At 37.5% G+C, this 121,896-nt stretch overlaps 1 protein-coding gene, 1 long non-coding RNA gene, 1 other non-coding gene and 1 pseudogene across 4 annotated transcripts; 2 read left to right on the forward strand and 2 right to left on the reverse strand.

Annotated features, from left to right (window-relative positions):
• Nucleotides 1-21,738: 21,738 nt before the first annotated feature.
• On the reverse strand, nucleotides 21,739-21,841 carry LOC125341252. The gene has a single exon (XR_007208934.1). It is a non-coding gene; the product is annotated as a U6 spliceosomal RNA (small nuclear RNA).
• Nucleotides 21,842-26,346: 4,505 nt separating this feature from the next.
• Nucleotides 26,347-104,862, forward strand: Znf280d (zinc finger protein 280D). Of its 2 annotated transcripts, XM_048333214.1 has the most exons (21): nucleotides 38,118-38,305; nucleotides 40,947-41,093; nucleotides 42,129-42,194; nucleotides 42,295-42,434; nucleotides 48,839-48,956; nucleotides 52,634-52,804; nucleotides 53,778-53,887; nucleotides 58,170-58,393; nucleotides 61,726-61,883; nucleotides 62,708-62,808; nucleotides 64,181-64,327; nucleotides 69,515-69,649; nucleotides 71,376-71,668; nucleotides 71,796-71,936; nucleotides 79,367-79,419; nucleotides 82,731-82,793; nucleotides 86,648-86,710; nucleotides 86,855-86,891; nucleotides 95,910-95,955; nucleotides 100,930-100,985; nucleotides 101,756-104,862. In XM_048333214.1, exons 1-21 carry the CDS (start codon nucleotides 38,272-38,274, stop codon nucleotides 102,348-102,350), a joined length of 2,898 nt encoding a protein of 965 aa, XP_048189171.1. In that variant the 5' UTR covers nucleotides 38,118-38,271; the 3' UTR covers nucleotides 102,351-104,862. The 2 variants fall into 2 exon arrangements, with proteins under 2 accessions (XP_048189172.1, XP_048189171.1); XM_048333215.1 differs by lacking the exons at nucleotides 38,118-38,305; nucleotides 79,367-79,419 and adding an exon at nucleotides 26,347-26,419 and having other exon boundaries at nucleotides 86,592-86,710; nucleotides 101,756-104,861.
• Nucleotides 40,315-40,510, reverse strand: LOC125341155 (annotated as a pseudogene).
• A 265-nt stretch (nucleotides 104,863-105,127) lies between the features above and the next one.
• LOC125341156 lies at nucleotides 105,128-113,328 on the forward strand. The gene is made up of 3 exons (XR_007208893.1): nucleotides 105,128-105,462; nucleotides 112,183-112,251; nucleotides 112,853-113,328. It is a non-coding gene; the product is annotated as an uncharacterized LOC125341156 (long non-coding RNA).
• The last annotated feature ends 8,568 nt before the right edge of the window (nucleotides 113,329-121,896 follow it).

Here is a 121,896-nt window from a genome sequence, read left to right on the forward strand (position 1 = left end):
TAGTGGCAAGAGTGCCTGCCTCGGATACACGAGGCCCTAGGTTCGATTCCCCAGCACCACATATGCAGAAAACGGCCAGAAGCGGCGCTGTGGCTCAAGTGGCAGAGTGCTAGCCTTGAGCGGGAAGAAGCCAGGGACAGTGCTCAGGCCCTGAGTCCAAGGCCCAGGACTGGCCAAAAAAAAAAAAAAAAAAAAAAAAAAATGTTAAAGCTTAAACAAGTCAGGAAGCATGTATTATTCTCCCCATTGTTCAAGGAACTAAGGGGGAAAAAAATACCATGTCTTTCCTGATCCATGGGGCCTGATTTGGCCTCCACTTCTGTACTTTTCCTCTGAATAAAGAATAGAGAAATGACAGCAGTTTTACCTCATCATTCAGTCAAATATATATGTCCTTTGCAAGGCAGGGGCGGTGGTTCACACATGTAATACTAGCCACTTGGAAAGTGAAGATTGAGAGTTTGAAGCTAGGCTATATAACATAGCAAGACCTTATCTAAAAAAAAAAAAAGTCCCCTCTACCCCAAGACATAAAGGTAAATATTTCCCATCCCAAACCTCATTATGTATCAGGAGGAATTAGTTATGTGACTCTATCATAGTCCTCCTACCCTATCCTTTACCTCAACATGCTCCCTTTTTTCGAGTGCCTTAAATCTATCTTTGCATTTTAATTTGCCTGTATCTCTTGTTCGTTCATTAGCCAATGTGATTCAATCATAAAATTTATATAGCCCAAAATACACATTCTATGAAAACTACCTGCAGTGCAGCTCAAAAGACTCAGGAATCTCAGTGAGAGATGATACTGTTTGGAAGAGTGATGTAGTAACTGTGCAGAGATGATGAGTTTAAAGACCCTGAGATGAGGAATTATCCTGAAGTGTCTATGTGGTCTAATCTAATAGGATGAGTTGTTGAAACTATATAACATCCTCCAGCTTGTAGTTAGAAAGATGCACTGGAAGGAAGGCCAGAGAAATGTGATGTTATTTGCTTTGACGATGGAAAAAGAGGTATTAGCCAAAAAATAAATGCAAGTTCTAGAAGATGAAAACACAAGGAAATTCAGTCTTCAGTGTTGTACCTTTGACCTAAATATTTCTAAGATGATACATTTTCATTTTTTAAGTCATGAAGTCTTGGTAATTTGTTATAGCTACTGATAAGAAATGAATACAGCATATATATCCCAATTTCTGTATCCAAAACACAAACATTACACAACCAGAATTGTGACTATTTGTGAATATGAGTGTTCTAATTTCTGAGCTAAGACCACATTTATGGTTAAAACAATACAACCATTTCTAGTACTTTGGAATGGTCAGAAAGGAGATCAAGCTTCACTTTTCAATGGTAGGTGTTCTAGGAAGAGATGAAGACTACCTACTCCATCTCACAATTTTACAAATACAATCCTCAGGTAATTGTACAAAGGGGTTTCAATCCAACATGTCAGTTTATGAGTATAACCCATCTTGATCGGGTCACCCCTTTGATAATTCTCCCCCACATCCCTCCCAACTCCACCCTTCAGAGTATGATTTTAAGGACAATAATGTTACATTTTTAAATAACAAAACACATACATGGAGATGGAGGGACAAAGACACTATATCAAGGTTGGAGAACAGTATGACTCAAAGAACATTATAGAATAAAGAAGACAAAAACAGTTTAATCAAAAAATTAAATGGCGGGCTGGGGATATAGCCTAGTGGCAAGAGTGCCTGCCTCGGATACACGAGGCCCTAGGTTCGATTCCCCAGCACCACATATACAGAAAACGGCCAGAAGCGGCGCTGTGGCTCAAGTGGCAGAGTGCTAGCCTTGAGCAGGAAGAAGCCAGGGACAGTGCTCAGGCCCTGAGTCCAAGGCCCACGACTGGCCAAAAAAAAAAAAAATTAAAAAAAAAAATTAAATGGCTACAGCCAAGTGAAATAGAAGTACTTTGACAGTGTTAAACAGAGCTTAAGCTTTCCTCAAATTAGAAATTTGAATTTATTGGTTGAATTAGACCAACCAAAGCTATTCTTTTGGCCAGAAACTAATATGAGAGGGAAAAGTGCCAAACAGAAAAGCAGACATGGAATGCACAAAGCAAAACTCACCACAGAGGCAAAGAACCCAGTCTACTTACAAAGCTCCAAGTGACATTTCAGAGAAAGGATATTAGAGGGTGTTCAAAGGGGATTACTGTGAAAATCCCCAGGTAGAGTCTGAAATTCCTCTGGCAACAGTCATGGAAAGAGGAATACTGTACTAATGGTACAGCCATTATTGTTAAGCGTGGTAGGCTGAAGTTCACTGACGAATCTCTGCAGGTTTGTGTGGAGCAGGAATGAATAATATATGCAAATTCCGTGCTCAAAGTTCCCTTGTTTAGAAATCTGGCTTGCTTGATTTATGTCTCCTTAATCTACTTAGGCAGAGACCTTTCCTTGTGTTTTAATATCAAATAGACTTTAGCTTAGACAGTTCTAATGGGACTTTGTCATTGGTGGGAGTTTAATAGGGCATCAGGAAAATGTAAATAAATTTCATTAAGAGGCTACAATCTCTCTACCTCAGGAAAGTGTGTGTGTGTTAAGTATGTCCCTGTGGTTTGCTAGAGCAATGTCCTAGAAATACTCTGCAGAGATTATCTGTGATTCTGTGATATCCTTTCAACTGTCTACTTCTAGTTCTATACAAGCCACGTAGTTTCCAGATCAATTTAAACTGAGGTTTTCCACATTTAAACAAATAGGTATATAAAAAGTACAACTAATAGGCGAACTATAATAATAAAATAATATAAAATAACAATAAGTAACACAATATAAAAATAATGTAGATATATATAATCACAAAATAACATAAAATATAAAATAATATAAAATACAAATATATAAAATAATGAAAATAAGCTAGGGGTAATTACTGGTTGGACATTAAGTATGATAGAAAATGAAAGGGCATATGAATTATCTTTGACCAGTTTTTGTCTGTTTGGAGTCCTGAACTTCCATCTGCTTGTTATGAGAGAATTAAAATACAGCTTATCCCAGAGAAGGGAAGCATTCTCAGTTTGGCAGGAAAGCAAACGGGAAATTTGTTTTCTAAAACCAGTAGAAAAAGCCTCCTTGAGCTCAACATAATTTTAAAAAGCAGATATGGTTAGAGTTTTATGGTAAGTTCTGTTTAGGTATATTGTTTTGATGGAATAAGCCCAAGAATTAGTTGAAATTAGACTTAAAAGGCAAGGAGATGCCAGTCTGACTCAGACTATCACTGTAATATGAATAGGGTTAGACTCAATGAAGGTGGCAGACTGCCCAGAACGGAATGACAGAAGCAGCATCTCAGGACAGGGGCATAAACACTGAGTTACTCTCACCAAGGGGGATTCATGTATTTCCAGAAGAGAAGTTACATAGAAACAGCAGAATGGCATAGTATTTATTTACTTAAGAATAGATAACGCCTTCTCAGGCCTCAACATCTGGATAGCTAGAGAGTCATAAATTCTTTCCACTCTCCAGCCCTGCCCCCACCTTCCTTCTTTAGAGGCGACTAATATTATCAAATCTTATACAACTTTCAATGTAATATGAGCAAATACGAATATAGTTTTCTTTTTCCTTTTGCTCAAATAAACTTTAAGGAGTTCAAATGAATTCTTTATTCTATGGGCTCTGAAGGTCTTTTTTCTTTCACTAAATTATACTTGGACTTTGACTCAGTAAAAAAAAAAAAAAAAGAAATGGGGGCTGGGAATATGGCCTAGTGGTAGAGTGCTTGCCTTGCATACATGAAGGCCTGGTTCGATTCCTCAGCACCACAGATATAGAAAAAGCCAGAAGTGGCACTGTGGCTCAAGTGGTAGAGTGCTAGCCTTGAGCAAAAAGAAGCCAGGGACAGTGCTCATGCCCTGAATTCAAGCCCCAGGATTGGCCAAAAAAAAAAAAAAAAGAAAGTACCCTTCTTCAGCAGCATAATATTCATTGAATAGCTACATCACAGTTTATTTCACCAACTCCACACTAATGGGATATTCAAATTGTTCCCAATCTTCAATCTTTACAAAGAATGCTTCAAAGACTTGTTTTGTACATATAATATCATTTTGGACATTGTAAGTCATCTACAGATGACTCAATACGTTGGTTGAAAGAATGTATTTATTGTTTTTCTTAGTAAAATAAAATATCCCTTTGTACTCTTTGTTTGTTTGTTTGCCAGTCTTGGGCCTAGAACTCAGGGCCTGAGCACTTATCCTTGGCTTTTTTTGCTCAAAGCTAGCACTCTACCTCTTGAGCCACAGCGCCACTTTTGGCTTTTTCTATATATGTAGTGCTAAGTAATCAAACCCAGGGCCTCATGTATGCAAGGCAAGCACTCTACCACTAGGCCATATTCCCAGACCCCAAATATTCCTTCTATGTTGCTATTTTTTTCCAAATTAATGAGCTATTTTAAATTACATTTGCATTTCTCACTGTGATTGACATTGAGCACCTTTTCATATATGTTTCAGAGACATTTACATCCTTATTAATATAAATAGTTTATATCTTTTATCCATTTATCTTCTGGGCTATACTGGTTTGTTTAGAGTTTTTTGGTGTGGGTTGTTTTTTGTTTGTTTTATTTTTGTTTATGTGTTTTGCTGTTGTTTGGTTTTGATTATTTGTGGTGCTGGAATTTTGATAGTCAGGCACTTTACAAATGAGCTACAATTTCAGTCTACTTGGTTTTTTTTTTTTCTTTTTTTTTTTTTTGGCCAGTCCTGGGCCTTGGACTCAGGGCCTGAGCACTGACCCTGGCTTCTTCCCGCTCAAGGCTAGCACTCTGCCACTTGAGCCACAGCGCCGCTTCTGGCCGTTTTCTGTATATGTGGTGCTGGGGAATCGAACCTAGGGCCTCGTGTATCCGAGGCAGGCACTCTTGCCACTAGGCTATATCCCCAGCCCCTTTTTTTTTTTTCTTTTAAGAATCCCTTAAATGGGGCTTGGAATATGGCCTAGTGGCAAGAGTGCTTGCCTCATATACATGAAGCCCTGGATTCGATTCCTTAGCACCACATATATACAAAAGGCCAGAAGAGCCACTGAGCAAAAAGAAGCCAGGGACAGTGCTCAGGCCCTGAGTCCAAGTGCCAGGACTGGCAAAAAAGAAAAAAAAAGAACCTCTTAAATGTCTTAAAACTAAAAATAATGTTTTTAAAGTTAAGGTCTTTTCAGGTGCTGGTGGTTCACACCTGTAATCCTAGCTACTCTGGAGGCTAAGATTTGAGGACTGTGGTTTGAAGCCAGCTAGGGCAGGAAAGTCCATGAGACTCTTACTTCCAATAAACTACTAAAAAGCCACAAGTGGAGCAGTGGTAGAGCACTAGCCTTGAGCAATAGAAACTCAGGGACACCACCCAAGCCCTGAGTTCAAGCCCCAGGTTTTGCTATTTTGTCCCAGCTTGTCTGGAACTCTTGGATTCAAATGGTTCTCTTGCCCCAGTCTTCCAAGAAGCTCTACCCCTCACTATGTCTCTTTATTTGGCCTAAGAGGGAAAGTGGCTAGATATAACTAGGGACTCCTAGAGTGTGGGCCTTTGAGTCTAAAAACTTCCACTGTGTGAACATGTTATGTCTACCATTTTCTGGAGCTGTGTCCTAGGAGAAGCCAGCAAGTAGACCTTTCTGACCAGCCAATTTGCAAATGGTTTATATGTTGGAGAAAGCAGAGCTATGTGTCAGGCTAGCAGCTATAGGCTGCCAATTAAGAATGGGAGTCTCTTAAACCGTTACCTACCTGCAATTGACAGTAATAGGCAGTTACAAAACTCACACCAGGCACTCTTTTTATTCTCCTACTTCATCAACAGACTATTTCTTAAATCATGGCTTATCTCATCACTTGTACTCAGAACCAGTGTAGTGCACAACTAAATGCACATGTTCTATTGTTGTTAAAGACACAGGAGGATGTGAACTCTGCTTGGTAGGCATGGGCATTTGTGGGTAGAATCAGTTCTCTTTGGGATTTGTATCCATAGGCATCTTCTACTCTTCCCTTTCTATTTGTGGCTTAGAGTTTCATTAAATATCCTACCTTGAATTTCTGTTTCTCACTTTTCCTAGAGAAGAAATGGCAATTTTACTCCATTCTTTTCAAATCCCAAAGTTAAAGTACACCATTCTCAAATACAGGTTTTGTTGTTTCCATAAACCTGCAAGTTAGAGAACATCTCAAGTAACATTATGGGTGTATGAAGAAAGAAGGCTTGACTGACAGTGGCCATAGGGAGCATTAGAGAAGAGTGAGCAGCAAGTAGCACCTCTCAAAAAAGGAGGTGTAGACTGGTTTACTCCTAATTGTGTACATTTGGGCACAGCATCTACACTATCTGGTTCTATGATCACAACCATCTAGGTCTTTTCTAACATACATTCCTTCCCACAAACTTCAGACATAAAGGAACACTAGCCAATACTAGAATTCTGATCTAAGAACTCCTTTTACCCTGTTAGGTAGTTCTTACATAGTTTTTACATTTGTGGGTGTAGAGCATTGTATTTTCACTGTGAATTCAACAAGGCCCCCAAATACACCTATGATGTATATATTATATGTGAAATTCCATCAGTAGTAGTCAATATACTTTTGTGGACTATTAAGACCCTCCTCCTCCTCCTCCTCCTTCCTCCTCCTCCTCCTCCTCCTCCTCCTCCCCCTCCTCCTCCCCCTCCCCTTCCTCCTTCTTCCCCCTCTTCCCCCTTCTCCTTCTCTTTTTCCAGTACTGAGGCTTGAACTCAGGGCTTGGGGGCTGTCCCTTAACTTTTTCACTCAAGGATGGCAGCTCTCTACCACTTGAGCCACAGCTCCACTTAAGACTTTTTGCTGGTTAGAGACAAGAGTCTCAGGGACTTTTCTACCTGAGCTGGCTTTGAACTGTGAACTATAGATCTCAGTCTCCTGAGTAGCTAGGATTACAGGTGTGAGCCACCAGTGCCTGGCTTAGACTCTTTTGAAAGTCTCAGTTTCTTTGAAATTAAGCAAGTTGTCACTAAACTCTTCATGTAAAATACTTTAAAAATGTTTCTAGAGGAAAGAACACTGAGAAAGGGAACAGAGGATATGGAAATGAACACCCAAGACAAATATTATCCACTTAACAATTTGATCTAGCTTGCCTGGTATAAAGAGAATATGTCAAGTTGTTATACATATTATTTTACTAATACTTAAAATTGCGTAACTATACCTGCAGGGAGCCCAAAGCCTCTTGATGAGAAGGAAAATATTTCTTAATTGTCTATATGTGAGTTCCTACCTTCTTTCCTTACTGTATGAAATTTTTATCCTTTCCACTCAACACTAAGACCAGTTGACTACAATCTTCTTTCCAGAGCTCTGTGGAAGCTTAGCTACAGTTCTGCTTATACCCTGTGAAGCAATACTGGCTGTACTCACTAGTTTAAGGGAAATGAAAAGGAACCCCACCTTAGGATTTTGCAACACCTTCAGCATTTATTTCATCTGAAGAGTGATGGTAGGATTACATTTAAGATTTCCCGTATTAAGTTGGCATGGATAATTGTTGCTCAAAGATAGAATTATCCAGTCATTTCATATTTAGAAATGGATTTTTAAAAATAAATTGTGAAGGAAATATGGTCATTGGACATTATTTAAACTCAGCAAGGATTTCAACACAAAGTTTTGTGCATTGGAAGCTATCTCCTGACAGAAAAGTATTTTGATTGACAGCCTCATAAAAGTATAATATAATCATCCATACATTATATATAAATTTGCTATCATTTCCAAAGCCAAAAAGAACACATTGTTACTCTGTCTTAAAAGTACTCTTAATCCTTTGGCTTATACACTGGGGTGATACTGCCAAGACAGTCATTTTAATTTCTTGTCCCATAAACAGAAGCACTTAGACACAAATACTTGCTATAAGAGTGCATTTTGGAAGACATTTTATTCATCATATGGCTTGGGAAATGATTACTCAATAAGAACTGTACATATAGTGAATATTAGGTTCTAATGTACTCAGTGGGCACTGAAGATTTTTCCAATATTCAATACTTTTTTTTTCTCCTTTCTTACTACTTGGATGTTTTATTTTTTTAATACCAAGACCAAGGAAAATAATAATAGCCCCACTGCAGAGGCAATTCAAATTTGGTATATCTATTACAATGGAATAGTATTTGGCAATAAAAAGCAATGAAGTACAGCTATAGCACCTTGAAAAGCATTGTACTTAGTGGAAGACACTTTGCTTCCATTTATAGACAAGATCAGAATTGGCAAATCCATAGTGACAAAAAGCAGACTAGCAGCTACCTGGGTCTGGGGAGAGAGTGGGGATTCCAGTGACCACTAAGATAAAAGGTTTCTTTTGTGACAATAAAAAATGTTCTTGCAGGGCACTGGTGGCTCGCACCTATAGTCCTATGTACTCAGGAGGCGGAGATGTGAGGATCACGGTTCAAAGCCAGCCCAGGCAGAAAAGTCAGTGAGACTCCTATTTCCAATAAACTACTCAGAAAAAGCCAGAAGTGGCACTGCTATCCTTATAGAAAATGGCCAGAAATGGCGCTGTGGCTCAAGTGGCAGAAAGCTATCCTTGAGCACAAAGAGGCTCAGTGACAGTACCAAGCCCTTGAATTCAAGCCCCAGGAACAGCAAAAAAAAAAAAAACAAAACAAGTTCTACATGTGGTAGCAGCTGCACAGTGTTTGAATAAACTAAATATCATTGAATTATACTTTAAGTGAGTGACTCAAGTGAGCCAAGCATGCATGAAGCCCTGATGTTAAACTCCAGTACACACACACAAAAAGTGAATTTCATCTAAAAATGCAAACACTTTCAAAATGATACCCTATGGCCGGTGTATAACCCTTCTTTTTTTTTTTTTTTTTGCCAGTCCTGGGGCTTGAACTCAGGGCCTGAGCACTGTCCCTGGCTTCTTTTTGCTCAAGGCTAGCACTCTGCCACTTGAGCCACAGCACCACTTCTGGCCATTTTCTGTATATGTGGTGCTGGGGAATCAAACCCAGGGCCTCATGTATATGAGGTAGGCACTCTTGCCACTAGGCCATATCCCCAGCCCAACCCTTCTATTTTTTGCTTCCTATTGTAGCTGTGATAACAGACATACACCACCATGCTCAGATTCTTCTGTTGAGATGGAGTCTTAGCAAGGCACAGGATATCCTAGAACTGCAATACTCCTGTTCTTAACCTCCCACATAGCTAGGATTATAGTTGTCACCTGGCTCAGGATGATTCTTCAGCAGAGAGAATTAAGAAATCATACAAACATTATGTTTGACATTTGGAAACTTACTTTTTTTTTTTTGCCAGTCCTGGGCCTTGAACTCAGGGCCTGAGCACTGTCCCTGGCTTCTCTTTTGCTCAAGGCTAGCGCTCTGCCACTTGAGCCACAGCGCCATTTCTGGCCATTTTCTATACATGTGGTGTGGAGGAATCGAACCCAGGGCTTCCTGTTTATAAGGCACGCACTCTTGCCACTAGGCCATATTCCCAGCCCCTGGAAACTTATTTCTTTATAGGAAAAAATACCAATGTTTGCTACCATATATGTAGAAAATGTCAAAAGTAGGAAAAATAAAACAAAAAACCTTTCTTTTCATTGATTTTTTCTGATAAGGCTTTTGCCTAGAATGATTTCTGTAAACTGTATAGATGATTACTTCTATAAATTTCTAACAAATTAAGGTTTTTAAGAAGGAAAGTCAAATGAAAACTATTTAAAAATTATTTTATTGTGAAACAAATAAATGAGTTTTGTTCAGTATACTGTAGGTCATTTCTATTTTTCTATACATTGAAGCAAATCAAGACAATCAAACAATAGCGTTTATGAAGGAGGAACTTTTCTTTTTCTTTTTCTTTTTTGTTGGTCATGGGGCTTAGGCACTGTACCTGAGCTTTTTGGTTCAAGGCTAATGCTCTACCACTTTAAACCACAGATCCACTTCCCATTTTCTGGTGGTTAATTGGAAATGAGTCGCATGGCCTTTCCTGCCTGTGCTGGCTTTGAGCCACCATCCTCAGATCTCAGTCTTCTTAGTCATTGGAATTGCAGGCTTGAGCCATTGGCCCCTGGCCTAACTGTTTTTTTAAAATGAAATCATGGGGGCTGGGGATATGGCCTAGTGGCAAGAGTGCCTGCCTCGTATACATGAGGCTCTGGGTTCAATTCCCCAGCACCACATATACAGAAAACGGCCAGAAGTGGCGTTGTAGCTCAAGTGGCAGAGTGCTAGCCTTGAGCAAAAAGAAGCCAGGGACAGTGCTCAGGCCCTGAGTCCAAGGCCCAGGACTGGCCAAAAAAAAAAAAACAACTAAAATGAAATCATGGCCCTTACATTTACAACTGCTAGTCTTCCATTTAACACAGATAACACTCCTTTGCTCACCAAAACACTGATATCTTACTACATTATGCACAAATATTTTGTACATGATTTAAACAAGGTGGCAATTAATTTCTACTGTGAAATCATTTGGTGGGATGGTAATACTAGGGTTTGAACTCAGGGACTTGCACTTGCTAGACAGGTGCTCTGCCATCTGAACCACGATCTTGTATCTATTATCTTAATTATAAAGTTTTATTAATTTTAGAATGAAAAATATGCATACATTTAAGTTTCTGATCTATTTTGAGTTTTCTATATGGTATATGGTATGAATCCAACTTCATTCTTTGCATGTAGAGATCCAATTATGCCAAGAAACTTTTTTTTTAAATTTTATTGTCAAACTGATGTACAGAGAGGTTACAGTTTCATGTTAGGCGTTGGATACATTTCTTGTACTGTTACCTCCTCCCTCATTCCCCCCTCCTCCCTCTCCCTCTCCCTTCCCCTCCCCCATGAGTTGTTCAGTGCATTTACACCAAACTGTTTTGCAAGTATTGCTTTTGTAGTTGTTTGTCTTTTTTACCCTGTGTCTCTCGATTTTGGTATTTCCTTTCAGTTTCCTGGTTCTAATACCAGTATACAGTTTCCAATGTACTCAGATAAGAAACATGTTTTGTTGTTGATGTTTTTTATTATTTTTTTCTTATTTATTGTCAAAGTGATGTTCAGAGAGGTTACAGTTTCATATGTTAGGCATTGGGTACATTTCTTGTACTGTTTGTTACCTCCTCCCCCTCCCCCTTTCCCTCTCCCCCCATGAGTTGTTCAGTTGGCTTACACCAAACAGTTTTGCAAGTATTGCTTTTGTAGTCGTTTGTCTTTTTATCCTTTGTCTCTCACTTTTGGTATTCCCTTTCACTTTCCTAGTTCTAATACCGGTATATACAGTTTCCAGTGTACTCAGATAAGATACAGTGATAGTGCGGGTATAACCACAGGAAGGGGATACAAGAGGATCATCAACAATAGAAGCTACGGTTTCACATGGCATATTGAAAGTAATTACAACAGTGATATAATACTCGTTTCCATAACATGGAGTTCATTTCACTTAGCATTATGTTATGCATTCATAGGGGCATAGCTATTCGGCTCTTGTGATCCTCTGCTGTGACTAGCCTAAACCTGTGCTAATTATTTCCTAGGAGGAATTCCCTAGGAGGAGGGAGACCATAGAAGAAACATGTTTTGAAAAGACAATTCTTTCCCACTGAACTGTCTTGGCACATTTGGTGAAGATCAGATGACTGTAAATGTGAGAGTTTATTTCTGGACTCTCAATTCTATTCTATTGATCTACATGTCTATTCTTCTGCCAGTGCTTATAGTCCTTTTAATCAACGTCCATTTAGTCATGTATTCAAGTACATTTCACTGTGCAAACATATGTTTTATTCCAAAGCATTTTTTCTGCCAGTTTTTCATTCTAAAATGAACAAAATGAAGCCAATGTCCTCATTTTAAGGGAGGGAGGACTGAAATCTATAAAAGACAATGTCTACTACTTCAAATGAATGGAAATTCATCTGAACACCAAAAAGAAGGAGCTGGATGGCTTTAACCAGATGAGCAGGAATACTAAAATTGTCATTGCTTCATCTGGATCCCATATGTGGTAGCCATCTCCTAAGAAAAAAAGAGAGAAGGGCTGGAGATATGGCCTAGTGGCAAGAGTGCTTGCCTCGTATACATGAGGCCCTGGGTTCAATTCCCCACCACCACATATACAGAAAACGGCCAGAAGTGGCGCTGTGGCTCAAGGGGCAGAGTGCTAACCTTGAGCAAAACAGAAGCCAGGGACAGTGCTCAGGCCCTGAGTCCAAGCCCCAGGACTGGCAAAAAAAAAAAAAAAAAAAAGTGAGAGAGAGAGGGAGAACAAGTCATAGGCACATTGTAAGGAAAATATTTGGAGACATTTAGAGTACTTGGAAATGATGAAAAACTTTAATATCCTGATGAAAATTAATTTGATTAGCTCTCCTGCTTAACAAAGTAAATTATTGTTCTTAGGATACTGTGGTGCTACATTTTGCCAAAAGCTTTCCACCACTCCTACCTCATTATTCTCATGTCCAAAATTCTATACTTGCTCTCATGTGAATAATTTATGTTGGCCAAAAGAATTGCTTTCTATTTCCCCCCAAAAAATTTATTTCAAAAGCATTAGCTTAATTTTTGTGAAAATGAAAATACCAAAGATCTAGATGTAGATTTGGACCTCATCCTGAAGTAATCTTATCAAAATAAAATCAAGCAAAAAATATGCTATGGCCAGTCAGAGAATTTTGCTGGCTAGTACTTTAGAATCTAAGTGGTACTTGCCTTGTTTGGAGATGCACCATTTCTTAAGTGTCTTAATTCAACCATACACCAAGAGACTGCTTTCCCAAGTAGATTTTTATTTCAAACCATGTGTTATTTACAGAAAATAGAATTCATGTGTTTTTCATTCATTTACACTTAACTCATTAAAAAATTTCTGTTAAACCACTTGGTATTCAAAGATTTTTCAGTTTACTAAATAAGTTTCCAAAAGCCTTCATAAAGATATGAAATGGTGTTAAATAAATATGTACAGGAGTTTCCAAACCATGCTCATAATTTTTCTTTAGAATTTTGTGTCTTTAATTAGTAAAATGAGCTTTTCTTCTAGCCAGAAAAAGATTAATGTGCGAAACTTTATCATTTGTCAAAGCAAGAAACCCTAAGTTTAGAAATAAGAAGTTTTAAATATCTATCAGCAAATGATTTCATTTACATATTTATGTATTTTTAACAAAATAAAAGCCAGATAAACATCACAAATTTCAGAAGAGGAAAGTAAATTAATAATGACAGTCACATTTTGGGAACTAGGTATAGGACTTAGCTCTTGATATATGTAGAACTTACTCGTTACAAAATGGGTATGTGCATCAAATTTTCAAAGTCAAAAAAACTGAGGCATAAAGGAGGTTAATAATCTCTCCAAAGCCATATAGCTAATAATACATATCCAAGATACAAAAGTGTCTGTGATCCTCAAATCCATATTCTTCTACTCACAAATCTTACTGGATTTGACCATACTATTTTTTAAAGGCCAGATGAGTCATGAACTCATGATTCTCCTGTCTCATCCTCTTTTTTGATTACCAGCATGAGTTTCCATGACCAGTAACAAGTGTTAGTAACTACAATGTGATAAGCCTCAGCTTTCTCACATACAGAATAGTAACAGCAATAACTACTTCATAAGGTTGGTATTATATTAATTTTAGAATGAAAAATATGCATACATTTAAGCTTCTGATCTATTTTGAGTTTTCTATATGGTATATGGTATGAGTCCAACTTCATTCTTTGCATGTAGAGATCCAATTATGCCAAGAAACATGTTTTAAAAAGACAATTCTTTCCCACTGAGATATGGCACATATGAACATACCTAGACTGAAATGAGTTTTTTTTCCTAATTCCAATTTCATTCCACTTCAAGACATTTTCACACGAGTTAATATTTTGTTATTTTACCTTATGAATATGCAATTATTCTCCAAGACTTTAATTAAAAGTTTATACATTGAAGCAAATCAAGACAATCAAACAATAGTGTTTATGAAGGAGGAACTTTTTTTCTTTTTCTTTCTTTTTTTTTTTTTTTGTTGGTCATGGGGCTTAGGCACTGTACCTGAGCTTTTTGGTTCAAGGCTAATGCTCTACCACTTTAAACCACAGATCCACTTCCCGTTTTCTGGTGGTTAACTAGAAATAAGAGTCTCATGGCCTTTCCTGTCTGGGCTGGCTTTGAACCACTATCTTCGTATCTCAGTCTCCTTAGTAGTTGGAATTACAGTATTAAGTCATCGGCACCTGGCCTAACTTTTTTCTTTTTAATGAAATCATGGCCCTTACATTTACAACTGCTAGTCTTCCATTTAACACAGATAACAATCCTTTGCTTTTCTCACCAAAAAACTGATATCTTACTACATTATGCACAAATAGTTTGTACATGATTTAAACAAGTTGGCAATTCATTAAGTTTATTTTATTTTGCATTTACATTTTCAACTCGTTCTCCTTTTATTCTTCCCAAATGAAAATTTAACTTTATTTACATCTACATCCAAACATCAACATGTGTACCACTCTACATTTTAATACTTACGTTAAATATGCATAACATACAGTTTACTAGTTAAACCAATTCAGTGGCATTACTAAATAGGACATTTACACTTCTTGGTAACTATCATCACTATTACAATTTCTAAGCAGCATTGTGGTATACCCCACATCGAGACTTTTGTGCCACTTTATTGTGCAACGCGGTCCTCTTCCTAGAACTGACTGGGATCTTTGCATTTATACAAATTTCCCGGACTGTGTTTATCTAATTTGTATCAAACACTGGACTGAGAAGAATAATCAATGAAATTAAGGAGAACATCTATAAACATTAGAATGAATTTAAAGAGAATACAAATAAGCATTTGAATGAACTCAAATAAGCACCTAAATAAAATAATGCAATACTGAATATAAGAGAGAAAGTTTAAAAAGATGCAGAAATTTTGAGGGAAAAATCAAACCAAAATCATGAAAATAGAAAGTCTAATAACCCAAATTAAAAATTTCAGTAGATAGCCTTCATAATAGGATGGAACAAGTTGAAAATAGAGTACAAGGGATTAAAGATAAAGCAGATTAATGACAAAGAAGAGGACACTAAGAGAAAAAAAATAAACGGAACATGCAGGACTTCTGGAGTCATTATTAAAGAATATATATGAATGAAGCTAAAAGTATATAATACATTCAAAAAAGTAATAGTAGAAAACATCCTCAACCTTGAGAAAGACAGGACCATCTGGGTGCAAGAGGCTTTCAGAATACCAAACAGACCATATTAGAAGAAAAAAAACCACCTCCAGATCTATTATAATTAAAACACTAAATATATGAAACAAAGAAAGAATGCTGAAATCTGTAAAGGAGAAGCAACAAGTCATATTTATAGGAAAACACCAGAATAGCAGGTATATTTCTCAACAGAAACTCTAGAAACAAGGAGGTTATAAATTGGTACATAACTGCCAACATAGATGATTATAATTGAAGGAGAAATTAAAAACATCCATAATAAATAACACTGAGATTCCATCTTATGCCAGATACTATGGCTATCAACAAGAAAGTAAACAAGAAAAAAGCTGGGGGCTGGGGATATAGCCTAGTGGCAAGAGTGCCTGCCTCGGATACACGAGGCCCTAGGTTCGATTCCCCAGCACCACATATACAGAAAATGGCCAGAAGCGGCGCTGTGGCTCAAGTGGCAGAGTGCTAGCCTTGAGCGGGAAGAAGCCAGGGACAGTGCTCAGGCCCTGAGTCCAAGGCCCAGGACTGGCAAAAAAAAAAACAAAAAAAAGAAAAAAGCTGGCAAGAATATGCAAGTGTGTGGAAAGCCCTCAAAATTTTCGTGACAATGTCAACTAGTACAGTTACTATGTAAGTAAATTGGAAGTTCTTAAAAAAAAAAAACCAACCCTAAAGGTAGATTTAACTTAGGGCCTTGGTACACTATTCTTTGGCATGTATTCAAGGGAGTGTATATCAATATACAAGAGGATGTTTCTCACCAATGTTTATCATAGCACTGTTCACAATAGCCAAACTTTGGAATCAACGTAGAAACTCAGTGCGAATAATAAATAGGCAAAGAAAATATAGTGAATATACATAAAAGTATGATCAGCAGAATGAAATATTGTGGCAGGAAAATGGAACTGGAGATCATTATTTTGAACAAGATATGCAAAGCTCAAAATGGTATGTGCATATGTACATATATACACATATAATTATATATACATACATATAATATATAATCTAGTACATATTTACATATGCATTTGTATATTATGTAATTTATTATATAACACATATGTATGTTATATGTGATTACATTATACACAAGTTATATAATACCTATTATATCTACTATATAATACGTAGGATATATTATACTTCATATATATCATATACCCTGTTATATATTATATAAGATACATGTGTGATATATAATATAATGTTTTATTATAATATGTATAATATGTATGTCAGAATGAAAGCCAGTAAATACTACAAACACTATTTGAAAAAGGGGGCGGGAACAAGTAGGAAAATGGAAGTAAGTATAAGAGAGGGGTAAACTTGTTCAAGGTACAATGTATCCATCTATGTAAGTACCACATAAAACATTGCACAATGAATTTATGAAAATAACAATTTTTAATGATGAAATCAATAAATAATTTGTTTGGGGGAATAAATTTTTTTTTCTAGTTCATGAATTTTTAGTTACATTGGCCAAGAAAAAAGTAAGAATAACCAAATTAACAATGTCTGGATTTACAGAGGTGACATCAGTATAACTTGTTCTTCAAATGTTAAAAAGGAAATATTATGAACAAGTTCATGCTAATAGAGCTAATGGCGGAAATAAAAGGAATGCATGACTTGAAAGATAAGATCCCAAAGATTGGGGCTGGGGATATGGCCTAGTGGTGAGAGAGCTTGCCTCGTATACATGAGGCCCTGGGTTCGATTCCCCAGCACCACATATACAGAAAACGGCCAGAAGTGGCACTGTGGCTCAAGTGGCAGAGTGCTAGCCTTGAGCAAAAAGAAGCCAGGGACAGTGCTCAGGCCCTGAGTCCAAGGCCCAGGACTGGCCAAAAAAAAAAAGATCCCAAAGATTGGCCAGAAAGCAGTAGGTAACCTACATAGGCGTACATTATATTGTATTTGTAATTAAATACTAACTTGCAACGCAAAATTCATGCCCAGATTGTTATTACTGGTGAAGTTTACCAAACATTTTAAGAAGAAAATAATACCAATTATAAATAAAAAGTTATTTTAAAAAATCTGAAAAAGAGTGCTGGCAGATTTCAGGCTCATGCCTGTAATCCTAAATACTTGGGGAATCGGATGATTTGAATCTCTAGCCATCTGGGACAATATTATATGTAAAAGGCAGGTTAAGTTTCAGGTTGGCTGTTCCATAAGAAATTAACATTGTGATGCTTTATGGATCTTTTAGTATAGATTTTAATGGCAAAGAGTGGTGGTAATAGTTAACATTTTCCAGACTAAATTATTACTGCCCTGTTTTATGGGATGGAACTCTACAATATCAGTTACCCAGTCGTATGAAGTTTAGAGGGGACACAAATTACTTTCTTAAGACATTCTCATCCTTATTCCTATTACTTTATTTCTCTGGCACAACTCCAAGTACCAGGTGGAATGACTTTCTAGCCAGTTGGCTCTTTGCATGTTTTAATATTCACCAGAAAATGTCAATGCTACCCCCCAGCACTGCTGATTATTAAAACATAAGGCTCTGTACTTAATTAGTGACAATGAATCGCTGCATTCTAGGTTGTTCTCAGGGGGATAATCTCAAATTCAGGGTTGTTCACTATTTCTTAAAACTTCAGTTAAAAGTAACACAAAAACTTGACTGAATGACTTGCCATTAACCCATTTTTCTAGATACACTGGACTCTATCCTGGGGTAGAGGCACTCAATCACTACCCATAGGATAAATTATTTTTCTGGTTTAAATTAACACATAGTTTGGCTTTCCTAAAAAATAATTTTCTGATTTTCATTCAAAGCTGGTTTTTCATTCCTTAGAAAATTTGCTTTGGTATTATAGACAATGCAATTTGAGTAGTATTTTGATTTAGTACTTTACTTCTGCTATAGGGCTACAACTTAAGAGGGAAACAGAACATACACATAGCTCTAGATTCTGGTTTTCATATAGATACCTTTGATGCATTTGTTATAGACTGATCATAATGGTCACAGTCAGGACAAAACAAATTCATTTTTGTTCCTTACAGCTTACAGGAATTTTTGTTGTGTGCAAACTTTTGTGGGACTATTACTTTTATAAAGGGCAATAAATAGGTGAAAATATCATATTTCTATAAAATTTTCTAAAAAGTCCCATTTCCTGTACTTACCTTGGGGCACAATGGAAACATTTGGTGGAACAACACTGACCTATGAATCACACTGTCAGTAGTAGTAGTATGTCCTGAAGTAGCCCCATACTGCCACCTGGATATAAATGGTCTGTAAATATTCAAAGGAAGAAAAAAGCTAAGTGACTTGGTGAGCACATAACACTTTCTTTGCTTCAGTCTATCCCCTAGTGTCTACTGCTTTACTCCTCTCTCACACTAACCTATCTCCAGGGTATGTAAGTCACTGTATCTAGCTTAAAATCCCAGGTGGTGCAGATGTCTCCATGAGGTCAAGATCTGGTAACCTCTGATCCCCCTGCCCCCCAAATCCCAACCTTTCCCCAATACCCTACCACCACTCACACAAAATCTACAATAGTTGAAGTGAAAGAAAATAATTACCCCAAAATGTGCTTGTTAAGAAAGGAGAAGAAATGCCAGGTGCCAGTGGCTCATGCCTGAGATTTGAGGATCATGGTACAAATCCAGCCCAGGTAGAAAAGTCTGTGAGACCCTTATTTTCAATAAACTACTCAGAAAAGATGGAAGTGGTGCTGTGGCTCAAGTGGTGGAGCACTAGCCTTGAGCAAAAATAGGCTGAGAGACAGCACCCAGGCCCTGAGTTCAAGCCCAGAACTGGGGGGAAAAAAAACAAAAAAGAAAGAAAGGAAGGAAGGAAGGAAGGAAGGAAGGAAGGAAGGAAGGAAGGAAGGAAGGAAGGGGAAAAAAGAAAGACAAAGCAGTCACTTTTCCATAGAAATTCTGAAATGTTCTGGTTACATTTTTGATTTTTTTTTCTAATTTTTATTATCAAACTGGTGTACAGAGAGGTTACAGTTTCATACGTTAGGCATTGGATACATTTCTTGTACTGTTTGTTACCTTGTCCCTCATACCCCCCTCCCTCCTCCCACTTTCCCTTTCCTCCCCTGAGGTGTTCAGTTCACTTACACCAAACAGTTTTGCAAGTATTGCTTTTGTAGTTGTTTGTCTTTTTTTACCCTTTAATTTAATTTTTATTAACATAAATTATACAATTGGGTTTCACTGTGATATAGTCATACATGTATATAGTAAACTTTGGCCAAATTCTTTTGGTCTATTAATACTTATCTCCCGTTTCCCTTTAAAACATTCTTAGTGGATTTCATTATGTTATTTTCATATACACATACGTAATAGTTTGGTCATATTCACTCATCATCACCCTCTTCATTCCTCCTAGTTGTAAGACACTGGGTGTTTCTAGATGGCATGATGATGTGTATTACCCAAATTCAGAAAGTTTGAAAACCATAGATAAGAGCCCCCCCCCCCCTTTTTTTTTTCTGGTCCTGGGGACTGGACTCAGGGCCTGAGCACTGCCCCTGGCTTCTTTTTGCTCAAGGCTAGCACTCTGCTACTTGCGCCACAGCGCCACTTCTGGCCGTTTGCTGGGGAATCGAACCCAGGGCTTCATGTATACGAGGGAAGCACTCTTGCCACTAGGCCATATCCCCAGCTTAAGAGCCATCCTTTTGAGTCCTTACTCCCACTTCCTACATGTGAAGCAAGAAATGTTTCTAACTCCCCCTTCTCTCTACCATATCTTATTTCTATTATACAAAAATAAATCCTTGGGGCTGGGGATATAGCTTAGTGGCAAGAGTGCCTGCCTCAGATACACGAGGCCCTAGGTTCGATTCCCCAGCACCACATATACAGAAAACAGCCAGAAGCGGCGCTGTGGCTCAAGTGGCGAAGTGCTAGCCTTGAGTGGGAAGAAGCCAGGGACAGTGCTCAGGCCCTGAGTCCAAGGCCCAGGACTGGCCAAAAAATAAAAAAATAAAAAAATAAAAAATAAAATAAATCCTTGCCAAACCTTCCACCTAGGAGGCTCTCTTCATGAGACACTCTGAAATTCTTTTCATAATGTATCTTAAGTGCCTACAATTTAGCTGAGATAGGCTGTCTCATCGTTGTAATCCTAACTACTCAGGAGGCTGAGACCTGGAAGACAGAGGTTGAAAGACAATGTAGGCAGAAGAGTCTGTAGGACTCCATCTTCACCTAACCAGCTAAAAGCTGGACTGGAGGCATGGCTCAAGTGGTTGTTATAGCACCAGCTAGGAGCACACAAGCTGAATTAAAGCTCCAGTACTGGCAAAAAAAGAAGAAGAAAAAAAAAAAGCAAGGAAAAGAAAAAAAGCCAGGCTCATGAGGTCTCAGATGGAAATGATATTAGGAATTATACATGAATCCAGTTTTATGTTACATTCTGGCAAAGAACTTGTCTATTTCTGACCATGCTCTGAGAATGGGAGACTAAGAATAAAGATAATGGAATAAATTATCTGTAGAGATTTTGTATGGAAACTAGGATGATGAGGGAACCTCCTGAGATGGAAGATCCAACAAATTCTCCTAAAATTCCATCCATGAACACTACTGCATCGAGGACTACATAGAGATTTTGGGAGACATTTACAATCTCAACTGTGGTTTCATCATTCTCTTTTATTTATGTTTATAATCTAGTTAATTTTGTTCTAATCCAATCTTTCTGGTAGTATCTTGCTAAAAACATCCACTTTGAGTTGATTTTTCTATAAGAGAGATAGAGGTCTAATTTCATTTTTCCAAATATGTGTGTCCAGTTTTCCCAGCACTATATATTGTGGAAAGTTTTTCCTAATGTACATTTTTGGTGCTTTTGTCAAAGATCTATTGGCTATCAATGTACTATGTGGTGAGTGTGTGTGTATGTGTGTGTGTGTGTGTGTGCTAGCATGGGGTATGAACTCAAGATGTGGGTGCTATCTCTTAGCTTTTCACTGAAGGCTGGTGTTCCACCACTTCAGTCACAGCTCCATTTCTCTTCATTTCTGGCTCTTTGCTGGTTAACTGAAGTTAAGAACCTCATGGAATACCTGAGCTGGCTTTGAGCTGTGGTCCTTTGATCTCAGTCTTCTGAATATCTAGGTTACAGGCATGAGCAACTGGTGCTTAGTGAGTTCTTTACTCTGTTTCAGTGGTCTATATGTAACCAGCATTTATATAATGGCTAGTGTAACTTTTTAGCATATTTTGAGGTCTAGTAGAATGATTCTTGTAGGCTTATTCTCTTTGTTCAAGGCTGCTTTGGCTATTTCTGGTCTTTGGTGGTTTCATAATTTTTTAGATTGTTTTATTCTAATTCTGAAAAGAATAAAATTGGTATTTTTAATGGAAATTACATTGAATTTTTATACTGCTTTGGTAGTGTGAACAATAATTTTGGAAACAAATAGAATGCTTCACAAATTTGTGTTATCCTTAAGCAGGGGCCTTTCTAATTTTAATATCATTCCAACTTAATTTATGTGGTACTAAAGAGGGCACCAGCATCCCTGATTAAACATTGTTTTTTGAACATTTTTCCCTAGAGCTATGTTATGTGGATATTTATCTACCTTTTGAAGTATTATAAGCAAGTTTACTGCCTAGTATGAATCTGTAATTGTTCAGCCTGCTACATCTTTATTCTCAGTTCTGACCACCTTGCTGTCAGGTTAATGCCGTGGCTCTGTTAGTCACCTTTTCTATTATTAATAAAGGCTAGTGATTGTGGCAATGACCCTCAAGTCTGAGTATTATAATCCAATAAAGGTCTATTTTTTGTCATTTCAATGACAATCAGAATGGTAATATGCTCTATGAAATCATTAAGAGATCTATGGTTGTGATTTGGCTGATATGTAGAAAACAAATAAGAACTACAAATCACTGAAGTTAGGTTTTTTTGTTGTTGTTGTTTTGCCAGTCCTGGGCTTTGACTCAACGCCTGAGTACGGTCCCTGGCTTCTTTTTGCTCAAGGCTAGCACCCTGCCACTTGAGCCACAGCGCCACTTCCGGCTGTTTTCTTCTTTTTTTTTTTGGCCAGTCCTGGGGCTTGGACTCTGGGCCTGAGCACTGTCCCTGGCTTCTTTTTGCTCAAGGCTAGCACCCTGCCACTTGAGCCACAGCGCCACTTCTGGCCGCTTTCTGTATATGTGGTGCTGGGGAATCGAACCCAGGGCCTCATGTATATGAGGCAGGCACTCTTGCCACTAGGCCATATTCCCAGCCTCACTGAAGTTTTTTTTTTTTTTTTGCCAGTCCTGGGCCTTGGGCTCAGGGCCTGAGCACTGTCCCTGGCTTCTTCCCGCTCAAGGCTAGCACTCTGCCGCTTGAGCCACAGCACCGCTTCTGGCGGTTTTCTGTATATGTGGTGCTGGGGAATCGAACCTAGGGCCTCGTGTATCCGAGGCAGGCACTCTTGCCACTAGGCCATATTCCCCAGCCCCTCACTGAAGTTTTTGAGTCAGGCTTTTATGTTGGGTGTTCACTGTTTCAGTTTATATTCCACTGGCCAGAAAAAACGTCAAGAAACTTGAACTGGAAGTAAGAGCCATAGGAAATGCAGGGTTGCTGGATACAAAAAGGAAAATAAGGTAGAAAATACGTATCAGTGTCCCTATCACATTTAAGATATTCTCAGTAGCTGGTAACAGAAAACTGGTTTGTGAAAGAGGAAAACCTTTTTCTTTACTCTCATGTTCAATTATTAAGGACCTATGACTTGACAGATAAGCAAGAATTAAAAAAAAGACTTTAATCACACATGTACATGCAGGCCTTACAAAGAAATGTGCCCCAGGAGTATGGTTAGAACTTGGAGTTAATATATGACCCTTAAGGGGGGATGGGGAGAGAAGAAGAGAATACTTAAAGGAAAACCAGTAACTTGTTAATGGCAGAGGCAGAAAGGTACTTGAAGGAAAGCAAATGATGTGTAGGAAGGACAAACAGGCCCTTTGGAGAACTGATGGGAAATATGATAGTTTTGAGACAATGTCTATTTAGGTGTGCTGATGATTCTCCATTTTCTCTCATAAGAAGAGTCAATCTTCTCTGGTTCCTCCCTGGAGGGGATTTATACCAATTGAGTTCTTTTGGATTCTTTTGAAAGGTTCTGCTTTTAAACAGATAAGAGACTTCAGGAACTCAAATGCATTCAGTTCAAAAGAATTGTTTTGTCATAATCACTTAATCCGGGCCCCTTGAGTCTAAGCACAAGGGGAATTTATTAACTCAAAACAGGAGTCTAGAGGTTGTATGGGGTTCAGAATGGGTTTGATTTCATAGCTGATGACCATCTCCTCAAGAATTGACTTTAAAAAAATTTTTTTTGGTCAGTCCTGGGGCTTGGACTCAGGGCCAGAGCACTGTCCCTGGCTTCTTTTTTGCTCAAGGCTAGCACTCTGGCCACTTGAGCCACAGTGCCACTTCCGGCCGTTTTCTGTATATGTGGTGCTGGGGAATTGAACCCAAGGCAAGCACTCTTGCCTCTAGGCCATATCCACAGCCCCAAGAATTGGCTCCTATTTCCTAGCATTGATTCTCCTAGACTTCTTGTTAAAATAAATAAAGCCTGATAGCTTTATTTGTAGTTGACTTCCTTAGCAGCAAAGAAAAAAATAGATGGATGGAGCTCTGTTAATATTGATATTCAATTACTATGTTATACAGAGGAAGAAAAGAATTTCTATTTTTCCCTGAAATCAAACAAAAATCCTGGGTTTTATTCTAGCCTGTGAAACAAACAAACAAAAAATAAAGGTCAGGACATTTCTAGTTTTATGTCATTTGGACCATTTGTGGACCTGTTATGGATCTGTTGTGGATGTTAAGGATTCATTCTGGCCACATTACAAGAGTGAACACCAAAGACTTGTGAAATGGAAGCTGGAAAAAAATACCTATATTTGTTAGAATCAGTGGTCTTTTTATAAAACATGATCTCATTTTACTAAAGAGAGTGTGCTATGAAATGAAAAGGGCTGAAGTTACAACAAATTGGAGGAAAGGAAGCTCAATAAAAACAACAGGAAGGTATGAACAATAAATTGAATCAGAGAGAGATGTTCTAGAAGCTAATGAAGGAGTTTTAAATGTCATTTAAGTGACCTTCAACGTGATGTTTAATTTTTTATGTTTGTTATTTTGATTTTTTTTTCCTTTCTCTGTAAGGTTTATTTATAGGTTCAGAAGGAAAGGGATCTGGAAAAACAATTCCGTGGACATGGTTAAGGATAAAAGTTATGGCTACTATAGGTCATATGTGCCTTTTGACATGTTTCTGCACTAATGGCCATTAAGGAGCAGCAGAGAAAAGGTTTCTCTACCATTCCATCTAAAGACAGAATGTAAATTCTCTTATATATAGAATCTCTGACCAAACCAAATGAATCTAGAAACAAACTCTCAGCTATTTCTCTTCCCTTCATATCGTAAAATCTACAACCTCTTTTTTCTTGTCATTTCCCCCATAAATTTATTGTTTTTGTTCAAGATCCTATGCAAGCTGGAGATGGTCTTGTTCAACTGTAATGCCATCACTTGGGAAGCTTGAATCTGAGGATTTTTGGGTTTGTGGCCAACCTGGGCTACATCATGACATTCCCCCCACATATACCTCAATTCTTTTTTGCTGTAATATCTAAGCCAATGACTTAACTTTCATCAAAGTTTCTCCTACATGACCTACTCTGTATGCATTAGTAAACTTCCTTGTTTTTCTGTTAACTAGTCTTCTGTTAGAGGGGTCTCTCTCCCAAGTGACCACAAACTTCTGGGAGGTGAGAAATTACTCTCTTCCAGGACATCTGTAGCAATGTCTTTTAAGGGTGATCCAACTTGCCTTTTGGAGAAAAGTGTTTTGGAAAGATAATCAATACGGAGCAAAGCCGGGGCCTTCTGAATGAGAAAAAAAGCAAGTTTGAATCATGCTAATTGAAGTAGGGAAGGCAGAATTTGTAAGATTGGTGGTTGCAAGCTGTGTTTGTGTGTGAGACAGCCCACACTGCCAGCCATTGATCTTCAGAGGACAAAAGTCGAGGGAACCTATCCTTACACACCAGGATACAATGCTTATCATTGTTCATGCCTGTAGTACCTTAGGAAGTGTTCTTTTTTTTTTTTTTTTTTGGCCAGTCCTGGGCCTTGGACTCAGGGCCTGAGCACTGTCCCTGGCTTCTTCCCGCTCAAGGCTACCACTCTGCCACTTGAGCCACAGCACCGCTTCTGGCCGTTTTCTGTATATGTGGTGCTGTGGAATCGAACCTAGGGCCTCATGTATCCGAGGCAGGCACTCTTGCCACTAGGCTATATCCCCAGCCCTAGGAAGTGTTCTTGTCAAAGCAATGGGCGTAACTTGAATTCCGAGTGATTCCAAGGCTGCCACCCATATGGCAGAGTCAGAAATTATAGGTAACCCTGCGTTGCAAACAACTGGGGTTGACCTCTTCCCTTCTCTTCCCAACAAGGCCTTCCCCCACCCCCACCCCCTCCATTTTTCCATGCAAGACCTTTACTTGTCTTTCCAAGCCTGACAAAGGCAAGGCGGCTGAGCACTCACCGCTGCACGCCTACAAATTGGGTGCAAGTTCTTGTTTCCTCACCGAGGGGCCTTGGCCCGGCGTCGCCGCGGGTGGCCTGCGCGTGGCGAGGCGAGGCGGTGAGGCCACGAGGCGAGGCGAGGCGCGCGCCTTCGAGGGCCTGCGACACCCCGGGCACATGGCGCGGAGCCCGCCTTTCCCGTCGGCGGGAAAACCAGGAGCCCGGATGTAGTCGGGAGACTGACCCGGAGCTTTACCCATGAGGCAGTGCGCGCGCGGCCGCGCCAGCTTTTTCCCCCCTCTCTGTCTCTCCTCCCCCCCCCCCCCTTACTTCCCACGGCTGGGACTGCGGGCTCCGCAATGGGAGCCGCCGCCGCCGCCGCCGCCGCTGCTACCGCCACTCCCGCTCCTTCTCCCGCTGCTGCCGCCGCCTGGTAGTTTTCCGCGCTCCTCCTTTCCTCCTCCTCCTCCACCTCCTCCTCCTCCATCTCTTTCTCCTCCCCTTTCAGGGCTCCAGTCAGGCCGAGCCGGCTCCGCTCACGGTAAGCGCGCCCCCCTCCCCCGCGCCCGCCGTGCGCTGCAGCTGGCGGAGGCTTTCCCCGCGCGCGGCCGCCTGCGCCCATCTCACTTCGGGGGGCCACCGGGCTCGTGGTGTGTGTGTGGGGGGGGGGGTGTCTCAGGCCCGGGGCGGGCCGTCGTCGGAGGCGCCTTGGCGTGGGGGGGGGAGGGGCCCGGATGCTCCGTGGGGTCGGACCGCCATCTTGCGTCGTCGTGTCGTCGCCGTCGGCCCTAACGCGCGGGCTGGATTCAATTCCCACCCGCCCCCTCCCTCCCACCCGCCCCCCCCCCACTCCCACCCCCCAGCCCGCCCCGCGCCTGCAGCCGGTCGGGGCTGCACGGGCCGCGGAGTCCCCTCCATCTCCGGTCCCCGGCCTGGCGTTTGCTTTTGCACCCAGAGGTGCGGGGTGTTTGGCCAGGACCCTTGTCTCTGACTCCTCCTCCCCCCCCTGCACCCCAGGTCACCCTAAGTCTCCTCAGTTTGTAGGGTTGGGTGGGGGGGCGGAGGAGGGAAGGACCCAAGGGGGGTGTCGGGAACTTGTAGGCCCAACGTCCTTAATATTGCTCAGGTGACCCGGTGATTGCAAACTCGCTAGCGGCTTTCTAGTCAAAGGGACCCGCCTGCGCCCTCCCGCCTGCCTCGTACAGCCCCTTTATTGTCTCCATGAGAAAGAAGACCGAGGTGAAAGGACTTGGTGACATCCTTGTGTGCACTTAGCCAGAAAAGAGTGATTTATCGCACTCAGGAGTTTAGCCTGCCCAGAAAGATGCCAGAGATGTCTCCCAGTTTACCTAAAGTTTTTTGTTTTTGTTTTTTTAATACTTTTAGGAAAGCAAGTCTAGAGTGGGTGGGGAGTAGGGGAAAGCGAACCCGCTTCTACCAGTTTAGAACTTTGGCTAAGGGGTTCTCTTTGTTTGCAGAGATTTGTTTTTATTTAGATTAGAAAGGCTGCTGACAATTAAAAAATCTGGCTCTATTATTTTCTGATTTGGGCTGTGAATCTTCAGCATTTGATGACTTTCGGTGCCTTTAAAGTGTGATACCAAAAGCAAGAAGGAGTGTTTGAAAGTATACAAAAGCCTCTTAGCTTCTGTAAAGTGTGTTGCTTTCGAGCATGGTGCCATACTTAAGCAGATTCTTTATGGGCCTAGGGAGGCATTGGTTAGAGGCTGTGGTTCTTAACGCGGCTACATATTCCATTGTGATTGTATCTTGCATTTGTATCTGTGGTTGACAACCAAGTAATCTGTACCTATATCCTCTTTTGAAGTGGTCTGTGCTGGTGGAGCTGTTGTGTAGGTGAGGAAACAGGTCGAGAGAGATGACTTCAGTTTAGATGACCTGTACTAACTAGAGCCAATGGTAGATTCTTTGGTCTTAGGATTTCTCATTCCCTGTCCAACTGAATGAATGGGTGAGAATGCTCAAGGAGACTTACCTACCGATCCAACATTTGAGAAATAAAGCTCAGTTAGCTTTTCTTTTAAATCTTTATTTTTTAGTCCTTTTCTTGACTTGGCAGCTTTTGTAGTGATGTTATTCTCCTTTTTTTTTAAAGGCATATTAAACACTCATACCTACCACAGTTTTAACACTTGTCACCATTTTTGTTGTCTTTGCTTTGATCTCAAGTTCCGTTGAATGTATGTTGCAGATCCCACAACTCAGTATGCATCTCATAAGACTAACCTGATTTTTTTTGTATACAGTGCCATAGTCAAGTGTGTTCTCTCTCTTTTTTTTTTTTTTTTTTGCCAGTCCTGGGCCTTGGACTCAGGGCCTGAGCACTGTCCCTGGCTTCTTCCCGCTCAAGGCTAACACTCTGCCACCTGAGCCACAGCGCCCCTTCTGGCCGTTTTCCATATATGTGGTGCTGGGGAATCGAACCGAGAGCTTCATGTGTTGGAGGCAAGCACTCTTGCCACTAGGCCATATTCCCAGCCCCAAGTGTGTTCTATTAATACACTGTCTGCAGGGCTCTCCATAGTTACATTTTTCCTGTAGGCCCCAAAACATTATTTTTGTTCACTTTTTAGACCAACCATTTTTAAAACATACTTATTTGCTTTACTCTTTGTTTTATGGTTGTGGGGCTTGAACTCAGGGCATGAACAATGTCTCTGAACTTCTTTGTGCTCAAGGCTAGCACTTTACTACTTGAGCCTCAGCACCACTTCCAGTTTTTGAGTGGTTTACTGGAGATCAGAGTCTAACGGGAACTTTTCTGCCCATCAGGCTTGGAACCATGGATTTACAGACATGAGCCACCAGTGCCTGGCTACTCTCTTATTTTTTGTCCTTTCTGCTTTCGTTTTCCATTTTTTTGTTTAGTTGGTTGTGGGACTTGAACTCAGGGCCTGGGCGCTGTCCCTGAGCTTTTTTGCTCAAAGCTGGTGCTCTACTACTTTGAGCCACAGCTGTACTTCCAGCTTTCTGGTGGTTTATTGCAGATGAGTCTCATGGACTTTCCTGCCTGGGCTAACTTTGAACTGAAATCCTCAGATCTCAGCCTCCTGAGTAGCTAGGATTACAGACATGAGCCACTGGTGCCCAGCTAATGTTGTGCTTTTTTAATGATCAAGTTGACAGTCTTCAAGAATATCCCCATTCTTTATTTTTCTAGTGACTGTAAGGCTCATTGTAAAGGAGACAGCCACATGGTTCAGGCAGAAAAGAGTTTTTAGGGGAGAGCATTCTGCCAGCCTGCACAAGATGAAGGCATGCAGGAGGTCCACGGGATGCATGGAAGGGAAAAGGAAAGGGTGGAAAGGGGCAAAGGAAAGTCTGCAAGGGAGCCAGGAGCAAAACAAGGGGAGGAACTAATGATGGAGACTGATATATAGGGAGAGGGTGGGAAGGAGGTGTGGCCTCAGGTTAGATCTCAGAGCCTGGGGCACCTCCCACTGCCCCGAGAGGAAGAGTTACCAGAGTTAGGAATGCTGGGGAGGGGCCACTTTTAGGGAAGGGGCCTGGTGTGCATCATGGAAGAGCAATGGGGAAAGAGCCATTCCTCTTCTCTCCCCCCTCCCCTCCCCCCGACCTAACTGTGGCTACTCTCATTTCATTTTTTTGTGAGTGGTGGTGGGGTTTGAACTTATGGCTTAAGCTCTGTCCTTGAGCTCTTGCTCAAGGCCAGTGCTCTGCCACTTTGAGTGACAGTATCACTTCAAATTTTCTGGTAGTTAATTGGAGATAATAGTCTATGGCTTCTCTGTCCCAGGCTAGCTTTGAACCAGGATCCTTAGATCAGCCTCTTGAGTAGCTAGGCTTATAGGCATGAACCACCAGCACCCAGCTTCATGATGTTTATATTCTTTTAATTTTTTTTTGTATTTTCTGTACACTTGAAGTTAGGAAGAAAGGCTTGAGTAAAGCTTAATTTTCTTATATATACAAATTTATTTTTTTCAATCCTCTTTAAAAATTGTACAAAGGGGGCTGGGAATATGGCCTAGCAATAGAGTGCTCACCTTGCATGCATGAAGCCCTGGGTTCGATTCCTCAGCACCACTTAAACAGAAAAAGCCGGAAGTGGCACCGTGGCTCAAATGGTAGAGTGCTAGCCTTGAGCAAAAAGGAAGCCATCCACAGTGCTCAGGCCCTGGGTCCAAGCCCCAGGACTGGCAAAAAAAGAAAAAAAGAAAATCATACAAAGGGATTACACTTCGTCATGCCCATTCATGTATACAGTGAATCTTGATCAGGGCCACCCCTTCCATCTTTCTCCCTCATCTGTTTCAATCCTATCCATCCCCTCAAGTTTTCTAGTTCATATTTACATAAGTACTTTGAGTATTATGATTGTATTCATCCATCCTTTCCCTGTCCCATTTGTCAGCCTTCCCTCCCTTTAACCCCCACCCTTCTTTTCATATAAGACCATTGTTTTTCATTTGTTAAACTATTAGTTGTTCAAAGAGGATACATCCTGGAAATCTACCCATGAATATACCATACTTTAATCAGTTTGATAGTGTATGCATATGGTCCTATATGTATTTTCACTTATGTTTATATTTTTAGGTCTAGCTTGCATGTAACAAAAAAAATGCACCCTTTGTCTGAATCTAATTTATTCGCTCAAGCTAATTTTCACAAGTCCATTCACTTCCCTCACATTTTCTTGATCCATCAGTGGTTGTAGGGCATCTGAGCTGTTTCCATAACTTGGCTCTGGTCAGTATAGTGCGGCATGAACATTAGTGTGTAGGTTTCTTTTTTGTGTATCCTGACTTGGAGTCATCCTATATACTTCATGTTTTACAATACTAGAAGACATAAAGTAAGGTTTTCTTGTTAGTAACCCTGATTTTTTTTTTTTTTGCCAGTCCTGGGCCTTGGACTCAGGGCCTGAGCACCATCCCTGGCTTCTTCCCGCTCAAGGCTAGCACTCTGCCACCTGAGCCACAGCGCCGCTTCTGGCCGTTTTCCATATATGTGGCATTAGGGAATCGAACCGAGAGCTTCATGTATAGGAGGCAAGCACTCTTGCCACTAGGCCATATTCCCAGCCAGTAACCCTCATTTTGATCTGTTAGAGAAGATGAAATATTTCTCTATTGAAGCATTTCCTTTTTTTTTTTTTTTTTTTTTTTTTTGGCCAGTCCTGGGCCTTGGACTCAGGGCCTGAGCACTGTCCCTGGCTTCTTCCCGCTCAAGGCTAGCACTCTGCCACTTGAGCCACAGCGCCGCTTCTGGCCGTTTTCTGTATATGTGGTGCTGGGGAATCGAACCTAGGGCCTCGTGTATCCGAGGCAGGCACTCTTGCCACTAGGCTATATCCCCAGCCCTCCTTTTTTTTTTTAACCAGTCCTGGTCCTTGGACCCCGGACCTGAGCACTGTCCCTGGCTTCTTTTTGCTCAAGGCTAGCACTCTGCCACTTGAGCCACAGCACCACTTCTGGCTGTTTTCTATATATGTGGTGCTTGGGAATCAAACCCCGGGCTTCATGTATATGAGGCAAGCACTCTTGCCACTAGGCCATATTCCCAGCCTGAAACATTTCCTTTTGCATTTAATAAGTCTAGGATGATACTTTAGCTTTTGTACTTTGTGTGAATTTATCTGCAGTTACCTGATAACCTGATAAACGTTCTGGGAGCTGTTCTCCAGGAGTGAGTGGTTGTGAGTTAGGAAGGAGAGAAGAGTTAGTTTTGGAGGGTAATCTACCTAGAGAAATTGAAATGGCTGTTACCTCTTGGCATAAGGAAAGTGAGGAGAGAGGAAGCATAAAGTCAGAAAAATACCTGTCTTTGTGGTACTAAGGAGCCATGGCGAATAGAAAATTCAGAGGTGGTTGGTGTTGGAGGACTTTAAATGTCAGCGCTCCCACTCCAGTCTTCAGTCCTGTGCTTCTCAGCAGTGGCATTTTTAGTAGAGAAGGAAGGCAAAGGGAAGGAAAAAATAATTTTAAACTTTTGCATTTTATTCATCCAAGAAAAATTAGACACTATACCAGTAATTGTTTTTTATGTAGTTGAATAACAATTTTTTGATAGAAAAAGTTAACAATACTAGGTGACAGGAGTTAGAAGTTTATATTGACTGTGTAGTTATTTCAAAAGTAACTTTTGGAAGCTGAGAATTGCTTATGACATTCATTAATAACCAAATATGTAATCCTGAATAGCTCTTATTCTTTTCCTTTTAGAGATACAAAAAAGTACTTTTACTTCATCATTTTCTGTTATCTTTTGTTTTGTGGCTAGTCTCACTCTGTAGCCCAGACTAGCTTTGAACTAATGATCCTCTTGCCTCAGCCTCACGAGTGCTAAAGTTATAAGCATGCACCACTGTTTAGCCTCAAGTTGTTTTAAATAATGATATAAATATTAACTTGAGTTACTCCAATTCATATTACAAACTATGTTTAGAATTTTGGTTCATTTCTGCAAAACAATACTTTTAAGGGTTCTGTTGATCCTCATGATACAGGAAAAAATAGTATCTAAATTGGGAAGAATTTTTTGTTAGTTTTTACATAAGCTATTTTATATAATTTATAGAAATAAGAACAAAAACATAGTGTGAAAAGATAGAAAACTACTTGGGGTCTTAAATATAAATACAGCCAACTTCTTTATACATACTTAGAATGATGAAAAAGAAAAAAATACAGTTTATCCATTTCATACCACCATACAGTGAATTTGTATCACATTTGAATTCTTTGATTACATATTCTTATTGCAGTTGTAGCATATATAACCCCCCCTTTAAGTTTTTGTATCTACACCAAGAATATTTTCCTTTATTCTTCCTAGTTTGAGATCTGTGCACAAAAGAACAGTATGGTGAGTGGCAACTAAAAAGTTTCTTGATGGATAATAGTTTGGGGCCATTATAGCAGTAGTGAATTATGATAGATACTGTAAGACCATAAATCTCATCATCCCCACTTAAGCCCATTCTTCCAGTTAGGTTCATTTTTTGTACAATTTTTTGTAAGAATTTGTTACAAGTTCTATTTCTGACAAAAGTTTGATTTTTTATTTATTTTTATTTTTTGCCAGTCTTGGGGCTTGACTCAGGGCCTAAGCTCCGTCCCTGGCTTCTTTTTGCTCAAGGCTAGTCCTCTACCATTTGAGCCACAGCTCCATTTCCAGCATTTTCTGCATATGTCATGCTAATAATCTAACCCAGGGCTTCATGCATGCTAGGCAAGCACTCTACCACTAGGCCACTTTCCAACCCCTTTCTTTTTAATTCTTGTAATGCCTGCTGCTCTTGGTTCATTCTCATCCCCATTTTCATTCTCTCTATTTGTAGATCTGCAGCATCTAAGCTTATGATGTCTCACTCTTGGATGTTGCCCTGGTTTGAGTTCATATTTTCCAGATATTTCTATCTGAAGAGGATAACATCATCTGAATATAACCAAACACTCATCAGCTGTTGTATATGACCTTGGAACTATTTATTTTATAAGTACTGATTTGCGACTTCAGGTGCTATTTAATGATACTATCTTAAATTACTTCCCTACATCAATAAAATCCAGTACTTGAAGATACTTTTTAAATGCCTGATCAATCGTAATTTTATTAAAGAAAAGATTCTGTCTTTCATACTTCACAATTACAAGATACTTTCTATCTCAAATTTGTAGACCACCAATTAGAAAAATCAGTTCAATGAGTTTTTTAAAAATGTACTGCTAGGTGCTTAGTGGCTCATTCCTTTAATTCTAGCTACTGTGAAGGCTGAGATCTGAGGATAGTTGTTTGAAGCCAGCTAGGGCAGTAAAGTCCTGGGGACTCTTATTTCCATTTTACTGCCAAACAAACCCATAATAACAACCACAAAACCCAAATGGAGTGGCTCAAGTGGTAGAGTGCTAGTCTTGAGCAAAAAACATCAAGGTTACCACCCAGACCCTGAGTTCAAGCCCCAGGACCAGCACCTCACTCCTAATCCCCCCAAAAGTCTGTTTTTTGTTATCTTCCATGCACCGTTGTATACTCTGTATTCAACATTGTATTCTGTATCCAACATTGTATTCTGTATGAACTATAGTAAGCAAAAATTAAGTACACAAATCTAAGGGATTAAAGAATACTATCACATGTCCTTTTAATAAAACATTTACGTTTTTAATGCAAATATATTGTATAATTTGTATAATTGTATAATTGTTTACTGAGTACCTTGATTCGGTTGCTTTAAGAAAAACATTTTAAACACAATGAGATAAATTGAACAATAGTAGATTATTTGAAATGCACTGAATTAGTAGTGTATTTCAAAATGTAGAAGAAATAAAATCAAATTTCATAATTATCTGGAAATGATTTGGGGGATGATAAGTTTTTGCTATACTTTCAACACAGTGTTATACATATAACTGGTGCTCAATAAGTACTTTTCTTAGTGTTATCATTGAAAATTGGGATCAGTTGAATTTACCTATCACTTCAGTTTTAAGTTTGGATTTTTGGCCATTCAGTGTAGTTAGACCTCTTTTCTTAACAAAGACTTTGGTTTGACTTATATTCATTTAGCATAGCAGTTCTCCACTACTCTGGAGTTTGAGACAGAAGGGGTTCTTCCTTGCCTTCCCCTGTGTCTTGTATGTCTGGATTTTGTACTGTTCAACAACAATTTGGTGGGACAGATTGAATGTGGAAACTGGTAAGAGAGTCAGCTGTCTTTAGTAATACATAGTAATGAGCTTTACAACAATGTAAAAATGGTTTTGTTTTGGAAAATACAGCCGTTTCCATAAGAATACACCAATCTATAATACATTTATTATTTTCATTTTAAGGTAAAGTCCTTTCTCAGGTTTGGTTGAAAATTCTATCCTTAAATGAACTCAGTACCTTTCAGTTGTTTTTTGTTTTGACTAGAACTATTAACCAAAGCGAAGATCACTAGTCTCAATTCATTTGCCCCTTGCTCTTCTTATTTTCACTCCTATATGTTCCTTATTTTGTAGACAATTTGTTACCTTTGGCAAATTTGACCAGCAAAACTCAGAGCATGACTTGGGAAGATTTGGGTTTTTCAGTGTATCCTAATCTCTGAATAGTATTTCCTGCTTTGTCTTCTTACCAACTCACTCTACTTTTCTTACTGACGGTTTAGGTTATCCAACTTGCAATTCAGTATTACCAACTTCTGCATGAAAGGCCTTTTTATTAAAGAAATGGAACATGGAAATAGCTTCATTAGATTCCATGTAAAAAATAATGATCTCACAACTTATTAGATAGGCAATTAGGAAAATTAGCACATTGCTAGTATCAGTGTTCATTCAATAAGTTGTGCACAAGAAGTATTTATTACAGTCATAAAGTGCATTCATACTTATTGTATCACAGTCTCAAAACAAATACTTCTTGGAGTCTCAAATTGTAATTTTATTTTGAAATAGTTGCTATTTAATAAATACAAATGCCTTAGTTTTTCCTCACTTTCCCTTGGCCTTTCTCTTTCAGGATGTCATTGAATCATTATTCTATTTTCTTTTTTAGAGCCATAGTGACCTAGGATGATTGAATTGGCAAAATGTAGAAAAAATAAAATTAGTGAGATTCCTGTAATGTGTCTGAACTAGTGAATGGATTCTTCTATAGAGACAAACAGTAATTGTAGGATACAGTAAATTTTGATCTATTTAGAAATAATAAGCAGGTAGATGGGGTAACATACAACTGTAATCACAGCTACTTCTATTTGAGCTAGACAGAGGGCTAGTTTTGATGTTTGGCAGCACCAGTCACCTTCAGAAAATGCTAGATTCTGGAGTATTTGGCCTGTTATACCTGTCACTACTGTACTTTGGAAGCTTATTTTTGAAATTATTAGTCTGGAGGCTCTTTATGAATTGTTCTGAATAAGGTTTCATGTTGTAGCATGTACCATCACTTGAGTTGTAATCACTTACTACTAAATTACTGCAAATAATTCTGTAGAACTAATATTTAAGGTGAGAACATAGGTAGCTTTACAATAATGAATTTGAGGTAAATTGAAGCATCCAGATAACCAACTTTCAGTAGTGAAGTACTAGGGATTAAGACTTAATTGAGATGTCAAGATTGGAAGTTAACAGTTGGTTACTATATGCTACTATGGAGAAACGATAGCTGTGACTGGGGTTTTTGGATCTGTCTTCTAGGGAACAGTGTTCAGGTCTAAAGTGCATGGAAAACCTGTCATATGACATAAAAGACAATGATAATCCGGAGAATCTAATGATAGGGAGCAAGTGAGTAGAGAATCAGACTGAGCACACAAAAAAATACTGAATAGACTATGTCAAGAAATGAAGTTAAAACACCTGCAAGATAAGCAAGCAAAATGAACATGAGAATAAGATAATTTGATTTTGCTGTGAGGAAGATTTGGAGTTTCTTGAAGTGGATACTTTTTAGCAGAGTACTCTATAGAAAGCCCTGTATGACAAAGGAGCAATAAGTAGAGCAAATGGCTTGAAGCGTGGATTTGCAAGGTTTGTGTTAGATGGAGAGATGTTCAAAGAGAGATTGCTTATACTGTTGTGAAGACTTTCTGCTTAATGTTAAATTTCAAAATGCTTTGTTAGTTGGGCCTTGGTGACTCATGTTTGTAATCCTAGCTACCCTAATTGTACTGAGGATTAAGGTTTAAAGTCAGCCCAGCCAGGAAAGTCCATAAGACTCTTATGTCCAGTTTACAAGCAAAAAGCTGGAAGTGGATCTTGGCTAAAGCGGTAGTGCATCAGTCTTGACAAAATAATAATAATAATAATAATAAGGGACAGCACTCAGACCCTGAGTTCATCCCCAATACTGGCACAAAAAAGCAAGGGCTAGGGAAGGGGAAAAGGGGGGGGGGTGGAGAGTGCGGAGTGGGGGGAGAGAATGAAATGCTGTTAACAAAAGTTGTTAAAATTCGTAAGAGATCATTTATTGTGTTGTAACAATGGAATGTTTGAGATGTTAGATTTGAATCCATAGGAAGTAGATTTTGATGTTGTCATGAATAGCTAGCTGGGGGTGTCTTTTAGTTCTGTTTAGATGAAAATTACAAGTAGGGAGGGGTACCCAGTGTTGGTAGCCCTGAGCTTCTGAGTGTTAGATGTTAATGGGCCAGGCTTTCAAACTTCAAAATTAGACTTCTAGGACCTGAAAAGAGACTTACAGCCCTAGTCATTTAAAGCTAATACTGTTCTAGGTGCTTGTTCGGAGCAAATCTGGGCCTTGATGCCAGCAGTTCTCACCCACCATCTAGTGTTGTGGTGCCTGAACTTTGGGTGTTGGGATTTGTGGGTCTTAACTCTTGGCAGCCTCTAGAACTCTTTCAGCAGCTGGTGATCTCTGTCTTGTCTCTAGCCTCTTTCCTTCTGTAGTCTTAGCTCTCTGCAGCCTCTTGTCTTCTGAGTACTTCTGCAGTCCTTTGGAGTCTTGTACCTGGTTAGTTTCTGGAAGTCTTTATCTGCTTTTTAGTGGCTGAATGCTTTCAACCCTGGGTGCTCAGGATCACAAGTAGACAATCAAAGACTGTGAGAAACCTTTATTGGACCTAATGTTGCAATAGGGAGTGGGCTGGGGTTGGGGTTGTACCCAAGAAGCTTTCCACCTTAACCTAACTAGAGTGGGAAATAGCCTACTTATATAGCTAGGAAAGGTGTGTGGCGCGCGCGCGCATGTGTGTGTGTGTGTGTGTGTGTGTGTGTGTGTGCAGACTGCACTTCCACGGCATACCGCCTTACATATGCACAGCTTCTATTTTTGCTAATCACAAGACTTAAATATTCACCGCTCATTGGTCTCACTTATAATCCAGTTACAACCTCATATCTACCAATCTCAGACATCTTGTTGAGTCATTGGGGAGGTGTTCCCTCCCATCTCCAGTGAGAATGATATGGAGTTCACCTTGCAGATGTCAGGATAAGCTGGTAAACCAAAACTTATCCTACAGTGAAACGGGGAAAAGGGGCTACAAAAGAATTCAGAAGGGCTGAGGAGTATGGCTTAGTGGTAGAGTGCTTGCCTTGCATGCGTGAAGCCCTAGGTTCGATTCCTCAGCCCCACATAAACAGAAAATGCCAGAAGTGGCGCTGTGGCTCAAGTGGCAGAGTGCTAGCCTTGAGCAAAAAGAAGCCAGGGACAGTGCTCAGGCCCTAAGTTCAAGCCCCAGGACTGGCAAAAAAAAAAAAAAAAAAAAGAAAGAAAGAAAAGAAAAGAAAAAAAGAACAAAAGATGGGGAATAAGGATAAGACAGTCAATCTTTGGCATCATAATTGTACAGGAAACAAAGGAGACCTGCCAATCAGAAAGCCATCCATTTCTCGTTAACCCAAGGCCAAGCTCTAGAACCAAGAAGACAGCTGAAGATGGTCCAAGATGGTGGGAGGCACTAAGCTACTGTCTTCCTGTGGTATGTCTATGCCATGTGTTCGCTTGCTTAGTATTTCTCTTATAATAAACATTCTATCGCCTACATTCACATCTTGCCTGAATTCTTCTCTTGTAATATACAGCAACTAAGGTTGTTCAGCTGCTTTAAACTTTCTGTTAAAGTAAATATTTGGTGCTTTTTCTTGGAAAGTTTAGGGACTAAGTCTTTTTGCAAAATGGACTTTATCAGATGCAAGAAGAGCTACATGGGGCTGGGAATATGGCCTAGAGGGCAAGAGTGCTTGCCTCGTATACATGAAGCCCTGGGTTCGATTCCCCAGCACCACATATATATAGAAAATGGCAAGAAGTGGCATTGTGGCTCAAGTGGTAGAGTGCTAGCCTTGAGCAAAAAGAAGCCAGGGACAGTGCTCAGGCTCTGAGTCCAAGCCTCAGGACTGGCAAAAAAAAAAAAAAAAGAATAGCTACAACAATCTGAAGTTCTACAAGACACTGGAATGTTTAAAAAAGTGAGGGTTACCTGAAGCAGTTGTGACTAGGACAAATCCTCCTAAGTCCAGTGTGGTGTCAGCAGCAGCCTTGATTAACAGTAGTTCTTGCAGCTGGAGTAGAGTTTATTCAAAGTTCTGGTGGAATTTCAAATAGCCAACTGTCCTGAAGGCATTCTTAAGGGTTGCCAAAGAGACTGCTTGCTTGGCTGACTGTTCAAGGCAGCTAGGGAAAGTCTTTCAGCTATCATTCAAGGAGCCTATGATTTCCTAACAGTTTTGTTATTCGTGTTCACATACTTAAACTAAAAAATAAAGAAGGCTTAAAAAGTCAATATTCTCTACAGTATTTAGAAGTGCATAGGAAGGATTGCTCTAATCTGTGTGTCATTGGGAGCTCTTTTCTTACATTATTTCTTTGATAACCTATGTCCACTTTTTTCCTCTATCTTTCTTTAAATTTTAGTTGGGTAAGTTTATCTTTGAAATTGATTTTTTTAAAATAATCTTGTCTTCCCTAATTTATAATGGTCCTCTTTGAGTTCAACTTCTGGATAGTTTGAGTTTTGGTTATCATATTTTTTATCCAGATTTTCTTTTCTGAGTGTTGCTTTTTATAACATTCTTGTCTTAAACCAGTTTCTTTCCTTTTCTTTTTTTTTTTTTTGGCCAGTCCTAGGGCTTGGACTCAGGGCCTCTGAATACTGCCCCTGGCTTCTTTTTGCTCAAGGCTGTCACTCTCCCACTTGAGCCACAGTACCACTTCTGGCTTTTTCTGTTTATGTGGTGCTGAGGAATTGAACCCAGGGTTTCAAGTATGTAAGGCAAGCTCTCTACCACTAGGCCATATTCCCAGCCCCCAGTTTATTTTCTTATCTTCCCTTGTATTATCCTTTCCTTGGGATTTAAAAAAAATCTGTTTTACTAATTTTTAATTTTTTAGATTGGAGGTTTTACTAACATTTTTGGTGCTTATTGGTTGTCTATATTTAAGAGTAAGGCTTACATGCTTCTTAGGAATTCTGTCCTTGATCAGAATGTCTAAGATCAGTATTTACTTTATGCACTGTTTCTATCAGTTTCTTTAGGTAAGAAATGCCTAAATTGACTTAGATGGGATAGGCTTCATGTTTGTTTTTTTTATTTTAGCAACTCACTGCTGCTTTGCTTTGTATCTGATATTCCGGAATCTGGTTCAGTAATTCTAGTTTGGGGGTTGGAAACATGGCTCAATTGGTAGAATGCCAGCCCGTGATCAAAGCATCAAGTATCTAAATTGAGTCCCAGTCTCACAACAACAATGGAAGGAGGGAGAGAGGAAGGAATGAAGAAAGTCTAGCTTTCCACCTGTTGCTTCTTAATCTTTTGTTAATACACCTTTTTTTTTTTTTTGCATCTCACAGACACATTTTATTTGTGCCACATAAGAGGTGGCGCTCCTACAAGTATGTGTACAGCGATGTTCCATGTTCTTATCTAGCAAAGCTTGCTCAATGTACAGGCACACAGATGTGTCACCTCATGTGCTCAGAGGAGCTGGTTAGTGATGGCCGTGAGAAGGCGCAGAAGTGGAACCTTTCAAAGCCTTACTTCTTTTATCAGCACTCCTGCCTGGTATACATGACGCACTCCTGATCTTATACATGATGTAGCTCATCAACCCCACCCCTACTCAGATCTGGTAAATCTGGGTGTAGTAGGGTTTTATAGACATTTTTAATAAGGCTTTGAAGCATCTTGACAGGACCAAGGGCTTGGACCTGGCCCGACCCCAGCGCCATCCACAGGAAAGGTCACACGCTGCCCAGTCGCTGTGCAGGGCCATTCGGAAAGTAGTATACCTTTTATAAAAAGAAAAAAATAGTGATGGGATATAATCCTATTTCTGTAGAGATAATATTCCAAGTGGGTAACAAGCTCACCTTAACTGGATTTGATTGTTCTCAAGTTTTCTGTCCACCAAAAATAACTACTGTTATTATTTTATAGTTTCTATCTTTACTAGGTTATATCTTTCAGAGTGAGATCTCAGTTTTTCCCTGTTAATACCATGTACTAACTACAGGTATTTGGAAATTTCACTAGAATTATTAAAGTACATGATACTGTATGTTACAAAAGTTTTATTTTTTTCTTAAGAATAAGGTTTGTTTTTCTCTTTTGGAAAATTAGACAATTCAGACATGGCAGAACTTTTTATGGAATGTGAAGAAGAAGAGCTAGAGCCTTGGCAGAAGAAAATTAAAGAAGTTGAGGATGATGATGATGATGAACCAATCTTTGTTGGAGAGATAGCAAGTTCAAAACCAACAATTTCAAGTAAGCGTTTACTCTTAGTGAAGCCAAGTTTATAAAGGTGTTATTTTTTGTTGGTTTGGTTTTGTTTTTGTTGCCAGTCCTGGGGCTTGAGCTCAGGGCCTGAGCACTGTCCCTGGCTTCTTTTTGCTCAAGGCTAGCACTCTGACACTTGAGCCGCAGTGCCACTGCCGGCTTTTTCTATATATATGTGGTGCTGAGGAATCGAACCCATGGCTTCATGTATACAAGACGAGCACTTTACCACTAGGCCATATTCCCAGCCCCAAGGTGTTATTTTTAAAGGAAAATTTTCTGACTTTGTAGACCATCCCTGTCTTTTAGCAACTCCTACTTAAATTCCTGAAGCAGAGATGCATTTCCCATAGCCTATGTACTTGATGATGTAGTAGTTAGCACACTTAAGTCCTTCTGCCTTTCTTACAAGAACAACCTTTGAATCATTAGCTTCCAGTTAGAGTGATTGGACTTGACATTGTTCTCTTAGGGCAAGGACACTAGTACTTCTTCATGTATCTACTCAAAAGAGTACAAATTCCAAGGAGAAAGAAAATTTTATCTCATTTTTTTCTGTTTGTTTGCTGTAAGGCAGGAGAATTTAAAAACATGAAGTTAATTCTTAACAGGGTAGTGACTCAAGGCATAAGAATCTATTTTAAAATTTTCCAAAAGCCTACTGCTCATTTTTCTTGCCCATAACTTGGAATAGCCATTTTATTAGAGGAAGAATTAGTTTAGTCTATTGAAATTTTAATATTTCCTATGGCAGGTTGATCATGTCTAATGGAGTGCTATCTGGCTTATAATAGGAATTTGCCGTGATAGCATTCATATTGATGATACTGGAACATTACTATACTTCTGGGTTTTGTGTGTTTAGTTACAATGAGAGAGATTTTATTTACTGTATGATACACCGGGTTAATGTATAAGATATATGCCCTTACAGTCAAAGGATCTTTTTGTTTTCAAATTATGATTTCTAGACTCTTAATGTACGTTTCCTATAAGTAATAAAAGAATTGTCATTTTTTATAGATATTTTGAACAGAGTCAACCCCAGCTCATATTCAAGGGGAATAAAGAATGGCGCACTCAGTCGAGGTACAGTATTATTGTACTGTTTGAGTTTAAAAGTGAACTATTTTGACAAGATTCACTATGTAGAAATATATTCAATATATTGTGTAATTTTAAAATACAGGTATTACTGCTGCATTCAAGCCTACAAGTCAACACTACACGAACCCAACATCAAATCCAGTTGCTGCCTCGCCAGTAAATTTTCATCCTGAGTCTAGATCTTCAGATAGCTCTGTTATTGTTCAGCCTTTTTCTAAACCTGTAAGTGTTTTTGAAACTACACAGTCAGCCAAGAGCTACATTGGATATTATTTACAAGTATAAACAATACCCAGTTAAAAATCTGAACTATCAAATATTCAACCTGTAGAAGCACAGTTGGATCAGAAAACATGACAGTCTTCATGATAGCTTAACTGGTATCCAAAGTAATGACTACAGGAACTAAGTCCTTAACCTAGTAGCAAGTCAGAGATTATACTTTAATTCAGTAGCTACTGTATTGAAAACTATGCTGTCAAAACATGAATAAAAGTTGTTGCATAATGGCAAAGTAGTTTAAGATTTCAAACTGGGCCAGGTGTTTTTAATTGTAAAAACAATTGAGAGACCATGATAGCTTTTTATTTTAAAAACACAGCTTCCTGGTTTAGTTTCAAAAACCTTAATGGTATTATTATTTATTGAGCTGTTAATAAATGTAAGGATTTGTGCTAAATGCTATATAAAAATGAATCTCATTTAACTCTTTAATATCCCTGTGAAGTTGACTTTATTACTCCTATTTTATAGTTGAGGAAATTCAGGATTATAGAGGTTAAATGATTCATTCATTCAAGATCATATAGTTGGCAGATGATGGGTCTAGGCTAAATGATAAATTACATGCATATCCACACATATTTATGTTTTGTATGAATTTTTTTTTTCCTGATAGGGGCTTGAATTCAGGGCCTTGAGTTCACCTGGCCTGCTTGCTCATGCCTGGCACTCTTTAACTATGTCAGTCTCGCTGATTTTTGTGCCCAGGCTGGCTTAGAACCTCGATCCTTGAGTAGCCAGGCTTACAGGAAAGAGCCATTGGTGCCAATATGGATATGTACTTCTGTAAAAATGGAAGTATTGCTTTAGTTCAATTCTTAAAGATGATCTGCAGTCCCCTGGTTCTCTAAGATTCTCATGGTTTTGAGTCAGCACTATTAAAGACACTGTAATTGGTGAGTAAGTTGCTGATGCCCTTGTGTGGATGAAGAAAGGCACAGATCTGTACTAGTAGTTTATCTATTAGTTACCCACCATGTGCTCATAAGAGAAAAATTCCTGTTATACTCTGTGAAGTATTAAAATGTATTAAACATTTATTTACATATTAAGCACCAATTGATGTTATTAATAGTATTAACTCTACCTGTTGATATGTGTCTTTTAAAATAATCTGTACGATGAAATGGGTAGTGTATATAAAGCACTTCAAGTATGATGGCTTCCTTGAGGGAAAGCACTGTATGAGTGAAGTGAGACCCAAACTATCTGACTTTTGTTAATTGAACACAACTTTTACTTCCAAGGATGACTAACCATGTTGTGTTTATTTGTTTATTTATTGATTTTATTGCTACCACAATTATGTCACTTAAGACATAATTTATTTCAAAGTCTTAATAAGTCAAGAGTCAGATCATAACTTAGATGGGATCTCTGCTTCAGGACCTTACAAAGCTGCATCTAAGATGTCACCGATGTTGCATCTCCTATGAAGCTCTCCTGGGAAAGTATCCACTTCCAAGTTGACATGGCTATTGGTAGTATTTAGTTCCTTATGGGTTATCAAGCTAAAGGTCTCTTCAGGTGTTGGTGCCTCTGTACTTAGTCCTAGAATCACCGTTCAAAGCTAGCCTAAGCAGGAAAGTCCATGTGAATCTTAGCTCCAATTAAACACCAAAAGACAGACGTGGAATTGTGGCTCAAGTGGTAGAGTACTAGCCTTGAGTGAAAAAAACTCAGAGATCATGCCAAGACCCTGAGTTCAAGCCCCAGAACTGGCACTAAAACAAAAACCATCTGAAAGCCTCAGTACCTTGCTGGGTCTGGCTTACTCCTCCTCAGCACAGGTCTTTGTCTTGTCAAAGCTAGCAAGGAAAGTCCTTAGCAAGATATCATTACACTTTTAGGTAACATACCCATGTACACAAGGTCTTGTATATCCTGGCATCTGTGCCAAATTCTGTTGTCTAGAAGCAAGACAGAGGTTGTACCAGTGGTCAAAGAAAGAGGATCACAGGATATGAGTATCAGGAAGTGGTGATCATAGAGGCCTCTTTAGAAAGTTTGTCTGCTACATGTACTTAACTTAGTCTTGAACTTGGCTAATATTTTCCTCAAAAGGAAATACGGTATACCTGCCACTTTAAGGAAAACAACAAATACAAGTATTACCGCAAATGATAAAATCTGGGCTTTCAGTGAAGCAAAAGTAAAAACCTTAGAATTTTAGAATTTTTTTATCTTCTCTGATCCTAGCAGCTTCCCAGTATTGTTTCAAGACTTTTCTGATGGGTATTAATAAGTATGATTTTTGATACTGTAGAATGAATATTTCAAATATCTGAAATGATTCAGTGAAACCAAATTTTACAAATAACGTGTTTATACTACAAAAATATTTCAGCAAAAGCTTCATTTAAATTGTAAAATGATTGTAATTGAGTGTAACAGCTTACGGAAGTTCACAGATAAAGTTTCATAATGTAATAAACCTTTAAAAAAGTACTAGCTGGTAAGTTTTGGCATAGGATCAAAGTAATATTTCTACAATAGTTTTAAAATTCTACCAATATACTTCTTTTCTTGATTACATATTGTCATGAGGCCAAATATTCTTCATCTAAAATATATCGCATATTGAAAGCATAGCAGACTGTAGGCTATCATAGATTTTGATTAAGATAAAAGTAAAGAAATATTCAAAAATGTAATATAATGCCACTCTTCTTTTATGTGTTTGCCAATCACTTTTCATGTTATTACATTGATCTGTAATGGGCTTATTGTTATTTTTAAATAAATTAATAAATACATATTTAAAATTTTTTCTCTGTTTTAATTTCTAGTATGGTAATTATCAATAGATATAACATAAAATTTTGCGTTTAGTAATTTTTAAATGTGTAAAAGGATCTTGAAACCAAAGAGTTAGGATACCAGTACCTTAGAGAAATGGTAATAAATTTTTTAAATGTTTACTTTTTAGACAGAACTAAAAAGTATAGAGATCCATTGAGTTTCTACCTTGGATTCTCTGGAAAGCTTTTATTTATAATGTCTTAAAAAGGTATAATAGATGATCATGAAGTAACCTGAAATGCTACTCCGGATGTAAAGCTTCTTTGATGTGTTGAAGTCAAATTAACTTACTGGTTCTGTCCTATTTGTCATAAGCTGCTTGGTGTTTAGGAGGAGGAAACTATAGAGACCTAACTATTTAATTAGTTAGAGAAAACTTAGAGCCTTTTATGAGTCAGAATGTTTTATTTCTACAAGTGTAGTTTTAAATCAAAGTACCTCAATTGGTGTTTCCCAATCCTGGAATTCTTTTAGAAAAAGAGCATTCTTGCCCCTGCGTTTGGATGGAGTCTCAAAATTATGTATTTTAATAAAGCTTAGTGATCTACTGTGCAAAGTTTCAAATGACAGAGGTATATCAAGCGGTGAATTGGCAGTCCTTTTTACAAGCTTTCCCCCTAAAATTTGGAAGCCACTAGTTTTAATAAATTATAATAGATAACATTACATTTTATATCTTCTATCTGTTCATATGTTGTATGTATTTGTGGAATATCTTTGTATTAACACCTCTTACAGATGGGCTGGAATGTATTGCTGTTATTATCACTTATAACATCAGTATGACCTAACTTAAGGGCATTGTCTCTGTAATCATTCATACCTGATGCTTATTTTACATCTAGTCTTAGTTTACTTGTTCATAAAATGGGATAATCCTAAGTCATTATTAGTAGTGATGATAACAGCTGATGTAATACATTTACTGTAAAGAGCAAGTGCATTTAACATACATAATTGAGGCTACAGTTAGTTCAGTTTGAAGGATAAATAACGTGAAGTATAGAAGTGACTTGTCCAAGTTTATGCAGTTTAAAAAATGTGCAAGTCTTCTAAATTCCTGTAAAGTACTTTTACCATTGTTATTATATTTAATATATTTCTCTGCTCTTCTCAGACTTAAAAAATTCTCTATTGGAGCATTATTCTAGCAAATTATTTGTTTTACAATGGGTTGCTTGCTTTCTAGAATTATAGTACTTAATTAACCAGAACTGTTTTACAGGAAAGTGTTTTTGCTAAATTAATTAATAGTAACTTTATTGTTGTTCTGTTAACTATTTTAGAAAATGTGAGTATTTCCCATTTTTAAGGTACACATACTTAGAGAAAGTATTTACCTTGAAGTTAGATTGGGCTTGATTACAGCTGAGTCATGTGGTATAACTGATTTTTTTTTTTTTTAATGGAAGTCTTTTAGGTCTCAGTGTCTAGTGTGGTTTGGGTTACATTAACTTGGTTCCATAACTTAACAATCTCATGAGTAGTGACAAAATTCTTGAAACTTCATTTATCCTTCAGCTTATAAACATATAACAAAACCATTTAATACATATTATTAAAGTAGGAAGGAAAGTTGAGAATGTAGGAGAGTACATCAATCAGGACCCTGTTGTATGTGATAATACACATTTACCTTTTTCACTGAGCATTCTACTTGGAACCTGTCATTGGAACATTTTCCAGAACTTGATATTCATGGATGCATGATAGTCTAAAATTTTAACTATTTCTCTGTTGTTGGCCATACAGGTTATGGATATTTTGCTATGATGAATCTCCATCAAATCTATTTCCCTTATTGTGAATTCTTCACATTGGAATAACTGGATCAAAAAATTGGCCTTTTAGAGACTTTGGAAGCTATTGCTGAAGTTTTTAGATAGATCATGCCAGAATATCACCTATATACTCTGCCAGTAGTGAATGTCATCCTTTTAATTTACTCACATTAATATTAATCTTACAGGAAAACAGTACAAAGAGTTCCCATAGTTTCATCTTCTTTCCCAGGATCCTGTTCATGATCCCACTTTACAGTTACTTCTGATATTTTAAACAGCTATTTTTTCTTTGTTGATTAACACTTTTAAGAGTAATGGCTAGGAACTGGGAATATGGCCTAGAGGTAGAGCGCTTGCCTCGCATACTTGAAGCCCTGGGTTCGATTTCCCAGCACCACATATATAGAAAAAGCCAGAAGTGGTGCTGTGGCTCAAGTGGTAGAGTGCTAGCAAAAAGAAGCCAGGGACAGTGCTCAGAGCCTTTTGGTGCTCAAGACTACTGTTCTACCACTTGAGCACCACTTCTGGCTTTTTTGAATCGTTTATTGAGGTAAGAGTCTCACAGGGACTTTGCTGCCTCCACTGGCTTCAAACCGCAATTCTCAGATCTCAGCCTCCTGAGTACTTAGGATAACAGGCATGCCTGGCTACACGTTGTTCATCTTAAAACGTGGTTTGTTATGTTTTGATTTATCATAGTCTAATTCACTGAGAGATTTTACTGTGCATAATGGTTATTCATTATAAATAGTATTGGGAAATATATTTGTATCCTATCTTATTAAGTTTATCAGTATACTTAATATATGAGTATTAGAGCATATATCTCCAAATTAAACACTTTTTTTAGTTATACCAAATATGTATATTCTCACATATGAATTCACAAGACTTTATACATAATTTTCACCCCTTCAGCTCTTCCTTCTAGCTTGGGCTACCCTGTTTGCTGGTAAAACATTGAAATTCCATTGAGCCCGAGTCCTGAGACTAGCCCACTGGCTCAGATCATTCCTATAAATAGCTCCTATTCTAAACCCTATCTGCCTGGCATTCTTAATTTTTCACCCTATTGGCCAGGTTTCTATTGTATTTGTCATATGAGATGGGAGCATCTCTGACCTAGCATAGTTCAATGATTGGATGAGTAAGAGGTCCTCTTTCTTTCTCTTTCTGACCCCATAGCTTACAAATTTCTCCAAGAAAGATGGTTCCAAAATTCATAACAGTTGATCTATTCATCCTAAATATGTACAATAGTACAGATTGATTCCAAATTTGCTCCAGTATTTTGGATATGGGATTTTTAGAAGTATAGAAGCTTGTGTTTTATATTTATGTCAATGTGTTTTCTACCTTTTTCCTTGTTTATGCTGAGAGGATTTGCTGGGTTCCATTATTTCCTTCTTCATGCTAATACTGCATTTTTAGAATACTTAAGTGTGTCAGACTTACTGAGATAAAGTTGAACTAAAATTTGTTCACCACATTAGGTGACTAGTTTTAGTTTGTTAGTCAGAAATAAGCCAATACTATTAGCTTGCTTTCAATTTTGGTAAATGATATTTTGGCAAGTCAGTAATTCCCCTTGTGTTTTTTCAACTTATTAAGTCATCAAAGGTAATCTTCAGAATACTGTATACAATTTTTAATATTAAGAATACTGGTGTACAATTTTTCATTTATCAGAATTCATGAAACAAAATAACTATAACTGTTGAGTAAATGCAATGTTCTTCCTTTAAAATATTTTAACAGGGCTATTTAACAAAGTCATCCCGAGTTGTATCTAGTAATTCTTCAGAGTTACTGTTTGACTTGACCCAGGATACAGAATTACCACAGTACCAAGGGATACCAACAATTTCTGTAGCAGGTTGGTTTTAGTAATTTTTCCTTAAAATAACAAAAATAAATTTGATGAATATGCATATGGTCTTGATTTTCTGTTTTGAATCCTATTCTTGCATGTGAAAGATTTCATATATTGTCATATGGACTGGTGTTAATAGCTTTTGAATGCCTTTTTTCAGTGATTTTATATAAAATCTTTGTGCAACGATATTGAACTCATTCCTCTTTGGAACAAACAAAAGAAAACGACCTTAAAATTTTGTATGAATTAAATAAGTATTCTTTTAAATATGAGTTCCAACAGTCACTAGTATGGAAAAGTGTATAGTTATAGTTGATTTCTTAATTAGATTAGTGTCCCCTTCCAGTCAGTAATTCCAGTGTAATAAGTAAACATGATTTTAAAGCGTTAATGCAAAGTGGCTGCAATAAAGTGTCGTATGTACACAGTGGATACTCAATACATGCCCTTTGAAGAGATAATGTAATTTACCTATTGAAGATTTAAAGTTCTTTTACTCTATTCTGAAACATAGTACTTCATTAACTTAAGAGAAATTTTGTCTTACTGAAAATTTCCTATAATCAGGACAGTTAATTCTTGTACAGTAGCAATTCAAATGTATTTGAAAGGTTTGACTAAAGAGGTATGTGTGTGTGAACATAATAGGTCAATGTGGAAAATTTACCAGGCTTTTGTCAATTTTTTTTTTCATAGTAATACACTAGTGTCTAATACTTTGATTCTTCTCTGAGGGCCACTTATGTAATTATTTTACTAAGATCCTTACTCATACTTCTTTAATAAAACCAAGTACAAAAGAAAATAAGGAGAAATATGATTTACAAAGCATAGACTTCATTCAGAGAGTCTGAATTTTTTTTTTTTTTTTTTTTTGGCCAGTCCTGGGGCTTGGACTCAGGGCCTGAGCACTGTCCCTGGCTTCTCTTTGCTCAAGGCTAGCACTCTGCCACTTGAGCCACAGCGCCACTTCTGGACGTTTTCTGTATATGTGGTGCTGGGGAATTGAACCCAGGGCCTCATGTATACAAGGCAAGCACTCTTGCCACTAGGCCATATCCCCAACCCGAGTCTGAATTCTTGAGACTTAGAATTAAACACAAATAATGATTCCTACTGTTCCTCTAGGTTTTCCACCACATGGAGTGAAGCTTTAGTTTAAACAGTAAGATGAGTTGGAGGATGGACAGTTTGAGCCTCTGATCTTAAGTGTTTTTTTTTCTTTTATCAAGTCTCATATTGTTAAGAATGGACATACTTATTTTTACTGAGTAGTGAATTAACTCTCCATGCCTGGAACCATCCCTTTGGAGACATAATGTTAATTCTTGCTTTACTTAAACAAGGTTTTTAAAATATGCCAATAATCTAAATAAAATGTGAGAAAGCAAACCTTAAAACCTTTAAACCTTATTAAAGGACTCGAAAAACTGATGGTTGTGATGCACGATCATTATGAATAATAATGATGATATTTAGTAGCATGATTAATAGACTGCTCTCTTGAGATTAGGGGAGTTTGGAGAAGATTCGATCTGAATTTGATCTTGAATGAGAGCAAGATTTTTACTGGCAGAAATAGAACTGCTTGAAGTAGAGCAGCACAAGTCTAATAGAACAGAGATAAGCTAAAGGGTTAGAGTTTAAAACAAAACATGAACTTTATTTAATGTTGAGATTTTCTTAATGTTAAGTTCTTATATGAAAGTAAACTGTTTCTACCATTCAGCCTGTTATATTCAATTGCTTAATTAAAATACCATTGGATTTTCAAGTAACCTAACCATCTCACAAGAATACTAATGTGATTCAGAGAATTTTTTCCATGTACTTGTGGTGTATCTATCTGAAATCAAGTATGCTGAAGATTGGGGGAAATTATATTTTCTCTAAAGATGACCCAGTGTAATGTTCTTATTTTTCTGGTATATTTTTTCTTAGATTAATGTACTGGAATATTTTTTCCCTTTAAGGGAAGAGTAAAAAATTAGTAATGGGGGGCTGGGGATATGGCCTAGTGGCAAGAGTGATTGCCTTGTACACATGACACCCTAGGTTCAATTCCCCAGCACCACATATACAGAAAATGGCCAGAAGTGGCTCTGTGGCTCAAGTGGCAAAGTGCTAGCCTTGAGCGAGAAAAGAAGCCAGGGACAGTGCTCAGGCCCTGAGTCCAAGCCCCAGGACTGGCAAAAAAAATAAAATTAGTAATGGTAGTAACTCATTTATTTTTGAGTGCTTTCTATATTCCAAATATTTTCTCGGTGTGTTTTAAATATATTATTTTGTTTATCTTTAAAACAGCTGTGAAAAATAAAATCTTATAACTTACTGTATAGAAGGAAACTGAGGCTCAGAATAATTAAATAAGCTAACAATACCTAACTAGAGTGACAGAACCTGGATTTGAATTTACGTTGTCTGACCTAACAACCTGGAATGTTTCTAGTATTCACTATTTCTACTTTTATTGTATAGTTGCAATTATTAAAATGTAATGTAGGCCAGGTACCAGTGGCTTATGCCTGTAATCATACCTACTTAGAAGGCTGAGATCTGAGAATCGAGGTTCAAAGCCAGACCAGGCAGCAAAGTCCATTAATTAATTAATTGACTTAAAACTCGAATTAAAATGGAAGTGAAGCTGTGGTTCAAGTGATAAAGTACTAGTTTTGAGCATAAAAGCTCAGAGACAGCTCCCAGACCCTGAGTTCAAGCCCCAGGACCAACATAAGATTTAAAAAATGCAAAATGTTCTTTTATAATGCGCAAAGTGCATTGTGTGATATTTTGAAAAAAGAACTTTGCCTGGTTTGGTTGTTACCTAAATACCCCCTTCAGCTGATGCTGTAAATAAGGCTAAAAGCCTTCAGGTAATGGTTTTTAAATGGAAAAGCATTTTTTAGGAAAGAAATTTTTGTTCAAAATCAAGTTTATGCCGAAGTCTAATAAATAAAATGGAAGTTTCCCTGTTCGACATACCAAATATGGTTCCTAAAATCAGCCTGCTAAATTGTGAGAAACATATATAAAAACCCCTATATACTGTTTCCATTATGTACCTTTCTTAAGAATGAGCATAATGTTATTCAATATTAGTTGTTTCCTCTTGATACAAAGCAATAAGTAGGTAATATTCTGTGAAGCTGTATGAGTAGACCATTTTTCAATTTGTTAGGTAAGAAAAGAACTAACATTATATTAGAAATTGAATAAAAAGTATTTTAAGGGTCTCTAACTTCTTCAAACAAATACTTTCATTTTGTTGTGGGGGTTTTGTTGTCTATAAATGAAAGCACTGAGTATCTAAAGATAACTATTTTGTAGGAACTTCACTCTGATATCCTCTCTCACAATTTTTGTTGCTTGGTTTATGTTGACCTGCCTGTTTTTAAAAAGAAATAGTTGTTTATATTTTTATTTGAAATAGTTAGAACATTCTTGTATAGAACAGTTATTTTTCAGATTTCAGTGTTTGAATCCATGTAGCCCATTCTAAATGTTTGTACTGTTTCTTTATACTATATGAGTATATATCATTGAGTTTTTATTATTGTTATTTCTATGATTTAACTCAATTATTTTCTTATAATTTAGGCCAGACTATTTTACTGAGTTATAATCAGTTTCATCAAGTATGTTACAATATTACCACTATACTATTTAAATCATTCCAGGTATGAATGAAAATTTGTTTTTATCAAAACGTCCTTCTGCTTCTGAAGTGAACAGTGTAAATCCAAAAAAGCCCAAGCCCGGCGAAAATGTTTCTGTAACAGATTCCTCAGCCGTGTTCCCTGTAGTTAAATCTCCTTCATTGATGTCTCCCCAAGGTATGCCATCACAAGGTAACTATAGAATCTAGCATATAAAAAAGGAAATTGCTATAGCATTATATATCAATTTTGGAAATTGTAAATTTGAAATTTTTCTTAGAGCTTTTGTGTGTGTGTGTGTGTGTGTTGGTACTGAGGTTTGGAGTCAAGGCCTCTTGCTTGCTAAGTAGGCACTCTACCACAGAACCAAACTTGTAGCCCTTTTTTGTATTCTCTTTTTGGTAGTACTGGCAGTATAAACTCTGGCCCTCATACTTGATGGGCTGGCATGATACCACTGAGCCATGCCATTTTTTACGGGTTATTTTTAGGACAAGGTTTTGCATCTACAGCTCAGACACACACTCAAGGCCCATTCTGCTTACATTTAATCTTCCTGACATCACTAGACTCACAGGTCTGGGACACTGCATCCAGAGTCTCTTACATGTAGGTGGAGTTTGCTGAACTTCTCTGCCTGGGCATGATCCTTCCAATGTCAGCCTACCATAGAGATTGACAGGTGTGTGCCATGGCAGCCAGCTATAAGTTGGGAATAGATCTCTCAAATTTCTGTCTGGGCTGACCTAAGCAATGATATTCCCATTCTCAGCCTCCCAAGGAGCTAGGATTGCAGATATGAGACACTGGTACCTGGCTCTACTGGCTACTTTGAGATGTTTTCCATTTCTGCCCAGGATCCTGCCTAGACTGTGATCTATTTTACACTTCTCATGGAGCTAGAGTAACAGGCACATGCCACCATGCTCTCCCTCTTCATTGAGATGCAGTCTTGTGAACTTTTTTGGCTAGACTGGCCTGAAACATTGATCCTCCCAATCTCAGCATCCCACATAGCTGGACTAGTGTGATAGCACACCGCGCCATAACTGCCTGTTGCTTGGAAAGGGGGCTTGTGAACTTTGTTTCTGGGCTAGCCTCGACCCATGATCCTCCTGGGTAAGGTGATATGTTTTGAATCATAAATATTCTGGATTTATTTTAGGTGAAAATACTTCATCAAATCAATCTAAAGATGGAACACCTTTTCCACGAGCTTGTCCAAAATGCAATATTCATTTCAATCTTCTGGATCCTATGAAAAATCATATGCAGGTAACTCTTTTCAAATTGTAGTTTCTAAAAAGTTTGAAATATTGATTGATTGATAATGGGTCTGATAATTTGATTGATTTACAGTCAATAATGCATCTAATAATTTAGATAACTCTTATATTGGGTATTTCCATAAAGCTTGGGTAAAACTAATTTTAAACATATTGATTACATACATTTCTTCTGACTGATCAGATTTTAAGAGTTATGTTCATATATTTTAATCTACACTTATTCTTATTTATAGCAAAATAATGTATTAATCATTTTATTTACTAAGTTGTACTGGCCTTCAAGTTTAGAATATTCTACAGTTGTAACAATTTGTCTGAGACGATTTATCAGACACAAAACTAAGCTTTACATATATAATCTTTAGAAAGTTATTTGATAGTTTTTCCTGTTGTTAGGAAGTTAGGCATAACTGGCATTCTGAACATGTACTTTAATTTGAAAACCCAGGTTTCCACAAACACTTGATTTTCCCTTTTGAAAAATGTATGAGGGCTGGGGATATAGTGGGAAGAAGCCAGGGACAGTGCTCAGGCCCTGAGTCCAAGGCCCAGGACTGGCCAAAAAAAAAAAAAAAATATATATATATATATATATATATATATATGAGGGGCTGGGAATATGGCCTAGTGGCAAGAGCGCTTGTCTCGTATACACGAAGCCCTGGGTTCAATTCCTCAGCACCACATATATAGAAAAAGCTGGAAGTAGCACTGTGGCTCAAGTGGCAGAGTGCTAGCCTTGGACAAAAAGAAGCCAGAGACAGTGCTCAGGCCCTGAGTTCAAGCACCAGGATTGGCAAAAAAAGAAAGACAGACAGACAGACAAACATCAGCTGTTTTCTACAAAATTATATAGAAACTTAAATATAAGTCATTCTTTTTAAGGAGTGGAATTTTATGTCTGTCAACCAGACTTAGTTTATTAACTACATATTTCTATTTTTATACTTTTATGGACATTAAAGTTCAGAACTATAGGTAATTATTTCCCATTTTTAAAAAGATGTGGTTCTTAATTTGTGAGTGACATTTTTTCCTCTTACTAAAAAAATTCTCAAACATTTATATTTCTTTACAGTAAATACTTTTAAATTTCATCTAGCTATTCCATTTTCTTTAACAAAATCAAATCAAGTATCACTATTAATTATAGGAGGATCAAAGTCAGACAAAAGCATTAGACTATCTGAATGCAAACTAAAGCAAAAAAGGGTGGAAGTATCACTCAAGTAATAGAGGTCCTGAGTTCAAACTCTGCAACCACTAAAAAGAGCAATGTTTTTTTCATTGATTAGCCTCTGAATCCTTTGTTTTGCAATGTTTGTTCACCATTGTACTCATGTATACTTTAACTTTATTTCTTTGGTTTAATTTTTTTCTGTCTTTTGTTGCCTGAATTATGTTTGTCATCTTCTTGCTTTTGTAGTCTTCAAGTAGAAGCAATTGCTTCATTAAATTTTTCAAATTGGTGACCAAAATTTTGAGAACTTTTTAATATGTATATGTTTGGTTTTTTTAATTTGTTTTGTTTTTGTTGCCAGTTCTAGGGCGTGGACTCAGGGCCTGAGCACTGTCCCTGGCTCCTCTTTGCTCAAGGCTATCAAGCTACTTCTTGAGCCACAGCACCACTTCCGGCTTTTTTTCTATATATGTGGTACTGAAGAATTGAACCCTGGGGGGCTGGGAATATAGCCTAGTGGCAAGAGCACTTGTCTCGTATACATGAAGCCCTGGGTTCGATTCCCCAGCACCACATATATAGAAAATGGCCAGAAGTGGCGCTGTGGCTCAAGTGGCAGAGTGCTAGCCTTTAGCAAAAAGAAGCCAGGGGACAGTGCTCAGGCCCTGAGTCCAAGGCCCAGGACTGGCAAAAAAAAAAAAAAAGAATCGAACCCTGGGCTTCATGCATAGTAGGCGAGCACTTTACCACTAGGCCATATTCCCAGCCCCTATATATATGTATGTGTTTCATGACAACATTTTTCGTTGGAAATATATGTATTTGTAAGTTTTGCTTACATATGAGTGCTATCCTGTTGAACAGTTAGGATTATCTTCGGCTATTTTGTACAAGAATCCTTTCAGGAAAAGCACAGGTTGGCAGAGTAGTGTTACAGCCTTCTAGCTAATTTGTACAACTCTGTTGAATAGAAAGCTCACTATATTTGTGATTCATATGTCAGAATTGCTTGTGTAGATTGTCTCTTTAGCTTCTTGGTACCAAATCAGGTCTGGGTTACTTTTCTGCCAGTGTCCTTTCTTCTTTCCCAGCTTTTTTGTTTGTTTGTTTTTTGTTTTTGCCAGTCCTGGGCCTTGGACTTAGGGCCTGAGTACTGTCCCTGACTTGCCTTTGCTCAAGACTAGCACTCTGCCACTTGAGCCACAGCGCCACTTCCGGCCATTTTCTATATATGTGGTGCTGAGGAATTGAACCCATGGCTTCATGTATATGAGTCAAGCACTCTTGCCACTAGGCCATATTCCCAGCCCATCTTTACCAGCTTTTGCAAACAAAGGATAGTGTTTGGTTGTCTGCCTGCCATATCTAGCTATGTCTATGTATATCTATATAAATCTGTCTTTAATTTTGGGGATCAAATCTAGGCCTCATGTGCTAGGTAAGCATTCTAATACTGAGCTATGTTCTGCTCCTTTTACTGACATTTTTTAAGATCCATTGCCATTGAGTCTTTTATTTTGGTTGGTGATGGGACTTGAAGTCAGGACCTGGGCACTGTCTCTAAGCTCTTTTAGCTCAAAGCTAGCAGCACTCTACCACTTCGAGCCACAGAACCACTTCCTCAGGAGTGAGGCACCAGTGCCCAGATGATTAAATCTTTTTGATTTCTCTGATCTGTTTCCCAACTACATGCTTTTACACTGATCTTGACTACTTTTAGTAGTACTTTAATACATTACGGTTTCTGTGGATTTTATCTGAGTTTTAGTTTCAGTGAAAATCAAATTTCTAATATTTGGTTGTCCCTAACTTGTGGTGAACTCCAGTAGGAAAAAGAGAAAGAAAGTATTGACTTAGGATGTTTACATGTGAAATCCTGTTTTATTACTTAAAATTTAAGATTCCACTGTTAAGTGGCTCATGCTTATAATCCCAGCTAGTCAGGAGGCTGAGATCTGAGGTTTAAGGTTCAAAGTCAGCCAAAGTAGGAAAGTCTGCACTCTTATTTCCATTTAACCACCAAAAGGTAGAAAAGTGGAAGTAGAGCAGTGACTCAAGTCGAAGAGCACTAGCCTTGAGCAAAAATGCTTGGGGACAGCTCCCAGACCTGAGTTCAAGCCCTAGGTGTCACACACACACACACACGCATGCATGTATACACACACACTTACACACTTACTTTTCCCCAGCCTGGTGTGGTAGTACTAGCCATTTTGAATCCAGAGTCAGCCTATGCCACGTAGTGAGAATTTATCTCAAAAATAAATAAACAAATGTCCTTTGCTCTGAAAGTCCTAGCTGCATTTTTAGAGCACTAACAAAGTAGTAGAACACGATCTATGTTCAGGAAGAAGATGAGAATGATGTATAAGATGGTGTTTATCACACTATAGTACAAGGTAATAAAGGTATTTGTTGAGTTCTATTTTGTTTTTGCCAGTCCTGAGGCTTGAACTCTGGACCTGAGCTTCTTTTGCTCAAGGCTAGCACTCTACCACTTGAACTACCACACCATTTATGTCTTTTTCTGAGTACTTTATTGGAGATAAAGGGTCTCACAAAGAAGGGTGCTGGTGGTTCATGCCTGTAATCCTGGCTACTGAAGAGGCAAGATATGAGGATTACCTTTTGAATCCAGCCTGAGCAGAAAAGTCCTCCTGAGACCCTTACTGAGACTCTTATCTCCAATAAACTACTCAAAAAAGCCAGAAGTGGTTTGCTCAAATGGTTGAGCACTAGCCTTGAGCACAAAGAGGTTCAGGGACAGTGCCTAGGCCCTGAATTCAAGACACAGGACCAGCAGAAAAACAAAGTCTCATGGCCCTTCCTGTCCTGGCTGGCATCAAACTTTTAGCTTTAAACCCATGCCTGAGTAGCTAGGATTACAGGTGTCAGCCACCTACACTAGGCTTGGTATTTGTTTTTTGTTCCATATATATTAGCATATAAGCCTCAGCTTTTGATGACTTTTTCCAATGTATTACCAGACATAGTTTTATATGATCGAACCTTAGTTATAAATACATAATCAATTTTTGCTATCTTATTTCTTTTAAGTAAGAAAAGTATCTATTATTTGCTCCTCTAGTATTGTTGTCCAGACATGATAAACGACTTTTTGGGACCAGATAAAACAGAAAACTCAAATACAGCAAACAAAAATATGACTATTGATTCAGAGAAAGGAAAATTGATCATGTTAGTTAATGACTTTTATTATGGAAAACATGAAGGAGATATCCAGGAAGAACAGAAGACTCATACAACCTTTAAATGCTTCAGTTGCTTGAAAGTTCTCAAAAATAATATTAGGTATGTTGATACATTTTTATTTCCACTTGAAAATTGAAATACTACAGATATAAATGTTGTATCTTTACCTCACATTTTTCTCTGCCACTGTAGATGATCGATTTTAATGTTCTACTAAGAATAAAAGATTTTCTTTTCAAAAAGCTCACTTGCCCTTTCTTGTATGTTATAATTTGATTCCTGACTACTTACTTGTATTTTTTTATACAACTTAAGAAAGAACACAGTTTATTTTAACTTGACAAAATTAACTTTTTTTTTCTTTAAGTGATGATCTAAACTTTTTTTTTTTTTTTGCCAGTCCTGGGACTTGAACTCAGGGCTCGAGCACTGTCCTGACTTCTTTTTGCTCAAGGCTAGCATTCTACTACTTGAGCCACAGCACTGCTTCTGGCCTTTTCTTTTTATATGGTACTGAGGAGTCGAACCCAGGAGTTCATACATGCTAAGCAAACACTACCACTAAGCTGCATTCCAAGACTATGATCTAGACTTTTTTTTTTTTTTTTGCCAGTCCTGGGCCTTGGACTCAGGGCCTGAGCACTGTCCCAGGCTTCCTTTTGCTCAAGGCTAGCACTCTGCCACTTGAGCCACAGCGCCCCTTCTGGCCATTTTCTGTATATGTGGTGCTGGGGAATTGAACCCAGGGCCTCATGTATACGAGGCAAGCACTCTTGCCACTAGGCCATATCCCCAGCCCCTGATCTGGACATTTTTATGTTTTTCATTTTTTAGCTATCTGTACATTTTATTCTTTATACTATAAGAAGAAACACTTTTACCAGAGTCCAGATTGTCCTCCTCCATACTAATCTTATTTAGTGTTTAAATCTTTTAATTCATTCTTGTTAATTTTCAAACATATATCTGTGATAAAAAGTAATGTTTTAGATATACCAGTTCTAGAAGATATGTCTGCTTTGATTTTAAAACTTAACACTTTTCAAAACTAGAGGTTTTACCCCCAGTACAATTTTCAAGATCATATATATATATATGTATATATATGCATGTTTTTAAAACTTGAGTTGATTTATATATTTTGGAAGATAGTGTCTTACATAAGTAACAAGAACAGAGTAACAAGTCATACTGAATGATATTTTTCTTTGTATAATTTGACATTTATATTAGCAAGGTTGTTCTTTACTATTTTGCTGTAAAAGTTTTCAAGTACGCATCAAAAATTTAAGTTTTACATTATATACTTAACACCTTGATTCTGTGTGTAACATTTTACTATACTTGTTTTTATCTTTCTTATTTTGGTACCTGAACTGGGGCTGAACTTAGGGCCTCGTAACTCTTGCTTAGTTTTTTGCTCAAGGTTGGTACTCTACCACTTGAGCTGTAGCTCCACTTCTAGCTATTTGGTGGTCAATTGTAGACTTGTCGACCATGGCCAGGTTCCATAGGCTTAGTGGCAATCCTCAAATCTTAGCCTTCTGAGTAGTTAGAATTATAGGCATGAATCACCAGCTTCATATTTTATATTGCTTACTTTTATTCACACTAACTGATTAGGTTCTTGGGTTTTCTTTATTTCCAAGTAAATCAGTGTACTTCCCTTAGATAAGATACATGTGTATGGTGTATATTGTACAAAACTGTTACTTTAGAAGACTAGCTCAAGATGTTTATAACATCAGATTATTTGTAAATTTTAAACAGACTGTGTTTGATAACATCTAGGAGTTAAGTGCTTAAAAATATTATTTGGTAAGTGTAACCCTAATGGTAAGTACCTTACCTCAGGACCAAATAAATTGAACACATTATGTAATGTTTTGTCTTTAGTTGGTGAAAAACTGGGAAGGCAAATTGTTGTTTTTATAAAGCATTAAGGAATATATCAAGATCTCTACTTCTGTCAACATATTATGTTACAGGCCTTTTGTTTAATTTCTCATAAATTGAAGGACAAAACCAGATTAATGTTTTATGAATATAACTAAAAAAAAAACTGTCTTTTTTGTCTTTCCCTCATTCCAATACATTGGATTGAGAAGTATAAGCTATAGATAAGGGCTCATATAAAATTTGAGAACATTTCAGTTCAACAGTTTAGGGATTCCTTTATGTAGATATTTACTGAAATGCATCAAGTTATGAGTTGAGTGATTATTGTCTTATGATACTTTCTCTACGTGTAAATAATTTTTCTCTATATGTAAATATTTTTCTAAGATTTCCTGTTGGTGTTTGTTGAAGAAGAGTAAAAGATAATTTCAAGATGTAGTGTTGAGAGACTGGAAATGTGGCCTAGTGGCAGAGTGCTTGCCTTGCATACATGAAGCCCTGGGTTCGATTCCTCAGCACCCCATAAACAGAAAAGGCCAGAAGTGGCTCAAGAGGTAGAGTGCTAGCCTTGAGCAAAAAGAAGCTAGGGACAGTGCTCAGGCCCTGAGTCTAAGCCCCAGGACTGGCAAAAAAGAAAACAAGATATAGTGTTGAAGATGTGTTAAAACATGATATAGCCTTCTTGGTGACTGTTGACATTATGTAGATTTTAAGATTCTTTCCTTTAGGATCTCAAAGTAAGTAATTGGTAGAAGTTGACTCATTCCACAAAATTACTGTTTTGATTGAATAACTTTACTTTCAGATTCAGCAAAAAGCTTCAGCAAGCTCTTTTAAGTAGGTATACACATTTGTATTGCACTATCTGCTGCTGAAAGAAATACATAGTTCTGCTCCTAGGAATCCTTTTAGGGAAACTGAAATAGCAGAATACAAAATTGAAAAATGGACATTGCCTATAAAGGGCACAGTCTGCACATTGAAATGAAGTCTGTGCTAACAGTAAAATGGTATCATTAAAGAAAACAAAGGTTCTTTTAATTGTAGGCATTAAAATTGCTATTACATGCATTTAAAAACCAAGACACAAGTAAAAATACCAGTAATTTGTCTTTTAAGCATCTGGAATCTATTGCATATCTTCAAGGCTTTAAAAGATTTTTTCCATGACTCTAGCTGCTGTTGGTAGTAGAGTTTCTTTCTTTTTGGTATTTTATTTTAAAATATAAATAGTATTTTAGGAATGGAAGGAAAGACTACTGTTTTGCCTAAAAATACATTTTGATCTGGCATAATGATTGTGAGTCACATAAAATTATTGCTACTTCAGATTGCATTAGTGAATTATTTTAAAATGAAGATGAAAAGACGCTTAAAGAAAATGATTATTTTGCTGGAGTATATATGTACATATATATGTGTATATGTATGTATATTCTATACTTTGAAGAATTAGATACAAATACTTATTCGTGAGGCTTTCTTTTTGTTTCTAAGTCTGAATATTTGCACCTGTTACCCATCACTTGCAGGTTTATGAACCACATGAAACACCACTTGGAACTTGAGAAGCAGAGTAGTGAGAGCTGGGAAAACCACACCACCTGCCAGCACTGCTACCGGCAGTTTCCCACACCCTTTCAACTGCAGTGCCACATCGAGAGTACACACACTCCTCATGACTTTTCTAGTGAGTTACAGTTGCATTTAAGTATTGAATATTCATTGATTTTTGACAATACAAGCTATGAGCAAGCCTTAATTCTGTTACAAAAATAAGTAGGTTTGGGGGGAATCAAAATTTTTAAAGTTAAATTTTAACTTCTATAAATTTTTAAATAAAACTAGTTACTAAAATTAAAATCTCTTGCAAATGAATGTATTATAGTAATTACCTTAACATAAGTTATACATTATGTGTAGGGGACTGAATCAGAAACCTCAGATAGTTTTCAAGTATGAAGTCAGTGCCCTTCATTTAAACTTTAATAAGAAAAGTGACAATAATAGTAGTTGAAATCACAGATGTTGAAGGTAATCAACTTTAGTTAAAATTGAATGGGTGCTAATTGCTCACACCTTATAATCCTAGCTACTCTGGAGGCTGGGATCCGAAGGTCAAGATTCAAAGCCAGTGTGTACAGGGCAGTCCATAGGTTTCTTATCTCCAGATAACTGACAAAAGCCAGAAATGGAGTTGTGGTCCAAATAGTACAGTAACCAGTCTTGAGCAAAAAAACTAAAGGACAGTGCCCCTTCACCCCCCCAAAATCAAATCATATCTTGTTAATAGCTATGTGAATTCAGGCCTAGTTACTTACAACTTGAATATAGGGTAATGGAAATGCCTTCCTAATAGTACTGTAATTAGAATCAGTGTGAATCATAAGTTAATGTAAGTCAATTGTTCAGAACTTTGCTTAGCACTCAGTTAAAAATATAACTGTTTTCTATCTATCACTATTATTTTGAACATATCTTAAAATGTAATGTCACTTTCCTTTTCAATTTTAGCCATTTGTAAAATCTGTGAATTATCATTTGAAACAGAACATGTTCTTTTACAACACATGAAGGACAATCATAAACCCGGTGAGATGCCATATATCTGCCAGGTACACAAACATCTTAGTCTCTTTGTTTTAAAGATTTCAGCCTGTTAGATTAGAAATCAGTGGGGTTTTTTTTTTTTTCTGTAAAGGGTCAGATAGAAATTATTTTAGGTTTGAGAGTTTATGATCTGTGTTGCAACTAATCAATTATGTCATTGTGCTAATGAGCAGCCATCAGCAATAAATAAATGAATGTATGTGTTGTGCTACAAGAAAACTTACTTAAGGACACTGATGTTTAATTTCATGTAATTTTTATGTATCGTGAAACATACTTGCCTATTTTAGCCATATGATAAAACTGGTTACTAAAATTAATCTTTCTTATAAATAATTTTTTAGTGGAAATTACCTTGGTATTACTCATTCATTATATAAGGGGAAGGTAGTGAACTGGCTCACTGTAGTAACTAGACTGAACAGCACTGCTGGAGAGACAAACATGGACTTAACACAAAAGGAAGAATATAGTCATAGGAGGGAAATGCAAAATTCTGTTGGTTACAAAGAGCTCTATCAGGTGCTTTGGGACTATTTTTCCAGAATTTGGAAAATCGAAAAGCTAGAGAAAGAGATAAATTGCAACTGCCTTATCCTGGAAGCATTTATAATTTTTAAAAGAATGCTATTTTATGCAGTAGAAGAAAATCTTTTCTAAGATAAGAGGTTCCATCCAGGTTCTGGTGGCTCCAGCCTGTAATCCTATCTATTCAGGAGGCTGAGATCTGAAGTTCACAGTTCAAAGCTAGCCTGGGCAAGAAAGTCCATGAGACTTTATCTCCAATTAAGCTCCAGGAAAGTGTGGCTTGAAGTGGTAGAGCACGAGCCTTGACTGAAAGAGCTCAGGGACAGTATCCAATTTCAAGCCCCATGACCAACAAACAAAAACGATAAGAGGTTCCAAAGCTTGAAAGTTCAATACTAGATAGAGGGTGATAGATTAATATTAATTTTAAAATGTAGGACCTAGTTATAGCTGGGGAAGCATTCCTTTGAAAGATAACATTTTTGTCAGATTTTGGTCAAATTCTTGGTTATATTGGCACCAGAGCTGGAGTCGTAGTATATAATGCTCTTTCACATACATGATCTGTTATTGTTTTTGTTTATACCTCATAAAAATTTTCAGCTTCGTCTAGGAATGTAACTTTAGTAGTAGAGTGCTTGCCTAGCTTGCATGAAGCCCTAGGTTCAATTCCTCAGCATCACATAAACAGAAAAGGCCAGAAGTGGTGCTGTGGCTCAAGAGGTAGAGTGCTAGCCTTGAGCAAAAAGAAGCCAGGGACAGTGCTCAGGCCCTGAGTCCAAGCCCCAGGACTGGCAAAAATAAATAAATAAATAAAATTCAACTCAAACCAAATCTTTCTATTTTTAGGTTTGCAATTACAGATCATCATTATTTTCTGATGTAGAAACTCATTTTCGAACATCTCATGAAAACACTAAGAATTTACTTTGTCCATTTTGCCTGAAAGTTATTAAAATTGCAACACCCTATATGCATCATTATATGAAGCATCAGGTAAGATCTACTAATTCTTTATTTCATGTCTTAGTGAAATGATTGTGCCTCAAGAATAGTGATTATACTTATTCTACAAAGGAGTAAAGTTGTACAAATATATATTTGTAAATATTATGTTGAATTACTTGGGAAAATTTCACTTCCTTTCCTTGCTTCCTTTCTAGTGATGGTGTGGCCCATAAATAATGAAAATATTGAAAAATAGTTAGGAATAGGAAGTCTAAAATTGCAAGAAAAGGTAAATTGCATATGTAAAAGTTGGTTGTTAGCCAGTGCCAGTGATTCCTATCTGTAATCCTAGCTACTCAGAAAGCTGAGATCTGAGGATTGTGGTTTGAAGCCAGTCTAGTCAGGAAAATCTGTAACTCTTTTCTCCAACAAAAACTACCCAAAGTGGGTTGGGGATTTAGCTCAGTGTAAGAGTACTTGCCTGGCAAGTGCTAGGCCCTGAGTTTGCTCCTCAGCTCTGGTGGGGGGAGGGGGGAAAACCTACCAAAAAGCCAGAAGTATAGTTGTGGCTCAAGTGGTAGAGCTCTAGTCTTGAACAAAGAAACTCAGGGACAGAGTCTGGGCCCTGAGTTCAAGCCCCAAGACCAGCGCGCGCGCACACACACACACACACACACACACACACGTTGGTTATTTCTGGATCTAAGAGTAGGAATAGGACTGATTTTGGAAAGAATTATCAAGAAGAGGTGAAAAGATGACTTTGAAAGGAAAAAAAATGACGATTAAGGACTCATAATCTCATTTCCTCTTTCTCTGAAAATATTTCCCCCGCATTTCTAACCCTTGTTTTATAAGACGTGTTGTCTTTATTGGTTTGAAGTGGTCTTTCATTGGTACACAAGGTTGATTAGTCAATGTATGAACTCTGTCAGAGAATTATATTTATATCATGCTTGTTGTCTGGATAATTGTTGCCAGTTGTGCTGTGAAATTTTGGAATCTAAGTGTTAGTTCTTCCTTCTGATATTATATTTATTGGTTCTTTTTCTGAAGGAATTAAACTGTTGCTTTATTGAGATTAAAATTTTTAATGCGACACTAATCCTGCTCTTCCGTGCCAGAAAGAGCAACAGTGCTGTTGTCAAAATCAGAAGTCCACTGCCTTCCTTAATCTGTGTAATCACTAAGAAGCTCATTGCCTTTTGGATTAGATTGGCACACCAGTCTATTCACCTTTCATAGGAAAGCTGTCACTTTCCAGTGTTAGCTAAATCTTGAATTCAAGTTGTGGTTATTAATTGAAAAGATCAGAAAAGTATAATTTCCAAACAAATTTCTGATGACCTAAGTTGTGACTGGGATAACACCACCCTTGGGAAGTTTTGGCAAGATCTTGTATTTTAGATCTGCCCAACAGTGTTCTATCAGGTGTTACTAGGGGTTCCCACCAAATTGTTACTGGCAAATAAGTCTTATAAATGCCTAGACTTAACCAAATTAAACAGTTTTATTTGTTTTTTAAAACAGGACTTCTCAGAACTTTTAATATGCTAATGGACATTGTAAATCTCCAAGCAAAAGATATAGTATGTATCATTTCCCAAACTTATTTGACATTGGACCTTTTATTTGAATGATAGTTTTAAATTTTTTTTAAGCAGCAGTTTGGGAAATACTATTCTTAATGCTTAATATTTTATCTTTGGACTTTAATTTTGAAAGATAGAGCAAAGGATAAAGCAGTAATTCTGTCTCATGAAGAATCTTTTAATATAATTCCCCTAGATTCTTTAATAAGGTATAAATATGAGAATAATGATAACTGTGAATGAGTTGTGTGAACCCAGTATTGGGCTGTGTTATATATAATCAAATCTTTATATCCAGAGTTGTCTTGCCACGGGTGCCCAGTTTTTTATTTCTCTTTGTTTGAAGTACCTGGGAAGATACCTGGGAGATAGGAAGCCATCAGTAAATAGGGGAAGAAGGATCATCAAGCACCTTCAGTGTATTTACAATTTGCATAATTATGAGACTGGAAAACCATAACTGAGTGGAATTAAACACTTGTAATCGAGATGATATTATTAGTACATTTGATAGAATTGCTGGTTCTATGTCTCATTATCTTTCAAGACATTAGCTGTAGAATTTCCTTCAGAAAATTATATTCTTAGTTCTTGGATGATTTTAGAGCTAACAACTCAGCTTATATGACTCTTTAATAGTAATGGACCCAGGAGCTGGGAATGTGGCTTAGTCTAGGTAGAGTGCTTGCCTAGCATGCATGAAGCCCCGAGTTTGATTCCTCAGTACCACATACACAGAAAAGAAACCAGAAGCAGCACTGTGACTCAAGTGGTAGAGCGCTAGCCTTGAGCAAAAGAAGCTCAGGGACAGTGCTCACACCCTAAGTTCAAGCCCCAGGACTGGCAAGAGAAAAAAAAAAAAGTAATGGACCCAGACATTGGTGACTCATCCCTGTAATCCTAGTTACTTTGGAGCCTGAGATCTGAGGATCAAGATTCCAAGCCAGCTTGGGCAGGAAAAGGTCCTTGAGACTGATCTCCAGTTGACCATCAGAAAACCTGAAGTGGTCCTGTGGCTCAAAGTGGTAGAGTGCTAGCCTTGAGCACAAAACCTCAAGGACAGTGCCCAGACCCTGAGTTGAAGCCCCATGACCAACCAAAGAAAAAAAACGTAATGGAAGAATTTTAGATGTGTCAAATGAGTTTGTTAGGTCATTAAAAAAAACAAGCAGTTAACATGTACCAAATTAGTTACCTTACAGTAGCAGGGTATTTTAATCTTTACAACCACTATGTCTACATTATTTCTACTTTATAAATGAGGAAAGAGAACTTGACAGTAGGAGTTAGATCATTGATTTCTTTTTCAACATAATGTTATTTAAAATTCCAATAATGTTATCTTCATCACCAATAGAACATTGAAATGCTTACGTGCATGAGAGACGAGTTCAACTGAGAGAATACATTGATGTGTTCTATCTTAGGAATATAGAAAAAAATGTTCATTGAATGAAGTGAACATACTTGAACCTGTTTCTTTACTTCATAAATATTTTTCTCCATCTGCATTCTGCCTTAATATTAATTTCTTTAATAAATGCTTATTTGTAGGGCCAGAGATTATTTTAGGTTTTATATAGAAGTAATTAAAACAAGTTCTCTGCCTTTTGGAATTCACATTTTAGTAGACAAAAATAAGTGTGTATGTGTGTACCTGTGTGTGTTTGAATGCACATGCTAGAGGCAAGTGGAAAATGTAAAGATAAAGAGTGCCGAAGATTGAAGAGGTGGTAGAACAATGATTGCTCTTTTGTATACAAGGTGGTCATAGAAAAACCTCTCTGAAGGAAATTAGGCATATGCTTTGCTGAGATCTGGAAGAGATAAAGTTGCATAGGTGTGAAGTGAGTTATACCTGAGCTACTTAAAGATGGCAGTCAGGCCAGTGGGGCTGCAGCAGATGAGGAACAGTTCTGTGGTTCTTCTAAACCAGAGAGGGGAAATGGGAAGCCACTGGAACGTAGTGATAGCACTGGCATATTTTAAGAATAACTGGTAGCTCTGAGAAGGAAAGACATACAAGGAAGAAGATAAAAGTGGTTTGTTTTACTACCATCCAGGTGAATTGCTTGGAGAAATACTTATAACAGTCATTGGAAAAAAGTTTTTTGCAGGGCTGGGGATATGGCCTAGTGGCAAGAGTGCTTGCCTCATATACATGAGGCCCTAGGTTCGATTCCCCAGCACCACATATACAGAAAACGGCCAGAAGGGGCGCTGTGGCTCAAGTGGCAGAGTGCTAGCCTTGAGCAAGAAGAAGCCAGGGACAGTGCTCAGGCCCTGAGTCCAAGCCCCAGGACTGGCCACACACACACACAAAAAAAATAGTTTTTTGCAGATGGAGCTAACTGTTGTTGTTTTTTGATGTGTTAGATATGGAATGTAAAGGACAATGATTATATTTTTTGTCCTGAGCAACTATAGCGATAAAGTTTTCATATTCTAAGCTGTTGGGAAGACTGAAGAAGTAACTTATTTGACAGGGTGGGAAAAGCAAAAATACATAGAAAATCTAGTGGTCAGTTTTGTCCACATGGATTTGAGAAGCATATTAGACGTCATGTAATATTGTTATATGGGCAGTTGGGTAGATGATATCTCAAAACATGAAACTTGACCAGACTCCTAGAGAATTATAAAGGACAAAATTTCTGGGAACTGAACTCTGGTAAACTTTGTTTCTTCCCTGTTATCTTTCTTTCTTTTTTTTTTTTAGCTTTTTATTTTTATTATCAAGGTGATGTACAGAGGAGTTACAGTTACATACATTAGATAGTACATTTCTTGTCCAACTTGTTACCCCCTCCCTCGTTTTTCTCCCACCTTCCTTCTTTCCCATTGCCCCCACCCAATTGCATTTTTCTCTTCCTGTTTTTATGGCCACATGTAGATGAATTTCTTTACGTTACTTGTACCTGTGATATGATTCAATGTGCTGCATTTCTAAAGTAACCTTAAGATGCAGCTAGAATTGTAACATATTATTCTGTATTGCTTTGAACATTGTCGTGGATTTTTTTCTCCCTTTTGAAATAATGGCAATTGAAAAATAGTAATTCTACACATTTTTCAGTTACAGTGTGATAATTCAATTCATGTATACAGTGCATAGTGTTGAAATCAGAGTGATTGATATTTCCTTCTCCTTGAGCATTTATTATTTGGGAGTAGTAACCACATTTTGGACAGCATAGCTCTAGGATCTTTCATCATTGCAGAAAGTTTTACTGGACAACTTTTATTTAATCAGTTTATAACTCTTTGAAATGTCTATTAAATATATTTGGTATTAGTTTATTTTGCCAACTTGTCAACCAGTTGGATATAGAAAAAATGTAAAATAACTATATAAGCAAAAATGTAGTATAACTTATTTTCTCACTATCATGTTTGTTTTTAGAACTTCATATTTAAACTTTAAAGACCTTTCATACCACAGTTGTTACTAATAGAAGTTTCATGTCCAGTTCCTGTACAGTATCAAGTACTTTTGAAACTTGAAAAATAATACAAGTTTTAAAACACAATATGACATCTTCATATTATTTATGATAAAGATTAAAAATTGTTAGAGCAATTTCAGGAATCAATATTTGTGGTTATAGAAATTATTTTCTTCCTTTTTGTTATGTCCCAACAGAAAAAAGGAATACACCGTTGTACAAAATGCAGACTGCAATTTTTGACATGCAAGGAGAAAATAGATCACAAGACTCAGCATCATCGAACATTTATAAAACCTAAGCAACTGGAAGGATTGCCTCCTGGAACAAAAGTGAGTTCAAATGTTGTTTTACAACATTTTAAATAATAAACATAACACTTGTCTAGTTTTGTCTATTGAATATAATATTTTTAATGCTCATTTTTAAGACCAATTTTAGACTTTTTATTCTTATGCTTAGAAAGAATAACTTCTAAGTTCTGTGGAGGGAGCTAGGTTGTAGTGGAATCCCGCTGCATTAAAAATTGCAGTTTCCCAGGCCAATAAATTGTTTCAGTATTACATAGGTTAGTTTTTGAGCTCTACATTGCACATTATATATGCTGGTCTTAGCACATGAATTATAAAATGTTAGGTACCAGGAATTACATTCTTCTTATCTTTGTAATATGACTTGATTGCCATAAGTTTTCAGATGTTGAAGTTGTTACTATTGAATCTACTTTCAAAGAAGCAAATTCTGCTGCTGGACTGCATTGTGTTTTAAGTGAGCAAACACATGTCTGACTGCATACTTATGAATGTAATTACTTTTCCCTTTTGCCTTATATACATCTGTTTTCTCTAACTTCTTTACACACAGTCAGCTCTTGAATATTTGCTCCAGTGGAGGGAAACAGAGACATGGATAATCCAAACTGAAATAATCCCCAAAACATTTATATTTGGCTTTGGGTACTTACCTTTGAATGTGGGTATGTCTGTTATTTGAATTAACTAAACAATATAAAGCCATGCTCTGAAGACCTAGAGCAAGAGAAGCTGTCCAGCATCCTTCCCTGCAACCCATTCATTTCATGCTGGGACTAGACATGCAGAACACTAATGTAAGCAGAGCGGTCCTCTCTCATTTCTTCCCTTATTAATAATAATATTAATGATAATGATACTAAATGTTTTTATAGCACCTTACAATTGCCTGATTCTAAGTGTACTCTTTTATACATTCTGTTATTTAATTCCTACAAAACAAGATATTAGACTAGGGAAGTATTGCTTTATGCTAAAGATAATGAAGAAACTTAAAAAAAAATGTTACTAGTCAAGGTCACATGCCTAGGAAGGGATAGTCTGAGATTGACCCTCAGGTCCTTTGATTCCTAGTTCAGTGCTTTAGTACAATACCCAGCCACATGTATTTCAAAGGACTTCATCATCATAGACTGTTCCTTAATATATGAGAATATCATCAGTGATTAATGACTGTGTTGGTAGGTAATTGTGTTATCTATTGTCAGAACAGTATGTGATGAACTTTGGATTAGTTCCCTTTCAGGAAGTTCTAAATTTTAAACTCCACATTTACATAATGACTCAATGTAACACCTTTCATAAGTTTGTGAGCATAAATCCTAGTTAAAAAAGAAGAGGTTACATTTACTGTAGACCTGTTTGTTTTATGGTTGTCAAAGGGTAATACAGGCTTTTCTAGAGTTATTTTTCAGTCTTTGTTATTTAAATTTTGAGCTCTATGCTTGTAAATCTTGTAGTTATATCAGCACAAAAATAGCTATGGTCTGTGCTCTTTACTGTTGATACAATTGCATTAACTCCTAATTATTTATTAATAACTGTTAACATAACTGACAGCAGTATGAAATATATAAGTGAATAAACATCAAATTTAATTTAATTTGATTGGTTTGAACATTGAGAGTAAATAGAAACTTAATTAGCTTATCTACTTTTTTCAAAATAATGTTTCTTTTTGTACAGTAATATTTTAATATGCATATAATGGGGTTTTTTTAGTGAAATGTTCCCTTTACTTTTGTAGGTTACTATTCGAGCTTCAGTTGCACCCCTTCAGTCAGGACCTTCAACCACACCTTCCATAAGTGCGAGTAGTTCCACCCTTCAACTCTCTCCTCCAAGGACTGAAAATACACCTGCTAAATCCCCCACAAAACTGAGTACAAGTAAACCTGATACAACCAAATCTGATGCAAGTAAACCTAATGGAAGTAAATCCAAATGCAAATCAAAAGTCTCTAATATACAAAAGAAACAAAGCACATTGGTTAATAGCAATAAAAAAAGTAAAGTCAATACATCATTGAGGAACTTAAGGTAATGTTTTCTTCTTGATATACAGTACCAATTTAAACTCAAGTGTAAAAAAATTGTACTTTAATAGAGTAATGATACAGTTCTTTATTTTTGTTTTAAAATATATTTCTTTTTATGTCTCTATAAGGTGTAGTCGGGGCGTTCACAAGTGCATTGAATGTTCTTCTGAAATAAAAGATTTTGCAAACCATTTTCCTACGTATGTCCACTGTGGTTTTTGCAGATACAACACTAGCTGTAGCAAAGCCTATGTAAATCATATGATGAGGTAAGATGAGTTCCATCTGTAAATTGCAATTAAGGTTATAGTTAAGGAAGTTTTTGTTTTGAAGACAAAGTTACTTTATTAGAAGCCATTTCTTCTCTTCAAGATGCTAAAAGATAATGTCTGGTACTATTTATTTTCAAGCACAACAATTCAGGAAATTGCTGTAATGAATTTTTTTAAGTACAGCTTATTAAACTAATAAAATTAGTTTTGATATAAAGAAGTAATTATTCTCTGGGATTTATTTTTTCCTTAAAATAGTTATTTTTAAACAAAAATTTAAATATATTTGCCAGGCAAACATATTTATTCTCCTGAGTGTTATCCTCAGAGCTATTGCTTTCAGGGACTTCAGGATTTTCAATGATGATGCTTCCTTGGGTCTTGTTTCTTTTTCCTTTCCTTTTTTTTTTTTTTTTTTTTCCAGTATTGCCCTTTGAATTCAGCCTCAGGCTTAGTAGGCAGGCACTCTGATTGAGTCGCACCTCCAGCCCATAGGTCTGTTTGACAGAAACAGAGAAAGACATTTCTCTGCTAGCCATCTGTCAGACTGTTTGCCCATCCCGCCATCTGTACTTAAATCTATTCAGTGAAAATCAGAAAGTCCTCTGGCTATGATGCTCGTAGTATTGGAATTCCTTTTCATTAATTAGTTCATTTTTGAGTTGAATTGACCTGATTTGAATTCCTGTCGTTTATGCTAGGGAAACTCTCCAGAGAACACGTTACTTTAATTTGGATTTTATAAGTAGGAGAACACTTTATTCCTTCAAGATGGATTTTTATTTTTTTAATAGTCAAAAAGTTATTCAACTATAAACCTGATATACTGCTTATTCAAAGTGAGGTTCCATTTATTGAAAAAATAGAATCAATATATAACTGAGTTTCTTACAGAGCATAACATGTTGAACACAAGCTGGAAATAATTTCCTGTCTCCGGTTTCTGTTACTTCCTGATCATTATGGGCTACTGCTTTCCAGGCTTCAGCACTTTCCTCACAGCTTTCTCTCTTCCATCAGCCTGACCTCCTGGAATTGACTTCTTTAGTGCTAGCACGTGAAAGCTTGTGGTACCCTCTTTCTTACCATAGTACCATTTTTATCTCATCCTGTACATTGTTCATTCCTTCTTAATTCCTATTATTCCATCACATTCACTATTTTGGCTTTGTTAGTTATCTAGCAGCACTCATCTCATAGTCACCTCTTCACCAGAATCTGTTTTACATCCACTTTGCTATTGTCACTTATGCTTTTACTCATGCTTCCCTGGCATAAAGGCAACATAAAATTTGAACCTCTACCCTTTTTTCCTTCCTCTCTCTACCCAAGTCTGTACTAACAGTGAATGTGGGATTCAGTCAATTCTGACTTAATAACCTTTGACATGGTTTGATAGTATTTTTCATTTTAAAGGCATCTTTGTTTTAGATAGTTAATTTTTTCTCAGTGCCCCAAGGGAATTCTAGTACCTCAACTGATAACTCGCCCTTTTCAATTTTCCTGAAATGAGCTCTTTTTAGTCCAAAGTATTTCTCTATTTATCTCCTCCACTTCCTCATGATCATATTCGTTAACTTAAACTTTTATCTCTTTCTATTAGGCTTCCTCAACTTATAAACATTTTCAGATTACTTGTCTGTGGTGTTTCCTGTTTTGTTTTAGATGAGAGAAATTTATACCTACTGAATATTTTTTCTGCTGTTATCACCATTTGTAAAAAAGTGTTTATTATGAGTTTACTTGTGATTTCTCTCTTTTTTTTTTTCGTGGTCAGTTGTGGGTCTTGAACTTGACCTGGGCACTCTCTGAGCTCTTTTCTTCAAGGCTACCACTTTGAGCTATAGCTCCACTTCTGAGTTTTGAGTGGTTAATTGGAGGTAAGTGTCTCAGGAGGACTCTTCTGCCTGGGCTGGTTTTGAACTGAGATCTTCAGATCTCAGCCTCCTGAGTAGCTAGGATTACAGGCATGAGTCACTGGCACTCAGCCATGATTCATCTCTTTACTTTTGAGTATCATCTCTACCTACCAACTAACACTGCTCCTTTAAGACTATCTACCCTGTACTTATCCCATTTATTCATGGCTTTCTTTTTAATTTTTCATTTTTTTATTGTTATAAGGGTGATGTACAGTGTCTAGTGAATACTATTGCCACATTTTTCTTTTTTTCCTTTTTTTGGCCAGTCCTAGGGCTTGAATCAGGACCTGAGCACTGTCCCTGGCTTCTCTTTGCTCAAGGCTAGCACTCTACCTCTTGAGCCACAGCACCACCTCTGGCTTTTTTTCTATATATGTGGTGCTGAGCTATCCAACCCAGGCTTCATTTATATGAGGCGAGCACTCTACCACTAGGCCATATCCCCAGCCCCTGTTGCTGCATTGTGCACCCTTTATCCCTCCAATTCTGTGTCCCCACCCTCACCCTCCCAAAGAACAAACAAGACAAAAAGGAAACTAAAACAGCAATGAAGAAAAAAGCCTCTTGTCTCCATTAGTTAACAGCTCTCTCTGAGTTTCAACCTTCAATCTTTCCATTTTAGTCTTTGGTTTTCCTGAAATCCAGCTGTGTATTTCATCCTAGATGCACTAACATCTGAAAAGAATAGAAATAAGCCAAATAGTACCATTTAAGATTTCACATGGTGACCTTGAAGATCTATCTATGTCAGATATCATTTGTCCACTATATCGTACATCATGGCTTCCTAAGACTCCACCATACTCCTCTCATCTACTGCAGTGGTCTCAGCTCAGCAACCATTGGTGGATTGCTGGTCTCTTTTTTTTTTTTTTGCCAGCCCTGGGCCTTGGACTCAGGGCCTGAGCACTGTCCCTGGCTTCTTTTTGCTCAAGGCTAGCACTCTGCCACTTGAGCCACAGCGCCACTTCTGGCCGTTATCTGTATATGTGGTGCTGGGGAATCGAACCAAGGGCTTCATGTATACAAGGCAAGCCCTCTTGCCACTAGGCCATATCCCCAGCCCCAATTACTGGTCTCTTACACAGTTACTTAAGTGATTTTTTTTTTTTTTTGCCAGTCTTGGGGCTTGAATTCAGGACTTGGGCTCTGTCTCTGAGGTCTTTTGCTCAAGGCTAGTGCTCTACCACTTTGAGCCACAGGTCCACTTCTGGGTTTTGAGTGGTTAATTGGAGATAAGGGCCTAATAGGGACTTTCCTACCCCAGCTGGCTTCCTAACCACAATCCTCAGATCTCAGCCTCCTGAGTAGCTAGGAGTACAGGCATGAGCCACCAGTGCCAGGCTCCTAAATGAATCTTTCATTTGTACTAGATCAAACTGAAAATGTTTTGTGTTTCACAAACCAAGGGTCATTGTGCACTTCCATCTTGAATTTATCATAGGACCACCTCCCCCTTGTAGCACTTCTAAATCAACTGTATTTCAGAACAGTCTTAGTTGGCTCCAGATGTTCCTTCTAAGCCCCTTTTTGTGTGTATGTGTGCTGGTGTGATACTGGGGCTTGAACTCAGAGCCTCACACTCTCAGTTGACTTTCCACTATCCCTTAGCCTTTTGCTCAAGATTATTGCTCTACTACTTGAACCACATCTCTACTTTCTGCTTATGCTGGTTAGAGATAAAAGTCTCATAGACTTTTCTTTCTGTTCCTCAGAGCTCAGCCTCCTGAGTAGTTATGATTATAGTAGGCATGAGCTACAACATCTGGCCTGCTTCTAAACTTGTCTCTAAATCCCTGTGAACCCCAACCCTGCAACTCTTACTCATTGATAACTTTATATGGAAAGGTTTCATTCCCATAGGCTTGGTAGGTCTAGTCTGCTTGTTTCCCTTACTACCTTAGCTACTCCACACTAAATAGCATATTTACTTCTGATCAGTATGGATTTTAGTTCTGAGCTGGAAGACTATATGTAAAAAAGCATCATTTTCTAAAAGGATGAGATACAGTATGAACTCAGTAGTATGAACTCTGAAATGATCACCTTCTCCTGTCCATTCCATAAAGATTCCTATGCCTATAAATGGATTAATCTTCTCCAAAGTACACTTTCTCCAGTACTCACTCGCCCCTCCTTCTGGTCTTAAGACTTGAACTCAGGGCCTAGGTGCTGTTCCTGAGCTATTCTGCTCAAGGCTAATGTTCTACCACATTGAGCCACAGTTCCACTTCCAGTTTCCTGGTGGCTAATTAGAGATGAATCTCAGACTTTCCTGCTTGGGCTGGCTTTGAAATGTGATCCTCAGGTCTTAGGCTCCAGGCACGAGCCACAGGCCCCTGTATCATCTTAGTGTTTTTTTACCTTTTCCATTAGTCCCCAGAATGCCCTGTCTTTCACGGTATACCATCTTTGATGTCTGCTCACAACCATTTAAGGCACTGTATACCATTCATCTGTTTTCTTCACTTATAGTATTTATCTATATCCCTGAGAAAGGACTCTGATTTACCATGTCACCTAGCACATTACCACATCTCACGCAGATCATCATTGTTTGATATGAGAGTCCCTAAATACCTCAAAATGAGATTTTAAAAATCTTGAGGGGACTGGGAATGTGGCTTAGAGGTAGAGTGCTTTGCCTAGCATGCATGAAGCCCTAGGTTCGATTCCTCAGTACTATGTAAACAGAAAAAGCCAGAAGTTGTGCTGTAGCTTAAGTGGTAGTGTGCTAAACTCGAGCAAAAGAAGCTCAAGCACAGTGCTCAGAAACTCAAGAGTTCAAGCCCCAGGACTGACCAAAAAAAAAAAAAAAGAAAAATCTTGAACTGGATGCCAGTGGCTCATGCTTATAATCCTAGCTACTTATGAGGCTGAGATCTGAGAATCACGGTTCAAAGCTAGCCGGGGCAGGAAAGTCCATGAGATTCTTATCTCTAATTTACGACCAGAAAACTGGAAGTGGTGCTGTGACTTAAGTGGTAGAGCACTAGCCTTGAGCTTAGAGACAGCACCCAGGCCCAAAGTTCAAGCCCCATGATGAACAAATATATATATATATATATTTTTTTTTAAGTTGGATGCCAGTAGTTCATACCTGTCACGCTAGCTACTTAGAAGGCTGATCTGGTAACTGCAATTGGAAACCTGGGCAGGAACATCTGAAATTCTTATCTCAACTACTAAAAAGCCGGACATAACACTGTGGTTCAAGGGATAGAGCCCTAGCCTTAAACATAAAAGCTCATGGACAGTGCCCAGGCTGAGTTAAAGCCCTGGACCAGCAAACACCCCCAAAAGTCTTCAAATTGTTGTAGCGTTTTCATAGTAAGTTGTTCAAAGAAAACATAAAACTATAATTTGAAGTAATTTTTATTTTAAGTAGCATTATTTGGGATCAGTTTAAATTACTATGTCTTGGCTTATAGGTTATAAATCGTTATAGAAATAATATGGGAAAGTGAAGTGAATTATCCAGGTAACAGTGGCCCATGCTTATAATCCTAGCTATTTAGCAAGCCAAGATCTGAGGCTCACAATTCAATACCATCCCAAGCAGGCAAGTCGTGGAGACTCTTATTTCCAATTAACTACCAAAAAGCTGGAAGTAGAGCTATCATTCAAGTGGTAGAGCACTAGTCTCGAGCAGAAAAGCTAAGTGACAGTGCCCAGGCCCTGAATTCAAGCTCTAGTACCAGCACTAAATAAATAAATTAATAAAGTGAATTACTAAATAATACTATTATTCCTCAAATATATATATATCAGCAAGACTTTGTTCAATATAGAAGTAACAGTTTTAAATTAACAGATATTTAGTAATATCTCCATTCTGTAGCATTGTTTATTTCAGCCAGATTCACTTTAACAGATACTCATTGTATACGTACTAGGCATGAACATTGTACCAAGAAGTCTGACAAGTTGGTAATTGGGAACCAGTTGTCATTAGGTAGGGGGAATGTCCTTGACTAGGTTCCTTGTGTTAGTATGAGAGATAGGTACCTAAGTAAATGTCATAAATGACACTCAGGGCATACAAAGGCAAGGGTGTGCATCCTTTAAACAAACAAAGGAAGACTTAAATCTTAGTTGGACTTTGGAGGATGATATTTTAAATTTCAGAGGAAAAGGAAAACTAGTGTGTAAAAACTTGTTCCCACATAGTAGACCAAGTGCAGGATTTTTAAAAAAATCTGAGTTTGTATTATATTTTACATAAAATTATTGTCACTAAAAGTTACTAGAATTGTTGACTTATTGTCATAGCATCAAAATCTATCTTGTTACCAGTTTTCCCCAATCCTTTTCTCTGCTGATTGTATAGACCTACCTGGTCAGATAACCACTGATAGTATGAGTTGTTTTTGGAGAATATAAGACCTTTCAATATCTAATTCCTAAGTACTTTCCAGCTCTTTCATCTCCTTTTATTTACTTGAAAATCCTTCATATCTTCATATCATATCTACTCATAGCTTCATAGTTATGCCTGGAGTGAAGAGTACCATTTTTATTTTTTTGCCTGTCCTGGGCCTTGGACTCAGGGCCTGAGCACTGTCCCTGGCTTCTTTTTGCTCAAGGCTAGCACTCTGCCACTTGAGCCACAGTGCCACTTCTGGCTGTTTTCTATATATATTGTGCTGGGGAATTGAATTCAGGGCTTCATGTTTGCGAGGCAAGCACGCTTGCCACTAGGCCATATTCCCAGCCCTAGTATGAACTTTTAGTTGTTGGTACTTAAATTTGTTGTTGTTTTTTTAATTAACACACTAATTAGACATAGTAATGTGATTTATTGTGACGTGCATATAGTGAATTCAAATGTGGGCCTTGACCATATCTCTCCATCTTTTTTTTTTTCCTCTGAAATGAACTCTTAGCTGGCTTCTAGTCCATCTGCCTTCTGCTCTCCTTCCTGAAACCACAGAACTGTTATATGTCACTATTGATTTTTATCTTGCATTCCTCAGAACTACATCCATTCATTGCTCAAATATTTATTGGGCATTTCCTTTGTCTCCCTTGCCTGCTACTCCTAAACATGAGCTTTAGGGCCAGCAACTTGCCTTCTTTTGACCTTTAGTGTCCTAAATGGCATGCATACTATCAATATTGGACTTAATAGCTTCTTTTGTGTTTTTTTAGAAGGGAAATTACTACATAAGACAGAATCAAGATTATTGAGAAAATACAGTCAGGTAGGGCATCAGTTTTCTTGAGGTATAATTTACACATAAAGTTCCATCTCTTTATGCCCAATAGCTTAACAACTTTCAATAATATCATATAGTCATGTAACGGAGTAGTAATTTTTTTTTTCTTTAAGACATCTTTCCCTATATACACAGGCTGGTCTTGAACTTATGACTTTCCTGCTGTAGCCTCCTGAGTGATAAGATTACAGACATTGTGCCAACCTATAACTGGCCTAGGAGATTTTTTAAATATAGGTCTTAATATTATGTTCTTATTATAATAAATCTTTTTCTCTTTTCCTAGATTCATTTCTGTATTGCTATTAACTTTGTGGATCTCTAATAGGAAGAAGAAAGGTAGTTTTTTTTTTCTTTTTTTTAAAGACAGGATCTTGCAAAGTTGCTTATGCTGGCCTCAAACTTACAATATCCCTGCCTCTGTGCTGGGATTATAAGCATGTACCACTACATTTGACCTTTTTTAATTTTTTTCTTAATATATAAAAATGTAAGTGTGGAATTTGTAAATTAAATCTAGATAAATTGATCTAGATGGTTGTAGTAAACTTTTTACCAATAGATAAGTAAAATAATATGCTCTCTTGAAGAGAATGAGCTTTTGAATCTTATTCAAAATATAGCATTTGAGGGCTGGGGATATAGCCTAGTGGCAAGAGTGCCTGCCTCAGATACACGAGGCCCTAGGTTCGATTCCCCAGCACCACATATACAGAAAACGGCCAGAAGCGGCGCTGTGGCTCAAGTGGCAGAGTGCTAGCCTTGAGCGGGAAGAAGCCAGGGACAGTGCTCAGGCCCTGAGTCCAAGGCCCACGACTGGCCAAAAAAAAAAAAAAAAGATAGCATTTGATACACATTTTTGGTGTGTATGTGTGCTAGTGCTGGATCTTCACTGGAGCTTCAACTTGGACTGGGTACTATCCCTTAGCTTTTTCACTGAAGGTTGATGCTCTTATTACATTTTTTAGAAATCAGACAAAATGAATCTTTTTTTTTTTTTTTTGCCAGTCCTGGGCCTTGGACTCAGGGCCTGAGCACTGTCCCTGGCTTCTTCCCGCTCAAGGCTAGCACTCTGCCACCTGAGCCACAGCGCCCCTTCTGGCCGTTTTCCATATATGTGGTGCTGGGGAATCGAACCGAGAGCTTCATGTGTAGGAAGCAAGTGCTCTTGCCACTAGGCCATATTCCCAGCCCCAAAATGAATCTTTGATTCATCCTAGGACCGTAAAACAATAATGTACAAATTTTATAACATTTAACATAAATTTGTTATATATATGAATTTATGTATAATATTATATAATCTAAATTTTTATATAAAGTCTGTGTAAATTCTATTTTTCCTTTTTCTCTTTATACATTTTTTTTTTTTTTGGCCAGTCCTGGGGCTTGGACTCAGGGCCTGAGCACTGTCCCTGGCTTCCTTTTGCTCAAGGCTAGCACTCTGCCACTTGAGCCACAGCGCCATTTCTGGCCGTTTTCTGTATATGTGGTGCTGGGGAATCGAACCCAGGGCCTCATGTATACGAGGCAAGCTCTCTTGCCACTAGGCCATATCCCCAGCCCTCTTTATACATTTTTATATGTAGAAGTTTATATAAAATTACATATATAAGATTTTTTATTGTAGGTCTTCTCAATCTTTCGATCTTTTCTAAAAAAAAACTTTATTTTTTTTAATCCTGTCTTAAATTTGTAAACTCTTAACAGCAACTACCCTAGGTTGAAGGAGTAACTATTTGGTACCTTCTGAGGGTATTTTCTAGGCATTATAGTTAGCCAGACTATTCTCCATATACTTGGGCTCTAAAACATCTGTAACAACTTACCTAGTATATTGGACAATGATTCTTAAATTCATCTTTCATAAGAATAACAAATAAAGCTTGTTAAAAAAAGTCCTGGGCCCCACTTCCAGAGATGAGTTTTTATATAGGAAGTTCAGGACTTTGTATTTCTAAATAAGCTCTCAAATAATGTTGTTTCTATTGCCTGCAGCTTTGCTCATAGAAATTCAGTGGCTATCCAAGCACAGTGGATCATATCTGTAATCCTACCTCCTTAGTAAGGGAAGATGAGAAAGGTCACGATTCAAAGCCAGCCTAGCCCAAAAGTTAGACACCATTTTAGAAAGCTGGGCACAGTGATATGAACTTGTCATCACAGCTGCTTGGGAGGTGTAAATAGGAGGATCATGGTCCAGGTTGACCTGGGGAAAAGAAACTAAACCCTCTCTCTCTCTCTCTCTCTCTCTCTCTCTCTCTCTCTCTCTCTCTCTCTCTCTCTCTCTCACACACACACACACACACACACACACTAATGCTAATGTAAAAGGCTGTATGACTATTTCAAGAGTCTAAAACTTGTAAGAAAATAAAATGTGCAAAACTTGGCTTAGGTTTCTAGTATAGGAAAGCTTTCTGTATTACACTTCAAAGATTATATTAATGCTATTGTCATGGTTACAAAGTGTGGACAGTGGTTTTTCTGTTCAGTGCTCAGACACATTGCTTTAACTTATAAACTTTCCTTTAATTTGTTTTTGTTTTTTAACCTCTACCAGTAACTGCAAACAACTCTTGAAATGTTTAAGTTTACTGATACTAAGTAGTGGTATTTAGCTCAAGTAGTGTTCACTTCCTACATCATTTAAATTCTGTCTCCTTCCCTGTGTATAAGCATACTAAGATATAAAAGTAAATTAAAGTAACTATTGTGTTAACTTTTATTAGAGAAACATTGCATTGTTCAAAAAATTTAGAATTATTTTTTTAATCATTAGTAGACAATAATTGTGTTTGATGATCTTTACTTTGTTGGGGTTTTCTTAACTCGTATGTATTTCTTTTTTTATATAATTGTGGGGTACTGATCATCTAACAGTATGCCTAGGAAAATGAATCTCATTAGGAAATGAAAAGATAATAATAGCAAGACATGGTGGTGAATGTCTAAGCTACTCAGCAGACTAGGCAGGAAAATTGCTTGACTCTTGAGTTCTAGACCAGTCTCAGGAACATAGTGAGACCACCCTGCTCCCATCTTAAAAAAAAAAAAAAAAAAGATAAAGATAAAATGTTGGGCTGGGAATGTAGCTTCGTGGTAGATGTTTGCCTTGTATATATGAAGCCTTGGGTTTGATTCCTCAGCACCACATGTATAGGAAAGGCCAAAAGTGGTGCTGTGGCTCAAGTGGTAGAGTGCTAGCCTTGAGCAAAAAGAAGCCCGGGACAGTGCTCAGGCCCTGAGTTCAAGCCCCAGGACTAGCAAAAATTAAAAACTAAAAGTAAATAAAGATAAAATGTTAATTAAGGGCTGGGGATATGGCCTAGTGGCAAGAGCGCTTGCCTCATATACGTGAAGCCCTGGGTTCGATTCCCCAGCACCACATATACAGAAAATGGCCAGAAGTGGCGCTGTGGCTCAAGTGGCAGAGTGCTAGCCTTGAGCAAAAAGAAGCCAGGGACAGTGCTCAGGCCCTGAGTCCAAGGCCCAGGACTGGCAAAAAAAATAAAAAATTTTTTAATTAAACAGAGGTGATAAACACATTAACATTTTGTTAAAAACTAAACCATTAAATGTATTTTAGAAATAAAGTTATAAATCAGATTTAACTATAGTAAAATTATTGAAATCTCTTCTCTTTCCAGCTTTCATAGTAATCGTCCAAGTAAAAGGTTTTGTATATTTAAGAAGCATTCAGAAAATCTCAGGTAATTAATTGATTTTTTAATTCTTTCTGTTCCAGAATGATTATTTTTCTCTTATGGTTTTTATTGAGATATAATGCTCATGTCATACAATTCATGCATTTAACGTGCAATAAATACATTTTCGTATATACAGAGTTGTACAGCAGTCATCAAAATTAGTGTTAGTTTCATCTAATTTAATAGGAAAACAATACTATTTTTAATGTGATTGAATAAATATCTTTGTACTCCCCTATTATCCATTGTGTATAGCAAAATTACAAATAACTTACATATTTAAAGATTCAATACATAAAATGATATTTAAACTAATTATATACATAATTAGAGTGTTAAAAAATGAAAAGAAGGGGCTGGGATTGTGGCTTAGTGGTAGAGTGCTTGCCTAGCATGCATGAAGCCCTGTGTTCGACTCCTCAGCACCACATAAACAAACAAAAAGCCAGAAGTGGTGCTGTGGCTCAAATGGTAGAGTGCTAGACTTGAGCGAAAAAGAAGCCAGGGACAGTGCTCAGGCCCTGAGTTCAAGCCCCAGGATTGGTTAAAAAACAAAAAAGAATAAACCCTCTTCTCACTTGTTAGTAGTGAATTACATCATTTTTATGATACAGTATGGGCTCTTGAATCCAGGTGCTCAGTTTCAAACCTGATTCTGACTTTAGCTCTTCATTGTTGATGAATTACTCTGTCTTTTATAATTAGGTGATAATTATTGTACTTTACTCTTCAGGCTGTTAGAGGATGATACACTTAAATTCAGCCAAGTACAGAGTAAATACTCAATGAATCGTCAATATACAATGTTTAACATAGTGAATTTGTTTTGTGCCAGTGCTGAGGCTTGCCTGGACTCTGTCTACCACTTGAACCACAGCTCCACTTTTAGCTTTTGTTTTTCTTTTTAAATTTGTTAGTTAATTGGAGATAAGAGTCTAATGGCCTTTCTTGCCCAGGCTGGCTTTGAACTGCAATCATCAGATCTGTCTCCTGAGTAGCTAGGATTTCAGGTGTGAGTCACAAGCACCTGGCTAGTTGTGAATGTTTTAAGGAAGAAGGGAGAGATAACTGTAGTTTGAACTTTAATACCAAGTAAAATAATAAGAAAGATCAGTCAAGAGGAGGTAATTTGAGGAGAAAGTTATTATTTCAGTTTAGATGTTCCAGTGCTACCTCCATACGCAGTAAGCTATTAGACTAGAGCTTCAGCAGAGAAATTAGTCTGATACATTTAATTTTCATTCATATAGTTGTAAAACACATTTCTAACTATGTAATGATTCAAATGTATGTGCTATGTTATTAAGCTAACATAACAGCGATCCCATTGTATGATCGTATTTTTTTCATTATGAATTTGAGAGATTGTAAAAATTTTTCTGGATCCCTAAACCTGGAGAAGCTATAGTGAGAACAAAAGGAAAGCAAAACCAACCTAGATCTCTAGTTTGATCTGCAAACATAGCACAGTATTGTTTTATTTTCTCCTTTACAGAGCAATTTTCACTATTAAAGTCCCAAGGATAACATCCAGCCTCCTACATTTTTAAATCAATACACTTGATTGTAAATTTCAGGTACAGATGTTTAGTGATTGCTTGAATTAGGCAGTTGAGCCCTTTTCTGATGAACTACGTCCAGTGGAATAGACATTAGCCTACTGTATCAGGAAGGCTCTTACAGCATCTAAAAGGGTGATTTGTTCATAGAAAATACTACAGCTAATGAAGCTGAGTGTTTTAAATTTTAACTTTGCTAATGCTTCTCCTCCTCCCCATCTTTTATTAGCATACATTAGTTGTGTAAGAGAGAAAATTCATTGTGATTGGGTATCATATACACATACCAAGTATCCTGATCAAACTCACCCTCCCTTTATGGTTCTCCCTTACCTACTAGACCCCATTCTATAATAATTCCAACAGGTTTAATTGTTCCGGTATCATATGCACATATTAACTACTTGGACCATATTTATGCGTATTCACTGTCCCTGTTCACCTCCCCAACAGATCCTGTTTTATTTTCCTCATGCATTTGTTTCAGTGTGTACTAATTGTACCAAGGAGTTTCATGATGTTATTTCATATTATGTTTTAATCAGAATAATACTATGCCTTTTAAGTTTAGATTACAGATACTCCTTTTAGAAATCAAGACTTAATAGCAGTCACTTTTTGAATAGATGTTAAAAAGTTCATTTAAATGGAACAGAGCAAAGATTTTTCGACAGTGTCATTTACAGTTCATATTGGACAATATGACATTATTTACACTAATATACTTGATTTTCCTTTAAGCAGCACTTCAAATGCTCAACCCAACAAATTCCCAATTGCTGTATCTTTACAAACTTAATAAATGTATTGTGGCCTTTTGAGTTCTCTGAAACATCTCAATATTTTTTTACATCCTTAATATCTTAAAGTAACTTTCAGCAACAAAAACAATCATCACTAGTCTGAACACATTTTAAATTAGAACCCATAGGTCAGAAAAATTTCCTTTAATAAGCCAGATGTTATACTATGCTTCAAGTAGCAAATACTACTCAGTGTGATCCAGTGAGTGTAAAAGCTATTCTAAACTCAGCAGATTTTTTGGTGACCAGGAAAATAGTTGCCTAAATACTCATTGAAAACTTGTCATCATTCCATGTTTCAACATTCTGGGGTTTAGTTAAAAGGAAAGAATAGTTGAGGCCCCCAGCAGGTGAGCTAGTTCAATGGTATTGGGATGATAGGGGATGGAAACATTCATACTACAGTATTTTATTAACTATTTTAGTTAATGCATCACTAACAATAATACCAGCCTTGCATGACTGAGGTGAGAGCCTTGATGTATGGTTGGTGGCTGCTATCATGATCTGTTTTTACAGCAGTTACCTTTCTTATCTAATTTATCTTTGACCAAATTGCAACTGGATTGCTGTACTTGGTTTGTTGCTCATCATTATTCATAATTCCTAGTAGAAAGTATCTATAAAGACAGCACCAATAAATGTATACTAAATAAATGAATGCTAAGTCACACTTTGGGGGTGAAGATATAATGTAGCAAAGATATGTAAAATGGGATTTGCCTCCATTAATGAAGATTGTTAGTGAAGCCAAGACAGGCTTAGGTCTCTAGACTTCTAGCTTTCATCAGTTAGTATGAGAGGTGATTATAAAGCATAAATGCTTTCTGTAAATAAAGTACATGGATGTGCCATTTTCTAGAGGATTATTTTTGTTATACCAAATTTATCTGACAAAAGGGACTGGGAATATGGCCTAGTGGTAAAAGTGCTTGCCTCATATACATGAAGCCCTGGGTTTGATTCCTCAGCACCACATATATAGAAAAAGTGGCGCTGTGGCTCAAGAGGTAGAGTGCTAGCCTTGAGCAAAAAGAAGCCAGGGACAGTGCTCAGGCCCTGAATCCACACCCCAGGACTGGCAACAAAAACAAAATAAAGGGCTGGGGATATAGCCTAGTGGCAAGAGTGCCTGCCTCGGATACACGAGGCCCTAGGTTCAATTCCCCAGCACCACATATACAGAAAATGGCCAGAAGCGGCGCTGTGGCTCAAGTGGCAGAGTGCTAGCCTTGAGCGGGAAGAAGCCAGGGACAGTGCTCAGGCCCTGAGTCCAAGGCCCAGGACTCGCCTAAATAAATAAATAAATAAACAAATTTATCTGACAAAAATTACAAGTAACAGTTATGACACAAACAGCAAATTATAAAAAATGATCATTGAACTTGTGTGTGATTTTCGTAAAACGTAAAACCTTTTATGCTATTTTTCTTTAATAGGGGCATTACTCTAGTGTGCCTTAATTGTGATTTCCTAACTGATGTTTCTGGCTTAGATAATATGGCTACACACTTAAGTCAACACGAAACTCATACTTGTCAAGTTGTATTGGAGAAAGGTATGTATATATGATGGTTATTTTGGATTTTTGACATTCCATTATTTTTGGTCGACTGCAATATGGCCTCTTTACTAAGTCATTTTTCTCACTCATCATAGTTCATATGCTCTTGTCAATGTAAAACTTTTCTTCTAATTTCAGTTTCTGTTTGTATCCCAACTTCTGAACATCTTTCTGAGTAAGTTTAATTTTTATTCAGTGCATTTTACTTTGATAGGTTTTTAGCACTATTGCTTTCTAAGAATGTGTCATTAATAGGAATGAAAAATATTAAAGTATTTTGTTGTTGTTTTTTTAAGCTGCTTGTTGAAATAGGTTCCTGCTCTGTGGAGCTCGTGAACTGGTGCAAGACAAGTTGGAATTTCCTAAGTTCAAAGTTCTGAGATGTTTTCCTACACAAAGGCGGTTAAGCAGCCAAGTTCATGACATTAGCCCTCATTATTCAGCTCTATTCAGCTTTCAGATGGGTCTAGATTCTATATTCTATGCTACCTTACCTTTGTGTCAGGTTGACAGGTCTTAATATACATGGTTTTTTTTCTCTAGTTGGCTTCCCCCCCCCAAAAAAAAAAAAAACATATACTTTTGTTGCTGTTTTTTTTCTTATTTTGCTGACAAGAATTTGTTTTTCTCTACTGCTCGTGCCTCCAGAATAATCCATTCCAAATGATATGGCTGCTTGTCTATTTTCTGTTTTATCTGCTTTCTGCTTTCTTTGTTTCTTATATTTTATGTTCTTAGGCCAGATGATTGTCTCTTTCCTTTGTTGTCTGTCATTGTGCTATTTTTCTTATTTTTCAGATGCAGAAGCAGCCCAGAGATTTCAAAATATGTTCAGGGTACACCTGGACAGTGTCCCCCTCCGATGAACACAACTGATGACTGTTCTATCTTTCCAAGGAATGTGAATAATTTGACTATGCGACCTGCTGTAGGTTGTGGCCTCAAGAATTCATATTTTAGGCTGGGCACCAGTGGCTCATGCCTATAATCTTAGCTATTGGGAGGATCACAGTACCTGGGTAGCCCAGGCATAAATGCAAGACCCCATCTCAATTCATAGCTGGACATGGTGGTATATGCCTGTCATCTTAGCTATATAGAGAGCATAAATAAATAGATCGAAGTCCAGGTCTACCTAGACATACATGTAAGACCTTATTTGGAAAAAAGGGGGATGAAGGAAGGCTAGGGACATGACTAGTGCCTGCTAAGGAAGAGCAAGTACAAGTCCCTGAGCCTCAACACCTAGTACCACCAAAAAAAAAAAAAAAAAAAAAGAGGCGAAACAAAAGAAAAACTTCTTATCTTGAGGAGACTTCCTCCTACATGGGCTGACCTCCCATCAGGCTGATGCTGATTTGGCCAAGGGTGACCTTAAGGCCACCAAATTGAGCATACTTCCCCTTGGGGCTTTGGCTTTTGATCTTAAATGCATGAGCCAATTATGACCATAGAAGGCCATTTCATGAGTGCTTCAGCATCCAAATTGAAGTTTAGTCATTTTGGCTGTTGCCGTCAAATCTTCATGTCCAAGAAATAAAAAAAAAACTTGGGCTACTTTCATACCCTTAAGTCTCTGTGATTATGTTCCAGAATTGTAGTTATTTTTACTGTAATGTAAAATGTATTGATCAGTCTTCAATAACATCAATTCTTGGGTTTTTTTAATTTTTAAAAATTTTAGTAACCCAGGTCTCTAAAATTTTATACATATTTTGTGATGTCTAGCTTTTCTATTCTTTTCCTTAATGCTAGGGCTTTTGTGGTTTTTTTGTTTGTTTGTTTACTGTTAAAATTCCTTTAGTTGCCTGTTCATAGCTTTTCAATCTGGCTTTTGCTTAGACCATCCTCAGTGTTACCTCAGGTTTATTAGCATTATCCTCATCATTGTCAGTTCTAAAATATAAAGAATTGGTAAGATATCTTGCAGACCTTTTAAGAAGTTTAAAGTAACATTTATATATCTAATATGTAATATCTACTTAGTCCTTAATGTGTTTTTTGAATCATCATTTCCTTCCTATACATTTTTAATCTATCATTTATTTTAGTTCTGTTGCATACAGCTCTATTAAGTAGTTTTGATCTATTATTTTCTTTTAATAGAGAGTGTGGTATTTAAGTATCTCAGGAATTATTTGCTAATGAATAATTTTATATAAAAACCCTAAGTGTTATCCTGTAAATAGGAACACTGATTTATTGAATAGAAGCCTTGTTACTTAGTATGTGAGATAACAGCTATATGTACTTAGTGTTCCTTGCACTCTCACCCCTAGCACAATTAAAAGTTCATTCTAATATTTTTTTAATTTTAAAAATTAGTAAAGCATCTATAGAGATTTTTTTTTACAGTAGGATAAGGATCCCCAGGCTCTGAAATTATTAATCGAGCTTTTGTTTTTTTCACTCCTGAAATCAGACCTACTTTATTTGTGTTTTGGAACAGAGATAAAGCCAATTTAGATGACCATTTACATATACGTTTCTCCCAACTAACATTAATTTTTCATTTTAAGTTTCTGAACCAATTTATACTACAAATGGAAAAATTTACAAAATCTGAGAATAGCATATTTCCTACTAGTAGATTGGTAACATACTATTTACTTCCTAATCTGTCTCTAGGAAGTTTATTTCATCTTCTCTTTCTAATTATTTAACCCCATTCCCCAACAGTTTTTTTTCTTTACTTAAAATTCATTGATGCTGTCATACAGAGGAGTTTCATGTGAAAATTTCATATCTACAGTGTATTTTGAGCAAGTTCACCCCTCTGTTACATACCCTTAGCTCCCTCCTTCCTTTTTAAAAACAGGGTTTCTTGTTATTTCATTGTGCATTTGTGTATGTAATTTATTTTGATTCTCTTAACTTCTGGTACATTCTGTGTTTTTCCTTCTCTGTTTGCGCGCGCGCACACACAGTGTCCCTTTTCACTCAAGTCCTGTCTTATTTTATCATTTTAGACTTTGGTTCCACATCTGAGAGAAAAGACGTGGGGTTTGGCTTTCTAAGTTTGGCTTATTTCACTAAATGTGATCTCCAGGTCTATGTTTTTTTTTTGCAAACAACATAATTTCACTCTTTTTTATGGGTGTGTGTGTATGTGTATGTAACACATCTTTATTGACTCATCAGATTATAGGACATCTTTGTGAGTAGTGCTGCTATAAACATAAATGTGCTGGTATCCCTGGTGGATATGGATTTGTTCTGCGTCCAATGCATGCCCAGTGGGATATAGCAGAGTCATGAAGTAGATCAAGTTTTAGGGTTTTGATAAGCTTTGTTCCATTTTTACCATCAATCTCTTCATTTACAGAATTAGAAAATTTATATTTCCAAAAATATAAACTACTTTCTTGTAAAAGCAACATAAGAGCTTTGTTTTGTGTTCTTCGGTAGGTCTCTTTTCTTAGGGAGAAAGTATGAACGAAGTTCATCTGCGTGCCCCCCCCACGCATGTACACACGCACACCTTTAATACATTAAAGTATAATGTCTATACCTGATTGATTAGTTTGGAGTTTCTGTCCCACCGTTTACTAGATTACCTGACTTCTGTGTCCCAATTCCTAATTTGTAAAACATAGACAATAAAAGTATCTACTTTAATCTTAAACTATTAAGGGATTTAAAGTAATAAACATGTATATGATACTCCAAAAGTAATTGGGCACTGGTAGCTCATGCCTGTAATTTAGCTACTCAGGAGGCTTTGATTGAGGATCAAAGTTCAAGCCAGACTGAGAGAGAAGTCCATGAAACTTTTATCTCTAATTAAGTACCAAAAAGCCAGAAGTGGGGCTGGGGATATAGCCTAGTGGCAAGAGTGCTTGCCTCATATACATGATTCTCCAGCACCACATATACAGAAAATATCCAGAAGTGGGGCTGTGGCTCAAGTGGCAGAGTGCTAGCCTTGAGCAAAAAGAAGCCAGGGACAGTGCTCAGGCCCTGAGTCCAAGCCCCAGGACTGGCAAAAAAAAGCCAGAAGTGGAGCTGTGGCTTAAATGGTATAGCACCATCCTTGAGGGAAAAAAAAGCTAAGAGACTATGTCCATGCTCTGAGCTCAAGCCCCAGGACCAGTGTACATGTGTTTCCGCACACACGTGCATGCACACACACTGTAATTAGTACATCAGAATCACTGCAAATTTCAAGCTTATAGTCAGGTTATTTGTGATTTTATCTACTCACATTTTATTTGCATGCAGTTACCTTCATTTTCAGCCTAGTTTTCATTCACATAGCCCTTCCATATTATTTTCACAAATTATTTATTCTAATTTTCTTTTCCTGTTATTGTTGCAGCATGTTTCAGTTGTGCCATTAGATTTTCTAATGTCTGAAGTGCACTAAATTTACACTTTTAGAAATGTTTGTAACTCGTGTTAGTCATCACTATCTTGTATAAATTTCATCAACATTTTTCCCTTGACTGCACTATAGTGCATCTCATATTTTCAACTCCTGACTTTGAGACCCTTCTGCAGCCTCACTTGTTCGCTTAGAATTTGACATTGTGGAAACACTTGCTGTCCTTTACTAAGAGAGGCTTATGTCTTGGCATATGCCTTTTGGATCATTCATTGACATTGGGACCTCACACTGAGAGTCTTGGTTTCTCTATATCACTGTGAGGTGTGAGGCTGTGAAATATTGTAGCCTTCAGATGTAGCCGGCCAAATTGTTTTTTTAATCTGATCAGCTCTTCAGCATTAAGTATGCAATGTATCCTTGCCAAGTTCAGGCTTTATTATTGAAAGATAAAAGTTCCTGAAGATAATATGTGGAAATTAGTGAAATTACACATTTAAAGAAGTTAGTTAACTATTTCACTGAAATTTTTTACACTGACCTGGCAGACAGTAGGCACTCGATAAATGTACATTACTATTATTGCTGCTTTTGCTCTCCTGTTACTGCTACTACTGCTGTCATGACTGTTGTTCCTGCTTCTTCATGACATCCAGAGGCTCTAGGATTATTTATTGATGGAATCTTGTCACGATGGAGACTTGCAGTGGCAGTCATCTATGGAGACTTGCAGTGGCAGTCCATCTAGACTGGTTGTCATTTTGATATACAGTTAGATCTTACAGTACATTCTTCTGAACTTACCTTAGTTAATGGCATTACTCTTCTCTTGTTATTGCAGATGACATCTGGGGTGGGGTTACATTCGCTCTCCCCCATGATTCTATACCAATAAATATATAACCTCTGTTCTGTTTTGCTAGAACCTTATTTTCTCCATTGACACTGGTTGAGACAGTCACTATCTTAAGATTCCGATTGGAGTCTTTCTACAATTTTTCTTTCGGATATACAAGCCTGATGCTTTTAGCACAAACAAAGTAGCATGACAATCAAGAACTTCCCTGAAATAGCCTTTGCCATGTTTTCAATTTTATCTTCAACTACTTTTTTTTCATTGACAGAAGACCACACAGTGTTAGTCATATCATTCTCATCTAGTTCTGTGCTTGTGTTCTGTCTTGGATCTCTTCCCCTGCTTTGCTAGTTTCTGTTCTTCGTGTAAGACAATTTTGCTGTATTGCCTGCTGCCTTCTTGCCTCTTTCCTCATACTGGTCAGTCATATAAATGTCTTTTTCCTAATTTCACAGTTCTCTGTAAACATTTGCTTCAGTGAATCTCCTTGATAACAATACTCAAGAGGAAAGACTGTTCTCATCTTTGGACCAGAACACTTAGCTCACTGGTCCATATACAGCATGTTAAAGGTTCTGCTTAAACACCCATCCTACACTAGCACATCAATTAAACACTGCTCAAAGAAAATGATCAGAAATGCAGTGCTGAATGTTTACTGTTCTGAATGTCTAAGTAGAAGCTCTTGAGCAGTGGTTGACTTTAATATTGGCTTGTACAGCATCTATTGAGCTTTCTTAGTATGTTTACAAGTAAACATTAAACATATTAAATTGAATACTATAATTTTTTAATTACCATTGAAGTTTTTGACATAGCTGAAATGAACCTGAATAGTTTAATTACAGATTTTCCCCCATCCCATTGGGTGCTCAGACTATGAATGAAACCCAAAGAACATATTAGTGTAATCAAATCACAATATTTATTATCTGTGTAGCCCTAAATTTTTATGGGTAGCCTTATAATGTCATGTGACATAGAAAAATGCTAATAGGGCCTTGGATTCTAGTTTAGACTTTAGAGGAAATGAATTAACCTTTAAAAATATATCAGGTACCTGTTTGTTTCAGTAAGTTTCCTTGGAAAAAAATTACTTATTTACAGTTCTTTTGCAATTGGTTGTCTGTCAACACTTCTGTTGTCTTTCCATTGAAAAGTTATTGTTTGTTCCAAGTCCTACACTACTTTAATTACATAATAACAGGTTATTAGATCAGAACTTTGAGCTTAGCAAGTTTGACTGTCTTCTCCAAAAGAGTTGAATGTCTCTAATAATAATTATTTCATCAGGTATCTTTTGAAGCTACAAAATTGGTTGGGGCCAATTTCAAAAATTTGTAATCATGTATTAGTAATTTTATTAATCTTAAAGTATACTTTTGTAGTTACAAATTCTTAGAGTGCATTTTAGTGCCAGATTCATAATGATGAGATTTATAATATACATACCTAAACTTTTAAGCTTTTCCTAAATCTTTTTACTGATTATTAGAATTCTGTCCTTTAAATGGAATATTTGTATGGTAAAAGGCACAAAGCAAAATTGGAATAGCCTCTTCATACTAGTTATTTCATTAACTTACTGTGTTCTCGCCTAGTAGGTTTCTTAGTAAAATGAGGCATAATAAAAATAAATCAGTCGCCAACACCCACTGCATAAAACTTGCCTTTCCCAGTTGAAATTACAGCAGTCATGATAAAACATTCTTCAGCTTTTATTGCTGAATAAAATTCTTTATGGCAGACATGTGAAGGTAATTAGCAAGATAATATTTCTTTTGTAAGAATGTAAGACCTTAAACTCGATAGTGGTAGCTCATGCCTATAATCCTAGCTACTCAGGAGACTGAGATCTGTGGATCTGTTTAAAGCCAGCCTGGGCAGGAAGTCTGTGAGATGCTTATCTCCAATTAATCAAAAAAAACTAGAAGTAGACCTGTGGCTCAAGTAGTAGAGCTGTAGCCTTGAGCTAAAGGAGTACAGGGACAGTACCTAGGCCCTCAGATTTCAAGCCCCAGGATTGGCAAAAAAATAAATACGTAAGACCTTTGATAACATTTCAACTCTATACTGAAAAGAAAATATCTTACAAAGTATTTTTAAATACCCTTTGACCATTCACTTTTTTTCAGTTGTAATAGAGAAATTTATCTCAAAACTTTATTAATATATCCACTTTTTTCAAGTACTATTATGTTTTCTTATTTACATATGCTATTCTTAAAACCATTGTTTTTCTACATATTTCATTAAAGTAATGGTGCTTTATTATATATTTTCTATAAATACCACTTTTATGAATATTGCTGTTTACATTTAAATACTTGAGACAATTACTAAATATTTAGCCCCAAAAGGTTGAAATTTTTAGTGCAAATTTTTCTTCATTCAATATACTTATAAATTGTAGTACTATGCTAACAATGGAATGGGTCCACAAAAAAAAATATGATGTTTTGTTTCTAATTTTGTGTGCCAAACTATAGACAAGTAACTTTGCACAGTTAATTATTTCTATTCTCTACTAAAGTAATAGCACTTATAACTAATATTTTAAAAAATGTGGTACTGGAGATTATACCCAGGACTTCTTGAATGCTAAGTACATGCTGTACTAGTGCACTGGATGCCCACAGCCATTTAAGGTCCTCATTTAAAAATGAATCCGGGGCTGGGGATATGGCCTAGTGGCAAGAGTGCTCGCCTTGTATACATGAGGTCCTGGGTTCAATTCCCCAGCACCACATATACAGAAAATGGCCGGAAGTGGCACTGTGGCTCAAGTGTCAGAGTGCTAGCCTTGAGCAAAAAAAAAAAAAAAAGCCAGGGACAGTGCCAAGGCCTAGGACTGGCCTAAATAAATAAGTAAGAATCCATAGAGAAAATGTAAGGGTGTTTGTCAGCCCTATGTGTCATTACTTACCCACAGTAGCTATTAGGGTGGTTGACATTTCTTTCCATGAAATATGGCATGGACTTAGGCTGATCATACTGTTCCATATTTGTAGTTCTTAAGCCTTACTGGATCACTTAATTCTTGATTCATCATGTTGCAGGTTAAGTAGAACACCCTACTTTTGCATATTCAGACTGAATTTAATATGCACTAACAAATAATACTTAGTCATTAGCAGTTTCTAAAACAAAGATCTCTAGAAAAGTTTGACTTACAAGTTGATTTTACAAGATTTTCTAGATACCACAAACCATTGACAATATTTTACATTATATCTAACATTTTGTATGAGCCAAGAAGTTTAAAAATATATAGTTACTTTCTGAGTAGTGTTTGGGAATGTATCCTTTAAGTTTGGGGCTGGGCACCGAGCAAGTGAGAGAGTGCCTGTCTAGCAAGCACAAGGCCCTGAGTTCAGAATCCGTTATAATAACATCCAAAAAAGTTTTTCAAAAAGGATTTTAAGTTTGTTCTGGAATTTAACTGGATCCAGATTAAGTTCATCCTAATGTCTAAAAGACTTTATCATATTAAATTTCACTATGTTTTTTAAACTCTCACTTTTTATATCCTGCAGTAGTATATATTGATTTGTACAATATTATAACTTGTTCTTGTTAATGAGTAATTCTTTTTTGAAATTGTTTTACTAATGTGTTACTTCTTTTAATTTACATTTAGCAAAAAGAAGCGTTTCTGAGTTCTTTTCTTTTTAGAAAAGGAAATACATGTCTTTCTTTTTTCTTTCTTTCTCTCTGCAGTACTGGGAATCAAACTCAGGGCTTCACACATGTTAGGCAAGCGCTCCTCCACTGAGCCACAGCCCAGCTTGAAGCACACATCTATATGGACTCATTTAGAACACTTATTATTAAATATATTCTTTATTCCCATGTATTGTATTTTTACCTTAAAATATTTATAGATACCATTTACTACGACATTGTAAAGTTTATTACAGTGGTTTAGGTTTACTTTTAGTTATTTTAAGCATGCAAAAGTGTAATACGTATTTACAACTATAATATAAAAGAAACACTATTTTGTTTTCAAGATTAAAACGTGGAGCGCCTACTAAGGAACGAGAGCCTATGTCTAAGGTAAAGTGTGCTTTATCTCATAATTTAAAAGGTTATATACACTTGGAAGTATTATTAATGTGACTTTAAATTTCAGTTTTTTTTGTTTGTTTTTTTTTTTTTGGCCAGTCCTGGGCCTTGGACTCAGGGCCTGAGCACTGTCCCTGGCTTCTTCCCGCTCAAGGCTAGCACTCTGCCACTTGAGCCACAGCGCCGCTTCTGGCCATTTTCTGTATATGTGGTGCTGGGGAATCGAACCTAGGGCCTCGTGTATCCAAGGCAGGCACTCTTGCCACTAGGCTATATCCCCAGCCCTAAATTTCAGTTTTTAAGTGCGTGTGTTGGTAAGAATTATTGGCATGTTGTAAGAAAGAAAATTAGGAGATTTTTAACATCAGATATTTTAAAATCTTAATTTTAAGTAAAATTGAGACATTTTCTCTTGACAAAGGCATCCATTTTATTTGTTTGCCTATTATTTAGTTCATTTAGATAAAGGTTTGAATTAAAACTTTCATTTTCTTTTTGCCAGTCCTGGGGCTTGAACTCAGGGCCTGAGTATTGCCCTGACTTCTTTTTGCTCAAGGCTAGCACTCTACCACTTGAGCCACAGCGCCACTTCTGGGTTTTTGCGGTTTTTTTTCCTGTTTATGTGGTGCTAAGGAATCAAACCCAGGGCTCCATGCACACTAGGCAAGTTCTCTACTGCTAAGCCACATTCCTAGCCCCAGAATTAAAACTTTTTTAGTCAGTAAAACCTCAAGCACACTGGAAATTAATATTTCCACATGACTTAATATTCTGGGATTTTCACTGTCAAAAAGCTTTAACCAGTTTTTAAAATATAAATATTCTGAATCTATATTAAATGTCTTATGTTAAACAGGAACTTTAAATATACAAGGTAGAATCACAATATAAATGTTATTTATTAGGCATTCTGTTAAGTGAGTATAGAAATAGGTTTGCTCTGACTACCAGCCAGGCACAGGTGGCTCAAATGGTTCACACCTGTAATCCCTAGCTACTGAGAAGGCTGAGATGTAAGGATCATGGTCAAAGCCAGCTCCAGTAGGAAAATGTGTGAGTCTCTCATCTCCACTTAACCACCCAAAAAGCCCAAAGTGGAGCTGTGGCTCAAGTGGTAGAGCACTAACCTCAAACAGATAAAGCTCAGAGACAGCACCTTGGCCCTGAGTTCAAGCCTAAGCACCAGCACCACACACATACACACATACAAATCTACCAATAAATTTGATTAATGGGTATATGACTTTTAAAATATAAAACGTATTGAGTGGATTTGTAATTTTCAAGTAATTGGTACATTTTTATCCAGAAGGCTATTTACATGATGCTGCTTGTAGTATTTTCTTGTTGTCTTGTTAATATCCAAGGTCTGCAGCAATATTCCTGTCTTCATCCTGACATTGAAGACTTGTGTCCTTTTCTTCCCTGTTGTTGTAATATATTTTTCTTTACATGTTATAAAGAGAGAATGCAACATTACATTTTTTTTACTTTAGACAGTTGCCTTTTAGAGCTGTGAAAAATACAAGGTTAATTATATATTTTCCTTTATTTTTACTATTTTCACTGCTTTTCATTTCTTTATGTAGCTCTTCATTTCTGTCATATCTCTTTTATTTAACTTCTTTTTATATACTTATTTTATGTTGCAGACCTGCTGATAATTAATTCTCCTAAGCTTTTTGTTTAATAAGTCTTTCATATTTGGAAGATAGTTTTGGTGGGTATAGATTTCTGGATTGACAGGTTTTGGGGGGTTTGTTTTTTTTTCAGCAGTTTAAAGAACTGTGTCATCTCTTGGCTTGTGTATTTTCTAAAAACATGTCTTAACTGGATTATTATTTTTGTTTCTCTGTATGTAATGTGTCATTTTTTCCTTGGCTGTCCTCAAAATTTTATCATTACTTGTCAACATTTTGGAGTTAACATGTCTCAATCTGTATTATGCTTTTGCTTATTTATGTTTATCTATTTGTCTTTATTTTGTCTTTACTTCTGGCATTTAGCCACATTGGGTTATTCATAAAGAATCTCTATAAAGTTTTTACTTTTGTTTAATTCTATTTATGCTTCTGAGTTTGTAATTTTTCAGACTTTTTAAAATTAAATTGAAAATTTGTACAAAAATGTTTCTCGTAACAGGAGTTAATTAGCCTCACTTTAAAAAGATGTGAAAACTGTCTAAATATGTATTAACTGGACCCTTTGTATTGTGTATAAGTTTATCTTATTTTGAAGATGAGAAGGAGAATTGCAGAAATGGTGAGACAAAGGACAAGAATTGAACCAATGCAGCAGTGACACTTACAAGACACTATGTTAGAAATTAACTTTACAACTTGAAGGGGAGTTGGGGGGCGGAGAGAAAGGAGAAAACAAGGGAGAGGGTAACCCTGTTCAAAAAGAAATGTGCTCATTACCTTAAGTAACTGTAACCCCCTGTATATCACCTTCACTATATATATGTATACATGTGTATATATACATATGTATACATACATATGTATACGTATATATGTATATATGTATATGTGTATATACATGTGGATCTGTATATACATATGTATATATACGTGTATATACGTATACATATGTACATATGTATATATACATATATATGTATATATATACACACACACTAATGTGTATATATTAACTGGGTTGACAGAACACAGAAAACTTTTTCTGTGTGATTTTAAAGTATTACTTCAGTTTTCTTATAGCCAGTATTTTTTTTTCCTAAGTCTGATGCCATTCTTGCTCTATTTTCTTGGTGTTTACGTTGCTTTGTTCTTTTTGGAAACTTTAATGATTATCTTTATATCTGATGTTTTGAAATTTCACTCTGTTTGACCTTTATCCTTTTTTTTCATTCATTATATTATGATGTTGTAAAGATACTTCTTGTGTTATTTCTTTGATTTTTTTTTATTCTTTTTCAGTTCTTTCTCTGCTTTTTTCTGACATAGGATCAGCTACTTCATTATAGTGGCTTTTATTGCTTCCTTAATTTAGTTACCATATTTGTAATTTTGAAGAGCACTTTAATATTTTATTCTTCAATTGTTGTACTTTCATAAGTTTTGTTAATTGTTTACTGGGTACAATAGCATACCTCTCAGTATATTAAGTATGTAACTATATATCTCTTTTGCTCCTGAAGTTTCTTAGGTATTCCATCCCCTTTATTTGTTCCTTTTTGTTTAGTTTTGTATTTTTCATGTTAAAGGATGCCTTTAGTTGTGTGATGATGACTTCCCACATGTTGTGAGGCTACAGAGTTCATTGAAAGTCATGTGTTGTTTGGATGAGTCAAGGATTAGCTGTCTTCCATAGATACAGGTCACACATGGCCAAACTCCAGAGAGCACTATTTACATACGGCCTTTTGTACTCTTGAACGAAAGTGATAGTTGCAGTGTTAGAAATTAAAATTACAAAAAGTTGAAGTGTGGGCTGGGAATGTGACTTAGTGGTACAGTGCTTGCCTACCATGCATGAAGCCCTGGGTTCGATTCCTCAGCACCACATAGCCAGAAGTGGCGCTGTGGCTCACATAGCAGAGTGCTGTTGGCCTTGAGAAGAAGAAAAAAAAAAAAAAAGAAGCTCAGGGTCAGCACCCAGGCCCCAGGATTGACAAAAACAAGGAAATAAAAAGTTGAAGTACTTGTTAATTGGCTTAATAATAAGCCCCCTATTTGTTGACATAAATGACATTTTTTTACGAATTACTTTCAAAAAAAATTGGTGAAAACAATGGTGTTGTTTTATATTTGTGCATACCTCTTTAATGTCTCACTTCATAGAAGAAAACTGAATTCTCTACCGCACTTCCTCCAGTTCTGGCTTTTTATTGATTAACTGGAGATGAGTCTCTCAGATTTGTCTAATGGGGCTGCCTTTGAACCATGATCTTCAGATCTCAGCCTCCTGAATAGCTACGTTTACAGGCATGGACCGCCACTACCCAGCAATACTGCTAAGTTATTTATCACTCATCCGGACACATTTCAGATTCTAAAAATTTACTTAAATCTCTTTAGCAGTTAGTATTAGTGTTTGTTACTCTGTATTAGTGAAAATGTTTTATTTCTTTGCCTTCATTTTAGCAGAGTTTTGGAAGGTGAGGAGACAAATGTGTGTGGCTAGTAAGCCATTATCTATTTTGCAAGTTTTGGTTAGTCTGCAATAGGAGGTAACACCTAGACCTAGATTTCAGTTTCGCCACTTAAAGTATTGCCATAGATTCTCTACTCAACCCACTTATTTCTCATATGTAAAAATGGCATTTATGATACTATAAAGTACATCTCACACACCATGGCTTCAGAAACTGGTGTTGTTTTTTTTTATGAAATGTTGGTCTGCCCTTTAACATACTGAGGTGTTGCTATATTCTAAGTATCTGTGCTTATAATGTATTTATATGAAATACTGTGGCTACATTTTGCTATTCAGATACAGGATCCAATTTGAGAGTTAAGGATAATATATTTTTGACATGATTGAGTAACTACTTCTTGACTTGGATTTAGAAACTTTTGATATACTGAAATTCTTACAGATTTAAAACCGGGTTTTTGTTTTGTTGGTTTTTTTTTGGCCAGTCCTGGGCCTTGGACTCAGGGCCTGAGCACTGTCCCTGGCTTCTTCCCGCTCAAGGCTAGCACTCCGCCACTTGAGCCACAGCGCCGCTTCTGGCCGTTTTTCTGTATATGTGGTGCTGGGGAATCAAACCTAGGGCCTCGTGTATCCGAGGCAGGCTCTTGCCACTAGGCTATCTCCCCAGCCCCCGGGTTTTTTTTAATTATGATAATTATCCTAATAACTTTACAATGAAAGGTAGCTTTTCTATTTCTTTGGGATATTAGGTTGTATACTTAAGTTTCTTTTATTCAAAACATTGATTATAATAAAATAGTTTTTAGTTTAAACATGAAAGTAAAATATTATTAACAATTTCAGGAAATTGCAAGATATACTGTGGCTGAAAGAGAAACAGAAACAGCAAGTTCTGAAAGGTAAGGAAAGGAAAGGCTATTCAAATTTAAGAATTTAAAATAATAACTCAGTTACATTATTTACACTCAGCTGGCCAGAAGCTAACATGCATTTTTGTATATAGTATTGCCTTTGGTGCCTTTTAGTTAAAAGTTTGACATTTTAATTCAATTAAAAAATATTCTAGATACTTGGTTTTTAAAATGCACAGTGAATACTTTTTTTTTTTTGCCAGTCCTGGGGCTGGGACTCAGGGCCTGAGCACTGTCCCTGGCTTCTTTTTGCTCAAGGCTAGCACTCTGCCACCTGAGTCACAGCGCCACTTCTGGCTTTTTGTATATATGTGGTACTGAGGAATCGAACCCAAGGCTTCATGTATGTGAGGCAAACATTCTACCACTAGGCCACATTCCCAGCCTGTGAATACTTTCTTAAAGTACTTATTAGTGAGTCAAATGTTAACATTAACTCTCTGTACAATCTAAGTAAATTGGAATAATTGTGAAGTACTGAACTATGCATCTTAAACACAAATTTTAACTAAAAACAGGTGAAAGTAATGACAGCCATTTGATAGATCCCACCGATCTCCTTTTAATATGTAACTCCAGGATTTCTCAGTCTTGCCTAAGAAAATGGCCTCCTCCCAGATTGTATTGTAATACCAAGAACTATAGATCTGAATTTGTTTTCCTTTTTTTTTGTGGGAAAATATGCATGTCTTTATTTTGAATAGTGTTCAAGCATACCATGTTTTATAAGGTAGGTAATAAATGGTTTTATTTTTCAGTAAGCAAGATGAACAAGAAAAAAATGAATGTGATGCAGATTTATCTGAAGGTTTATCAACAACAAAAAAAGAAGAAAACATAACAGATGGAGAAAATGATGCCTGTCTTGCAGACCAGGAAAGTAATTCAAGGAAAGTCTTGAGTCATGATTCAGACACTGGTGCAGATAAAATGGAAAAGGAGAAACAAATGCAGCACAATTTTCAGGAAAAGGAACTGAAGATGGGCCAAAGTTCAGAAAATATAATTTCATGTGATCAGATTAAAGATAACTCCAGTGGAGCCAGGTTTTCCTCAAGGAATGTTAAGAATTTGCAGTTAACATCAGGTGATGTGAGCATTGATCAGTTTTTAAGGAAAAGAGATGAACCTGAATGTGTCAGTTCCGATGTTAGTGAGCAAGGCAGTGTTCACTTGGAACCTTTGACACCATCAGAGGTGCTGGAGTATGAAGCCACAGAGATTTTTCAGAAAGGCAGTGGTGATCCCTCAGCCAAGAGTGATGACATTGTGTCTGACCATGCAGACAACATTCCCAGAGAAGTTAGTCCTAGCACACCAGACAATACGGTAGACCTAGCAGAAAGAAGCTGAAATTATTTAGTCATTCTTAATTTTAGTGTACCCACATCAAAAAGCATTTGGCACAGTGCTGCCCAGTGAGCTCAGTAGTGATGTGGTAAAATTCAGAAGCACAAAGATGTGAGGGAGGTCATTCACACACTTCACCAGTGTGTTCAGTCTGCTACTAAACAAGTCAACTTGCCAAGAATAGCATGATTCAGGTGGATTTCAAACTTTTCAAAACTAACAATTTTAATGAAAGCTAATTTACCAGAAGGTCTCATTTAGCACTTTTTGAAGAAATGGAATAGAGTTGCCGACAAGAGTTGATTTTAAGAATAGTAATTACACTAATATTAGTCAAACTTACCTCAGACCTAAGCATAAAATCTTTATTACCTATATATTTTCAGTTACAGGAAAAGACTTAAAAACTACGCATCCTTTGAGAATGATTGATTTAAAATAATGGCTGATTGGCATTGTTAATGACAGCTTTATTTTGCATCTGATGCTGGTCAGTGAAGCATGCTTAGAGTGCTAAATTGACCTAATGAGAATTTTGAATTTAATAACATTCCAATCTGTCAGACGCATGTAAACAGAATATTTGAATCTGTGTACCTCCATACAAGTGTTAGCCAGACAGTCTTTGTAAGCTTACCTTTAATTAAACTTTCAGTGAAAGTGTAACTATTAAAATATAAATTTATATTTGTGCATTTAGTCAATGTGTAAGCTATGCTGAAAATCCTTAATGTACTAGTTGTATAAAATAGAAATCCATGTTGAAACTCCTGTAGCACTAATACAGTTTTAATGATCTCCTTTAGATATAGACCCATAAAAATGGTCTGGAAACCAAACCAAAGTGTGGTAGAATGTAGATAATATAAAGCACTTAACTGAAAACATGTTCTGGCATGGATTCAGCTATGTTTAAGTGACTTCTCTCTAATTGTAAAATAGAAACTTCAACTGGGACCTAAAGCAGTAAACAATTTGTTTTGAGAATTTAGCCTAATTTATCCCTCAGTTGGCTAGTAAGTTGGTATCTCTTTTTTTTTTTATCATCTAGAAGGCATTAAGTATAGAAATGAATAATATGAAGAACAATAGTTTGCTTTGGAGCTCTAATAAAGTTTTATTTAAAAATGCTACCTTTTTACTTTTCAAAATGTGCTTTGAATTCTTAAATGTTTCAGTGAATGTTAAATGTTTTAAATAGCTATTAAAATTCTGCTGTATATAGTAGTTTTTGAGTAAATATTTGCAATAAAAATCTATCCCTGACTAACTTTATTTTTCAGATCACTGCTTGATTCAGATTGCCTTTGGTTCTGTTAGAAATAGTATACTTCTTCAAAGAAATTTCTTTTTGTAGTAGGATTTTGTTTGCTTTCAGTGGTATAAGTGGTTTATTTTAAATTAGCACATAAAACACAAGGGATAATATTGTGAATATATACAGAGAATTGTTGCTTTATAAATTCTTTTGGTTTAAAACAAAAACAATTTAATGTTGTACTTAATCTACTCAGCAATTTAAAGATGGTAACTAGACAAAGCACAATTGTATTACTTTCTCAAATATTCTTACCTTTACTGTTCCCAAGAAAATAGATGGCTACTTGTCATCTTTCACATTATTGAAAAGTAAATGAACAGCAGGGAAAATGTGGAATAATATATACCTTCTTTAGAAGAGCAGGGAGTAGAAAATGTCTGTCTGTATGTGGGCCCATGTAAGTTTTATTCAGTTTGTTTCCAAGCCTTATGCTATAGAACTCTATAGTACTGTGCCCGAATAAACTTGTACATGACACCAAAATCCCTTTGGGGATTTTGAGATTTTCTTCTGCACTCATATGCCTTTTGAGTAGTGATATTCAAAGAAACTGGTACTTGAACTATTTGTACCTATCTACTATGAGAAAAGGAAATACCAGACTAAACCTTTCATTGGGAGTGTCTGGCAATAAGAAAAAGAGAACGTTGAAATAAGTGTTAGTCTTGGTAATAGTTGGTGCACTCTCCCACAATCTCTTACCTTATCTCCAGTGTAACATTTTAGATACACAAGCCAAATCTGAGTGGCAGTGAATAGTAATTGGCAACTTTAAAGAACCAGAGAGTAAATAATTGTGGTCCTTGTGGTTGCAGTTACTAAACTGCATTGTAACATAAAAACAGCAAATCATGAGCCTGTTTGTGTTCCAGTAAAACTTCTACTTACAAAACAGGATGTTGGGTGGAATTGGGTGGTAGACTAATTTGCCTACACTTAGCTGAAGAATGTTTACTGTGAAAAACTAGGGATGCAATGAGTGATTGCCTGAGCCCATCCAAGATGCCTTAATGTGCTCAAATTCCCTGTTACCTAACAATAGGATTATAATTGGTTATAAGTTTAGTTTAATGACATTAAAAAGCATAGTATTTATTTTGGGGGATGCACTTCTAATTTATATCCTTTTTTACTTATACTCTTCTTTTGCACCTCTTAGCAGTTTAGGGAAGAAATGGGGAGGGTTCTGTTTTCATCCTCATGAATTTTTAAAGAAATATTCTTAGCATTTGTTAAAAAGGAAAGGATATGGGCTGGGAGGATGGCCTTAGTGGCAAGAGTGCTTGCCTCGTATTCATGAAGCCCTGGGTTCAATTTTCCAGCACCCACATTCATAGAAAAATAGCCAGAAGTGGTGCTGTGGCTCAAGTGGTGAGTGCTAGCCTTGAGCAAAAAGAAGCCAGGACAGTCAGTGCTCAGGCCCTGAGTCCAAAGCCCTGGACTGGCCAAAAAAAAAAAGGAAAGGATATGAATCAACTTTATTTTGACTATAAATTAAAAGATGGAGAATTCAGGTAGCAGGTAGTTTGCCTGAGGTTACAGAGCAGTGATTGGAACCCTGATTGATCTAAAGTGATTTTCTTCCATACCTCCCATTCCTAGCAATTCAGAATTCACTTTTAAAAATTAGCCTTTTTTTTTTTTTTGCAAATTGCTCTCCCACTGATGACTGACTGTAGTTTTGTTTATTATTCTATAGTGACTACATGCATATGAAATCAAAGACTTCTTAACCTTAAGAAAGAGCTTAGTGATCTCTTGTTAATAGGAATTGAGGACTTTTATCTCAAAAAGGTTAGTGAATCTTTTTGTATTTAGAAAGACAGCCCATGACTTAACGTTATTTTTTAGTGGTTGTTGGAAATTGAACATTATTTGTAGGCTTTTGTTAAGTCATTATTTGTCTTCACAGTTGACATGATTATTTTTGTTCCATCAACAACATTGTTAAACCCAAGACCATTCATTTTCTTGACTTTAAGGAAATAGGACTTTTTGAGCATATAGTCACAGAAAATATTACAATGTTTAGCCTGGTGCCCATGGTTCACACCTGTAATCCCAGCTACTCTAGAGGCTGAGACCTAATGATTGCAGTTCAAAGCCAGCCTGGGCAGGAAAGTTCATGAGACTATTATCTCCAGTTAACCACCAGAAAACCGAAAGTAGCGCTGGGACGAAGTGGTAGAATGCCAACTTTGAGCAAAAAAGCTCAGAGACAGAACAAGCCCCATGACTGACAAAAAAAAAAGCATTACATGTTTCATTCTTATTAGGTTATTATTATGTCTCTAGTTCATTTTTACTCAACTAAGAAATTAAATAATTTGCCTATCCCAAGCTTTAAAAAGAAACCATCATTATTTTTTATTAAACAGAAATATCTGTGGATAATGTAGTTAACATGAATAGTTGGGTAGATTTCTGAAAGTTAGGATAATATTTTAACTCTCAGCCTAAAAATTTCAAATCAAAAGATATATAATTTTTGTGTGTCCTTACACACATATAGCAAAAAAACAAAAGCAGGGGATAAGATCTCCTGGATGGAATTACTTTTACAATTAATAAAAGCTAACTTCTCATTGTTAAAAGTACTTTTTAAATCACTTTTGTTCTTTGAAAGAATGACTAAACATAAGTTGATTTTTGTTTGTTTTTGTTGCCAGTCCTGGGTCTTGAACTCAGGGCCTGAGCACTGTCCCTGGCTTCTTTTTGCTCAAGGCTAGCACTCTGCCACTTGAGCCACAGCGCCACTTCCAGATTTTTTTTTTTTATGTGGTGCTGAGGAATCGAACCCAGGGCTTCGTGTATACGAGGCGAGCACTTTACCACTAGGCCATATTCCCAGCCCATAAGTTGATTGTTATTGATGACATAGTATGTCATTATTACAAACATTATTGGACAAAGCTATAAATGAGCCATAGCTGTAGATATTAATGGATTGTGATTGCTGATCACATAAATTCCTTGGGATTTTAGTTTCTGAAAAAAAATCCAGATATCTGGGGTTATTTGGATTTTCCAAAAACAGAAAATTTGGGGGCTGGGAATATGGCCTAGTGGTAAAGTGCTCGCCTTGTATATATGAAGCCCTGGGTTGGATTCCTCAGCACCACATATGTAGAAAAAAGCTGGAAGTGGCGCTGTGGCTCAAGTGGTAGAGTGCTAGACCTATTCAGCAAAAAAAAAAAAAAAAAAAAAAAAAGCCAGGGACAGTGCTCAGGCCCTGAGTCCATGCCCCAGGACTGGCAACAAAAACAAAACAAATAAACTAAGAAGAATTCCACATGCTTAGCACAGAGCTAAATATTGGAAACAGAGCGATTCCAAAAACAGAAAATTTTACTTAATTAGTTACCCACTCCACTTTAGAAAATATTTTCTACTCAATATTAAGTAAGCCATGTCCTTTGTGAAGGATTTGTTTTAAACTTTTAAAATCTCTTAAGCTTTTATTGATGCCTAAACATTTTATTTTATTTTTTGTCAGTCATGAGGCTTGAACTCAGCCTGAGCACTGTCCCTGAGCTCTTTTTGCTCAAGGCTACACTCTATCACGTTGAGCCATAGCTGCACTTCTGGTTTTCTGGTAGTTAATTGGAGGTAAGAGTCTCACAGACTTTCCTTCCCAGGCTGTCTTTGAGCTGCCTTCCTCAGATTTCAGCTTCCTGAATAGCTAGGATTACAAGCATAAGCCACCAGCGCCCAGCCTAAAAATTGCTATATTAATTGCTATATTTTATTTTATTTATTTATTTTTATTATTTTTTTTTTTGGCCAGTCCTGGGCCTTGGACTCAGGGCCTGAGCACTGTCCCTGGCTTCTTCCCGCTCAAGGCTAGCACTCTGCCACTTGAGCCACAGCGCCGCTTCTGGCCGTTTTCTGTATATGTGGTGCTGGGGAATCGAACCTAGGGCCTCGTGTATCCGAGGCAGGCACTCTTGCCACTAGGCTATATCCCCAGCCCCTAATTGCTATATTTTAGAGGCTAGTAAACTATGACTGAACCACACACGGCCATCTTATTTTTATAGGAAAAATTGTATTAATATAGTACATCATTTGTTTACATATTATCTGTAGTATTGTTTATACATTGTGTGTTGTGTATTTGTCCATACATAGTAAAGCCCACAAGCCTAAAATATTTACAGCCTGGCCCTATAAACAGAAGTTTACCTATCTGTACTATATATTTTTATAGACATGTCATACTCTTACAGTCATTCTTTTATTTTTACTATATAAATTGGGAAAATATTAGTTAATAATTTGTATTATTTGTATGAGAATTTTACAGGTACAATTTATTATTAAACTACAGAGTATTCAATTTTTAAATTAAAAAAAATCTTATTTTGTTAAAGTAATATAATATTTGTAGAAAATGCCAAAAGAATACATTTATTTGTAAGATAAAACTTGCAGAAAGCTGCTTATCCCAGCATAAACTCATAAGAATTGAGGATTGATTTATCTACGTAATTTTTTTAACCCTTAAAAGACAATTTCCCTTTTTCTTTTTTTAAAAATCATGTTACTTACTAAATATTTCTGTTGTGTGACCATGTGACTAGTTCCCAGCTAGTGAGTTGTAGGTGACAGACTTCTGGTAAAGAGCACTTTCTTCTTGATGTAAGTCTTCAAAACTCTCCTGCTACATGTGACTAGTCCCATTTAAAATGATGACTGCTCAGAATCTTGAAAGGGGTGCCATTGATCAAGATGCACTGCATTCATAAACTGCTCTGGTAAATGGCAACTCCTTGGTATAAATACTTAAAGATAATAAAAATATTCAAAAAGATGATGACTGCTCCCATCAGACTGGCTTCTCTCCTAGGAACAGAATCTCTGCCTATTCAAATACGCATATGAGGGAGAAATAAGCATTTTTTTTGCTGTAACCTATTGTGCTTAGGTTTTTGTTTTTACAGTGTAATCTAACTTATCTTGACAAATACAGGCATTAATCTTGAAAGTAGAGTACTGGTATTAAAAAACAAAAAGCCAAACCTGAATTAAACTATTACATTAGCTTAGTTGATAGATAATGGAGCCCACATTCTTTTGTAGTGAAAGAATCATAAACTATGGCCTGTAATATTAGGAACACTTGGAAGACAATGTGTCTAATGAGTCTGTATTTCTGCTGGGAGACTTTGGATAGCTTAATGCTAATATCATGGTTTGATTACTATATTAGCTGCATTAGACAAGATATTTTTAAGAGAGAAATTACTCGAATGAGAGTTGGTAGAGAAAATGTAGAAATTCAGATATTTGCAGGGTTAAAAGAAGCAATAACTTCTCATCTCCAACCATTAAAGGGAGAGGTCTTTAAGCAACAAAGCTTAATCAAGTCAACAGCATGGCCATCACAATAATTGTTAAAACTTCTAACTAGGTTAAAAAGAGAGCCTATAGTGTTTATGTGTTGGAATTCCTTCCAGCCTTTCTTTAAATTTATTTACTATCAAAGTGGTGTACAGAGGTTACAGTTTCATAGGTAAGACAGTGAGTACATTTCTTATCAAACTTGTTACCTCCTCCTCATTTTTCTCCCACTATCCCCCCTCCCCAGTTCCCTCCCCTTCAGGTTTTCAGTTGGTTTATAGCATATTGTCTTGTAAGTACTGCTGTTGCATTGGTTCACCTTTTACCCTTTGTCTCTCCTTTTTGATGTTCCCCTTCCCTTCCCTAGTTCCAATAAATGTATATCTTCCAGCCTTTTTTGATAGATTTATATATTTTCCAGATCTTAAGACCATTAGTCAAGGAATTATTGAAAGGGGTGGGGGGGGGGTTGTTGTTGTTGTGCAAGATTATAGCTTAGTAATAAAATAACCATTACTATTTGAAAGAATCCATTGAATTCAAGCCCAAAAGCAAGAGTAGGGAATGCTGACACGAGGAGTTTTAGGGGTAAGGTCAACATTGCCAGGAACCAAAACAAAAACATATGGGGGAGAGAGAGAGTCACAGTCTAATCATTCTGTCTTTCTTGTAGCTATTGCTGTGTTAAGTACATGTTCATGCCCTTATCTGCTGCTAATGGTGAGTCACTCTGGTAAAGTTAATAAATATTAATAGGTTTCTATGCACAGTGTACTTTATACAAATCTTGTCAATGATGGAAGCAAAAGAAATCCTTAATTTGGCAGTTTTGACTTATGAATCTGTGTAGTGCTGTTAACCTTGCTAAAAGACCCAAATGTTACATTATGCAGAGATACTACCAAATAAATTTGTTGATACTTTCTGCTGTTTGATTATTTGCTCACGGCTCCTGTTCTTTGCAAATGCTTTTGACAAGAAATGCAAAGAAAAAATGTGAATGTTGTCATACAGATTCAAAAACAAATAGGAAGCTGATCAAAACTATCAAAATTAGTATCCAACTTCAGAAGTAAAAGAGCATCTGTAAAGCAATATGTAACTTAAAGCTAACTAGAAGATGTTTTTAGCTGTAACAATCACCACTCAAATACTATCAGCACAAAATAAGAGAGTATTTTTATATGTCAAATACTTGCTTACAAAAATAGATTAGGGGGCTGGGAATATGGCCTAGTGGTAGAATGCTTGCCTCATCTACATGATTCCTCAGCACCACATATATAAACAAGCCAGAAGTGGTGCTGTGGCTCTAGTGGTAGAGTGCTAGCTTTAAGCAGAAAGAAGCCAGGGACAGTGCTCAGGCCCTGAGTCCAAGTCCCAGGACTGGAAAAAAAAAAAAAAAAAAAGATTAGTAATTATTGGGTAGGACAGCTAATGACATACACTTTAATTTTCATTTTTAGATTTTTTTTTTTGTCAGTCATGGGGTTTGAACTCGGGGCTCCCATCACAGAACCACATACCCAGATGCTGGACATTTTCTTACATGATTTAATGTATACCATACCGGGTTTTAGTCTTAATCAGTTCCAATTCTTCCTCACTATGCTATTCTGCTCTCCATTTTGATATGAGAATGTTTACTCTTGGTACATTGTATCTTGAGAGTACCTAACTCCTTTTGGATTTTACAGGATCTGGTAGCTCAGAGTTACCTTAAGTCCAAAAGGGCCTTTAAATTTGGACTTTTGAACAGAGTTGGAACTGTTAAGACTCTGGGAACTCTTGGAAATGGGCTAAATGCATTTGGCATTATGAGCATTTGGGGGCCTGGGAATGTTATGGTTTAAAGAAATGTGTTTGAAGCCGGGTGCAAGTAGCTCATGCCTGTAATCCCAATTACTCAGGAGGCTGAGATCTGAGGATCATGGTTCAAAGTCAGCCTGGGCAGAAAAGTCCACAAGACTCTTATCTCCAATTAACCACCAGAAAACTGGAAGTGGCACTGTGGCTCAAGTGGTAGAGCACAAGCCTTGAGCTGAAGAGCTCGGGGACAGCACCCAGGCCCAGAGTTCAAGCTCCATGACCAACGGGGGGTGGGGGTGGGGCCTGGGGGGGAAGGAAGGAAGGAAGGTAGGTATTTGGGTGTCCAGTTGGTAAGGGATGGACTTGTGATAGATAATTTTCATTATCAACTTGATTGGGTTTAGAAGCACTCAGAATAATAAGCAAGCCTCTCAGTGTATCTGTGAGAGTATTTCCAGAGAGGATTATCTAAGGGGGAAAAACTACCCTCAAAACGGGCAGCACCATCCCATAGGCTAGGGATCTGGATAGAACAAAAGGGAAGAAAGGAAAAGGCCAGCCCAGTGTAGGCAGTCTCCTGTTTTGCTTCCTGGCTGCTATGAGTTGAACAGCCATATGCTCTGTCATACCTTCTTTATGATGCTCAAACATCCTACACTAAATAAAATTGCCTTAAAAAAAAAAGTCATGATAAAAAGATTGATCAGGGGCTGGGATTGATCAGGGCCTAGTGGTAAGAGTGCTTGCCTCGTATACATGAGGCCCTGGGTTCGATTCCTCAGCACCACATATACAGAAAATGGCCAGAAGTAGCGCTGTGGCTCAAGTGGCAGAGTGCTAGCCTTGAGCAAAAAAAAGAAGCCAGGGACGGTGCTCAGGCCCTGAGTTCACAGCCTAGGACTGGCCAAAAAAAAAAGATCAGTTTGCCTACATTGTAATTAAAATCTCCTTTTATTCAAAGATCATAAAAGAAAAGGACGAGGCAAGAAGCTTTAGGATTGAAATGATCAATTTGATTGCAAGCAATAATTCTGGTGCAGCCCTTGTATTAAAGTTCCATTAGATAGAAAATAGCAATTCCAGAGCTCAATATATTATACCAATTTTCAAATGCAAGCTTATCAAGTGTCACATAAGTGGCTCAATATTATTACTACTAAGTAGCATTCTGCAAACAGCGGATAGAATTAGAATTGAGATTTTTCAAATATTTTACAGTAAATGATTAGCTTTTAAATTTTTATATACTAACAGCGATAACATGGGTAAGACTGTGGTTTTATTGCATTCAGAAGTAAACCTAATTAAATTGAAAAGAAAAACACTTTAGCGCCATTATCTATCCATGTGGTTATCTTTTAGAGCCTTGTCTTCATTGAAAAAATATGAGAAGAGTAAATATTAAGCTTCAACAAACTGTGCACTATTTATGTAAGTAAATGCACTAGCTTTATTATTATAGTTGTTGGGCAAGCACAATTGGATAAAACTCATGGAGGATGACATGTTTCACGATGAGATGTTTTTCCATCCTTTACTTGCTAATATAGGGACTGTCAACAGTTGAAACCATGTTTAGTTCAATCCAAATGATGAATACTGAAATTTTAAGTCAGCATTCCAAACTCAGTAATAGAATCCACAGACAAATGTTAACATGGCTCAAATGATTCCATGGTTTTCATACGTAGCTGCTAAGACTAACTATCTCAGAAATAAAATAGAGGTCATAAAAATTTCCTTTATGTAAACTACTCCTTCAGGCTAAACAAAGACTTTTTTTAAATGTTCTTCACACAATATAACTTTTTTTTACAATTTAGCTTTTGAGCCTATCTCAGTGTTCCATATATATGTGTGTGTGTGTGTGTGTGTATACATATATATACACATATATACATATATATATATGTGGTGTTGGAACCTAACCTTTTGTCATTCAATAATCACTGAAGACTGGAAGATTCTGTAAATATTTTTTGTCGGGCTAGTAAACAAAGACTCTTAAATACTCACAATCTATTTATTTTAGACCAAGAAGAAATAAGCAGTGTGACCTATTAAGGAAGACATGTCAAGAGTATTAAGACCTCACTGATGAACACTGGCTGAAAATATGACATGGCTCAAGGAATCTGAAACCAACTACGTGTCTGAAATTAGTTCAAATTGTTCATTGCTGAGATGTAAGAGCCTAATATAATACAGTGGTCCAATAGAAAGGTTATATTGGAGATCACTTATAAAGCCCTTCAAATTGCTGACGTTTTTATAAGAAATAATAGAATGTAGGTGTTGAAAATAGATATTAAAAATAAATCCAACTGTTTACTTAATTTCAATGGAGAACAATAAAAATCCGTACTTCCTCACTATATTATAGATTCTTTCAAATTGACTGCTCTTTGTAAACTGACAAAACTAAATTTAAAAACCGTACAAAAGCATTTAAAATTTTTTCAAATGAAAGCCCATTTTTCCCTGCTCTTTCCAAATTTCAATGCCATTAAAATTTGTTGTGCGTGCTCTGAGCTTTTGTATATGTAGAGAGACACACAGGCACATACTTTAATTGAGCATAATCCCATGACATGTTTCATTTTGTATATTATAAGTCTGCTATAAAATACAACTTGCTAAATACACCACCATTTTACAACTAAGTTGAAATGTCATCATGGTAATCACCCATCAGTGAACAATCAGTATGTATCTATGCACCAAGGAGAGACTTCTCAGTAAGCTGTAGAATATGGCCCTGCCTCTGGTTCTGGGTCATGAATCCCTTGTTACTCTGGTTGCTGGGCCTCCATATTTCTTTCCAAGACTGTTCTCCAGTTTTCCTGGCAATACCGGCAGGTATGTGCAATATGTTACATAAAGTTAACCATCTTCAAGTGCTTATCTACAATGGGAACCCATGACAGCTGATTTTATCTTCAGCAAATATTGAGAACTGCTCTTGCGGCAATAAATAAATAAATAAATAAGCTTTAAGCTTAGAACTATCTTCAAGGAACTAGCAGTCATCTAAAGATCAAAGAATGTTTAAATAAACCAGATGCCAGTGACCCATGCCTGTAATCCTAGCTACTCAGGAGGCTGTGATTAAAAGATTATGGTTTGAAGACAGCCTGGACAGAAAAGTCCACGAAACTCTAGTTGACCAGTGTGGCAATATGTCTCAAGTGGTAGAATACCAACTGTGAGCAAGAAAGCCAAATGAGCAGCAGGCCCTGCGTTCAAGCCAAGGTACTAGGAGGGGTGAGAGGTTGAAAACAATAGCCATCATCTTGGGATGGAGCAAAGATTTGCATCTAGAAACACATTCACTTTCTATGTCCTCATTAAAGGAACAGAGATTCTCAACACCTCAACAGGGATTTTGATCTCTTCTAAGCAACAAACGACTTCAGAATTCTATCACAGGTTTGTTACATTGAACAAGAAAGATGACTTTAATTTTCTAGCATAATTTGAAAACTTGCCATTCAATTTCTAAATATTTTAAGACTTTTCAGTATGTTCCCTCTTGTACTCTTATAAACCTTTTATGAGTTGGGGAGAAATCGGTGGAGTACGCATGAATAAGTAAGCACCAAGTCTGGATGAATGCAAACACTGAGATCATCCTTGTTTTGTTTTGCCATTTGGCAGCAGAAATAAACTTAAAACATCTACCCATAATCATCACTGAATTCACAATGTTTCTTCTACAACCCTGAATTTCAAAATGCAGAATGTGAATCTGTTTCTCCTCTATCGGTATTAACGTAAGAGGCAAAACTAAGCCCTCGACAGTGAATCCTGTTTGCTTTTTGCAACGCCTAGTCCTGTTCTCTGTTTAGAGAAGTATTTTTGGCATGTTTTTGTTTGGTTTAGTTTGGGGCTTTTGTTTGTTTTGGTAGTACCAGGGTTTGAATTCGAGGTCCTGTGCCTTTTAGGCGAGCACTCTACCAGCTGAACCATGACAACAGTTCTTTCTGTGTTAGTTTACTTTCAGGTAGTTTCTTGCTTTGCCAGGCCAGCTTTAGATACGTTCTTCCTATCTTGCCTTGGATATGTTCGTCTTATCTCCCCATCCCATGTAGCTGGGATTACAGATGTGAGACATGTGTAGGTTGGTTGAGGCATCAAAAGTTGCTTTCAGATTTATTTCTGGTTATAATCAAGTTTCACGTACTTAGAAATGACAGAAGATAATGTCAGAATTGACAGACTAGCTGAGTTCCAAGTACTTTCTTATTTTGTATGATTTAGCTAAATCAGATAGTGTTTTCAAACCTTTTATAAAAAGAACTCACTTGCCAGGTGCTGATGGCTCATGCCTAGCTATCCCATAGGCTGAGATCTGAGGATTGAGGCACAAAGCCAGCCTGGGAGGAAACTCCATGAGATTCTGATCTCCAACTAACCACCCCAAACTGGGAGTGGAGCTATGGCTCAGAGTGGTAGAGTGCTAGCCTTGAGCAAAAAAGCTCAGAGCCAGTGCCCAGGCCCTAAGTTCAAGCCCCAGGACTGACCAAAACAAAAGAAGAAAGAAAAAAAGGAACTCATCTCTAAGAATAGGACTTGCATAATACAATAAGCTAAGTACTTATGGCTCATGCTTGTAATCCTAGCTGCTTGAGACCAAGATCTGAGGCTTGAGGTTCAAAGCCAGCAGGGCAGGAAAGTTTGTGAAGCTCTTATCTCCGGTTAATGCACAAAATGCTGGAAGTAGAGATGTGGCCCAAATCTTGAGTGAAAAAGCCAAATGAGTGCACATCCCCTTAGTTTCTGTGTACATGTGCACACTCTCGCGCGCACATATACACACACACAAATGATAAGAATTTGAGGTAGATACTGTGACCAGATCCATTGCACCATTGTGGGAAACGCACGGAAAACAGTCTGTTCTTACAAACATTTACTGACTTTGTTATTAAAAACAATTATTCTACAGTGTTCAAGTTTTAACATACTTGCTTTCTAAAGACCAGAAGCATGATTATTCTGCATAAGAAATGACCTGGGACAAAAGGTTGCTTTAGGGTTTTCATATGCCAGTCTGGAAATGGGGCTGGGGTTCATTTACTGCTTTACTCTTCTGCAGTCTACCTCAAAAGGTACAAAGCTCATCCCAGCCGAGTACTAGTGAGCTAGAGAGGCTCAGCAATCAGAAAATCACCACATGCTGCACTAAACATAATTGCCAGTTGTTCCTTGGAGGAAACCTTTAAAATATAAAAAGATTTTGTTGGAGGTCTTAAGCAGGGCAAGTAAATATAGTGATTAAACATTTTCCTAGTACCTTATATTTTAAATTTTTTTGCTGTTAGGATTCTTATTATTGTTTGTTGTCTTGTTTTTGTGTTAGTAACTGGGGCTTGAACTCGGGGCCTAGATACTATTCCTGGGCTTCTTTGTTCAAGGCTGGTGCTGTGCCACTTGAGCCACAGCTCTATTTGTGTTTTTTTGCTGATTTATTAGAGATAAGAGTCTCCTCCTAGACTTTTCTGCCAGAGGTGGCTTCAAGAACTGTGATGCTCAGATTTTGGGCTCCTGAGCAGCTAAGATTACAGGAGTAAGCTACCAGCTGGCTCCTCCTGCTACATCTGTAATTGAAGATATACAGTGACATGAGCAATGTAGTCATCAGAGTGGAACTTGGCACATGAGTTTCTGCTTGCAAATACAAAGAGCTACAGTCACATATTTTGTACCTATACCTAGTAACAATATTGTTTCTAAGTGAAAACACTTGCATTATGCTGAAAAATCTAGTTATTATTTTAAATAGCAGTGGCCCTAGTTCTCCTTTCCAACTGATTCCTGCCACTGTTGTGCAGTGTACTGGGTTTGTTTTTTTAAGCTGCAACCCACACCTTATACTTTCTAACAATTGGCTATTTCATTCAGTTCTCCTAATGAGGAATTTAATGCCTGTGTACTGCACTTACAATTAGGTAAATGACACAATTTTTTTTTTCCGGGGCTGGGAATATGGCCTAGTGGTAAAGTGCTCACCTCGTATGCATGAAGCCCTGAGTTCGATTCCTCAGCACCACATATATAGAGAAAAGCTGGAAGTGGCGCTGTGGCTCAAGCGGCAGAGTGCTAGCCTCGAGCAAAAAGAAGCTAGGGACAGTGCTCAGGCCCTGAGTTCAAGCCCCAGGACTGGCAAAAAAAAGTTTCCATGGTTTCAAATTAATGCATAACAATTTTCATTAAATGTTCTTCCAAGGTTAAGTGCTATTTAAAAACATGTACAGGCTGGGAAAATTGCTTAGTGGTAGAATGCTTGCCTAGCATACACAAAGCCCTGGGTTTGATTCCTTAGCACCACATAAACAGAAAAAGCCAGAAGTGGCGCTGTGGCTCACGTGGTAGAGTGCTAGCTTTGAGCTGAAGAGCTCAGGGACAGCACCCATGCTCAGAGTTCAAGTCCCACAACCGACAAAAGAAAAAAGTAAACACTGAAGTGGGAAGGAACACATAATACATGCTTGCATGTTTGTTACCAAAAAGAGTGAGAAAGCTTTGATATATTGCTAATTCTCCAACGTCTCAGAAACTCTTAACTCTAGAGACTAAAAAAAGGCATTTTGTTCTGCAAATTTAAAAACTAGCAGGTAATATTTACAATGCACCATTTAAAAATATGCATCAGTTATGGAGTTGGAACCCCTTTGTACAACCACTTCATAAAAATAAAATGAAAAGTAAGAAAATACAACTAGGCCCTGGTAGTTCACGTCTCGTGAAGTTGAGATCCAGAGTATAGTGGTTTGACACCAACCCAGAGCAGAAAAGTCAGAGACTCCACTTCAATAAAAGCATCAGAAGAGCCAAGCTGGAGGCATGGTTCAGGTGGTAGAGTGCCAGCCCGGCATGCACATTGAGCAAGCACCAAGCCCCTGTACCAGCAAAGAGAAAGGAGGAGAGGGGAGGAGAAGGAAGGGAGGAGGAGGAGGCGGCAGCGGGGCTGGCATGAAGGAGAACAGATTGATTCAGCCACATACCATGTCCACCAGTATCTGAGGCACACTGGTCCGAGAGATCGGGGAACGCATCAGGACAGCTCTGAGAGAGGAAACCATTAGCAGACCTATACACGGTTTACATTTTCCCTTTTCATTTTTGTATTAGAGCATGGCAGTTGATAATCAAGAGTGATTACTTGCATCCAAGGTAAAGGGGGAAAAGCAAACCCATTACACTAACTGAGGGGCACCATCCTGGGGGATGGTGGGTAATAATGCCCAGCAATGACAGCGTTTTGTTTACTGTTTCTACAAATAATTTTGGGAACATTTCCATTCACTGATTGTCATTCAGTTTATTTTTCCCTTCCATGCTAGGCACTGTGAAGTGAGAGAGTGAATAGACCTGAGGCGCCAGGGGCTCACACCTTTAATCCTAGCTACTGACGAGGCTGAGATCTGACGATCACGGTCTAAGTTAGCCCGAGCAGAAAGCACAAGAGACTCTTATCTCCAGTTAACCACCAGAAAACCAGAGGTGGAACTGCGGCCCAAAGTGCTAGAGCACTTGATGGAAAGAGCTCAGGGACAATGCCCAGGCCCTGAGTTCAAGCCCCATGATCGATTTAAAAAAAAAAAAAATTGGGGCTGGGGAGATAGCCTAGTGGCAAGAGTGCCTGCCTCGGATACACGAGGCCCTAGGTTCGATTCCCCAGCACCACATATACAGAAAAACGGCCAGAAGCGGCGCTGTGGCTCAAGTGGCAGAGTGCTAGCCTTGAGCGGGAAGAAGCCAGGGACAGTGCTCAGGCCCTGAGTCCAAGGCCCAGGACTGGCCAAAAAAAAAAAAAAAAAATTGAGTAGGATTTGATTCTTCCCTCATGAAACTGCCAGTCCAGGGAGGATGATAGATACACAGAAGGCATTACAAGGACAGAATGAGCCGCGGGAGCCAGGGGAGGAAGGCAGGCATCAATTACATCAAGACCTGCGCACCCCAGTCTGGAAGGACTACCTGCCCTGCAGCTGCCGTCTGCAGTTAGACCATCGTGTCAACAGTCAAGAGAGCAAGACAAAGCCAGTAGAGACCTCAGTGTTGTGGTTAGCAGATGCTGAAGCATGGATGAAGTGGGTGTTTGAACGAGCTACAGCCAGGTTTTGAGAGCTACATGCTCTATTCAATCAAGAGTAGCTGAGTAACACAGGTGCTCAGATCTCAGCCTCCTGAGTAGCTAGGATTAGAGGCCACCAGCTCCCAGATTATGGCTGTGGTTTTTTGACTGACACTTTGATACTTTCTCACCCTCTAAATCCTCAAAATTCTTTTCTCCTTACTATTGCAACACCCCATTCATTTGTTAATTAAACAGAAATCAAGAATCTTCACCAGCTATATAGGTGTCAAATGTCATTGTTTGGTGGGAGTCCAATTTTTTTATTTTATTTTATTTTTTTTGCCAGTCCTGGGCCTTGGACTCAGGGCCTGAGCACTGTCCCTGGCTTCTTTCTACTCAAGGCTAGCACTCTGCAACTTGAGCCACAGCGCCATGTCTGGCCGTTTTCCGTATGTGTGGTGCTGGGGAATCGAACTGTGAGCTTCATGTGTAAAAGGCAAGTGCTCTTGCCACTAGGCCATTCTCCCAGCCCCTGGGAGTCCAATCTTAATGGATTATGGTGACATTCAGCACAACACAAGGCACTAAATGAATAGGTCATAAGTGACAACATGGTAGAGGATCTGCCTAAGGGAGGTGTCAGGTGATTTTCCAAAGGGACAGAACTACAAGGAATGTTCCAGAAAGAGGAGTAACAGGAAAAGACTAAATCAGCAGATGATGAGCTGGAATGATATGTTTGGATTATGATATTAAAAAGAGGGAAAACGAATGATGCAAAAAGCCTTAATCCTCCGAGCTTGCAGGGTGAGAAATAACAAGATTGTCCCAGTTGTCCTTATCTTGCTTTTATACCTGTGGTCTAGTCCTAGCCCAACCGTTTCTACCACAAGCATTTGAAGCAGACAAATGCATACAGTAACCATTTAATATTATTGGTATGACTAGGGGAATATACATCTTTAATTGTGAACAACAACATCATGACAGGTGAGGAAGAGCTGTTTGCCTGCCCCTGTATGGAGTTGGAATCTTTTTTTTTTTTGCGGGGGGGGGGGGGGGCATCAGTCATGGGGCTATAACTCAGGGCCTGGATGCTGTCCCTGAGCTCTTCTGTTCAAGGCTAGAGCTCCACCACTTTGAGCCACAGTGCCACTGGTTTCCTACTGGGTAATTGGAGACTGAGAATCTCATGGACTTCCCTGCCCAGGCTGGCCTGGAACTGTGCTCCTCAGATCTCAGCCTCCTGAGTAGCTGGGGTTACAGCCTCCAGTTTTTATGGCGTCTTATGGCAGCGCTGGGAGTCACAAGGAAGATATTCTGCAGATGCAGAATTCAGGACCAGGAACCTTGACACAGGCTTTCCTAGTGGGATATCCTAGGTGGGCACTCAGGTTGGGACGCAAGAGCTTCTCTTTCCATTTTTTTGTTTTTGCTTGACTCCTAAGGTATTTTCAGAAGCCTGAGTGTTCCCCTAACACTGCTGAGAACCTTCAACCTCATGCGCAAAGGCAGAGAAGTTTTCTTCTAAACCATCACCTTGCGGAGATTCCCATCTCCCCCCCCCCCCCAAGGGAAACCACATACAGAAATGGATATGGTGCTCTCCAGGGGACACTGTCACCTATAGCAGTGCCTGGGGTATTTGGCCTTCAGCACAAGCATTCCAAGTTCGGTTTTTGGTGGTGAAGAAATAATGAAAACTCAATTGCCAAAGGTGATGAGCTTACCTCCACGAAGCTATGGGGGAACAATTGTTGAAGGCTGATGGAGGGGAGCCTGGAGGATTCCTGGCATGCCTCTTCTCCCTGGGCTGAACTTCTTATTTGACAGTTGTTATGTACGAAGCAGGTTAACCCAGCGCCTTGGGTAAAGGAAAAATCCAAACTGAGGGCCCCCAAAAACATTATCCATCTGCGACTCGGGCAGAGTGCTGGCATATTAGCGCCGAGCTTCATGAGCAGCAAGAGGGTTGTTTGGGTTTGGGTTATTGTCTGCTGCATTCCCAAACTCAGGTGAAATCTAGCCTTCGATCCCCAAGGCCTAACTAATCCAGTAACGAACCGAGACAGCTTGACAAGCATTGTTTCCAACTCAATTCCCAGACTGTTGTGTTCGTGGGAAGATATTTTCCAAGTTGGAAAATGGGGGAAAGACATAAAGGGCCCTACTCAGAATCGAGAAATCTCATTATAAAGTCATCTGTGAATGAAGCGAGATGGTAATGCTTTAAAATAGTCTTCCATGTCCTAAAGTGTTATGCAGGAATGTTACTGTCAGGAAAACATGATCCGTTTATTAAATACCCCAGAGGATACTATATCTGAAGTGTTTGCTTTATCTTCTGCAGTTTTTTCCTTCTGTTTAATCTGAGCTGTATATATGCAGCTACATCATCAGAACATCTGGGTACAGCCATTTTTTCCCCTATCCTGCACCTGCAAGGATAACCACACACATAAACAAAAAGAGAAAGAAAAAAAAAAGAAATTAAATCTTCTTCAGAGCTGCTATGGGGAAAAAAAAAAAAAAAAAAAGAAATCCAACCAGCCATGAAGCTCAAGGGAGCGGTCTGACAAATACTGAGCTGTAAACAAGCTTGAAGGGGATTTAATTCTTATGACAAGTGCCAGCGGTGGCATCTCACGTGGACTCAGCATATGTACACACCGCACCCAGGAACCACACAGGACTTCATGCAAATAGAAAAGAAGAAAGGGATGGGGGGGGGGGAAGCACCAGGAGAATAAAAAGGTTGAAAGAAAATCTCTCCATGCATCAACATCTTCTCATCTATAAATAGCCAAGCAAATCAGAGGAGCTTGTGTTGTAATTAACTTGATTAACTTGATTTTTCAGAATTTTTGCCACTCAGAATTTCTTCGTCTCTTCCCTGCTCTTCATAATTATAGCCGTTGCGCCGACCTCTGCCGAGGGCTGGTGGCTGGCTGTTCCCCAGTAGAGAGAAAATTAACCCAAGCTTCCATGGCTGG

Source organism: Perognathus longimembris, chromosome 23 (genome assembly GCF_023159225.1).
Source record: "Perognathus longimembris pacificus isolate PPM17 chromosome 23, ASM2315922v1, whole genome shotgun sequence".
Taxonomy (NCBI): Eukaryota; Metazoa; Chordata; class Mammalia; order Rodentia; family Heteromyidae; genus Perognathus; species Perognathus longimembris.

Coding starts and splice junctions, on each gene's coding strand:
- Znf280d (XM_048333214.1), top strand. CDS start 38,272: ATGGTGGGAGGCACTAAGCTACTGTCTTCCTGTG. Junction 62,809..64,180: donor AGATGCCATATATCTGCCAG/GTACACAAACAT, acceptor TTCTATTTTTAG/GTTTGCAATTACAGATCATC. Junction 86,711..86,854: donor TCAAGTTGTATTGGAGAAAG/GTATGTATATAT, acceptor TTCTAATTTCAG/TTTCTGTTTGTATCCCAACT.